At 36.5% G+C, this 144,179-nt stretch overlaps 1 protein-coding gene and 1 pseudogene across 1 annotated transcript; both read right to left on the reverse strand.

The window, feature by feature from the left end:
* Positions 1-845: 845 nt before the first annotated feature.
* Positions 846-61,250, reverse strand: LOC149142894 (alpha-bisabolene synthase-like; annotated as a pseudogene).
* Positions 61,251-125,259: 64,009 nt separating this feature from the next.
* LOC149142895 (uncharacterized) lies at positions 125,260-128,134 on the reverse strand. Its single transcript, XM_089451618.1, has 3 exons — positions 127,212-128,134; positions 126,389-126,678; positions 125,260-126,236 (listed from the first exon to the last, which is right to left on the reverse strand). Exons 1-3 carry the CDS (start codon positions 128,132-128,134, stop codon positions 125,260-125,262), a joined length of 2,190 nt encoding a protein of 729 aa, XP_089307744.1.
* Between the last annotated feature and the right edge of the window lie 16,045 nt (positions 128,135-144,179).

Below are 144,179 nucleotides of genomic sequence, written 5' to 3' on the forward strand. Positions count from 1 at the left end.
TAAAGGCTCACTATGAGATTTAACCAACTCCATACTGGCTCTTATACCAGTTGAAAGAATTTAGAGTAAACAACGCTCTTATACCAAATGAAAGATTGGGGACACAACGAAAGACACAACTACAGCTGTTAAATTACAAAAAAATCCATTAACTTCACATAAGATCACAGAATAACCAAATGTTGAAGCAGCTACAGTTGCATACAATTCGAACTATGCGTCCCGACTCTGCATTCTTCTATCCCAACTCAACTATATTTATATTTATGCAAAACTTAAGTTGATTACTACCCCTTCAATTCAAAATGGTTATGGCTCTTCGAAAGTTGAACCGATCATGGCGGCGGCGCCTCTTCGATGCTGGACAAGTCATGGCGGTGAGGCGGTCGGTGATTAATCTGTCAGGCAGCGTAATTATTTCCAACACTCACATTGTTTTTTCGTTGCTGGCCTGTTTGTTTTTTCGTAGTCTAACCATTATGATTTTTTGCAATGAAAGTTTTGGAAATTCTGGTCATATTTTGAAAAAATTCTGTAGAGATTTATGTGAATCTAAATAAAAATTGTCGAATTTAAATAAAAATTGTCAAACTTCATAATTTTAGGTGTTTTATAGATTTTTGATAGTGTTGAATTCATTTCCATTGAAAAAAACTGATTCAAACACTGACTCTATAAAAAAATTTGAAAATTTGACTCTGCCATTTTCCGCGGTCCCAGTCCAGACCCTGTCCCTACAATTCCTCAGCCTCGGTAAACGACTCCATTGTTTTTCATCAAATGGGGGACGGACCATATGAGTTACAGTTGCAGTGGTCATATCAGTGGAGGAAGGACCATATGAGTTACAGTGGCAGTGGTTCAATGAGAAACTCTTTGATGTAGTCCTTGATTTTTGTTTTAAAGAAGCTGAAACCATCTCCTTCCTTGAATATCACCCTCATCAATCTAGTCTCTTCCATCACCATATTATTGCACTTGAATGGGACGGAAACATCTGATGTGTCGTCGAGCTTCAGAAACTCCCAGGTGAGCTCCTTTACTGTCGGTTCCAGAAGGCTGTAGATGTAATTCACAAACACTTCCTCTGTACTTCCAAGATGTTCTTTCATACAACATTCAATACTGGACGCCAATTCTTCACGAGCCTTCTCAGCCTTATATGTATGTATGATGTCAGCCAGGTGGGTAATGATGCAATTCAATTATGTGAGAACACGTCTTCCTAGATAATATAATTGCTCCAATTTCTGTTGTGAAAGGATTTCCCCCTCCATCAATAACACTCCACTCACCAGAAGTATACATTGGCCAATGGAAATGATCTTGTTCTTTATGTACTCCTCCAAGCTTGGCACGTTCTCAGATGCTAATTTTATGCTTAATAACCCAGAAGATAATCATCCCACTCATACATTCCAGATTAAGTAAGATTAACAAATAATTATCATGTTCATGCCTGCACAAAGTCAGATAAAAAGAATTCACAAATTCACCGGTACTACTTACTCCCATTTTAAAAAAGCTAAGCAATTCGCGCCCCTGTAACTTTTCTGCTAAGACTTTGTAGCATAGTTTCATATGGTCTAGAAGGTTTTCTGTCAAGGAGAGATCCCATCTGAAGATCCAATATAATATAATACACAATGTCAATGCAGATGATGATGATTGCAATGACATCCTACCTTCTAACAGCTTCAGTGAATAGCTTCAATTCATCAAGGGTTCCCTATGTATCATACATATCATCCAGAACAGTATTCAAAGCAGGACACTTTTGAAAAGAGGATTTTGCATTTGGCATACTGGGCTCATATGTGCCCACTGCTACTATGAAGAATCATTCCACGGGCCTCTCTCCACGAAGGGTAAAAGGGGAACTTCGAATGTTTAAACCAACTGTAGTGCCGAAATAATCATAGAAGGAATTAGAACAAATTTGAAACTGAGTGATTAATTTCTCTTCCATATTGCAAATATAGAATGGATATATACTACATTATGGAATAATAGTCGAAATCATTAGGTTGGTTAATTATGTGGTGACATTCTTCATCTCTTTTTGATGGATTGCCTGAATAACGTTGAAATCTAATTTAGCCAGCTTGAAATTAAAAAAAATGTAGCACCTGGTCAGTCATATTATTATCATCATTAAGGCAAGGAAGGAAAGACCCTGCAAACTATGCCAAATTATGAAAATGGATGAAGAGAATGAAAGTGAAATTGAATTTGGGGTCTCTTTACTGGTAAATGCTTTTGGCTAGGCGTGTATAATCTGAGTGATACACTTGACAGTATCTCTTTGCTTCCACTCTGGGCACACTGCATGCTCAAAATGTTTTAAACTCATCCACTCGTTTCTATGGAAAAAACAAACAAGCAGTCGACATGTCTGGACAATAGGTTACCTCATGGCTTAGGTTTTGTTTGTTGTTCTATGCAATGAAAATCTCACTTTTCCGAAGAGCTTCTCTTAAATCTTTTGTGGCGAAGTCTCTAGCTTCATCCAAAATAATTTATCTAGGAAATGCGATCTGGGAAGCTCTATATATACAAGCTTAACATGCTTGCTACATCTTTGTTAAATTGACTGGTTTAGCAAAAGAAATGCCCATCAACATCTTTGAAATTGTCGAAAATTGTTGTTAATACGAAAATGGTTGTTAATACGATGTCAGAAGAGAGAATTGATGATGATAATTTATTCTTTGTTCGTGAGATAAAAGGTTTGTTTTTTTAATGACAATTGAATTACTAAAATCCCAAGTCTATTACAGATTTTGATAATATCTTAGAATTAGATAGACAACATTGAAGTTAAAAAAAAATGATTTATCTTATTCCTACAATTTCATAATATTTCCAACATCTACAACTTAGATAATTGTAATATTTCCAACATCTACAACTTATAAAATTAATTCTATAAAATTATAGAGACTATATCCATAAAAATGTAAACCTATTACCTCTTACAAAAAAACACAATAAATTTTAACTAATTAATACCCACACTAGATTTGAACTAATTGATACCCACCTGCAGGTACACTGTACCGATGCAGTTGAAGAAGTCTAAATCCTAAAGCAGTGATCTCAAGATCTGCAATGGGGTCCAGTCTTTCGTTCCAATGTCTGTATGCCGAATATGTCATAAATTTCTATGTTGAAGGACTTTTCAGAGAAAATAGGTAAGTGAAGGTTAGTCAAATTAAATTTTTTATGATACCTGTAAACACAATCTAGAATTTCCTTGATTTCCTTTTGAAAGTGTCTATCGATTCCAAGGCGTACAATATTATCCACCATTAAAAGGCCTTCCAGCAGATCCACAGGATACAGGAAGCTTAGTTAATTAAATATGTTTTCATTTAAAACGGAAAACTGGAACATAAAACTATTTAAAATAATGAGTATTTTAGAAATTGGGTAAGATTGGTTTGTTGAGTGGATGAGATAGATAGATATTTTTTTAACTACAATTTATTATTTTAGATACAGTTAGATCTCAGTAACATAATAAATACACTATATAATTGAATAATTCAGTGTAATGATTAGTAACATAATAAATACACTATATAATTGAATAATTCAGTGTAATGATTATTATTTTAGATACAGTTAGATCTTAGTGAGATAATAAATACATTATATGATTGAGGGATTCAATGTAATAAAAAATTATATTATTATCTGTAAGCATCTTCAATTTCTTTCTTAGTACCGGCTCTGAGTTAACTCCATAACTTTTACTACTACTAAAAAACAATCTTGTGAAATTCTCTGTATAGCAGCCTCTATATTTTTTTTTGTAGCAAGATCTCAACGTCCTTTCTTGCTACGACGTCTCAATGTTCAGCTTATCATCTTCCTGCGGCTTCTCAACGTCCAGGTTCGATTTCAAAGGCCGTCTCTTTTCAAGTATGAGTTGAAATTAGGTTTGAACGGGAAGGGTCATGCCATTGGGGCATTTTTAAAGTAATATAAATTATTTATATTGTATTTTAAAGTACGTTAATGGAGTTTGTGATATGGAATAAATAGTTTTTGAAAAATTTAAGAGTTCAAACTTATTTAGATGGAATGTGGAAGTCTAAATGAATTTGATGCATAAAAAATTATGTGGCTTAGTAAAATGAGTAGAATCAATACCCTAAGATTTAAAACAATTAGTTGAATGACAAAAAATGGAAGAGAAAGCTAAGTCTATTATAGCATTATCTTTGTCAGATTCACAATTTCAGCTCATAGACTTAGGAAAAACACCTTCACCAATATGGGAACACTTAAGCAAAACACTTGGGGAAAAGGCACTGAATGCAAAATTCTCTTTGAAATTATAGTTATTCAAATTCAAAATGCATAATGGGGTATCATTGTCTACACACATAAATGATCTAAAATCACTCATAAGGCACTTGGAGGAAATTGAGGTAAAAATAGAAGAACAAGATGCTAAAGCTATTTTGTTAAATAACTTACCATCAAACTATGATAATGCTATTTTCACCTTAAGTCATTTTCTGTCTCAATCATTAGATAAAATGATTGCAACACTCTTAGAAGAAGAACAGAGGATGAAATCAGGGAATATAAAGGACAACTCACATGATGAGATGGCAGTATTTTCAAAGGGAAGAGTTAATAAAAATAAGAACTCAGTGGAATGTTTTTATTGTCGAAAACACGGACATACAACCTTCAATTGTAAAACTCATCTCGAAGATCTTTTAAATGGAAAATTAAAAGAATTGGCCAACGTAGCTACTATTGAAGATTTACAAGAGGCCAACCTTAAGGACTTCTCACATTGTGACAGCAATAATGAATTTAATACAAAGCCTCTCATGCTTTTCTAAATAGCTATCACTTATATTATTTATTAATGTGTGTATGTGTGTGTGAAGAAAGGTTAGTTGCATAATTGACTGTTAGATAAGATTTGTATTTAGAAAGGTTACCTATATAACTGGAAGTGTAAATTTTGGTGCATACTACTAGGATGGAAACTTGTCCATAGAGATATTCAATATTTTAGCTATTTTTTGGGGTAGTTAAGAAATGTCAATTCTGAAAAGCTTCTCAACAATGCTCAGAGGCGGGTATGCTTCAAATGAAGATCAAGTGGTCACTCATGTGGTGGTGAAAAAGAGCAATGTTTGCAAGATCTCATAATGAACATAATTGTTGATGAAGACCATATTAGACTTGATATGATTTATATGTAATTTGTGACTTATGTAATAATGTAAGTGTTCAAGGGGGAACTTGGAATAACGCTTACTTTAGAAATTGGGTAAGATTGGTTTGTTGAGTGGATTGGACAGTTGAGATATTTTCTCAACTACAATCCTTCATTTTAGAAATAGTTAGATCTCATTAACATAATAAATACACTATATAATTGAGTGATTCAATGTAATAGAAAATATTTTTCTGTGTGTATACATTTTCAATTTCTTTCTAAACCTCCATACCTACCAAAAATGCCAAACTTAACATTCAAGAATTCTAGGCATTTCATGTCTCGTGTGTGCATGAAGAGGGAGACAGTAGAAGCAGACGATCCTAAGAAAGACCAATCTTGGCTTTGAACATCCATTATTGTTTCCCACTCGACCATCTCTTCTATACCCTTAAAGATGACAACAATGTCCACCATGAATTTCCTCCTTCCAGAAACTGCAACATTTATTTACTAGAATGTGGACAACATGAAGTAAGATGGTCTAATTCGGTGGTTGAATTGATAATATGTTAATATGAATTCACATACTCAGCTAATCTCTACTTCCATTTCGTCTAAAGTATATGTACGTAAGGCAATTTGTAGGGGAGTCCGAGCTAAAAAGATTGACTTTCTCTTAACAATTAAGGAAAGATATACAGTGATATGGGGTTTAACAATAAGTTTCGCTGGGTGAAACCCACGAGATGAGGGTTCAAATCTCATTGAGTATATATATGACCTGTTGTGTCTTGGCTAGAAGAGTAGGCGACCCCATAGCAGACGTCTCGGCTCTTGTTGAGGCATAAGTTTCCTGCTATTGTGCGGCTTGCAGGCGGTTGCACGTAGCCTAGGTTTATAGTGGCAGCCAGTTAGATTTGATCCTGGGTCTGTTCAGGATAACTCTCACCAGTTACTGATTATCCTAGATTTAAAAAAAAAAAAGAAAAAAAAAAGAAAAAAGAAAAAAAAAAAGAACAATTAAGGAAAGATGATCTCAAATTTTTTTACCAAACGATCTATTTCGTCCTTTATTGCTTTCAGATTGATTTTTATGAATTCATTGCCTACATATACAGATCAATGGAAATTTCCATTACATTTACTATTATGAGGTTATTGCAAGTTGTATATTCACAAAAATTCGCTGACCTGATTTATAGAAAATTTTAAAGATCAAAATTTATCTTTTCTTTAGTTTAGAAATTTTGGAAAATCTTAATAGTGCATAATATAAAATGGTTAAAAAGTTTGGCAATATTTTTGTAAAAATATTCAAAATTTTAATGATTTTATATAGTCTCTATAATATTTTGGTTATTTTAACCTTTTTTTTATTTTTTATTTTTATTTTTTTTCAGACAAAAAAAACTTTCGTTCTTCATTAATCAAATGAGAAATTACATATGGCTTTATAGACGGCAGAAACCAAAGAGAAGTAGGCAAATCATTGAATCAGACCAACACCAGACCAAAGAAGCAGAGAGGAAATCACTAAGAACCAACATTGGCAACACCAGAAAAAGATAGAGAAGGCCAAGACAAAGGAGAAAAGATAGACCAGACTAAGAAACAAAGGCATCCCCAAAAGAAACAAAACAGAGGATCAGAAAGCGAAGGAGCCAGCTTCCTATACAATTCCATCAACCCGGAGCTCAAAAAACATAAAACTAGGATAGAGAGTGATCCCTCTCTTAGATAGAACATCAGCGACCAAGTTTTTCTCTCTGTACACATGCATGAAGGAGATATTAGAGAAGGAGGAACGAAGAACCTTGATGTTGACCATCCAATGGTGAAGCAAAGGAACCTCTAGGGAGTTCCGCCCCTGTAGCCAATCTATGACCACCTTAGAGTCTCCAACGACCCTAAAGGAATCAATGGCAAGCCACACCACATTCTGGAGAATTCCCCACAGTGCCACTATCTCAGCCCGATTGTTAGTTCCTCTGCCACCATTCCAAAAGAAATGATATTCCCTACTAGGGCAGAGATGGATAAGAGCCCCGCATCCACATGAACCATCAACATAGGCCCCATTGAAGAAGCCCAAAGGAAAATGATCGCCCAAATCCCTGAATAGAACAGAGCATCGTGGAGATGAGGGGAACCACAAACCAATTTTTGAAAAATGGCCGACAATTTTAACGCTGGTAGATTAGAAATCATAGAAAACATTCTAAAAAATAAAGGCATTTATAGAATGCGAGATACCCCAAAAAACATATAAGGGCAGAGCACGGAATGACCTCTGTTCCAATTTCCAGTATAAAATTTAGGTTAATCATTTAAAAATAGAAATTGGTTAATATTTTTTTCAAAGCAAAAACATGGAAAATTAACCCAATTGTAGATATTAACCCTTAAAATTCCCGCCCTGACCCATAAGTACCACTACATATTATAATTTTACCTACTCAATACTATAATTTTACCTACTTAATCACAACGAATGAATTCTTTAACCATGACCTAACTCTCTCAACTAATGGGGTTGATAATTGGAGCTCTTCTTCTCATTTCCCTCATCATTGCAGACACACTAAAATTAGCAAAAAAGGAAATCAATGAGCTTCCTCTATGAGTTGAAGGTCGAGTGGTTTTCCCAGAAGTGAGCGAGATATTCTAAGGAATAGATTTTGATGGAGGTCCTCAACCATGTCAGGTAATGAAATCTCCTCTAAATACTTTAATACAATTATCATGGTATTTTTTCCTCTAAGGAAGTAGCTTAGTCAAGATATTTTGTACAAGGAGGGAGGAGCTACTAGAAAATCATGAAGAAATAAATAAAGAATGTTTTGGTTGGAAGTTCTATTGTTGTTGGTTTTGGTGTAGCCTATGCTGGTGCGGAGTTTGTTGTTTCTACAACGAATGTTTCCTGGAAGGTTATTAAGAAGTACTCTAGATCGTCATTAGTTAAAATTTCTCTTCCAATAGGATGCAATTTCTGGTTGTCTACGTGATAGATGGTGCTTAATGTTGGTTTTTGTAAGACAAAAAAAAGTGGTCGATGAAATTATATTTTCAGTAGCCAATGGATGAGGTATATTTCTACAGAGCAAGCCCAATGTATCGTGTCTATGGGTTTTGATCTTTGTCCCTCATTGGTGGTGTCTTGTTTTGAAGATGGATGCGATTGGTAGTGGAAATTCACCGGATTCAAATTTCCAAATGAGTTTATTGGGTGGGTGGGAGTTGGTGAAGGTGGGTGGTTCTCCTTCGAAATTTTAACAAGAAATTTAAGAAAGGTGACATCAGAAGATGGGAATCTACATGGAGTATTTTCTTCTGGATTTTCTTGCAGTGTCAAAGAGATCATTCACCTATTGATCATTATCTTTCTTGTTACTTGTTGGTCTGGTCACCCGGATCCTATTTAAGGGAAAGTTCTACAATCTCCACCAACCAAATTGAGAGAATATTGATACTTAATTGGGCCATTCAAATATGACACTCTAGCCTTATCATGCATGTTTGAGGGTACTTTCTAGAGGAATGTGGACCTGGTTTTTTACTTGTCACCACCATCAGATAGCTGGAGTCTGACTTGGATTGAATCTTTGGGGATTCATAGGGTCCATAGGTGTTGGCAAAAAACTCCTATTTCCTTCCATTTACAAATCTCCTTCCTCCAATCATGTATTCTCTTTACGAGCTAGTGGTGGTGCCATGTCATCTTCTAAGATGGAAGATCTATCATGCGTGTATGACCATGTATCTAATGTGGAGGAGCTTATTAACATAATTATCGTGGCTGAGAATAAACTAGATAAAAAGGGAAGGTGTCCCAAACATCTTGATGTTGGACACGAGGAGGAGGTATTTGGTCATCAGAACGCCCTCTATAACAATTTAAGCAACGAGGTAGTAGAGAAAGTAACGAACAAGAAATCTAGACGTAAGAATAAGAAGCCCATTGCAGTGAAAGAGGAGATCCAAAAATTCATTTTGGGCATCAATATTTATTGGAATAGCATCGCCAGATTGAAGCAACGGGTCCTTGTTGGACACTAGAGGTTTTCTAATTTCAATGGAACTCAGATGAAATCCTAGATCGATAAAAGCTATACCTCTATTATCTGATACGGACCAAAGGTTAGTGTGTTATTCAATGTATGGTTCAGCTTCCATTTTTTATTAGAAGAGGACACTATTAATATTGCAGAATTTCCTTGGGTATGTGGTCATGGATTTCTATGCCTTGAAAATTGGACAATTAGGTTCAATCCAATCACGAAAGTCCCCAAGAGACAAATTATAAGGTGAAACTTCTTTCCCTTCCTCTGGATCTATGGTGAAAGAAGGAAGTTTCAGAGATAGCTAATAAAATAGGTCGGTTCTACTATGTAGATGAGGGATCTAAATGGATTTTAGATAAAAGAGTGGTGTGGTTTCTTATGGAGGTCGATCTGTATGGTGGTTTACTAGCTGCCATTTCTATATATTGGGGTCCATTCTCTATTAGACAAAAAGTGGATTACTGGGGGGTTCTATTTTGTTGTTTAGGATACAAAGAAATAGGTCACTTAATCAGAGAATGCCCACATTGTTTCAATGGAGGTCGACCTAGGAATAGGCTAGTTTCTATTACTAATCGGTACCCCACGAGTCATAAGATGACAGGTAAGGGTTAATCAAATTCCCATGATACTTAAATGTCGACTCTGGAAGAGGTACCAATATTACAGAAAAGTCAATAGTATGACTTGTTGCAGCCAACTAATGGGATAAGCCATTAAAAAGTTAGAAATAATGGACCGAAGGTTTCTTTGGAAGGCATATCACAGTGGATCCCCTCCTGCTCCATTGAATATTCCAAAGGTAAAGATCCACTACCCCATCTACACTCTTATGCTACCTCATCCCAACCCAGAAGAAACAACACTATTTTGGAAGAGGTTTCTTCTCCTCTAACCAAAGATGATGGTTTGGAAAACCTCACAAGAAATATCTCATTGGGCCTAGACCCATTATCTGTAAAGAAATAATATCTTCTCGAAAACGAGGTCCCTGACTCTCTTGAACATAGAAGGTATGGATTACACAGTAAGAAAAAACAGACCAAGTACAAAAAGGTCTCCTTATGTGGGGGGGTCGACAAGGAGCTCAATCATAGATTTTCTAATTCCGTCGAGCATATTCTCATCCTTTGATCTCGGGTCATCTTACGAAGATTATGGGTTTCAAGAGGATTATAATGTGCATGAAAATATAGAAATGAATCCCATTGACTTAACTTCCAAATGAAGATAATGTCCCTTAATGTCTGGGGTATGGGATTGGCCTTCACTAGACAATCTCTTTGAAACATTATCCAAGTGAAATGCTCAGTTGTAGTTCTTTTGTAGGAAACCATGTTAGATAAGATAAAATATAGGTAATATCTACATAAAATATGTCCCTCATGGGTTGTCTGTGTTGAGATTTGCAACAAGAAATGCTAAAAATAGCACTGCTATAAATAGTTGGGCTATAAATAGCAGTTCAGCCATTGTGGATCTTAGCAACAATGGGTGAAAAGTGAAAGTGCTAAAAATAGCTTTTCTAAAAATAGCATTTTAGGATCCCTTCTTATTTTAGTCAGTCCCTAGACTAAACATAGGAAGTAAAATTCGAATTTGATGTTAACAGTTGTTTGTAAATTGATTAATTAATTCATCTTGAGTTAATTAGTTAAGGAATTATGAACATGAAGTCTATGTGAGGACATGAAACAATTTCTCCTTTGATTGAGGGATTCATCCATCAGTTAAAGAGATAAGGATGAGTTGTAATATTGAGTTGTAATTAGTTGGCTCAGTTAACTGAGTCAAGTCCAGTTAGATTAATTTAACAGTTTGTTAAATTAATGAGAGTTTAGTTAGTTAATCCTTGCATGCATGTAACTACTATTTCAGATAACTAAAGATTCACTCATGGATAACTCATGCATGTCAGTTTAGTCAGAGACTGAGTTGAGATCAGATGGAGGGACAACGTACTATCAGTTGCAAGAAGATTCTATTGTGAATGTTCCTTGCATGTAGAAGGAATATTATTCCTTAAGGATTGTGCAGTTGGATCAGAGGTTACAGTGAGTGTGATGAGGCCAATACACACATGTGATATCATTGGACCCCAATCAAAACTGCGAAAGGAAATAGGAGGCTTGGAGGGCTTGAGGAAGATATATTGATCTGAAAATGGAATGTACTTGTTTAAGGGTGCAAGGTATCCATTTCCAATAATTTCAACTGTGAGCTAGACACTCCAAATGACCTCTAAAAATGTATAAACTTCTTATTTCTTATACAGAGATAAACTATAGGGGCATTCACCGGACATGTCACCTCTAAAAAGAGGATGAGTTCCAGAGGCTACCTGGCCCTCTACATGCTCTGCCTAAAGAAATAACAAAGTAAACACTTAGAAGTCTTTGACATACACATACTTGAAGGTTAAGGTCTTGCGGAAAAAGACAAGTAACTTTCTGTAGCTGAATAAGTGATTATGTGTGTATGAAAGTTATATTTATTTGCTGTTTAATACTTTATATCAGTTTTGTTTAGCATATCATCTTCAGCAAATAAAGACATCAAAATGATAAAGTAGTTCACCCCCCCTCTGGGCTACATCTGCTGGACCAAACCTCTCCAACCAGGCTTGTCCTCTTGTATTAAAATTGCGACAAAGGCTAATACAAGAATATGGGTGTCTCAAAGGACAGATCTGACTGTAAATACAGAATCAGAAGATAGGAATTAGCCAAACATGCTCTTTCCCAAACACTAATAGTGAATTTTGTACCTTATACAGTACTTTCCCCAATTGGCCCTAGTGGCCCTTTAAACTTGCATGGAGAATTTCGAGGTGAAGATGACCTCAATTGGTTCTGAAACCTCTGCCATTAGACTCAGAAGGTCGAAAATAGCAGACATAGGATTTTGAATCACCGAAAATGGATGAATATATCCCCCAAACAGCTCCAACACTGAAATGGCCCTAGTGGCCCTGAAAGCTTCCCTGAAGCTAAATAGTGAAAAGAATGCCTCAAAAGGAAAAACGAGCTGCAGAAATGGATTCAGAAGGCTGGAAAACTTCAGGAATGTCCTTCGTTCCACTTCCAATGGCTGCACAATTCCCAATGCAGCTCCCAAACTGATTTGGCCCTGGTGGCTCTTGGAACTTCCACGAAGCTAAAACACCTGAAAATGACCTCAGATGGCTGTGAAACTTGTGCCCATGGCTTCAGAAGGTCGAAGAGACCCAAAATAAATAAAAAATTCGTCCAAAACCGACTTTCCTAGACAAAGTTATGGCCATTTAAAGTTTCTCCAGTTTGTCCCTAGAAAAACTCCAGCTAACTTTAGTTAACTCCAGATAGCTCCGCCAATTATGGCGGGTCCGCCAAATTTGGCGCTCCTGCCAAAATTCCGCCAACTTAACTGCAGTTACATTTAATGTTTGGTGGTTTCCTCGGATTTCGTGCCAGGCGGAATATTCCTTTTTTAATTTTTTTTGAAAAATTAAAATTTCTAATGTTATGGACAAATTCTTCTTTTTGCCATAACTTCCTCATACGGCGACCGTTTTTCGAACCGTTTGTGGCACCAGAATTGGGAAGACGAGCACTTTCCAGTCATTCAACTTTGAACCAGTTCTAAGCACTTTAAATTTTGAGCATTTTCCGACACTTAGGACATGAGCACCTGATCACACCTCCCAAATGAGAAGGCTTTTGGTCCCCAAAAGCTCACTGAATCTCTGAACTAAACTGTACAACACTTGAGGAACAGAAATATCCTCTTCCATTCAGCCAAAAGAGCATACTGATGCCAAAATGTCCTGCCTTATCAACTGTCGTCATGGCGAATGTTGCTGCATAAACCAAGTACTCGTCGAATCCCGACCAAGCTTGTTCGCCAGACAAACTGAAAGTTTGCAGAAACCAGCAATGAAACTTTCTTATATATGAGCTGAAATATTCCCCTGAATATCTGGGCTTGCCAGCTGTCACGATGCCCATCCATGGTACCTCCGCTCCAAAAGAAGAGCTGCCTCCCAAATGAGAAGACTTTTACAAAGATGAAACACCTCATCATTTCTCCTCTCTACAATCTTGGAGATCAAATTAACTTTTTCCAAGTCAATATTACATTACATGCATGGTTAAAAATAAAGTAATCAACCCTTCAAGTTAATCACACATACATGTTTAAAATACAAGGAAATCATCATGATCCCTGTGCTCATGCATATCATTCTCATGCATGCAGTTTATCCTTCAATTTTTCCTTAAGTACAATCATAAGTACAAGATCCTCGATCACATGTACATGTACTTTCAAAGCTGAAATGAATATAACTTTCACTGCAATAGAGTGAATCTCATACTCAGCTTTTCCATCCTGCAACTTGCATTCCCTTAACAAAGAAATGCATTCAATCAAAAGACATGCAACTTTAATTGGATAAGAATTCTAACCATTTCTTACCAATCCATTTCAAAGGCGCTTCCTTTAACTGCACATCGATATCAACATGTGTATCATCCTGACACATATCAATGATGGAAACTTCCTTCCCATTCTTGCCATACTCTTTCTCCAGTTTCTTCAACTTTTGGGGAAGCATTGTTGGATTCAGAGTCCAACACCTTTCAACAGTATGTCCATGCTTATGGCAATAAGTGCAACACATGTTCATCTTCTTGACAGCATGATTTGCATTGTTCAATGGAACTTTGGCTTCTTGCCTCCTTTCCTTCAAAAGTTTCCTGCATGTTGCCATTCTTTTCCAACATCTAGAAACACTATGGTTAAACAAACCACAAAAAGAACATGCAATTCTTTTCCAATGCTTGTGTGGAAATTTTCCATGCTTTACATGATCAAAGGAACTATGATTGAAATCAGATTTATACCTTTGTCTTTCACCTTCATTACCTTCATGAGGAGATGAATCAAATGAAGAAGAAGCTCCTTTTGGAACACCATCCATCCCTTCAATGGTTTTAGAGCTTTCACCACTCCCTTGTTCAAGTGCATGCTTATGCACACCTTCTTCTTGCAAGGTATGTTTCAAACTATTGCATTCATCAAGAATACAACCTTTACAACCTTGAGATAAAGAACCTGAAATGAAACTCCTTCTAGGAATTGTTTCAATTGCCTTCATGGCTACTTTGGAACATTCTCCATAAGATTGTCCATAACCAAGACCCAAATTCTTAGGCCTTACCTCAACCATTATTGGCTCAACTATACCCTGTGCATGTTTGCCCAATCCTTTTCCTTCATATCCCATTTTGGACATCAACTTGGACCCTATGCCTCTGGTATGTTTCTCAAAAGAACCAACATAAACATTCTTATGCGAATTTGAAGACAAACTAGAATTGTTTACCTCTTCTTCAAGCTGATACTTGGCTAAGGCTTCTTTGGCAACAAGGAGTTGTGTCTCCAACTCATGCATCCTTTCCAGCTTCATGTTTGCAATATGAAGTTGGCCTTCCATTTCCTGCAATTGGTTAGAAAGCAACTGCTTCTCTTCCCTCATGGAATTCAACTGCTCTTGAAGTCTAGAGCTCTTTCTTTCATCCTCATACATTTCTCTCACCATATTCATCATGATGAAAAATTCTTGCTTCAAGCCTTCATCAAAGAATCTTGTGAAGGAGGACGATTTTGAGAACTCACTTATGGAAGTTGTCATTATAGAAATGAACAAAAGAGCTTCAGCAAACTCAAACAAAAAGTAGTAAAGCAGTCAATCTTCAACACTGCTTAAGACACCTTTCAAGCTACACAATCAAGCTAGTGATGTCAGTCAAGAAAACCTAGTGCTCTGATACCATCTGATCTGAAAATGGAATGTACTTGTTTAAGGGTGCAAGGTATCCATTTCCAATAATTTCAACTATGAGCTAGACACTCCAAATGACCTCTAAAAATGTATAAACTTCTTATTTCTTATACAGAGATAGACTGTAGGGTCATTCACCGGACATGTCACCTCTAAAAAGAGGATGAGTTCCAGAGGCTACCTGGCCCTCTACAGGCTCTGCCTAAAGAAATAACAAAGTAAACACTTAGAAGTCTTTGACATACACATACTTGAAGGTTAAGGTCTTGCGGAATAAGACAAGTAACTTTCTGTAGCTGAATAAGTGATTATGTGTGTATGCAAGTTATATTTATTTGTTGTTTAATACTTTATATCAGTTTTGTTTAGCATATCATCTTCAGCAAATAAAGACATCAAAATGATAAAGTAGTTCACCCCCCCTCTGGGCTATATCTGCTGGACCAAACCTCTCCAACTAGGCTTGTCCTCTTGTATTAAAATTGCTACAAAGGCTAATACAAGAATATGGGTGTCTCAAAGGATAGATCTGACTGTAAATACAGAATCAGAAGATAGGAATTAGCCAAACATGCTCTTTCCCAAACACTAACAGTGACTTTTGTACCTTATACAGTACTTTCCCCAATTGGCCCTAGTGGCCGTTTAAACTTGCATGGAGAATTTCGAGGTGAAGATGACCTCAATTGGTTCTGAAACCTCTGCCATTAGACTCAGAAGGTCGAAAATAGCAGACATAGGCTTTTGAATCACCGAAAATGGATGAATATAGCCCCCAAACAGCTCCAACACTGAAATGGCCCTGGTGGCCCTGAAAGCTTCCCTGAAGCTAAACAGTGAAAAGAATGCCTCAAAAGGAAAAAAGAGCTGCAGAAATGGATTCAGAAGGCTGGAAAACTTCAGGAATGACCTTCGTTCCACTTCCAATGGCTGCACAATTCCCAATGCAGCTCCCAAACTGATTTGGCCCTGGTGGCTCCTGGAACTTCCATGAAGCTAAAACACCTGAAAATGACCTCAGATGGCTGTGAAACCTGTGCCAATGGCTTCAGAAGGTCGAAGAGACCCAAAATCAAAAACAAAATTCGTCCAAAACCGACTTTCCTAGCCAAAGTTATGGCCATTTAAAGTTTCTCCAGTTTGTCCCTAGAAAAACTCCAGCTAACTTTAGTTAACTCCAGATAGCTCCGCCAATTATGGCGGGTCCGCAAAATTTGGCGCTCCTGCCAAATTTCCGCCAAATTAACTGCAGTTACATTTAATGTTTGGTGGTTGCCTCGGATTTCGTGCCAGGCGGAATATTCCTTTTTTAATTTTTTTTGAAAAATTAAAATTTCTAATGTTATGGACAAATTCTTCTTTTTGCCATAACTTCCTCATACGGCAACCGTTTTTCGAACCGTTTGCGGCGACGGAATTGGGAAGACGAGAAATTTCCATTCATTCAACTTTGAACCAGTTCTAAGCACTTTAAAGTTTGAGCATTTTCCGACACTTAGGACATGAGCACCTGATCATATATTCTATGTCTATTGAGTCTGTGAGCTGTATTGTTTGATTACAGAGAGAGCAGGATAGCTTGAGAGCTGATTCTTTTTGTAACTTGAACAAGATTTCCACTTGTATGATAATACAGAGTTGGGGTTTTAGGTTGGTACTTTCCCCAGTGATATATCTTCTTTTTTATGGTTGATTTCTTCTCATTCTTAGTTATATCTGTTCTTGATTGATGTTGTTCATGTTCGATTAAGCTTCCGCTAAATTGTTTGTAGAAGTAGATCAAGTGTTTTGCTTTAGTACATTGCATTACCAGGTGATCTACAGTGGGAATTTCTACATGCTATCAGAGCTAAGGTGATCAAGGAAGAATAGTATACAAGCAGGAGAAGTTCGAAGTTTGGTTTTTGAATATTGAATTGAGTTCTTATCACATCTATTTCATCGATGGCGTTCAGTGGTTTAAGACTCAAATATGCCCTTGATGGAAGTTTGAATTATATAGCCTAGAAGGATTGCATGGAGGCAGTATTAGAAGATAACGGTCTAAAGGACTTCATTGATCAAGAAGTCCAGAAGTCGACTGATGCTACTCAACTAGCGGAATGGAAAAAGTGTGTGGCTAGAGCAAGGAGAATCCTCCTGGAGGGAGTTCGAGATCACATTGTCTCGAGCCTCCATGGGAAGGAGACTTCGTTTTCGATGTGGAAAACATTGAAAGATCTTTATCAGAATAGTAGAGATCAAAGTAAGCTGGCGCTGAAATATAAGCTTTGAAAGATCAAGTGCAAAAAGGGTGACACAATCTCTACGTTCTTGAACAAGCTCACCACCTGCAGGGATGAGCTTGGAAGCGTAGGGATCGTGACAGCTGATGATGACATGGTGAGTCTTGCACTCCTTGGTCTTCCTAAGAGTTGGCATAGCTACCAGGACTCAGTTAATGGAAGAGAGAAACTGCCAGATTGGGAATGACTTTGGTCAGATCTGATGCAGGAGGAGATAAGGCGTAGAACTAGGGATGGGTCTTCATCAAAACAAGATGATGAAGAGAATCTAGCTTTAGTGTGTAAAGCTAAGAAAGGGAAAGGGAAGGCGTCCCAATCCAAATCTTCTCATGGTGGGAAGAAGGTTGACAAGTCGAAAGTGTGATGCTTTCACTGTCATGAAGTGGGCCATTATGCAATGAATTGTCCACTAAAGAAATCCAAGAAGGGTTCCTCCAAGGGATCTGATGGTGATGCATTAGCCTCACAATTTGAACTGGATTGCTCGCTTATTGCATGCATAGTTTCATCCATGGTGGGATGTGTTCGGTACCTGGACAGTGGAGCTTCTTTCCACATGTCGGGTGACAAGAATCTTTTCAGTACATTGGAGGAGAAGGATCTCTAGATGCGGATCAAGATGGGCGATGATGGAAAGTATTGTGTCTCAGGTGAAGGTACAGTTGTGTTTCAAAGGGAGCATGGTGCTCCTCTCACCCTATTTGCTGTTAAGTATGTACCAAGTTTGAAAAATAATCTTGTGTCTGTTGCTATGCTAGAAGATAAAGGCTATGATGTAGTCTTTAGTAAAGGAAAAGTTTTCCTGAGGCATATCGGCACCGGACAGACCAAGCGAATTGGGATTCGAGTAAAGAATCTCTACAAGCTGGAGGTAGATGATTGTGCTGCACTGAGTTCCAAAGCAGAGGTGGTGCAAAGCCAAGATGTTGGCGAGCTATGGCATAGAAGACTAGGCCACTTGCATCACGGGGCCTTGAAGATCATGCAGCAAATTTCTACCGGCTTACCCAAGGGAAAACTGGAGCAAACAGATACATGCAAAGGATGCACCCTGGGTAAGTACGCTAAAGCTTCCTTTCAGGATCAGGATAATAGAGTTGGAGCAATCCTGGAGCGAGTTCAATTAGATGTTTGTGGACCATTCTCTATAGCCTCCACCACTAAGAAAAGGTACTATGTTATTTTTATTGATGATTTTTCTCGTAGATGTTGGATCTACTTCATGCAAAAGAAGGATCAGACCTTCTTGAGGTTTTGTGAGTTTAAAGCCTTGGTAGAGAAATAATTTGGAAATAAAGTAAAAGCCTTGCGTAGCGACAATGGTGTAGAGTATGTTTCCCAGCAGTTTAAACACTTCTGTGCTGCAGAAGGAATTAAACGGGAACTAACGGCACCTTATAACCCACAACAGAATGGGGTGGCTGAAAGGAAGAATAGATCTATTGTGGGAGCAGCTCGAAGGATGTTGCATGACCAAAGCCTACCACTTCATCTGTGGGCTAAGGCATGCAATACAGTAGTGTACCTTCAGAACAGAAGTCCTCATCTTATCTTGGGGATGAAGACACCTATGGAGGCTTTTCCAAGGAGGCGACTAGATGTGAGTCACTTCCGCATCTTTTGATCACCAGTTTTCTGTCATGTGACCAAAGATGCTCGGAAGAAGCTAGACCCAAAAACCGAGTTGGGGATACTTGTGGGGTACACAGATATAGTGCACAACTATCGTGTGTTTCTGCCTGCCAGTCAGAGGACCATAGTGCATAGGGATCTGAAGTTCGACGAGTAGAGAGCCATGTGAGTGTCACTTGAGAGGGAGCTCAAGTTGCATGGAGATGAGAAACTTTTAGTTCCGAAGGAGGAGGAGCCTCCTGATGATGTGGATTAGCCACATGCAGAGGATCCAGTAGTGGAGACCACCACTCCTGGAGAGTCTTCTAGTGACGGGTGGAAACACTCGCGGGAAGTTGACATATTGATGCTAGATGCGAGAGAGAATGTGGGGCAACCATCCTCTTAGTGTAGACAAAGGAGATCTCCCGAGAGATACACTGGCTACATGGCCCTGGTTGGGGAGTGTGTAGCAACCGAACCTTCATCTTTTCAGGAGGTAGTGCAACAACCAGTCTGGGTTGATGCAATGGTAGAAGAGTATGATTCTATCATATGGAAAAATGTGTGGGATGTTGTCCCTAAACCTGGGGACAAGTCAGTGGTTAGTTCTCGATGGGTTTACAAGGTAAATCAGGTAGCTGATGGCAGTGTTGAGAAACACAAGGCAAAGTTTGTTGCTTGAGGTTTCTCATAGGTTGAGGGAATCGACTAGATTGAGACCTTTTCTCCCATAGAAAGGTACTCATCTATTATATCGATGCTAGCTCTATCAGATCAAATGGGTTGGAAGATCCATCAGATGGATGTGAAGACGATGTTCTTCAATGGGAAGATTGAGGAAGAGGTATACATTAAGCAGCCCGAAGGATTTGAGACCTTCAATCGCGAGTTGCATGTTTGCTGGCTCAAGCGAGCACTATATGGGCTGAAGCAAGCACCCTGTGCTTGGTATACCAGGATCGACAGCTATTTCACCGGGTTGGGCTTCACCAAGAGTGAAGCAGATGCGAACCTTTACCACATCATGGTAGAAGGTAAGCCATTGATTATTGTACTTTATGTCGATGATCTGATTTTGACAGGTGATGATCAGCTGATCAAATCTTGCAAGGAGGACCTTGCAAGAGAGTTTGAGATGAAGGACATGGGACTCATGCACTACTTTCTAGGCATGGAAGTGTGGTAGAAAGATGGGGAAGTATTTGTGTCTCAAGGAAAGTATGCCAATGAGATACTCAGGCGCTTTCACATGGAGAAGTGCAAACCCATGCAGACTCCTCTAGCTGGGAACTGGAGGAAGGAGGATGCTACTTCAGGTGAGGTAGTAGCTGCTACTGTTTATTGGCAGCTGGTGGGTTCACTTATGTATTTGGTGAACACATGACCCGACTTGTGCTTTGCGGTGAACCAATTGAGTCAAGCTATGGTTCAGCTTACCAAGCTGTTTTGGAAGGCAGCGAAGCATGTGCTGAGATATCTTAGAGGCACTACACAGTACGGATTATGGTACAGACGGACAGAGGGAGTGAAGCTGCAAGGCTTCACGGATGCGGATTGGGCTGGTAGTCCATCAGACCGGAAGAGCACTTCTAGAGGAATATTCAACCTTGGTTCAGCTGCAGTTTCTTGGTATAGCAGGAAACAGAGATCAACTACACTTATTTCAGCAGAGGCTGAAGACATGGTTGCCAGTCAGGCAGCATGCGAGGCCATTTGGATGCGGAAGATTCTAGTGGGATTGTTTGGTCAGATGATGGATCCTACAGTGATATACTGTGATAATAAAAGTTGCATAAAACTCTTTGAGAATCCAATGTTTCATGATAGGTCCAAGCATGTAGATATCTGTTACCATCATCTACGGGACTGTGTGGTCAAGAGGATCATGATGTTGCAGTATGTTTCAACCAAGGAGCAGGATGCAGATATTTTGACTAAGGCATTGTCAAAATGCAAGTTCAAGTTCCACAGAGACAGGATCGGGGTTACTGGTAATCCCTTTCTTGTTGAGAGGGATTGTTGAGATTTGCAACAAGAAATGCTAAAAATAGAAAATGCTAAAAATAGAACTGCTATAAATAGCTAGGCTATAAATAACAGTTCAGCCATTGTGGATCTTAGCAACAATGGGTGAAAAGTGAAAGTGCTAAAAAATAGCTTTTCTAAAAATAGCATTTCAGGATCCCTTCTTATTTTAGTCAGTCCTTGGACTAAACATAGGAAGTAAAATTTGAATTTGATGTAATAACTGTTTGTAAATTGATTAATCAATTCATCTTGAGTTAATTATTTAAGGAATTATGAACATGAAGTCTATGTGAGGACATGCAACAATTTCTCCTTTGATTGAGGGATTTATCCATCAGTTAAAGAGATAAGGATGAGTTGTAATATTGAGTTGTAATTAGTTGGCTCAGTTAATTGAGTCAAGTCAAGTTAAATTAATTTAACAGTTTGTTAAATTAATGAGAGTTCAATCAGTTAATGCTTGCATGCATGTAACTACTGTATATCAGATAACTGAAGATTCACTCATGGATAACTCATGCATGTCAGTTTAGTCAGAGACCCAGTTGAGATCAGATGAAGGCACAATGTACTATCAGTTGCAAGAATATTCCGTTGTGAATATTCCTTGCATGTAGAAGGAATATTACTCCTTAAGGATTGTGCAGTTGGATCAGAGGTTACAATGAGTGTGATGAGGCCAATTCACACATGTGATATCATTGGACCCCAATCAAAACAAAACAAGGAAATAGAGGCTTGGAGGGCTTGAGGAAGATATATTTTATGTCTATTGAGTCTGTAAGCTGTATTGTTTGTTTACAGAGAGAGCAGGATAGCTTGAGAGCTAATTCTTTTTGTAACTTGAACAAGATTTCCACTTGTATGATAATACAGAGTTGGGGTTTTAGGTTGGTGCTTTCCCCAGTGATATATCTTCTATGTTATGGTTGATTACTTATCATTCTCAGTTATATCTGTTCTTGATTGATGTTACTCATGTTTGATTAAGCTTCTGCTAAATTATTTGTAGAAGTAGATCAAGTGTTTTTCTCTAGTACATTGCATTACCAGGTGATCTATAGTGGGAATTTCTACAATCTATGCATCGAGTGCCTCTGGGAACTCTAGGGGTCTTGCAACAATGTGGGATCCCAAGACATTCACACTTAAAGCCTATATCTCATTTGCTGGTATATTACTTACTAGTAATATAAGGGGACCATGCAACAAAATTCAGATTTACAACATATATTCCCCTTATAGTAATCACAAAACATTTTGGGAGAAGCTAGACTCCAATGGATTACTAGAAATCCAGTCATTAATTATTGTTGGGGACTTAAAAATTCACAATGGAAGAAAAGGAATGTTGGGGGCAAAGGGCTAAGTTGGATCCTATGGCAGGTTTTTTCAAAGAATTATTCAACCGCAAAATGCTCAATGACATCATTCCAAACCCCACATGCCCTAGTTGGAGGAATGGAAGGGCAGGGGTGGTGCACGTAGCGAAGATACTAGATAGATTTTTTGTGCACTCTTATCTAATCGGGAGGCTCAACCAACTGAATACATATTCCTTTTACATAGGTATATTTGATCATGACATGATTATTCTTGAATGGAGTAGTGCAAATGAACTGAAGGCCCCACCTTTTAAACTCAACCATATGTGGTTAAGAGAACCAGAGTTCTTAGAGTTGATACATGAATCATGGGCACAACCTTTAGAATCATACTTGGATAAGAAGATGGAGAAGTTTAGTTTCAAGCTAAGAATATTAAAGAAGGTGGTCTGATCTTGGATCAATGAGCATAAGAAGAATAAAAATAATAGGAAGAGAAATTGAAATTGAGAATGAAACCTAAAGCACTTAGGTGAGGAGCACCCAAGGCTTCCACAATGCTGCAATCATTAATTGAATAAATCACACATACATATATATAATGGTTATGTTTTGTTAGGGAGATCACAACAATCTCCTAGAAAATAAGAACTAAATCTAATCTTAGAACATAATAAAAACAATAAAAACAACCTTTCTCCATTATTTTTAAGTTTCCCCCTTAATGGAGAAAGGATTAATCTCCACACCTAAGATCTCCCTAAACAATTCAAATTTCATCTTCCCAAGGGGCTTTGTGAAAATATCAACAACATTTTCACAAGTGTTACAATATTCAATAAAAATTTCCTTAGACTGTATCTTTTCTCTAATAAAGTGAAATTGAGCATCAACATGCTTTGTCCTTGCATGAAAAATTAGATTATTTTCCAACTTGATTGAGATTTGATTGTCACATTTGATAATTGTAGCCTTCTTTTGTTCTTCTCCAATATCTTGAAGAATCCACCTCAACCAAACAAATTCGCAAGTCGTTGCACACAAAGCTTTATACTCTACTTCTATAGATGAAAAAGATACAGTAGGCTGCTTTTTGCTGCTCCATGAAAGAATCCCGAATCCAATACTACATACATAACTTGTAGTAGATATTCTATCATCTGGATTACTAGCCCAATCTGAATTTGAGTAACCTGTTAGCTCAACATCAAATGAATTAGTATACTTAAGACCAAAACCAATTATTCCTTTAAGATACTTGAGGACTCCTTTTGCTACTTTCCAATGGATTTCTGGAGGTCTCGCCATAAATTGACTTAACACACGAACAAAGTATTCTATGTTAGTTCTGGTTGTAGTAATATAATTCAAGCTTCCCACCAGTTGTCCATATACTGTATCATAAACCTTATTTGAGTCATCATAAAAAGGAAATTTCATATTCTACTGCATTGGAACAAAAGCAACTTTGCACTTATCCATATTAAACCTTTTAAGCACTTCTATGACACACTTACCCTGAGTAACAAAAGTCTTGTCATCATCTCTCAATACTTCAAGACCTAGATAGTAATTTAACTCACCAAGATCTTTCATCTCAAATACTTGTGACATCTTCTCCTTAATTCCATCAATCAATTTGCCTAAATTCCCTATAATAATTAGTTCATCAACATACAAAGAAATCAATACTACATGCCCCTTTGCATTAAACTTGGTATACATGTTTGGATCGCTTTGACTCATCATAAAACCCTATTAAAGAAAGAAGGAATCTATCTTTTCATAACATGACCTAGGTGCCCACTTTAGTCGATACAAATATTTCTTTAATCTCCAGACTAATTGTTCTTGCCCCTTTTTCACAAACCCTTCAGGCTATGTCAAATACACCTCCTCCTTTAAATCACCATTATGAAAAACAAATTTTACATCTAATTGGTGAAAATTCCAATGGTAATTTGTACCTAATGCAATTAACAATCTAATAGTATTTAGTTTAGCTACAGGTGCAAATGTTTCTGCATAATCAATGCCCTCATTTTGTGAGTACCCTTTTGCCACCAATCTAGCTTTATATTCATCTGTGTTTCTTTAAATTTGGGTTTGTACAACCATTTACATTCAATCAGCACTTTATCTTTAGGCAATTCAATCAATTATTGAGTTTTATTTTTAATTATAGATTCATATTCTTCCTCCATAAATTTTCTCCACTCTTCATGTTCATTAGCTCCATTAAAACTCATGGGTTCTTTGACATTCAAAACACTACTTATTAGGGCATAGTCCTTCTACCTTTTAGGTAGGCAAATCTGTTGAGTACATCTCCTTAACGCTTCACTGTTTTCACCTTTTTTCTCTGAAAGTACTTCTCCATCTCTGATTGGGCTCTCACTGTTGGTTATGTCCATATCACTATATTATTGCTCAAGATTTTGTTGCTCATTGTCTTTTGCTTTTGCTTCTACAATATTGTTTTCAACTTTAGGAAGAGTGTGCCACTTTTCATAACTGCTAGCCTTATTTCCTTCATCTACATGTTCATGAAAAATTACATCTCTACTCGCAAATACTTTGTGATTAGATGGATCAAACATTTTATAAGTTTTAAATTTTGAACAATATCCTACAAAAATACATTTGATACCTTTAGCATCAAGTTTCTTTCTATTCTCCTTTGGAATATGTGTAAAGGCCTTACACCCAAATATCCTCAAATGATGAACTACTATTTTAAAAACATAAAAGGCTTCGAATGGGGTCTTGAAATCAAGATACCTTGTTGGACTTCTATTCTTTAAATAAACAACAATACTAATGTGTTCTGCGTAAAAATCATTTGAGAGGTTGTTACCTTTGATCATACTCCATGCACACTCCACTAATGTCTTATTTTTCCTTTCTGCAATGTCGTTCTGCTGTGGAGTGTAGGGTACTGCGAATGTTGGAAATAATACTGAGAGCGGGGGGGGGGGGGGGGGGGGAATCAGTATTAGTAAATCACTAAAATTTTCATTTCCATAATCAGATTCATATACGCTACTTCAGTTAAGGGAATCGGCGTGTACATGCAACTGTGTTTAATGCAACTAGCGTATATCCAGAAAACTTATGATTCAGTTAACCCATTATATGTTGATCTTTAATCAGTGTATCAGAACTTCATTAACCATATAAACAGTAAACAGGTGCAGTAAAACAGAACAGATCATCACACATAAGAAACACAAATGAACACCATGATATAAGGTGGAAACCCAATGCCGGACAAAAACCACCTACTTTCGTCTTCCTTTAATATAAGAAAAACCCGTTTACAATCTTATACTGGCGCAGACTCATACCAGTATGCAGGCACCCACCTGCAGAAGGCTACAACCTTCTCTCGTTCTCCAACTACTACTGGAAGGGAGCTATAAGTTATAACCCCTTGGCTCTTGTACTAGTCGATATGTTTACTAGTACATAGGCAGCGGCCTACTAAGGGCTCCAACCTTCACTTGTTTTCCAGCTGCTACTGGAAGGGAGCTCCAACCCCCTGGCTCTTGTACTGGCTGATATGTTTACCAGTACGTAGGCGCCGACCTACAGAAGGCTATGACCTTCTCTCTTCCTCCAGGGACCACATTTCATAAATTTTCATACTGGATACTCCTGAAGCACAACACCATAATCTGAAGGCCATGTTTCATCCAATTTTCATACTGGACCCATCAACAACATTGAAGCATAAAATTAATCACCACTGTAATACACCCATCAACTACATTTGCATCATCAATCTCTGAATCACCCAACACTGAAACATTGAAACCCTGTCAGCAAAACACAGTCACCAGAATACAGAGCAAACCACAGAATTCTGCAACAACAACGAGATCCAACTGCAACTTCAAATATCATACTTCATATTGTATACACTACTCTGATGAGCTAAACCAGTGTGTATACGCACTTTTACCAAAGTGAACCCGCGTACATATCTGCAAATATTTACTCATAACTTTGCAGCTATTCCAGACATTAGTCATACCCAGATCATAACATTTATACAATAAAACATGCGTCAATAATTTAGATCTAGTCTATCCATGATCAAACCACATAATGATAATACATTCCAAGCCTTATGATCTCGATCCATCATCCATCATCAACTGCATAGGTGCATCCTTGGTTCAGATCAAGCAAAGCATCACAAACCCATAACCAACATACTAGATCTCACAATTCATTAGATATTCATCACTTGCACACTTGCTCTTTGGCCTAATGATCTTCTTCTCCTTATATAGGTTTAGGCCTCTCTCAATACCATGGTCCAAAACCACGTAGGACCAATACCTTGGACCTAATACCTTGGGTCAATACCTCGGACCAAATACCATGGTCCAAATACCACAGACCAAAACTTAGTTTTCCGACATGTACACGCCTTTCCTTCTGTGAAAGTGCATGTGTACATTATACGCGCCTTTGTATATAGTGAACCTGCATGTATACGTGACTTAGTATATAGTGAACTTGCGTATACCTTTCTTTCTTCATTCTTGCTGTTTACCTGCTATATTGTGATCTTTCATCTGAGAGAGTTGCCATTAAGAACAACACTTGTGTCATACCTGTATCAAAATGCCAAAAATCTCCCACTTTGGACTTGATGGCAACAACCACACCAAGTCACTCTCCCCCTTTGACATCAAGGGCAAAGGGCAGACCAAGATATTCTCTCCCTTGATATAAATTCTGTTGTCCATATTCCCCATGAGTACATGTTGAAATCTCTGATTGAGCTCCCCCTTTGTACATGCTAAGATGTATCAATCTGTCCATGCTCCCCCTGAGCACATGCCGAGTACCATATATGATCTGCAACATAAGCATATGTCACCAGCATCCAGACATGTAACCATGACCGAACCATATCAGACTTCTTTTCTTGAGTCTGTCCTGCTGCTTTTCCTCAAACCAGCATATACACCACTGTGCAGCTTCAAACCCGTGTATACACGTGACTTGTCTTTATGAAACTTGCGTATGATATTTAGAACACTGAGGTTCCACACCTTCAGCTTCCTCTGAGTCTATCATGTCTGTATACTCTGCTATGCCACATCTTTTTGACTATACTTCCCTTTTCTTCCATATCTTCGACTGTGATGATGTTTTGTCCTTTTGGTATGGTGCCCAAAATCTTCTCCTGTATTCCTTTGCTATATGTCCAAGCTTGTTACATGTTTCATTCCTTTGCTATATGTTTCATATTCCTTCTATAGTAGTCAATGGCTTTGTGACCAAACATATTGCAAGAAAAACAGTATCTGTTAAAGTACCTGGGAATTGACGATCTTTCTGTGTGACGGCCTTGAACCATTCTACTTTTGCATCTTGCTGTAACATGTCCAAAGCTATGACATTCATAACACTCAACATTATTCATCTGAGAACATAACCAACTATCACTTCCATAGTTTGGAGTAAAAGATTTTCTTTGACGGATTTCTTTCCTTGGTTGTTGATTTGATTGACCTCTTCTCTCCTTGTTGAGCATTTCAGGTTTTGCACTAGAGTTCCTTGCCTCACCCTGAGAGATAGATTCACCTTCAATAGATTCATAAAAACCAAGACTAGTTTTGATAGCAGGTGACCTTTGACTACTAAGAATATCATCCAAAATCTTAGTACTGTCTTGAAATCATAATAGTTTATCTTTTTCTTCTAATTTACCTTTCAAGATATTTACCTCAACCTGATGTTGTTCTTCCTTTTCCAGATATTGCTTCTTCAAGATTTCTTCAGACTTTCTTCCTTCTTCCTTCTTCCACTTGTTGCCTTAGTTTGAGAATCTCATTTTCTTGTTCTTCATTCTGCTCCTGCAGCATTTGACGTACTCTGAAGACACACTCCAACTGAGCTTTTAAGCTAATAACTTCTTCTTTGAGGGCACTCTCCCTTTTGTTAAATAGATATTCTTGATCTATGATTTTATCTGATGCTTCATTTGCTTTTTCATCTTCAATTTGACGTGATTCAGAATCTGAATACTTGCTTCCGCTTAACGGCAGGCTGTCACTGTTCCTTTGAGATGTCTTCTTCTTTTGACGCACTTTCTTTCCCATTGTTCTATGGATCTCTTTCAAGTGATCAAGCTTATACCAAAGGACTTGCTGTGATACTAATTGTTGGAAATAATACTGAGAGGGGGGGTGAATCAGTATTAGTAAATCACTAACTTTTTCATTTCCATAATCAGATTCATATATGCTACTTCAGTTAAGGGAACCCACATGTACATGCAACTGTGTTTAATGCAACTAGCGTATATCTAGAAAACTTATGATTCAGTTAACCCATTATATGTTGATCTTTAATCAGTGCATCATAACTTCATTAACCATATAAACAGTAAATAGGTGTAGTAAAACAGAACAGATCATCACACATAAGAAACACACATGAACACCATGATATAAGGTGGAAACCCAATGCGGGACAAAAAACACCTGCTGTCGTCTTCTTTTAATATAAGAAAAACCTATTTACAATCCTTTACTGGTGCAGACTCATACTAGTATGCAGGCACCCACATGCAGAAGGCTACAACCTTCTCTTGTTCTCAGCTACTACTGGAAGGGAGCTACAACCCCCTCGCTCTTGTACTAGCCAATATGTTCACTAGTACATAGGTGCCGGCCTACTGAAGGCTCCAACCTTCACTCGTTTTCCAGCTGCTACTGGAAGGGAGCTCCAACCCCCTAGCTCTTGTACTGGCTGATATGTTTGCCAACGTAGGCGCTAGCCTACAGAAGGCTACGACCTTCTCTCTTCCTCCAGGGGCCACGTTTCATAAATTTTCATACTGTATACTCCTGAAGCACAACACCATAATCTGAAGGCCACATTTCATCCAATTTTCATACTGGACCCATCAATAACATTGAAGCACAAAATTAATCACCACTGCAATACACCCATCAACTACATCTGCATCATCAATCTCTGAATCACCCAACAGTGAAACACTAAAACCCTCTCAACAAAACACAGTCACCAGAATATAGAGAAAACCACAGAATTCTGCAACAACAACCAAATCCAACTATAACTTCAAATATCATACTTCATACTGTATACGCTACTCTGATGAGCCAAACCAACGTGTATATGCGCTTTTACCAAAGTGAACCTGCGTACAGATCTGCAAATATTTACTCATAACTTTGCAGCTATTCCAGACATCAGTCATACCCAGATCATAACATTTATACAATAAAACATGCATCAATAATTCAGATCTAGTCTATCCATGATCAAACCACATAATGATAATACATTCCAAGCCTTATGATCTCGATCCATCATCCATCATCAACTGCATAGGTGCATCCTTGGTTCAGATCAAGCAAAGCATCACAAACCCATAACCAGCATACTATATCTCACACTTCATCAGATATTCATCACTTGCACACTTACACTTTGGCCTAATGATCTTATTCTCCTTATATAGGTTTAGGCCTCTCTCAATACCATGGTCCAAAACCACGTAGGACCAATACCTTGGACCCAATACCTAGGGTCAATACCTCGGACCAAATACCATGGACCAATACCCAAATACCATAGACCAAAACTTAGTTTTCCGACATGTACGTGCCTTTCCTTCTGTGAAATTGTGTGTGTACGTTATACACACCTTTGTATATAGTGAACCTGCGTGTATATGCGACTTGGTATATAGTGAACCTGTGTATACCTTTCTTTCTTCATTCTTGGTGTTTACTTGCTATACTGTGATCTTTCATTTGAGAGAGTTTCCATTAAGGACAACACTTGTGTCATGCCTGTATCATAATGCCAACAATCTCCCCCTTTGGACTTTATGGCAACAACCACACCAAGTCAGTCTCCGCCTTTGACATCAAGGGCAAAGGGTGGACCAAGATATTCTCTCCCTTGATATACATTCTGCTGCCCATACTCCCCCTATGTACATGCTGAAATCTCTGATTGAGCTCCCCCTTTGTACATGCTAAGATGTATCAATCTGTCCATGCTCCCCTTGAGCACATGCTGAGTACCATATATGATCTGCACCATAAGCATCTGTCGCCAGCGTCCAGATCTATAACCATGACCGAACCATATCAGACTTCTTTTCCTGAGTCTGTCCTGCTGCTTTTCCTCAAACCAACATATATGCGATTGTGCAGCTTCGAACTCACGTATACATGCGCCTTGTCTTTATGAAACTTGCGTATGATATTTAGAACAATGAGGTTCCACACCTTGAGCTTCCTCTAAGTCTGTCATGTCTGTATATTCTGATATGCCACATCTTTCTGACTGTACTTCCCTTTTCTTCCATATCTTCGACTGTGATGATGTTTTCTCCTTTTGGTATGGTGCCCAAAATCTTCTCCTGCATTCTTTTGCTACATGTCCAAGCTTGTTACATGCATAACATCTTATATGTTTCATATTCCTTCTATAGCAGTCAATGGCTTTGTGACCAAACATATTGCAAGCAAAACAATATCCCTTAAAGTACCAGGGAACTGACGATCATTCTATGTGACGACCTTGAACCATTATACTTTTGCATTTTGCTGCAAGATGTCCAAAGTTATGACATTCATAACACTCAACATTATTCATCTGAGAACATAACCGACTATCACTTCCATAGTTTGGAGTAAAAGATTTTCTTTCACGGATTTCTTTCCTTTGTGGTTGATGTGGTTGACCTCTTATCTCCTTGTCGAGCATTTCAGGTTTTGCATTAGAGTTTCTTGCCTCACCCTGAGAGCTAGATTCACCTTCAACATGTTAGGGCCTAAGTCTACCTCAAGTTGAGAAAGGCAGAATCTAGGGTAACATCAAACCACGCTTAACCTGGTAGCTAGCCCTACCAGGTCGGGAGAGGGCTCTTTCCTTGTCAATATCAGAAGAATATGATCACTAGAGCTTGAGATGACTAATGTGAAGACTAATTTTAGGCTAGGTATATGTTTAGAGGAGTTTGATTGAATTTAATATGGGTTTGCTCGCTCAAATGTGAAAGGCAGATTTGGGTCCGGGGAATGGACACAGTCTTGCAGACATCTCTATGGGGCGAGGTAGGCAAATGATTTAGTACTTCAAATTGAGTGAGATGGAGAGATTTTAGACTGGTGAGGAGTTGGAGAGGGCATGAAAGTCTCAGCGATACTCTTCAAACAGCAAAAAACATGAATAACTAAACAAACCCTAGGTAGAGCACTGCAACATCAATGAATTCTACCTTTATCCTTGTTTCATTTAGTTAAGATGAACAGAGAGATATGATGGCATACATAAACACATGTAAAATTGCAATTACATAAGGAAAAACAATACCAAATCAAGTTGCCACAAGAATCCCACAAAGTGCTGCAAACCCTGGTCTATTCCTTTGCCAAACTGCAGATATGAATGTACAATAATGCTCAAAGCATTCACAAGAGTCCAACCTTTACCAGTGACTGAAAAACTACTAGATATAGGCAAAAAACAACTCATGTTAGGCTTTAGGGGTCGAATTCATGAGTTTAGGAGTTGTTTCAACAAGATCTAAACTAATAACTGAAAAGTAGGCAGTGGAACAGCTTGCCTCTAAAACCTAGGAAACTGATTCATTCAGTTGCAAACTACCTTTTCATGATGTATCTACCTCCATGAGTGAAATTTTAGCATATTTACATCAAAATCCATCAAGTCACATCAAATTACATCATGAGTTTGACTATTAGAGAGATAAAAGTCAAACTGAGAAAAAACTAGGTGAAAAACAGAGTTTTTTGGCCAAAATGACAAAATTTCATCTTGTGCGTCGCGCTCCTGTCCCTGTGCACCGTGCTACTTTGCAGCTGATTTTGGAGGCCTTCCCATGCACCAAATTTGCTCCAAGTGGGATTTTTGGAAAGGTCTACCTATCTACTTTCCAGAACAAGTGAAATTTCTGAATTTGGTGTCCATTTGCCCCTCCAAAAATGAGTTCTCCCAACACTGCTTCCTGTGTGGCCAAAAAGGGGCAGAAAGGGCATTTTTGAGGTGTTTTTGACCCTTTTGGAAGCTCAAAAATTGAAAAAAATTCTTGGCCATGTGTGAGAATTCATATTTTTTCTCGAGGAATCAAAAAATGCTGAGTTTTCCTCCAAAGGAGGTCCCTAGCAAAAGCGCGCGCCAGGTGGCATGGCGCACCAGGCAGAAAAACCTGTTTTTTACTCCAAAAATTCAAAATTTGCAAAAAGTATCCCAAATTTCTTGAAATTTGGGCTGACTGTCCTTCATCAAGTGTTGTGTTGGGCTAAATAAGCCTCCGCCAAGATCTAGAGTTTGTCTTGCTCTTTTCTCTTCCTTAATGCTTTCCTCAACTTGGCCTTCAAAGTCCTAATTCTCGCTTTGCAACTTTTGTTTCTTGCCAAGTAGTGGTAGGTCATGTGCCTCAACATCGTTTTCTCTTTGTTGGCCTTCTCCAGTATCTTTTCCAAGTGCATGTTCGTCCTCTCAAGCCAAGATTCACGATCAGCTTCAATTTCTTGTACAAGTTGTGTCAATTTGGTTTTCCTCCTCTTGGCAGCTTGCTGGTTTTCTCTTATGTTTTGGAGCTCCATGATGGTTTGTTGATCCTCTAACTATTTGTTCCTTTGATCCAGATAGTTTATTATCCACTTGGTTCTTTCCATGTTGAGAGACAAGTCATGAATGTCATCTTGCTGCTCCAGAATTATCTCCTTGAGCTTTGAGCTCAAATCAGTGTCATCATCCTGAATGAGAATGAAATCTGTCTCTTGACCTCCTGAAGGTCCCTCATCATGTAATGGTTGCTTACCCTTGTCTTGTACCTGCTTTGTTGTTGAAGGAAACGAGACCCCTTCCACCCCGGGTGGAGATAATACTCGTTTTGCTGCTGCAAACAATCTCCTGGTGTCCTTTTGGTAAGTGACAAACACTGGCACACTAGTGGTTTGTGTCTCATGCACCTCTTGCTGATGTGAAGGCTCTCCTACCTCATGAAAAACTGATGGGGGCACTTGAGGACCTGTAAAGACCTCATGTGAAATGAAATCCTCCCATGAAACATTCAGTAAACTAAGCTGATGCAAAACCACAATTTTGATTAGTGCAAAGTGATAGATGTTGTTATACTGCTGATCAGGAAGCTTCTTTTGCACCAATGTGGTCATCTTCTCAATATTCTGGAAAATGAAATAGGGGAGGTTCATCATCCTCACCCTAGTAAATGCATCAACAATATGATATGATAGGTGTATAAGCGAGAAAATCTGCCCTCACAGCTGAAATATTTGATTATGAGTTTCATAAGGGGAGCATATGTGTCCTGTAGGTACCTGAAAGGGAAAACCCTACTGACATGCCTCTGAAAACCAGCCTTGATATAAGGCTCATAATGATCTCTGTCAACCAGCTGCCCCTTATTCCACTGCTCACCTACATTCAGAATACCGGTTGCTTGAGCTATAGTCTCAGGTGTTAAGGTGAATGTCACACCTGCCAAATTGACCTGACCATTGTGAAGATGGAGCACAAACAGTCTGGCAAGCTCATGGTGGTATTTGAATCTTTCCACCATCTCACAAAATTGATAACAAGATTGATGTTGGAAGCATGTCACAACAAGAGGGCAAGCCAACAGCTCAGCAAGTGAAGTAGGCTCCTCCCAGTTATGTTTTCCACTCTTGTGAGGTCTCCTTGGTGCATGAATTTATTTGGAGGAGTCACTGACTGTTTCCTCATTTCTGTCATAAGAAGAATCTGACTCCATGTTTTCCAATGCTTGAGTTTTCTTAGATGAGTATGAAGAGATTTTAGAGTGACAATAGGTATTTTCTGCTAAAAGATAGGGATTGATGATAAGGACTATGAAGGGACTGTGTATGAGGGGTTGGGGATGCTGCTTGTAGGGTTAGTGGAAATGGAAGGGTTTGGGAATGATATTTAGGGTTTAGGGTTGTTAATTAGGGTTTGGGATAAGTGAAGGTAGGGATTAGGGTTATTAGTTTTAGGGATATGGGGAATAGGGAATAAGTAAGTATGAATGAAAAGGGAGGGAGAAAATAGGTGAATGAAATGTAGTGAGGGAGTGAAAATGGTAGGGGTGGGATTTAGCAGCAAAAACAACAATTTGTAAACCCTAGGCAACTTTTTTCAACAAACTGTGCAAGGAACTAGGGTTTAAATTTTTCCCTATTGAATCACCATGAACACTAAAGCAAACTCATACATTGGCCATATGGGAGTGTCAACTTGTGAATTGAAGAATTTGCAATTTGGAAGTTTGGAGGAGGCGTTTGGATGAATTTCGTGGTTTGAATACTGGTGCACCGCGCTTCTCTGGTGCGTCGCGCCAGTTAAAAATTTCAACGTAGACTGCACTCTGTGTGCACTGCGCCTTGACCTAGGTGCGCCGTGCTTCAAATTTTCACTATTTTGAATGTAAAATCACTCCTATGTTGCGGAAACGCAGCTTGCACTTGCTCTCATTCACTTTTGGACACAAGTGAGCTCCCTTGGCATGAAAAAAACTTTATATACCAATGGTTTTAATTTTTCACTTATGAAAACCCACTTTGCTAATGTTTGACTTTCACTTTGCTTTTTAAAACTCTGTTTTGGGCAGTTTGTCTTACTTTTTGCCTTTGATGGACTAAATGCTTTGACATTTTGTTTCTTTTGCAGGAACTGGAGTTGCAGAGGCTTGGCAAGGTGACTAGGGCTGCCTCTTGAAATTATTACATATAGAAAAATGAAATTACATGAGATTTTGTACATAAAACATAAAAAACTCTGTTTTTCCTCAAAACAGGGTTTTGAGGAAAAATCAATCACTGAGCATGTGATTATTGAAATTTTTGTTGTTGGGACTTTATTTGACCTCCTCATGTGCCTACTGACCATTATTGAGCATTTAGAAAACCTTATTGACAAAACCCTAGACTTAATGAGACCTAAAACCCTAAAAATGACTTTTGCAGATTTAAGGACAAAAAATGACTACAAATGATCTAAATGTATGAAAATGGGCCAGCAGGTAAAGAACATGAGGGAAAATTTATAATATGCCACTACCATCAGATGATCCATGACCCTAATGGAATGCAGATGATCGGATGAGACACCTAACATGCAATGCAACAAGAGAATTTGATCACTAATGGAGGGATGAAGATACCGACACTAACATTGGCTCCAATGGGGATGGTAGCTCCTTAGAGGTGCCAAGAACTATAGACCTCTGGAAAGCAGACGATGCTTTCTTCCATTGGGCTATGGAGTCAATAACTTTGACAAACCAAAACCAATATCTTGACTCAATTTCAGGATTGAAATCCGACTCAAAACTGACTCAATTTCAAGACTGAAATCGACTGAAAACTCGACTGAAACAATCCAAACCAAAACTAAAATCAAACCTTCAGTTTTATAGCCTTCACTACGGGCCCCAAAGTGAATGAATGATAACAATACACACTTGCAATGAAGGAAATAAAATGGTATGTACAATGATACATATGACAACAGAAAACATTTCAAAGATGGTATCGTTTTAGCAGCCTACCATTGACCGGCCCACTTGAACAATCTTCTCCATCCATTTCTTTCAACAATAAAGCATATTGACCCCGGTATGTAGCAATTCTGAAAGGTCCTTTCCACAGGTTCTCGAACTTTCCGTGCTTGTCTTTGTCTTCATTCCGGGCATCCCATTTTAGAACTATGTCTTCAATTTGAAACTTGTCCACCTTTGCCTTTCGATCATATATCTTCTTGATTCTCTCTTGCAGCTTGAAGGTATTCTAAAAAACCTCCACTCTAGTCTACTGTAAATGGATAATTTGATTGATTCTTCACTGCAAATGATCTTCCTCGCTGCCATCTTCCTCCAGAAGTTTAACAACCAGAACTGCGAGAGATGTAGGGAAAACCGTGTCAACACCATACATGATCTTGAAAGGGGAAATGCCTATTGATTTTTTCTGACTTACTCTATCCGCCCATAGTGCATTGACCAATTTTTTGTGCCAGCTCTTCTTGTTTGTTTCCAGTAGCTTTTTGATAATATTGACTAATGATTTATTCAAGGATTCCACCAATCCATTACCTTGTGGATAATATGCAGTTGAGTGCCCCAAGGTAATTTGATATTTATTACAAAAATCAATCATCTTTTTAGATTTAAAAGCTGTTGCATTATCTGTAATCAGCTTATTAGGACAACCAAAACGTGACAAAATATTGTTTTCAAGAAACTGAATTATTACTGAATTAGTGGCTTGCCAAGTAGGAATTGCCTCAATCCATTTAGTGAAGTAGTCTGTCGCTGTAAGGATCCACTTATGCTGTGCTGAAGAAGTAGGATGGATCTTGCCAATGAAATCTAAACCCCATTGCTGAAATGGAGCACTTACTTCAACTGGTTTAAGTGGCAAAGGCTGTAATTTTCTCTTATCTTGAAAAATCTGACATTTGTGGTAGCTTGTAACAGTTTTGTATACATCAGAAAAGAGGGTTGGCCAATAATATCCTGCTCTCAAAATTTTATTGGCTGTTGTCTTCCAAAATAGATGACCTCCACAATCTCCTTTGTGAAAATCATCCATGACCTATTTTGCTTCTTCTTCAACCAAACAATTCAACAAGACACCGCCGGGATCTTTCCAATAGAGTGCATTATTCATTATACAAAACTTGGCAGCCTTTAATTTCAAGGTCCTACTTTTGTTCTTAGCCATTCTAGGTGGCGGTGAAAGATGTTGGAGCACATAAACAATATCCGAATACCAAGGAGAAAGAAGAAACATTTCAGATACCTGAACAAGTGAACTTTCCTCATCTTCTTCGAACATAGCAGCAATGAGATTTATGTCCAAGGCATGCAAATTAGATTCCGCCATCAGTTTGGCCAGCCCCTGTCCTTTGATGAGCTTTGTTGGTTTGATCTCCACATCATATTCTAACAAAGCTGTGATCCATTTGCCTCGTCTTCCTTCCGGATTTGTTTGCACTAAGACATATTTAACGACAACGTTAGGGACATAAGCAATAATGTAAGAATGCAAAATATAAACTCGAAAATATTTCAATGCCTTTACTAAAGCAAGAGCTTGATTTTCAATATATTGTACTTTAAAGCTGCATCCCTTATTGTTCTACTGGAAAAAGCAATTGGCTTCTCAAGCTGGTCTCTTTTCTGCATTAAGACCGCTGCCATAATATGATCCAAAGCAAATGAAAACAAAATAAAATCTTGGAAATAATCCGGGCTGATCAAAATTGGAGGTGAAGAAAGGGCTAACTTTACCAAATTGAAAGACTTGATGGCTTCCTCGGTCCACTTCACTACACTATCTTTCTTTAACATGTTTGTGATTTCCCTTAAATGTTTAGCAAGATTTGGCACAAAACGACATAATAAATTCATCTTACCGTTGAATGCTTGGATCTCCTTTTTACTTCGTGGAAAATCAATCTTCTAAATGGCTTCCACTCGAGCTGGATCGATGTGGATGCCCTCCTTGGATATGATATGACCAAGAAGCTTTCCTTCATCCATGGAAAACAAGCTCTTCTTTGGATTGAGAGATATGCCATACTTTCTACACCATTGAAATACAATCTTCAAATGATAAAGGTGCTCTTCATCTGAATTAGAAAAAACTGTCAAATCATCAAGATAAACAACTAAAAATACTTCTTTTTCATTTGCAAATGCGATATCCATAGCTCACTGAAAGGTTTCACCAGCATTCTTCAATCCGAATGGCATCTTGGCATAATGGAAAGTTCCCCATGGAGTGGTGAATGCTGTTTTGTCTCTGTCATCCTCATGGACCAGAATTTGGTTATAACCAGAATACCCATCGAGTAGTGACATGCGGGATGCTCCAACTACTCTTTGAAGTATGTGATCCATCTTGGGCAATGGATAGTTATCTTTCAAAGACACTTTATTCAGATTTCTGAAATCAATACATAATCGAATCTCACCTGTTTTCTTGCGCACAGGCACCAAATTAGAAATCCAATCTGAAAATCTTATGGGAACAATTATACCAGCTTTGTACAATCGATTCACTTCCTTCTCTATTGAGGGCAGCAGCTTTGGATTTATCCTTCTTAGCTTCTGTCGAAAGGGCTTTTGATTTGGCTTGATCGGGATGATGTGCTGAATTATACTCTTATCATATTCCTTCAAATTTGAATAGTCCTATGCAAATACATCAGTAAATGAAGATAATAAACTAATGTACTTTTCCTTTACCTGTGGAGGCAAGGCCTTTGATAACTTCACCATTTTAGGATTTTCTGCTGATCCAATGTTTACATCCTCAACTCCTTTCTCGGTTGGTACCAAGCTCAGTTTCCGGGCTACATCATCTTGATCAAACAACTCCTCTAATGGTATTAGACCTTTAAGAATGACATTGTCCTTGAGCTGCAAAACTTCCATCTGATTTACTTCCATATCCACTTCACCATCATCGTGTTCTCCATCAATAGAAGTGTCTTTGTATTTCCCTTCATTTTGCAGAAATTCTTCGATCTCTTTATCATCTTGAAACACCTGCCAATATCTTTGATTATCAGGAACAGCAGGGCGATGTTTCACATGAATTTCAAACTTATTGTTTGAATTCATCAAAATTTTCAAATTACTTGCAGCTGTTGCAAGAGAATCTGCAATAACATTCTGTACACGAGGGACACATGTCAAAGTGTAATCTGGAAACAATCTCAAAATATCTAATACCGCATTATGGTAAGCCCGCATGTGAGGATGCTTAGCTTGGTATTCACCTTTCACTTGCTTAATAACTAACTCGGAGTCGCCATATACTGAAATTCTTTTTGCATTTAACTTCTTAAGAATTTTCAAACCATCAATTAAAGCTTCATATTCAACCTCATTATTTGAACAATCAAAAGCCAATTTATATGAACAAACCCTTACATTACTTGGCACTTTGTTTGGAAAAATTGCAGGGCTGCGTATCCAAATGCCAATTCCAGCACCTTTCCTACCTACTGTGCCATCAAAATCCATGCTCCACAAACTGGCTTCATCCTCCAAGTGTTGAAATTATGTTTGCTCTTCGTCTTTTGCTTGCTGTCCATCAATTTTTTGCTGCTATCAGAAGGCTGATTGCTCAGCAGTACTATCAAGCTTTTGCCTTTCTTGATCTAGTACACCTCTGAAATTTTCAGTGATCTCTGGAATATCTTCTACTTCAACTACTTGACTATTTACATCATTGAAACTATTATAATATAGAACAAAAGATTCTAAATCAGTATGTACATAATTTATTGGATGATTTAGAGGTTTCTCCTTGCTAGTGATCATGTACTTCATCTTTTTCTGTCGGTATAATTTCCTCAACTGACCAAACACGGGAATAGTAACATAGGAGAAATCAAGCTGCAATGTCCCTTTGCGTTTTGCTCCCCAAGATCTGGAAAGAAGCATGCAAAATCTAGGAGGAATATCTGCCACAACCACATCCATCAAAAAATTCTTCGCCGGAATCTGATCTAAGGTGACAACCAAATATTTAATAAGCCCAATGCACCTGACCCTACCAGAATCAAAGGAATATAGATCATGGTACTTGTGAGTGATATCTAAACCCAATTTTTCCATGATTTCTTTAGGCATGAGATTATGAGATGCTCCTGAATCAAACATGGCATTGTGCAATACATAATCATGCAATCTAAGGCTGATGTAAAATGGAGCTACATCACTATCCTCAGACCGACCTTCTAATGCTAGCCCAAAGATAAGTTCAGGTTGGTCATCCTCCACATTTACCATATTAGATAATGGATCCAAATTCAAAATATTCAACACCTGACATTTATAGCTGCTGTTCTTCATTAATTCAGTCAAAGGAATTGACACTTTTAACTTATCAATTTCATTTTCTAAGCTAAAGGATGATGTTTTCTCTACCTCTTTGACTGGAGCATCCTTCTTTTCAGTCTTCTCCTTTGATACAATTGGCTGACTTGATATTTCATTTGCTGATTGTGTCTTGCTGGTGGTAGGATCAGCTGTCTCCTTTCCTTTCTCTGCGCTATTGGAGAATCGTTCTTTGGCGGTGACACTTCCTTCCTCTTCTGAATTGGGTTGATGGGAACTTCTCTACTCCTGACTGAATATTGCCGCTACCGGGATGTCAAAACATTCATGTATCCACTTTGATATTCATCAGACTCTTCTACAAGAATTGTTTCAAATGCCAAGATGAAATCTTCATCTTTTTGCACAGCTGGGCTTTCTGAATACTCTTCATCTTCGGTGATATAAATGGGTAGATCATCAGGTGTAAAGAAATGATTCTCCTCACCAATTATGTTCTCATCATCATCTGATTCTGGACCATGTACAAAATTCTATTGTAGGGGTGTCTTTACTTGCTGTTGTGCTGCTTGGTCTTGTGCTCTTTGTTCTCGTTGCTTGATTCTGAATTATGGTTGTTGCTGACCACGAAAGTTTGGATTTTTGACTTGTGTTTTAGGCTTATCAGAAATTGTGAGCCTATTAAACATTTTCTCGATCTTGCGAAGCAAATGATCAGAGGAAGAAGCTTCCTCTTTTATGGTCACCTTCTTTTCGGCCTTTGCTCTAGCTCTCTTGGCAAGCAGATTTGCCTCAACGCTGACTGCAATTTTCTGCATGTCCTCCAATGTGGTTGGATCTCTTTCTCTCAATTGATATGCCATGTCAGGATCGAAGCCATCAGGAAATTTAATCAAAGCTAGCCCCATAGGTGGCTTTATATCAGTAGGAATTACATTGTAAATAGTATTGAATCTGACACAATAATCTTGGACACTCTCACCAACATTCCTCTTGATGTTCTCATATTCAGAAAGAATTTGAAGAGGGTTTTTCTTCACCTCCAAGTGATCCAAGAATTGTCTCTGAAGAGCATCCAATATAGTGATACTTGCAGCCGGAAAAACTTTGAACCACTTCCCCACTTCACCTCCAAAAGTTTGCACAAATAGTCTCATAGTCACATTTTCGGATCAATTTCATGAAGGTCAAAGAAATCAATCATCCTATCCACATGTTGCTGAGTTGTGATACTTTGGGGAGTGCCATCAAACAATGGGATTTTGCTTTGGTAGTCAGTGGGCATGGCATCTAAGTTTTGAGGCAACACAAGGGGTGCATATCGGGCAGCCATTGCTCTAGGTGGATTTACAACTGGCCTTGGGGATGTAGGAGGAGTCAAAACAATGATAACAACTGATGACGTAATTGGTGTATGAGGTGTCGAAGGAGGGGAGGAAATATGAGATGTTTGAGGTGTTGATGGAGGAGATGAGACAGTAGGTCTCTAATCTGATATAGTGGGCTGCACGGGAATGGTGGGAATGAAAGGAGGTTCAGTAGGAATTTCTGAACTAGATGCAATAGCGGATGAACCAAGAGTTGTAGATGCGGATTCTAAGAACTCAGGAATGTTTGAAGCCACAATGGAAGTTTGAAGATTCAAGATGTAACTATCAATTGATCTATTTGCCCTTTTAGTTTCAAGATCTTTAACAAACACCGGATTTAGGACAGTAGAACTAATAGCACTTTTTCAGATTTAGTCTCAAACAACGACAGATCAAAACGTTCGTCAAATTCAAGATCTTCAAGATATTCAAAAACAACATGGCATGAACGAGATTTGAACATGGGAATCACATAACTTTCTTGTCGGAGAATTCTTGGGATGAGATTTGGATTTTCATACACAGGAGGAGGATCAGGATCAAGATTGGCCCTGGCGTATCGTCTGAAAGCCAGTGTGTTGAATTATTGACAAAAATCAAACGGACATTATCAACTTATTCAGCCTATCAAATTCTAAACTCATAATCCAAAGTCTAGAATTGCTTAATGACACTGGGGTAATCATTTAGATCAGATGTTCAGTTTATAAATTAGACTGGAGATTGACTGAAGCAGCATTCATATACTTTCGCTAATGCAAAGCAAGAGGGTTTCGAAGGCTACCTGGCTAACTTCAGGCTCCGCCTGTAGTCTACAAAGAAAAACGATGATAATAAACTTTCTTCCCCAGTATGGCCGCCAATATGTTAGGGCCCAAATCTACCTCATGCTGAGAAAGGCAGAATCTTGGGTAACATCAAACCATGCTTAACCTGGTAGCTAGCCCTACCAGGTCGGGAGAGGGCTCTCTCCTTGTCAATCTCAGAAGAATATGATCAATAGAGCTTGATATGACTAATGTGAAGACTAATTTTAGGCTAGGTATATGTTTAGAGGAGTTTGATTGAATTTAATATGGGTTTGCTGGCTCAAATGTGAAAGGCAGATTTGGGTCCGGGGAATGGACACAGTCTTGCAGAGATCTCTATGGGGTGAGGTAGGAAAATGGTTTAGTACTTCAAATTGAGTGAGATGGAGAGCTTTTAGATTGGTGAGGAGTTGGAGAGGGCATGAAAGTCTCAAGGATCCTCTTCAAACAACAGAAAACATGAATAACTAAACAAACCCTAGGTAGAGCACTACAACATCAATGAATTTTACCTTTATCCTTGTTTCATTTAGTTAAGATGAACAGAGAGATATGATGGCATACATAAACACATGTAAACTTGCAATTATAGAAGGAAAAACAATACCAAATCAAGTTGCCACAAGAATCCCACAAAGTGCTGCAAACCCTGGTCTATTCCTTTGCCAAACTGCAGATATGAATGTACAATAATGCTCAAAGCATTGACAAGAGTCCAACCTTTACCAATGACTGAAAAACTACTAGATATATGCAACAAACAACTCATGATAGGCTTTAGGGGTCGAATTCATGAGTTTAGGAGTTGTTTCAACAAGATCTAAACTAAAAACTGAAAAGTAGGCAATGGAACAGCTTGCCTCTAAAACCTAGGAAATTGATTCATTCAGTTGAAAACTACCTTTTCATGATGTATCTACCTCCATGAGTGAAATTTTAGCATATTTACATCAAAATCCATCAAGTCACATCAAATTACATCATGAGTTTGACTATTACAAAGAGAAAAGTCAAACTAAGAAAAAACTAGGTGAAAAATAGAGTTTTTTGGCCAAAATGACAAAATTTCACCCTGTGCACTGCGCTCTTGTCCCTGTGCGCTGCGCTACTTTGCAGTTGATTTTGGAGCCCTTCCCTTGCACCAAATTTGCTCCAAGTGGGCTTGTTGGAAATGTTTTCCTGTCTACTTTCCAGAAAAAGTGAAATTTCTAAATTTAGTGTCCATTTGCCCCTCCAAAAATGAGTTCTCCCAACACTGCTTCCTGTGTGGCCAAAAAGGGGCAGAAAGGGCATTTTTGAGGTGTTTTTGACCCTTTTGGAAGCTCAAAACTTGACAAAATTTCTTGGCCATGTGTGAGAATTCATATTTTTTCTTGAGGAATCCAAAAATTCTGAGTTTTCCTCCAAAGGAGGTCCCTAGCAAAAGTGCGCGCTAGGTGGCGTGGCGCACTAGGTAGAAAAACCTGTTTTTTACTCCAAAAATTCAAAATTTGCAAAAAGTATCCCAAATTTCTTGAAATTTGGGCTGAGTGTCCTGCATCAAGTGCTATGTTGGGCTAAGAAAGCCTCAACCAAGATCTAGAGTTTTTCTTTCTCTTTTCTCTTCCTCAATGCTTTCCTCAACTTGGCCTTCAAAGTCCGAATTCTCGCTTTGCAACTTTTGTTTCTCGCCAAGTAGTTGTAGGCCATGTGCCTCAACATATTTTTCTCTCTGTTGGCCTTCTCTAGCATCTTTTCCAAGTGCATGTTCATCCTCTCAAGCCAAGATTCATGATCAACTTCAATTTCTTGTTAAGTGGTGTCAATTTGGTTTTCCTCCTCTTGGCAGCTTGCCGGTTTTCTCTTATGTTTTGGAGCTCCATGATGGTTTGCTGATCCTCTAACTGTTTGTTCCTCTGCTCCAGATAGTTTATTATCCACTTGGCTCTTTCCAGGTGTTATCACCCCAAGAAACTCTCCTAGGTTATATCTCAGAGATGCTCAGGAACATCACAAACTCAACAAAAATGTTGGAAATAGGTGGATGAATGGAAGGAATGATGCATATTCAAGCCAGATAACCACTTCTACTATGCTTAACCCCAGACATGGGTGAACACCCCCAGACTACAAGGCTTTAGACCACCAATTACTCACAGTTTAAGGAATAGGTGAACATGGAGAATACTGACCACACCAGCAGATGCACAAGACCATGTGATGGCCGGATGCAACCAGTAGAAAGGTCTGTAAATCTATTTCCTAATGCACAGACAGGATGACAACTCTTTGGCATTAAAATAATAGAAACCTGCATACACACTCAATGATACTTACTAGATTCTAACACAGAGGTGGGATGACAGCCCCTCTGATGCTAAACATCAAGAGCACATGAAAAATAAATAACAAGCACAACCTGGAACAAAGAAGAAGTGGAAAGTGAGCAATTAACTGCAAAAGAAGCTTGCATTAGCTGAAAGTGAAGACCAGACACTGCAGGTATCACAGTAGTTACAGTCTCCAGAAGTTGAACTTTACATCAAGACAATATTCATCAACCCTCATTACATCTTGTTTCTGGGTATATATGGAAGTTGATTACAAAAATATCTTCTATCATATGCGTGGAGGGGTCATAATGGACCACCAACCACATTAATTGTCTGATATGGGTCTCTGATATAATTTGCTGCTTCCAATGAGTAAATTTGACATTCTCTGGTACTCTGTTGTCCTTCTTGGGCAGCTGGAGTGAACTATGGATGAAATTCCATGCCTGATAAATGCTTTAACTGCTCGAGGTTGTCCTTTCCTTCTTCGGCCATACTGCTCTTGAATGCAGTAGTTGAAATATTAACTGTGCAGAGTACTTGGTAGCTGATCGCTTCATCCTTCGGGTGAATGATACAGGTTAGAGGCACGAAAACAACATGGAGGATGCATGGGCAGGATGGGAATAAACAATAGTCATTGGATCTTGTAGATGGATGGTGGAGATTGAATTGGAGGGAGCTATCGAGGGGGAAACAGGCAGAGACAAATGTGGGCCATCGGATCGCGGTCAGTAGATTAGACGGTGATCAGGAGCAGGAGCTGCGCGGGACTTAATCTGCAGGGACATCGGTAAGTGGTTTCCCTGCACTGCTTATGGGTATGGGTGGTAAACGTACGCGGAGGAGCGATCCAATACAATTGTGACGCATGGCGGATGTGATAGGAAATAAACCGCCCTCCCTGCGGGTTATCGTGCGTGCGGTTTACGGGAGTAGGAGGCGCGAATGCCGTCCGATCGCGGCGAGGTTGATCAGACGGCGTAGAGCTTATATGCATGTGGTTACAACTGATGTGACGTGAATAGGGCTTTTGAAAGCATTTGGTTGGGTTATCGGGGTTTTATAACGTTTAAACTAAAGAACCCGGGAGCTAACGAAACACGGCTTTTATGCTAAACATTGGTGTAAAACAGGGATAGCGGGAGCTATGGGAATGCAAAAAAATGAAGGAGGAGGAGGAAACAGAGGTAGCGGGGTTATAGAGTTATAAAGAAAGTGAAGGAGGGAAGGAAAACCAGCTGTTGCGACCCCCTTTTTTGATCATCAACAATCCAATCAGGCCTGCATTTGTCCTTAAAATGTTGAAAGTAATAGCAGAGCTAACACCGGGTTGAGAGATAAGTCATGAATGTCATCTTGCTGCTCCTGAATGATCTCCTTGAGCTTTGAGCTCAAATCAGTGTCATCATCCTGAATGAGAATGAAATCTGTCTCTTGACCTCCTGAAGGTCCCTCATCATGCAATGGTTGCTTACCCTTGTCCTGTACCTACTCTATTGTTGAAGGAAATGAGACCCCTTCCACCGCAGGTGGAGATAATACTCGTTTTGCTGCTACAACAATCTCCTGGTGTCCTTTTGGTAAGTGACAAACATTGGCACACTAGTGGTTTGTGTCTCATGCACCTCTTGCTGATGTGAAGGCTCTCCTGCCTCATGAAAAATTGATGGGGGCACTTGAGGACCTGTAAAGACCTCATGTGAAATGAAATCCTCCCATGAAATGTTCAGTGAACTAAGCTGATGCAAAACCACAATTTTGATTAGTGCAAAGTTATAGATGTTGTTATACTGCTGATGAGGAGGCTTCCTTTGCACCAATGTGGTCATCTTCTCAATATTCCGGCAAATGAAATAGGGGAGGTTCATCATCCTCACCCTAGTAAAATGCATCAACAATCTGATATGATAGGTGTATAAGCGAGAAAATCTGCCCTCACAGCTGAAATATTTGATTATGAGTTTCATAAGGGGAGCATATGTGTCCTGTAGGTACCTGAAAGGGAAAACCCTACTGACATGCCTTTGAAAACCAGCCTTGATATAAGGCTCATAATGATCTCTGTCAACTAGCTGCCCCTTATTCCACTGCTCACCTACATTTGGAATATTGGTTGCTTGAGCTATAGTCTCAGGTGTCAAGGTGAATGTCACACCTGCCAAATTGACCTGACCATTGTGAAGATGGAGCACAAACAGTCTGGCAAGCTCATGGTGGTATTTGACTCTTTCCACCATCTCACAAAATTGATAACAAGATTGATGTTGGAAGCATGTCACAGCAAGAGGGCAAGCCAACAGCTCAGTAAGTGAAGTAGGCTCCTCCCGGTTATGTTTTCCACTCTTGTGAGGTCTCCTTGGTGCATGAATTTCTTTGGAGGAGTCACTGACTGTTTCCTCATTTCTGTCATAAGAAGAATCTGACTCCATGTTTTCCAATGCTTGAGTTTTCTTAGATGAGTATGAAGAGATTTTAGAGTGACAATAGGTATTTGCTGCTAAAATATAGGGATTGATGATAAGGACTATGAAGTGACTATGTATGAGGGGTTGGGGATGCTGCTTGTAGGGTTAGGGGAAATGGAAGGGTTTGGGAATGATATTTAGGGTTTAGGGTTGTTAATTAGGGTTTGGGATAAGTGAAGGTAGGGATTAGGGTTATTAGTTTTAGGGATATGGGGAATAGGGAATAAGTAAGTATGAATGAAAAGGGAGGGAGAAAATAGGTGAATGAAATGTAGTGAGGGAGTGAAAATGGTAGGGGTGGGATTTAGTAGCAAAAACAGCAATTTGTAAACCCTAGACAGCTTTTTCAACAAACTGTGCAAGGAACTAGGGTTTAAATTTTTCCCTATTGAATCACTATGAACACTAAAGCAAACTCATACATTGGCCATATGGCAGTGTCAACTTACTTGTGAATTGAAGAATTTGCAATTTGGAAGTTTGGAGGAGGCGTTTGGATGAATTTTGTGGTTTGAAAACTGGTGTGCTGCGCCCACTCATTGGTGCGCCACGCCTCTCTGGTGCGTCGCGCTAGTTAAAAATTTCAACATAGACTGTGCTCTGTGTGTGCCGCGCAGGCCAGGTGCGTCGCGCTTCAAATTTTCACTGTTTTGAATGCAAAATCACTCCTATGCTTCGAAAACATAGCTTGCACTTGCTCTCATTCACTTTTGGACACAAATGAGCTCCCTTGGCATGAAAAAAACTTTATATACCAATGGTTTTAATTTTTCACTTATGAAAACCCACTTTGCTAATGTTTGACTTTCACTTTGCTTTTTAAAACTTTGTTTTGGGCAGTTTGTCTTACTTTTTTCCTTTGATGGACTAAATGCTTTGACATTTTGTTTCTTTTGCAGGAATTGGAGTTGCAGAGGCTTGGCAAGGTGACCAGGGCTGCCTCTTGAAATTATTACATATAGAAAAATGAAATTACATGAGATTTTGTACATAAAACATAAAAAACTTTGTTTTCAATCACTGAGCATGTGATTATTGAAATTTTTGTTGCTGAAACTTTATTTGACCTGCTCATGTGCCTGCTGACCATTATTAAGCGTTTACAAAACCTTATTGACAAAAACCTAGACCTAATGAGACCTAAAACCCTAAAAATGACTTTTGCAGCTTTAAGGACAAAAAATGACTGCAAATGATCTAAATGTAGAAAATGGGCCAGCAAGTAAAGAACATGAGGGAAAATTTATAATATGCCACTACCATGAGATGATCCATGGCCCTAATGGAATGCAAATGATCAGATGAGACACCTAACATGCAATGCAACAAGAGAATTTGATCACTGGTGGACGGATGAAGATACCGACACTAACACAACAGATTCATAAAAACCAAGACCAACTTTGATAGCAGGCGACCTTTGACTACTAAGAATATCATCCAAAATCTTAGTACTATCTTGAAATCATAATAGTTTATCTTTTTCTTCTAATTTACCTTTCAAGATATTTACCTCAACCTGATGTTGTTCTTCCTTTTCTAGATATTGCTTCTTCAAGATTTCTTCAGACTTTCTTCCTTCTTCCACTTGTTGCCTTAGTTTGAGAATCTCATTTTCTTGTTCTTCATTTTGCTCCTGCAGCATTTGATGTACTCTGAAGACACACTCCAACTGAGCTTTTAAGCTGATAACTTCTTCTTTGAGGGCACTCTCCCTTTTGTTAAATAGATCTTGTTGATCTATGATTTTATCTGATGCTTCATTTTCTTGTTCATCTTCAATCTGAGGTGATTCAGAATCTGAATACTTGCTTCCACTTAACGACAGGCTGTCACTATTCCTTTGAGCTGTCTTCTTCTTCTGACGCGCTTTCTTTCCCATTGTTCTATGGATATCCTTCAAGCGATCAAGCTTCTACCAAAGGACCTGCTCTGATACCAATTGTTGGAAATAATACTGAGAGGGGGGGGGGGAATCAGTATTAGCAAATCACTAACTTTTTCATTTCCATAATCAGATTCATATACGCTACTTCAGTTAAGGGAACCCACGTGTACACGCAACTGTGTTTAATGCAACTAGCGTATATCCAGCAAACTTATGATTCAGTTAACCCATTATATGTTGATCTTTAATCAGTGCATCAGAAATTTATTAACCATATAAATAGTAAACATGTGTATTAAAATAGAACAGATCATCACACATAAGAAACACACATGAACACCATGATATAAGGTGGAAACCCAATGCAGGACAAAAACCACCTGCTGCCGTCTTCCTTTAATATAAGAAAAACCTGTTTACAATCTTGTACTGGCGCAGACTCATACCAGTATGCAGGCACCCACCTGTAGAAGGCTACAACCTTCTCTCATTCTCCAGCTACTACTGGAAGGGAGCTACAACCCCCTGGCTCTTGTACTAGCTAATATGTTTACTAGTACGTAGGTGCCGACCTACTGAAGGCTCCAACCTTCACTCGTTTTCCAGCTGCTACTGGAAGGGAGCTCCAACCCCCTGGCTCTTGTATTGGCCGATATGTTTACCAGTACGTAGGCGCCAGCCTATAGAAGCCTACGACTTTCTCTCTTCCTCCAGGGACCACGTTTCATAAATTTTCATACTGGATACTCCTGAAGCACAACACCATAATCTGAAGGCCACGTTTCATCCAATTTTCATACTAGACCCATCAACAACATTGAAGCACAAAATTAATCACCACTGCAATACACCCATCAACTACATCTGCATCATCAATCTATGAATCACCCAACAGTGAAACATTGAAACCCTGTCAACAAAACACAGTCGCTAGAATACACAGTAGACCACATAATTCTACAACAACAACCAGATCCAACTGCAACTTCAAATATCATACTTCATACTATATACGCTACTCTGATGAGCCGAACCAGCGTGTATACGCGCTTTTACCAAAGTGAACCTACGTACAAATATGCAAATATTTACTCATAACTTTGCAGCTATTCCAGACATCAGTCATACCCAGATCATAACATTTATACAATAAAACATGTGTCAATAATTCATATCTAGTCTATCCATGATCAAACCACATAATGATAATACATTCCAAGCCTTATGATCTCGATCCATCATCCATCATCAACCGCATAGGTGCATCCTTGGTTCAGATCAAGCAAAGCATCACAAACCCATAACCAGCATACTAGATCTCACACTTCATCAGATATTCATCACTTGCACACTTGCTCTTTGGCCTAATGATCTTCTTCTCCTTATATAGGTTTAGGCCTCTCTCAATACCATGGTCCAAAACCACGTAGGACCAATACCTTGGACCCAATACCTGGGGTCAATACCTCGGACCAAATACCATGGACCAATACCAAAATACCATGGTCCAAATACCACGGACCAAAACTTAGTTTTCCGACATGTATGTGCCTTTCCTTCTGTGAAAGTGTGTGTGTACGTTATACGCGCCTTTGTATATAGTGAACCTGCGTGTATACGCGACTTGGTATATAGTGAACTTGCGTATACCTTTCTTTCTTCATTCTTGCTGTTTACCTGCTATACTGTGATCTTTCATTTGAGAGAGTTGCCATCAAGGACAACACTTGTGTCATACCTGTATCATAATTCCAACAATCTCCCCCTTTGGACTTGATGGCAACAACCACACCAAGTCACTCTCCCCCTTTGACATCAAGGGCAAAGGGCAGACCAAGATATTCTCTCCCTTGATATACATTCTGTTGTCCATACTCCCCTTGAGTACATGCTGAAATCTCTGATTGAGCTCCCCATTTGTACATGCTAAGATGTATCAATCCATCCATGCTCCCCTTGAGCACATGCCGAGTACCATATATGATCTACACCATAAGCATCTGTCACTAGCATCCAGACCTATAACCATGACCGAACCATATCAGACTTCTTTTTTTGAGTCTGTCTTGCTACTTTTCCTCAAACCAACATATACACGACTGTGCAGCTTCGAACTCGCATATACACGTGAATTGTCTTTATGAAACTTGCGTATGATATTTAGAACACTGAGGTTCCACACCTTCAGCTTCCTCTGAGTTTGTCATGTCTGTATACTCTGCTATGCCACATCTTTCTGTCTGTACTTCCCTTTTCATCCATATCTTTGACTGTGATGATGTTTTCTCCTTTTGGTATGGTGCCCAAAATCTTCTCTTGCATTCCTTTGCTATATGTTCAAGCTTGTTACATGCATAACATCTTATATGTTTCATATTCCTTCTATAGCAGTCAATGGCTTTGTGACCAACATATGGTCTGCATGGGTCCACAAACATCAAAATGCAAAATTTCTAATACATATATTCTTCTCCTATCATAATTAGAGCGGAATCAAAACAACTTTTCTCCATTATTTCTAAGTAGAGGTCCATGAGGAAGGAACTATTGGAAATTGAGAAGGAAATTGCAGTTCTAATGGACCCTTCGGATCAAAATTTCTTTTATGAACATTCTAAGAAGGAATTATTCAACCTTGTGGAAAGTAAGAACAAAATTTTGAAAAATCAGGAAGAAAAATGGAGATTAAAAGGTAGGATGTGATGGATACAAGATGGTGACAAGAACATTTGATTCTTTCACAAGGGGGCCATAAAAAGAAAGAGTAAAAATTCCATATGGTTCATTAGAGAGAGACAATAGGATTCTCTCATCTCAGCATGACATTTAGAAAGAATTTGTCAATTTCTTCAGTTTTCTATACAGGGTGTCAAAGGAAACAAATATAGTCGACCAAATGGACATGGTTAATCTGTTCCCCTGGACGGTCAATGAATAAGATATGGAATTGATCGATAGGTTGATGTCTTTCGAAGAATTACAACAAATTGTGAAAGACAATGCGAAAGATAAAATCCCAAGTTTGGATGGATGGTCGGTGGAATTATTCATATTCTTCTTTAACATCATGGGCTCTAATCTCCTGGAGATGGCAAAGGAGTCTTACATTTTCGGTAATATAACAGGTGCCATCAATTCTACCTTTATCACTCTTATCCCCAAAAATCAATTTCTGCTATTTTTTTTTTTTTTTATATTACAGACCAATTTCTCTATATAACTCTATTTACAAGATTATTTCTAAATTAATTGAAAATAGAGTTAGGAGAATTCTATCATATCAAATTAATCCAAAGCAATTTGGTTTATTTTTAATCAAAGGATTAGGCATGCAGTGGAAATCAAACAAAAAATCATTCACTCCATCAAATTTTGCAAGCTGAATGCATGTTTAATGAAAATAGATCTTATTAAATAATATGATAGTGTTGAATGGGACTTTCCCAGATTGATCCTACACAATTTTTTCTTTTCCCACAAACACATACACTCGATTATGGCACGTGTCACAACAATGAATATGGAAGTGATAATTAATGGTCAACCGATTGGGTTTTCAAGATCTCGAGGGGATTGTTCCAAGGGTGCACATTCTCACCACTCCTTTTCATTTTGGTTATAGATGCACCCAATAGAGGTACAAGACAAGAAAAGGAGATGGGATCAATCAAAGGCTAGAGGGTATCAAAGAAAATTTCAACGACACATTCATTATTGGTTGATGATGTCCTTTGTGCAGGAGAGACCAAAATCTTAGAATGACAACACATACACAACATATAATCCAAATTTAGCAACGCCTCTTGTCTTTTGATTAATAAAGACAAATCAAAACTTATTTCAAAAAGGGAGGAAAAGGAGGAGATACAATAGATTGTGACCCTATTTGGTGTTAGAGTCAGGCCATTGTTGTGCGGTTTCAATTACTAGGGTTTCATATTGAAACATAACAACCATGAGATGGGGGATTGGTAGTGGTTGGTTGAAACATTCATAAAGAAGTTGCCCATTGGGAACACAAATGGCTAACATTGGGCGAAATATTGGTTATGGTCAAGGCAATTCTTTTAGGAATTTCCATTTACTTGATGCATTTGTATAATCTTCCAATGGAAATTATACACACAATAAATGTTATTATCTCTAATTTCCTTTGGAATGGGGTCATCGATAAAAAGAGATATCACTTACCTTGTCTCGATACATTATCCAAGCAGGTGGAAAAAGGTGGATGGGGCATTAGAGATATCAATATTTTCAGCCATACCCTCCTTATCAAGTGTTTTTGGAGGGTTTTCACATGTTATGGGATTTGGCAAGACATCATATGTGAAAAATACTTTAAAAAATTGAATCTGGAAGAATGGTTGTCCTCTGGGGCTCCTGTGAAAGGAAATGCTTCCTACATATCATGCAGCCTCATGAAAGTCAAACTATAGTTTCGTGGAAATATCTACTGGGAGGTGGGTAGAGGTGAGAAGGTTTACATTGGTTTAGATTCTATAAAAGGGTTGACTGGGGGTCATAATATTCATGTTTCCATCATCCAGTGCCTCAAAAACCGTGGTATTTTTACCTTAGCACACATCGAGAGATATTGTAGCTCTATTTTATCTTCATCCATGTGGCCCCGTGCTCAGGAAATCAGAATTCCAGAGGAGTTAGTGGAACTTTGGGAAACATATCATAAGCATCTTGGTTATGCTAGGATTTACCTCTCTCATAAGCCTCATAAGTTGATGTGGGTAGATTGTGTCTCAAATGGCAACATTTTTGTCAAAGATGCTTACTCATTCATTACATCTCTCATTCAAGTTGGGCCTCATGTTGAATGGTTGGCTCATATGTGCAAGTGGGAAGTGCCTTTAAAAATTAAATGTTTTACATGGCTAGTCATCCATAACTTGATACTCACATAGAAAAACCTCATTAAGAGTGGATTACAGGGTTTGGGATGGTGTCCCCTTTGTGGACCAGCTCCTAAGGATGTTAGGCACCTTTTTTTACATTTCCCTTTTTGCAATTGTAATTTGGGAGGAGGTCACAAAAGCCCTAAAGGTAAATCAGGAGGTGGATAGATCATCTTTTGTAGCATGTCTGGTCAACTAGAGCTCTTGTCAGAAAGAAGTTAGGGCGTTTCCACTATACTTTCTCTGGGGTATCTGGGTTTGCAGGAATAAACATATTTTTGAAAACCAACTCCCCGATGTGTAATCCACGAACTTCAAAATTATGGCCTATTTTCAGGAGGCGGGTCCTTGGAGGCCCAAAGCTCATAGACATTGTGTTTTTCTTAAAGAGGCCTCCTTCCCCATTAGATTCTTTGACAGAGCATCCTCTAGGGGTGCATGTGGTTGTGGAGCATAGATTATGATTGATCATTCCAAAGAATTTCAACTATCTTGGTCAGGGTGCTCTAGTTCTAGTTGGAGAGAAGAGGTGGTGGCCCTTTTGGGGTTCTGAAGTTCACGTCTTAGCTTGCCATTGACACTTTTCATTCACTTGATTCTTATTTTTGTTTTCCTCTTGTAGTGCCCCATGGGCGTTTTGAGCAAGTACTGGTTGTTCACTTACACATCCTCTGAAACATAACAATGTTTGTTTTCCTAGTTTTTGTACAGGTTTTCTTTGGTATTTTTTATTTCTAGACAATAAGGTATTAGATAATATAGACTTCATATATATCAGTATCGATGTAACTACTTTTATTCATTTAATATAACTATGTTGTTTTTTTCTTTGGGAAAAGATAAATTAATTAAAGAGACCCTTTGAAATACTAAATTTAATTCTTAACCTTCTCTACTTACAAATTCCAAACTTTCCATTTAAGCAGAGCAAGAACACATGAAAGAGTAGCAAGCAGGAGGTTGAACAATAGAAAGTGCGACCCAGTCCCCCATGAACCATATTTTAACAAGTGTTTCAAAATCCTATTAATTGTTTTGGGAAATTGTGCGCAGGAAGAATCATCAATGACAGGCACCTTGGCTACCCATGCAATGCCATAAGCAGATGGGGTGATCATTAATTTATCTCCTTCACCACTAAGCATCACCTTAATTTCACTAATAAGTGTCTTTGCGCGTTCTCTATAACAAGAATCTTGTTCAATTAATACAGGTAGTGATCATGATCAACATAACATAAATACTTGAACTGATCAGAAGAACTACAAATTTATACCCAATGTCATAAATGAAAGAAATAATATTGTTACTCACAGTATAAGGGGATTGAAGAGATTGCACAAAATCACAATCCCAGACATTAGGATGAGGATTGACCATCCTTCTCATCACGTTGGGGCAGAGTAGAGGAATTTTCCTAAAAAATAAGTTGCGTCAAGTCAAATATCCCATTGCGGCAAGAAAATCGCAACTCGATAGAGGCTTAAATAAAACACATAAATTTAATCACGGCAGAACAAAGTAAAAACAAAATGGTTGTGGTAAAGCTAGTTGTGAAATATTAAAACCAAGTCACAACAAAACATACTTTGGATTATATTTCAAAACATAGGAAAATACATTTGTATGATAAATTGGAGGCTACTGCTCCAAGTAAAACAAAAATATCTTACTGTGATTTACGCTTCACTATGGGTTGCGGAGTAACTCTGTAAAACTCTGTAAGAACTTGTTTTCACATGCCCACCAATATTTTCCCCACGATTTTCTCCTCACTACCTCTCGGACTTACACACTCGTCTCCTCTCTCAATTATGCAAATGACTTTTACATTCATATCTATCAAAACATACAACTTTGACTCATTAATACATGACAGAGAAAATATTTAAAACATGGGATGGGTGATTATACAAAATGAGGGATTTTCTGAACTTGCAGAGGTTGCGGATTGCAAGTAAGAGTTACGGAGTAAATGTTTGAACATAAATTTTACCAACTATGTATTAAGTGCTTTAACTATCTGATGTGTTGCGGAATGGTCAGCTTGTACTTCTGCTCAGGACTTCAATCATTTTTCCTGCATACAAAATCGCAACATGCAAAATTCATCTAAAAAGCACGGTTGTTGTTAGTGTGTTTAACGCGATGGTTGGGATTTATTTTCAAATACTCCCCCTTAATCACAACATCACCATTGACAATCCCCAAATAGTACCTGAGATAAACAAAATTTTCAGGTGCTAATGGCTTTGTGAAAATATCAGAAAAACTGTTTCTATAACATACAATGCTGCAACACAATTTCACCATTGTTAATCAAATCTCTAATAAAATGATATTTAGCATCAATATGCTTGGTCCTCTTGTGAAAAAAAAAATTATTTGACAATGCAATTGCAGAAGTGTTGTCGTAGAAAATAGTTTTCGTTCCCTCTTAGTCGTGGCGAAGATCCCTCAACATCCTTCTCATCCAAACTGCTTGACATGTTGTTGTTGTTGCAACGACATATTCATCTTCTGTTTTTGCAACGACATATTCATCTTCTGTTGTTGACAATGACATTGTTGGCTACTTCTTGGAGGACCATAAAATGGCTCCAGAACCCAAATGAAAAACATATCCTAACGTGCTCTTTCTATCATCGACACTTCCTGTTGAGTCACTATGTGTGTAATAACTAACTTGTAATCATTTGTTGTGGCGTACAAAATACTATATTCCTTTGTCCCATTGACATACCTTAGAATCTTTTTCTCTGCTTGCCAACTCGTCTCCTTGGGTGTCTCCATGAACCTCGACACAAAACTCACTGTATACATTATAGCCAGCCTAATGGCGGTCAAATACATCAAGTTGCCTATCATGCTTTTGTATAATGTCTAATTGACATTGCTGCTGCAATATTCTTTGCTCTACTTAAAACCTGTGACAGTTGGAGTTGGTATGGGATTGTTGTTATGCATATTAAACCTTTCCAAAATGTCTGCTGCATACTTTGCTTGAGAAATAAAAATACCATTTTCTGTTTTCTTCACTTCTATGCCCTAAAAACATCTTAACAACCCCAAGTCAGTCATTTCAAATTCACTTTTCATGACTTCTTTGAAATCAACGATGAGGAAATCATCATTTCCTATAAAAATTAAATCATCTACATATAAGACAACAATAAGAATCTTTCCATCACTCCCTTTGGTGTAGAGAATAGGCTCACTATCACTTTTGTTGAAACCATTGTCCAACAAGTAAGCATATATCCTCATATACCATACACACGGTGCTTTCTTCAACCCATAAAGAGATTTCCTCAACCGATACACTTTGTCTTATTTGCCTTCTACCTCATAATCAGGTGGTTGCGCAACATACACTTCCTCTTTCAACACTCCATTCAAGAACGCTTATTTTACATCCATTTGATACACTTTTCATTTATGTTGCGTGACAATTGCCACAATTGTACGCTCTATCTCCATCCTCGCAACTGGAGCAAACGTCTCCACATAGCCTCTTCCATGTTGCTGCTTGTATCCTTTGCTAACTAGACTCGCTTTATGCATTTCAATCTTCCCCTCAACGTTTCTCTTGGTCTTATAGACCCATTTCACTCCAATGACTTCTTTTCCTTGCAGAAGGTTCACTAACTCCCATGTGCCATTCTTTTCTATTGCTTCTATCTCTTTCTCCATTGTCGCAACCCATTTTTCTTCTTTTCCTGCATCCTCAAAATTGATTGGGTCATCTACATGACAAAATAATGCGAATAATGAATTCAGACCAGTGCTACTATCAACTTCATCTTGCTCATAAATTTCATTTAAATTTGTGAATTTTGGTCTTCTTGTACTTATTGAAGATGGGCTTGAAATATCACTTGGTGTTACGCTTTGCAGCATGCTTGGAGAAGCACTTTCTTGATTGTGTGACATTGTCCTATTATTTGTTGATGGTGTTACTTGCTACCTACTTTGTTGCGCTTGAATAGGAGTAGAGGGAGTCATTGTTGAGGAATTTCTTATTGTTGTCAATTCCTCTTTGTCCTCATGTGGTATACATGCTTTGACATTGACTATCTTCTCTAAACTTCCATCCCATGCTTCCTCTTCTATGAACTACACATCTCTGCTGATTATGACCTTCTTGGTTGATGGATTGTAGAGCTTGTATGCCTTGGATTCATCACTATATCCAACAAATATACATTTCTCCCCCTTGTTGTCCAACTTCTTCCTCAACTCATCCGGGACATGTGCATATGCCACACATCCAATGACTCTCAAGTGAATGACACTATGCTTTATTCTACTCCATGCCTCTTTAGGAACCACATTATTGACACTTTTGGTTGGACACCGATTAATGATATACGTTGCACAAGCAACAGCTTTAGCCCAATAATCATTTGGAAAATGCTTTACCTTCAACATACTCCTTGCCATTTCCATGATGGTCCTATTCTTCCTTTCCGCGACACCATTTTTCTAAGTTGTATACCTTGTTTTAAATTGCTTGTGAATTCCATGCTCCTTGAAAAAATGAAGGAAGTCATTTGAGATGTATTCGTCACCTCTCTCAGTCTTAAGGACTTTGATGTAGTGTCCTCCTTACTTCTCAACAAGAGCCTTGTATTGACGAAAGCGCTCAAAAACTTCACTTTTCTATTTTAGGAAGTAGACCCATGTCTTCCTTGTGTAGTCATCTATGAAAGTCAAAAGATAATGGTTGCCACCAATTGATGGTGATTGCAGTGGTCCACATAAATCTGATTAGACAATCTCCAAAGGTGCCTTTTCCAATACTAACTTTCTTGTTGGAAATGTTTCTCTGTGTTATTTTCCCAAGATACATCCTTCACATAGGTTGTCCAATTCTTCTATGAGTGGAAATCCCTTCACCATGCCTTTCCTATGCAACAAATTCAAACATCCAAAGTTGAGATGACCAAATCTCAAGTGCCATAACCAATTTTCATCTTTGACCTCTGCTTGATAGTTCACTTGTTTGATATTTGCATCTTTTCTTCCATCTTATTGTGAGTTCATTGAGAGTTGTGCTTCTGCACCTTCTTCTTTCAAATCTAATCTTATCTTTAGGGGAAATATTCTATTGCTTGTCATCTGAACCTTTGCAATCAATTGTATGCTTGGAGGCCTATCCAAAATTGTGCACTCATCATTTTTGAAAAATAAATTGTATCCATTTTGCATGAGTTGTCAAATGCTTATGAGGTTATGCTTCAAACCGGGGACAAAGTAAACATTTGAGATGTACTTCTTATCCCCCTTCTTTGTTAGGATATTAACTCTTCCTTTTCCCATGACAGAGACTTTTCTATCAGTCCCTAATGTCACTTCAGATTTCGCACTTTGATCTAGATTGGTAAACATTTTTATGTTCCCTGACATGTGGTTGCTGCACGCTGAATCTAGATACCATACATCACTCTGTTTTTCTTGTGCTACATTACAAGCTAAAAACATGCTATCATGCTTCTGATTTTCCTTTGTGAAATTTACACTTGGTTTGTTACTAATGTCATATTTCTTCTTTCTACATTCATTTGCATAATGACCATACTTCTTACAGTAATGACATTGAACTTGAGATTTATCATACCTCTGACCTTGTGCTTGATTTTGGCTTGGGACTTGACTTGGATTTTGATTGCTACCCCTTGCACTTGAGCTTGAAGGGCTGCTTCTTCCACCTTTGTGTGGGCTTCTTCCTCTTCCTCTAGCATATGATCTTCCTCTGCATGTACCTTGACCAAATGAAACTTGTGTCTTGAAGGCATGCTCCAATGAGGAGCTTTTTGATCTATTCATTCTATGTTCATGAGAAACTAGTGATGAATGAAGCTCATCCACTGAGAACTATGAGAGATCCTTTGTCTCTTCTATGGCCACAACAATGGCATCAAACCTTGTTGACAGAATTCTCAAAACTTTCTCAAATATTCTCCTTTCCTCAAGTGTCTCACCATGAGACTTCGTTGCTGCTGCAACCTTTGGGAAAATACTTTCATGAACTGCTTGAAAAATGTAGAAGAGGAATTTTTCATCCGTCTTCCTATTTTCCTCAACAAATACCTTTCTAGTTGTGTCAAGGCATTGTATGTTGCTGCATCTGCTGGTTCTTGAAAACCATTCTCCAACAAATCCTAAATGTCTTAAGAATAAAATAGGGCTTTCATTATAATAGCCCAATAATAAAAAAAATTCCCATTAAATTGAGGTATTTGAGGATTAGTCAAGATTGTGTTTGTTTTTGGCATTTCTGAATGAAAAAAAAAACTTTCTACCCACTAGTAAATACACTTCAAAACAATTTTTAATTGCTAGTAAAAACTCTTGTTTTTACACTAACAAAGTTTAACCTGCTCTGATACCATGTTAGAAACTTTTACAGGGGGCAGAGGAGAGGACTTTTCCTAAAAATCAGTTGCAGCAAGTCAAATTTCCAATTGTGGAAAGAAAATCGCAACTTGACAGAGGCTTAAATAAAACACAGAAATTTACTCATGGCAGAATAGAGTAAAAAAAATGGTTGTGGTAAAGCTAGTTGTAAAATATTAAAACCAAGTGGCAACAAAACATACTTTGGATTATATTTCAAAACATAAGAAAATACATTTGTATGGTAAATTGGAGGCTTCTGCTCCAAGTAAAACAAAAATATATTACTGTGATTTACGCTTCACCAGGGGTTGCAGAGTAACTCTTTGTAAAACTCTGTAAGAACTTGTTTTCACGCGCCCACCAATATTTTCTCCACAATTTTCTCCTCACTACCTCTTAGACTTACACACTCGACTCCTCTCTCAACTATGCAAATGACTTTTACATTCATATTTATCAAAACATACAACTTTGACTCATTAATACATGACAGAGCAAATATTTAAGACACAGGATGGGCAATTATACAAAATGAGGGATTTTCTAAACTTGCAGAGGTTGCGAACTGCAAGTAAGAGTCGCGCAGTAAATTTTTCAACATACATTTTACCAACTCTGTATTAAGTTCTTTAACTATCTGATGTGTTGTGGAATCAACATCTTGTACTTTTGCTCAAAACTTCAATCCTTCCACCTACAAACAAAATCGCAACCTGAAAAATTCATCTGACAAGTATGGCTGCTGTAAGTGTGTCTAACGTGGTGGTTGGGATTAATTTTCCAATAGTTGTTGCTACTACTTGTTGACAAAGCACAAGGCAGAGTAGAAGAAGCAACAGAAATGCGAGCCATTACAACAAATTCTTATAGAAAATATTAGCTATATGCAAAGGAATGGAATTTGGAAAACAGATTGTGCTTGCATAATTGGCTTCGCTCGTAGACAATTGAGTCACCTACTATTATTACGTAGGTATAGGTATATATAGTGGCCTATGTCGATGGAATTAGGGAATATAATGAGTTGGCTGACTTCCAAATTGTGCATATGCTAAATAAATTATTCCATATCACAGAGATAGAGTCAAATATTTTTCCCCGCACACCAAGCGTGCATCGAAAAGCATGCAAAAAGACTTGGGGTCAATCACCATTAACCATGGCATCTATTTTCAACTCTAATTTCGTGTCTTTTCTCCCTTCCCTGTTTCTACTCCATTTCCAATTCCACCTGATCCCAATTTCTTCCTTCCCTGTTCCAAATGAAAGAAAAAACGAATTTGAATTTGATTCTATACTCGAAAATTCCACCATTTAAAATCCAAATTCAAGAATATATATCTTACAAATATATTAATACATCATTTAAAAAAAAAGTACATGGATTATATTAAAAATTTTAGAGAAAAGTCATACTCATGTTTACTTATTTCTAACATTAATCTTTCTTGTCTAAGATGTTATAGACCCCTCCTATTTAAAATGTAACTTAATGAGAAACAAAATGTATCAAATATAAGTCTTTAAACTCAAAGCTAAAGTCCAATGTAAAGCTTCAAGTCTTGTATATTAGGTTTTACGTGTTGTCAAAATACTAGGAAATATATGTGTGAATCACTAAATAGAATTATGTAAACTTGGAAAATGTAAATGCCATCTACAAACATTAAGACCACTCCTAGAGGGTCTTCTTGCAAATATCTACAAACTCCTAGAGACTCTTCTTGAAAGCCAAGAAGAATGACATCTGGTTTATGATTGAATTATGAATTTAGAGGCTTTTTTTCATGCTCATTTTGTATTATAGTTAAAACAATTTTATGTATTTGTATTATAGCTAAAACATTGTTATGTATAAAGGAAACACTTTTAAAGCTTACAAAACAATTCAAGGAAAGTAATGAAGAATCATAACATGTCAAACGAGAACAATTCAATCATAAAATATCGAAAAGTTAAAACATAGTTTAAGAGTTAAGCGCTTATACAAAATTGTTGATGGAAATGAAAATGTTATGATCATGATCATAAATAAAGGGCCAAAACTATCTCAAGGTGTGTAGGTCATGTTATCTCCATTGTCATCATCAACATTAATGTATTGAGTCATGAGAGAGCAATTATTAATTGGAACCCATCAAGTGAATACTTTGCCACTATGGGTTACAAAGCCATATTTCTTGATGGGGATCTAAATGAATGTTGGTGGTGGAAGACATTCTGGAAGTTGATATCTCCAATAAAATCAAGGCTCTTTTTGTTATAATATTCAAAAGAGACCTAGAAAGTGAACAAGATTATGTTATCTATGTAGAATGGATGAGGAGACCACTCAACATAATCTACTAGATTTTCCATTTGAAAAAGAATTATAGAAGGATGTATGCTACTTATTTGTAGGAGTGGGGCATTGGAACAAAGTCTCCTTGGTTGAATGCTTTGGTAGATCATAAAGGTCTCTCATGTATTATTGCCTAGGAAATATGGATCAACGAAATTAAACCTTGTTCTTGGCTAGATCTTTCACTCCTCTAGAATTATTCCACACACACTCACATAATTGTTTAGAAGAGTCTTAGAATATCCAGTCCACCAATGGTGCGCAAGTCATATGCATGGGGCTTTTTTGATAATGAAAACTAGAAAAATATAGGTCCATGAGTTATTGGAGGTGTCTTGTATGTGCCAAACAGATTGGATTTTTCATTCTAGAACCAATAGTTGAGTTAAAAAACATGTAGTTTTAAGCCTTGTGAAATTGGTCTTCAAAACCATTTAAAGAATACAAGTCATGGATGACTCCAAGTTGGCTATTGAATGGATCAGAGGAACGTTTTGACTTCAAAACCTTAATCTTAAGTCCATGTTGAACCAAATAATCAATGGTATTGAGTTATTTGAGGTAATAAGCTTCAGTAATGCCAATTCACAATACAATTCTAAAGCCAATGGTCTATAAAAAATAGAACTAATGTCAAGTCAAATATGGCTTCTACAAGTGGAAGAGATTGAAATAATAATACAACTCCTTCCAAATCCCTAATTGATGATAACCTACAAGTGTATATGTTGCTTATTTCTTCTTCTCTTTATGTGTTGTGTTTAGCTCTAAAAGCAAGAGGAATTGCTTTTAGGGATATATCAAAGCAATTAAGAATTGAAGCTCCTCTTTTATTTTCTTCAAATGGTTTAGGCTTAAATTAAAATCTAAATTGAAATTTGTAGAGAAATTAGTTTTGATAGGTGATCCATGTAGATTATTTAGTTGACTTTTTCTTTCTTTTTTTCTTCTAGTGCCTTGACATATGTTCAATGCAACTTTGTTTTTGGTATTTATGATATACAATTACAAAATTTTCCTTTGGAAAAAATAAATAAATTAGATCAATTTTTTTAATATTGATGGGAATTTTTAAACAAAAACTCTTAGCCTTAAATTATATTGAATGTGTACTTGAAATATTCAACATTGATTTGTTGAATGCATATTACTACATATTTCTAATTGATCCTCTTTACACATAGCCACTCAAAGATTATTATTCTTGCATTGGTGTTTACAATAATATCTATTAAGAAAATATTTAGGGTAAGCTCTTGTATGAGCTAGGAAAAGTATTATTGGAAAATGTTATGAGGATAGGTCTGTCATTAATGTAAATTCTATTTGAAAAAATATAAAAAGATTTTTTGGTGCCTTGTTAAATACATGTATTTAAATCAACACCCCATTGCATGAAATTTGATCAAATCACATTAATGATTTCAATTACACTATTACAAACGGTTATTGTTGTAAGTGGTTGAGGGTAGCCCATGGTGACTATGATCATGAAACAATTATATATCTATCAACTCTATATTGTATTATGATGAAATTAAGAGATAAAGAGATCTCCTTTTTTTCTTGACTCATATGGTTTACATGTGATGATCTAATCATATGTTTTGATGGTTGTAACAAAGCTTGAGATACACTCTTAACCTCCAAATCATTTGATTTAGAATTAGATCACATAGATGGTCTTAATTTGAAAGAATATTATTAAGGTAATTAACACAATGCAATAAGCCAACCCTCCATTGGTTTTCCTATGCTTCCCCTATTTGTCTTTCCTAAAATAAAGATTTGCGAATTAAATATTAGAACATCAAGTGATTCCCCCTCTAATACATAGTGTCATGACTAGAATAAGATTTGGGGATTAAGCAAGGTAACAATGAATTAAGTATTAGAAAATCAAGTGATTCCTTCTCTAATACATAGAATCACAACTAGAATAAGATTATGGGATTAAGCGAGGTAAACATGTAATCAATGGTATAACCATCATTATTTGTTAATAAAGAAACATTACAAACATTCATAATTTATTGTTTCAAGCATTATTTGATATTAAATCTCACAATACTTAGAAACAACTAGAAACCTAATTACTCTTGTTCAAATCTTCAACATTTGTTTATTCATCCTCTCTTAGTTTCCATTTTTATGAAGGATCTAAAAAAATATGGCACCTCTTTGAACAGAAATTTTAAATTCTAACCTAAATATAAAAATGAAAATAAAAAATTATACTCTAATGTAGTGGGCATGCTACACAAGACCATCAATGACATAGTACTCAAATATAATCACTAAAATACATAGAGATGCTACATAGGACCTGTTATCTCTCTAGGAAACTCTCCTAGGTTGTAGCTCGGAGATGCCTGGTAACATATAATCTTCAATATTGTTCTAGGAACTACTGGAATGGATGATGGTTTGGTTCAAGCCAGATAACCACTTCAACTCTGTTTTCACTCCAGACATGCATGAACACCCTCAGCTTACAAGGCTTTAGACCACTAACGCTCAATAATTTGCAGATTAAGTGAGTGAACGAAGAATACTAACCACACCAGCAGATGCATACACAACGTATGATGGCCAGCTGCAGCCAATGAATGAAACTTGTAAATATATTGTATCTAAATGGAGATAAGATGACAGTTATCTAGCATTAGATACAGAAGAAACATAGATGACCCATTCAACAACAGATCCAATTCACCAATGTAGAGATAAGATGACGGTTATCTAGCACTAAACATGGGAGAAAGCGTGAACAAACCAATCCAGGTGCAAGTTTAGAAAAATAAGGGAAATGGACATCGAGCATGTAGCAGCAAAAAAAGCTTGTATTTTTGAAAATGAAGAGGAGATGCTGCAAGTTACAAAGTATTTATAGTCTCCAGAAGTTGAACTGCACAACAACAACCAACCCTGATTATATCTTGCTTTCGGTTATTTATAGTTTACTTTTACAATGATCTTTAGCCGTTTAGGGCTGGAGATGTCTTAATCGACCAACTACTAGCATTAACTGTCTAATTATGTTCCAGGACGCAATTTCCTTTCCATCATGAAAACATTAAACAATTCTGGTACTGCGCTATCCTGCTAGGTAGTTGGCTTGATTATGGTAGTGGGGCTCCATGAATGTTTAATTTTGTTTGTTGGATCATGCTGTGTCCTTTTTCCTTCAGCAATGCTTTTGTTAATTCGGTTCAGTGGACTAATTGTCATCAGATTGACAAGGTCGGCCACCTTCTTCTTCGGGTAACAGATAGGGAGTGGAGTATGGAGTGCATGGGTGGATGGACGTGTTGAATCGGATGGACAAAGAGGTGACAGAGCAGTGGAGGACGATTGGGGATGATTGTGAACGAGGGCCATCTGATCGGGGGGAAATGCACGGTGGAGATTGCGTGCAGGAGGTTTGAGGTCACAGTGGGAGTGGAACATATCCAGGCCGTTAGACCTTAGGTGAGAAGATCGGATGATTATCGAGCGGAGGAGATGTGCGAACAATAACAATCGGCGGTGGTTTGGCTAGGGCGGTTGTGGTTTTTATCGAAAGGGCATTGGGCGATAAGTGGTAAATGTCAGAACTCACCTGATTCCATTCAATGGAGGACACATAGCGGTGGAGGAGAGAGAAAAACCACTCTCATCGGGTGGGTACTCTTCGTGCTAGTTGCCCGTGCGATATGAGCGAGGACTGTTAGATTTGACGGGGATGATCTAACGGCGGAGAACGATCAGGCATGTTGTGTTGATCAGGTGAGATGTGGTCCATTGGATTGGCGGGGTAGATCGACGGCGGAGAACATGTAGGTGTGGGGTATCCTCGAGAGATGTGTGGATGACACATATGGTGAAAAGGTGAGGTTTTGCAAGGTTTTATGGGTTAATTTGCTTTAGGATAAGGTGAAAGAGGGTTGTCGGGATATGCAGGTTAGGTTAGGAAATGATAGGAGTGATGTGTGAGTGGAGTAAGAGAGGAAGTGGGATAATGGTCTGTGTGGGACCCTCTTTAAGGACAGCAAAGCAGACCAGGTCCTTCCTTCAACCTTCAAAAATGGCAACGCTGCATCTCAGGGCTAACACTGGCTCCTTCTAGGGATGAAAGCCTCCCTGTGAGGTTTCAAGAACTGTAGACCACTGCCTTTCCAGTAAACAACAAGATTAAATCTACTACATAGTGTTCCATTGGGCATGGAGTCTAACTAGTATGAAATAAAACTGAAAAACATATTTACAATACCAAGGCTTTAAAGCCTTAAACAAAATAAAGTTTCAAAAACTGCCCATTTACTGGGCCATCAAAAACATCTTCTCCCTCTAAATTTTGCAGAATGAAAGTGTTGTTCATCTAAGCTCGAGCAATGATAAATGGTCATGTCCATAAGGCATCAAATTTACCATGATTGCCCTTCTTTTCCTTCAGTACATCCCATTTGAGAACCCTGTCACCAACCTGAAAATTGCCCATCTTTGCCTTTTTGGGCTTCCTTGATTCTCCTCTGATGTATTTCCGACTTATTGATCAGTTGATCTCTGATTTGGTGAACTTCAGCCAAGTCACTCATCCTCCTTTCCATGTTGCTTTCCTCATCCTATTCCTCTTGCAAGAATTTGGCCACAGGGAGGATCAATTGGATTGGAAAAATAGCCTCAGTGCCATACACTAGCTTGAATGGAGAGTTCCCTATGGATTTCTTGGTGGTAACTCTGTCAGCCCATAATGCAAACTTCAGCTTGGAATCCCAGTTCCTTTTGTTGTCTTCCAATAGTTTTTTGATTATCCTTACCAGGCTCTTATTTGATGATTTTGCCAAGCCATTTCCTTGAGGATAATATGAGGTAGAATGCACTAATTTAATGCCCATTGCTTCACACATGTCCACCAATTCCTTTGCTCTGAAAGTTGCTGCATTATCAGTGACTAGCTTGGTTGGGCATCCAAATCTAGTGAAAATATTCTCAGTTAAGAACTTCATGACAACCTGGTGATCAGCCTTCTTAGTGGGTATGGCCTCAATCCATTTGGTAAAATAATCAGTGGCTACTAAGATCCACCTGTGTTGGCCACTAGAATGTGGATTAATCTCCCCTATGAAATCTAAACCCCACTGCTGGAAAGGACCATTAGTGTGTATTGGTTTCAGGGGCAAAGATTTCAGCTGCTGTCTTCCTGCAAACCTCTGGAATTTGTCACAAGACTTTACAAATGAGAACACATCAGAGAATAGAGTAGGCCAATAATACCCAGCCCTCAGGATCTTGTGGGCTGTGGTTTTCCAATAATGATGCCCTCCACAAATGCTAGAATGAAACTGGTGCATGAATTCCATAGATTGTTCCTTGTCTAGGCATCTCAAGAGGATTCCAGATGGGTCCCTCCAATAAAGCAGGTCCTTAATAATACAAAAATTGGCTGCTCTAAGCTTAATAGTCCTAGCCTAGCTCGAACTGAGCCCTGGAGGCAATTCTAGTTGCAACAAGAAATGAGCTATACTGGAATACCATTCACAAGTAGCCAAATTCTCAGCTAATGACTAGTTCTGCTTTCGTTCTTCTGTTGCCTCCTCTACTTGTTCAACCTCTGAATCTGCACCTATGAAATTTATGTCCAACAGATTGCAATTTTCCTCAGCCATGAGCTTAGCCATGCCCTAACCTTTGACAAGCTTGGTGGGCTTTACCTCTATGCTGAACTCTATGAGTTTTGCAATCCATTTGGCCCTTCTTCCATCAACATTTGGCTGCGTTAGGATATCCTTTACTGAAGCTGAAGGTACATAGGCAACTACCTTGGAGTGCAGAATGTAAATTCGGAATGCCTTTAAAGACTTTATGAGAGCATAGGCCTGCTTCTCAATGAGGTCATACCTTAATTCAACATCTCTCAAAGTTTTGCTGAAGAAGGCCACTGGGTGTTCTATACCTTCATCATTTTTCTGCAACAAGACTGCTGCAAGTGTATCATAAGAAGCAAAAGAGAAAATATAAAAATCCTTGGTGTAGTCTGGGCTGACTAAGGTGGGAGCTTCCATGATAGCTCTTTTGATGGCTTCGAAAGATCTTCTTGTAGCCTCTGTCCATTTTATCTTTGACCCCTTCCTTAACATGGAGGTGATGTGCTTCACTAGTTCTGCAAAATTTGGAATGAACCTCCTCACAAAGTTAATCTTTCCTAGAAAAGATTGAATGTCCTTTTTCGATCTTGGGATGGACAATGTCTGTATTGCTTGAACCCTTTTTGGATCGATCTTGACACCTGCAGCAGAAATGATATGTCCTAAAAGTTTGCCTTCTTTTAGAGAAAACTGTGACTTCTTAGGATTTACTGAGATTCCAAACCTTCTGCACTTAAGAAACACCTTCCTCAAATGCTGCAAATGGTCACCGTGACTGCTGGAGAAAGCTGTTATGTCATCTAGGTAGATAAGGAAAAACTTGTCCTTCTCTCCCACAAAGGCTATGTCCATGGTCCTTTGAAAGGTAGTCCCAGCATTCATCAGTCCAAAAGGCATCTTGGAGTACATGAAAGTACCCCAAGGAGTAGTGAAGGTAGTCTTTTCTTGATCTTTTGGATGTACAGCAACTTGGTTGTAACCTGAAAATCCATCCAAGAAAGACATGACTCTAGCCCCTGAAACTTTTTGGAGCAAATGTTCCATTTTGGGTAGGGGGTAGTTGTCTTTCTTAGAGCATTTGTTGAGATTTCTGAAGTCGACACAAAGCCTGATTTCTCCATTTTTCTTCCTTACTACCACCAGGTTAGCTACCCACTTTGAGTATCTTAGGGGAACTATGATCTTGGTAGCCAATAGTTTCTTAATCTCTTTTTCAATCAAAGGTAGCATTAAAGGGCTGATGGGTCTTAGCTTCTGCTAAAAAGGGATGGTGTCTTTCTCCAGTGGAATCTTATGTTGGATGGTGTTTTTGTCATAAGTCTTAAGGTCACTGTACTCTTAGGAAAAGACATCAGTGAACTACTTCATCAGGTTGCAATATTCAGAACTTTGGGCAGCAAACAAGTGAGTGGACAGGTTTATCTATTTTGGATGATCTGGACTCCCTATATTGTGTCTATGGACTGCAGAATCATTTTCTTTCTGGGCAGGCTTATAAGGTACATCATTATGATCGAAAAGTTTCTCTAGAGGTACCAGCCCTTTGGGTATATGGTTGCTAGGCAGTTGTACAATGCTGTTTTGGCCAATTTTGTTTCTCAGCTGGGATTGATGGCCTTCCTCCATGGTTTTGTTATCTTGATCAATTTTCATTTCAGAGAATTCATCAATGACTTGTAGAAACCTATTGACTTCATCATCATCCTCAAAAACTTTCCAATACTTGACATTGTCAGGCAATGACAGTCTATATTTCACTTGAATTTCATAAGTTAACTTAGGAGGAAGAGGAGGGATAAAAGTGCTAGCAGACACAACAAGGGAGTCGGCCATATGATTTTTGGCCCTTGGGATGTATGAAATACTAAAACTATTGAATGAATCCTTGAGCTTCCATACCTCATCTCTGTATGCTTTAACCCTAGGGTGCCTCGCCTGGAATGTCGGATTCACTTGTTGAATTATAATGTCTGCATCTCCAAACACCTTCATATGTTTGATGCCCATTTCTTTAGCAACGTTCAAGCCTAAGATCAAAGCCTCGTACTCTGTTATATTATTTGTGACTTGAAAAGTCAGCTTGAAAGATAAATGTATGCATTCTTGTGTGGGAGATATCAGAACTACACCTGCTCCTACAGTTTCCCTAGAGCAAGCTCCATCAAAGAACATGTCCCAAATTTGTGGACCTTCTTCCTCTGTGACCTTACAAACTGGTTTCTTGAGCTACATGGAGGCCAACTAGGATTCTTCTATTTGGAGAATACAGGCTCCAAAGTCAGTGTCAATAGCATAGATGGGATGATTAGTGGGATGTTTCTCATCACTGATGATATAAGCTAATTGAGCTTCCCTGTATAATATCCTACTCTCACCTCCAAAAACTGGGACAGTAGCATAGGATAGATCGTTTTATAATGTTCCACCCAATCTTTTAGTCCGTCCCTTGGAAAGAAGCATGCCAAACTTAGGGGGAACATCTACTACTACTATGTCCATCATCATGCTCTTCATGGGAAGCTGAGCCAAGGTGATGGCTAGGTTTTTGATTAACCCCAAACATTTCACCTTTCTAGAATCAAAAGAAAACAGATCATGATAAGGCCTGGTGATGTTAAGGCCTAACTCATCCATGACGACCTTTGGCATTAGATTATGGCTGGCACCTGTGTCCAGCAAACAGTTGTGAAGGGTTTTGTCATGAATAGTCAAGGAGACATAGAATGATGGGGAGCTATCATCAGAGGGTTCAGTCCTTGGGCTAAGCACAACTACAGGTTTGTCATCTTGCAAATTCGCATAGTTGTTTGATGCTTGTGTGGCCTTAAGCTCAAGGGCTTCAAGGATGGGTCTCCTAAAGGCTTCATTCTTTACCAGTTCCATCAGAGGTATAGATATTTTCAACTTCTAGATTTCTGATTCAAAACTGAAAGAAGAAAGGAACTTGTTAGGACCTCTTACCTCTTGAGCTGGGGCTTTGAGAATGATGGGATCAGCTACTGGTCGCTTTTGCTTGTTAGCTTGTTGTTCTGTAGGGGCAGTAGCTCTTTGGGTAGGGGTTTCCTTGGCACTATTCATCTTCGACCTCAGATTATACCTTCACTGATCTTCAGTTTGTAGAACAGCCCTACCATCCCACTCTTGGCTGGTTTGGTCCTTCAGTAACGACTCTTCATAGGTAGCCAAGGTCAAAAAGGAAGCATTGCCTTTGTCTTCCATACAATGGATCTCATCATCTTCTTTAGGCTGCTCCTCTTCCATGACTACATTCTGGAAATGGGTCTTCACTCTCTGGTCTTCATTGGCATCTTTGCTCCTTTGCATGATCTGCAATTGCTCATTTGATCTTCTATGTGGATTCAGATTTCTAGGAGCAAAGGTGTTAGGAATTCTTCCTTTCCCAGGGTGCTGCTCAACCTTTAATTTGGATATTTCAGAGGCTAGTGACTCTATCATCTTGGTCATTTTATCTATGTTGGGGCTTAAAAATGAGGAAGATTCACCCCTCTGTCTCCTTCGGTCGACGTGTCCCTTGAGTTTCTCTGCAGCCATGATGTTGGACTCTACTTCCAAGGCTGCATCTTGCATTTCAGCCAAAGAAGCACATCTTCTCTCCCTCAATAGTAGACAGAAATCAGAATCGAAGGCATTGGCATAGGTAAGCTTAGCAGAGGTAGGGGTGGGTTTCACTTTAGCTGGTATCTTGTTGTACATGTGGTTGAACCTTTTATTGAAATCAGAAAGTGACTCCCCATTTTCCCTTTTCAGGTTCCCAAACTCAGTATGATAGTAGAGCAGATCTTTCTTATCCCCCCAATGCTTTAGGAATACATCATCTAAGGCCTCAATATTTGTTATAGATCTAGGGGTCAATTCTCTGAACCATTTTCTTGCCTCTCCATCTAGGCTTTGGACAAAAACTCTCATCCACACATCATCTTCACTAATGTCTAGATTATCAACATAGCTATAAAAGGACTCAAGATGTTCTTCAGCTGTAACCCCTTCAATCCCAGTGAACTTAGGCATGTATTTCTGATATTCTCCAGTAGGCATTGCATTCAAAGGAGTGGGCAGTACTAGAGGTCCATACCTAGAAGCTATGATTCTTTCCATTTTGGTGAGTGCTTGTGGACTTGCCATGGCTGTGGTGGATTGAAGAGTACTGGTAGTCTAAATGATAGAGAGCTGAGGAGTGACTGATAGGACTAAAGGAATATGAGGGATAGGAGGTGAGGTTTCCTTTGGGATTAAAGCAAGAGGAGAACCTAAAGAATAAGGAGCTTTATGAATCTCTGAAAATTTTTCTTCACTGCTATTGTTAGAGGCTATAATCTCAACATGTATTTGTTCTATTACTAACCTTTCTTGTAGAGGTATAGAGGATTGTTTAGGTTTACCTGATCCCGATGATCCTATCTGTGATATCTTTCTTCCTTTGATGATCTTTTCAGGGTCAGGTACTGGGTCAGTTGGTGACTTATGGGGATTTCTCCGAGTATGTCTCACAAACTAAGCCAAAACTATGATGTGGAGTCGCCAAGAGGTTCAACCTCCAGTAGAGTCACCAGATAGATAATTACAACCAAAAATGTGTCCAGACTTTGTCTATCATCAGAGCTGGATCTGTGTCGTTCTCCCAGGGAAACTGAGCTTCGATCTCCTCTCCCCGGCAACGACACCAATTATTGTTAGCTCTCCAGGAAATTCTCCTAGGTTGTAGCTCAGAGATGCCTAGTAACATATAATCTTCAACATTGTTCTAGGAACTACTGGAGTGGATGATGGTTTGGTTCAAGCCAGATAACCATTTCAACTCTGCTTTCACTCCAAACATGCATGAACGCCCTCAGCCTACAAGGCTTTAGACCACTAACGCTCAATAATTTGCAGATTAAGTGAGTGAATGAAGAATACTAACCACACTAGCAGATGCATACACAACGTATGATGGCCAGCTGCAGCCAGTGAATGAAACTTGTAAATCTAATCTATCTAAACGAAGATAAGATGATAGTTATCTAGCGTTAGATATAGAAGAAACATAGATGACCTATTCAACAACAGATCCAATTCACCAATGCAGAGATAAGATGACAGTTATCTAGCATTAGACATAGGAGAAAGCGTGAACAAACCAATCCAGGTGCAAGTTTAGAAAAAGAAGGGAAATGGACATCGAGCATGTAGCAGCAAAAGAAGCTTGTATTTCTGAAAATGAAGATGAGACGCTGCAAGTTACAGAGTATCTACAGTCTCCAGAAGTTGAACTGCACAACAACAACCAACCTTGATTACATCTTGCTTTCGGTTATTTATAGTTTACTTTTACAATGATCTTTAGCTATTTAGGGTTGGAGATGTCTTAATCGACCACATACTGGCATTAACTGTCTGATTGCATTCTAGGACACAATTTCCTTTCCATCATGAAAACATTAAACAATTCTAGTACTGTGTTGTCCTGCTTGGTAGTTGGCTTGATTATGGTAGTGGGGCTCCATGACTGTTTAATTCTATTTTCCGGATTGTGCTGTGTCCTTTTTCCTTCAGTCATGCTTTTTGTTAATTCGGTTCAGCGGACTGACTGTCATTAGACTGACAGGGTCTACCACCTTCTTCTTCGAGTAACAGATAGGGACTGGAGTATGGAGTGCATGGGTGGATGGACGTGTTGAATCGGACGGACAGAGAGGTGACAGAGCGGTGGAGGATGATTGGGGATGATCGTGAACGAGGGTTGTCTGATCGGGGGAAAATGCATGACGGAGATCGCACGCAGGAGGTTTGAGGTCACGGTGGGAGCGGAACATATCCGGGCCGCTAGACCTTAGGTGAGCAGATCGGACGGTTATCGAGCAGAGGAGATGTGCGGACGATAACAATCGGGGGTGGTTTAGCTAGGGCGGTTGTGATTTTTATTGGAAGGGCATCAGGTGGTAAGTGGTAAATGTCAAAACTCGCCTGATTCCATTCAATGGATGACATGTAGCAGTGGAGGAGAGAGAAAAAATGCTCTCATCGAGCGGGTACTCTTTGTGCTAGTTGGCCGTGCGATATGAGCGAGGACCGTTAGATCTAATGGGGATGATCTAATGGCGGAGAACGGTCAGGCATGTTGCATTGATCGGGTGAGATGTGGGCCATTGGATTGGCGGGGTAGATCGACGATGGAGAACACATAGGTGCGGGGTATCCTCAGGAGATGTGCGGATGGCGCATATGGTGAAAAGGGGAGGTTTTGCAAGGTTTTATGGGTTAATTTGCTTTAGGATAAGGTGAAAGAGGGTTGTCGGAATATGCAGGTTAGGTTAGGAAACGAGAGGAGTGAAGTGTGAGCGGAGTAAGTGAGGAAGTGGGATAATGGTCTGTGTGGGACCCTCTTTAAGGACAGCAAAGCAGAGCGGGTCCTTCCTTCAACCTTCAAAAATGGTAGCGCTGCATCTTAGGGCTAACAGGACCATGAACAACAAAACAACCAAATATAATCACTAAAATACAATATGATCCTTCAAGAAACTGTGCAGAAATCATTTAATATAGTGAGCTTTGGTGTTTTATGAATATGATTGTAATTTTATGTAGATTTGTAGTGTGTGTATATTTATATATATATCTAAGGAGGTATACTACTTATTTGGAGGAATGGAGCATTGGAACAATTATTTTTTGGTTGAATGCTTTAGAAGATCATAAAGGCCTCCCATGTATGGTTGCTTGGGAATATGGATCCCATGAAATGAAATCTCATATTTTAGTAAAACGTTTTCTCTTCTAGAATTCTTTCACCCCCACACACACAATTGTTTAAAAGAGCCTTGGAACATCTAGTTCTTAAATGGTGCACAAGTCATATATATGGGGTTATTTTGATAGTGCTAATTAAGGAAATATAGGTCCATGAGGTCTTGGAGGTGTGTTGTATATGCCTAATGGATTAATTTTTTCATTTAGTATATTCATAGATCCTAAATCCAATAGCTGGAATAAAATACATGTAGTTTTAGGCCATGTGAAATTGTTCTTCAAAAATTATTTGAAGAATGCAAGTCACAAGTGACTCCATGTTAGTTATTGAATGGATTCAATGGATTGTTACACTTCAAACCTTCCTCTTAAGCCCTTGTTAAATCATATAATCAAAGATATTGATTTATTTAAAATAATAAGATTCAATAGTGCCAACTGAAATACAATTTTAAAGCCAATGGTCTATCAAAAGTAGCACTAATATCAAAACAAATAGGACTTCTAAAAGTGAAGAGATTGAAACAATAGTACAACCCCCTCCAAATCCCTTACTAATGATAACCTACACGTGTATATGTTGTTTATTTCCTCTTTTATTTATGTATTATGTTTAGTGTTGAAAGCAAGTGGAATCCTTTTAGGGATATATTGAAATATTTGAGGATAAAACTCCTTTTTTTATTTTTCCAAATGGTGTAGGATTAAACTACTATTTAAATTGATTTTTTTTTTAGAGATAAATAAAATGTGATAGGTAAATCATATAGAACATTTAGTGGAAATATTTTTATTTCTAGTCACTTGATGCATGTTAAATGTAATTTTAATTTTCAGATTTATACTATAAAGTTACAAATATTTTTCTTTCGGGAAAAAGAAATAAATTAGTCTACAAATCTTAATCTTGGTGGGTTAAATCTTCATATTATAAATGCAAATTTCGTAACAAATACTCTTAGCTTTAAAATATATTGAATGTGTACTTGAAATGTTCAAGATTGATCTTTTGAATGAATATTATTGCACATCTCCGATTGATCCTATTTTCACATAGCCATGCAGACATTCTTATTCTTCTTTAGGTGTTTACAGTAATATCTATTAATAAAATATTTGGAGTAAGCTCTTGTATGATCTAGGGAAAGCATTATTGAAAAACGTTGTTGGACTAAGCTCTATCATCAAGGTAAACTCTATTTGACAAAGTACCAAAAGATATTATATTATTTTTGGTTCTAATTGTTATCCTTAACCCATTATTCCATTGTGAATTATTAATGTAGCTTATGTGCCAATGGGCCCTTTAATATTTTATTTGCTTTTTATTTATATTTATTCCCCTTTCCCCCAACTAAACTCGGGACTCCCATGTGCTTGTGCCCAATATTCAAGCACTCCCTCTAAAAGGCTTAACCTACAACCTTTATTTTACTTTAATGCCTCCTCGCTATGAAAATATCTGCCTCCCTCTAATGAATCGATGACAAGGAACATAACCCATCATGACTCTATGATCTTTTAAAGTGCAACCAAATAAATTTAATTAAAAATAAATAAACTTCACCTAACTTGCGGTGGGCCCACAATAGCCTTGGGATTCTGATGTATCTGGTGTATATGGTATCCGGTTCTATTTTTTCGATGGAACTTCCACTTCAACTGAATATTTGGCTCAATCCCCAAATATCTCCTCCCCACCGAATATTTGGCTCAATCCAATAGTGTGATAATTTTAGCAATGCTCACTTTCTCGTGAAGTTGGATGGGGCTGGTCCTCGATCTGTTCGAACTAGATCCCACACCAAATATTTGAAACTTAATCATTTTGTCGAACCTGGCTATGTTTGGCCCAGAAAAGGGAGTTCACTGCAACTCAATTTACCTGATTTAATTAAGCCTGAAATTGGGTTGGTAACTTGATTAAATTTAACAACTACAAATATTTGGTTTTAAGCATGAAACCACAACCCTGGTTAGTGGGTTTTAAACAACATTTTGGCTCTTAGAAAGAATGAATACAACATTCTTTATAGGGTCGATTGATACAAACAACTAAGGAGCAATTTAAAATGTTCATAATTATCAATATATTCAAGGGAACAATGGATTATTTTTCAAGAATGGCCCAACTCATTACACACCTGATCCACCAAATAGCCATAATGACAAATAGTGAATTCAACTCTATTCATAGGATATTTATAGATTTCGATTGGCATTCTCAGAATGATCTATTTTTGGCTCTCTTTCTTGCATTTGCAAGGTTTGTAGGGTAATTGTTTTTATTTACAAACAAAAGGAAATATATGGTAACATAAGCAAGAGGTCGCTTGCCAACAACACCTCTCTCAAAAATACATCTAACTTTCTCTGGAAGCCCTATACTCATTGATTAAGTGCAGTTGTTCCATAAGGGACACATAAGCTAAACTACCCAGATATTTGTAGAGGATATTTAAAAGGGGTTTTTTTCCTCTCATGAGGGAAATGGAAAACTATTAGGATTCTCCTGCGTCAGAATTCCTCATATCAAAGTTTTTTCATGGACTCTTGTCCATGAGGTCTGCAAATATTTTTCCATGTTTTTAGATCTTTATGGCATTCATCCAAACTACCTCTTTGGATGGAAGACCCTTTCATTTGACTAAGTACTCATAATAATATTTCTTCCTGTTTCTATTAAAAACTTTTTGATCAAGGATCTTTTCCAACTGTCACATATGGTTTGTAAGCAGTTGGTCCCTCCACTGAATCTTATGTTGATTTTCTCCATCCTCTGTTGTGGGTTTTCTATAGGGATATAAATATGCACCATTAAATATAGGTGAAATCCCAATATCATGTGGAAATTCAATTTCATAAGCATTAGTTGAGAATTTCCTCAAAATTTTACAAGGTCTTATCTTCTTTAGCTTCAATTTATTATACTAATTTCTAGGAAGTCTTTCCTTTCTTAGATGAGCTAGCACCATATCGACAAGTTTTAAATTTACTTCTCTTTTCTTGAGGTCTACTCCTTTTTTGTATTTTTGGTTGTTGACATAAAGTTGTCCTTTGACTTTTACATGTAATTATTGCATTGATGTAGCAAACTCCTCCATATCAACACTTCTCAAATCCTCTTTTCCCAAGTTCCTAAGTTTAGTAATGCCTCTGGGGTGCATTGCATATACAATTTGAAATAGAATTTTTCCTATATTCTTGTTAGGAGAATCATTGTAGGAAAATTTAGCCTATGAGAGAACTTAGTCCCACTGATTTTTGTGTTCATTTACCAAACTCCTCAAGATGTTTCCTAAGTTGTCGTTAACTACTTTAGTTAGTCCATTTGTTTGAGGGTGATAGAGTGAGCTATATAAAAGTTTTGTTCCAATATTCTTCCATAAATTCATCAAAAATTTCCCAATAAATTTTGTGTCTCGATCTCGGACTATGCTCATGGGTAGCCATGTAATCTCTCAATTTCTCTAAAAAATAAATTTGAAACGTGGGTGGCATCACTTGTTTTTGAACATGGTATAAAGTGTTCCATCTTTGAGAACCTATCCATCATTACAAAAATTGAGTCATTATTTCTCTAAGCTCTAAATAAACCCAAAAAAAAATGGGCAATGGCTTATATAGCCCAACATCTTATTGTTTTCCCTTAGCATAGTGACAATTTTTGCATTTTCCCAAAAAAAATTTAACATAATACCTCATTCCTGGCTAATAATAAAAATAAATTAGTTGGGCATATGTCTTATCATGGCCAAAGTGATCAGCAAGTCCCTCACAATGTTTTCCTTTCAACATATTGACTCTCATTAAACACTTAGGAATGCACAATTGTCTACCTTTAAACAACGATCCCTCCTAAATCATATACTTAATACAAGGAGTATTATCTCTCAGCATTAGGTTCTCGAATGATTCATAGGTTTCTTGAAAATCTGGGACCTTCTTATATATTTCATTGAGATTTTCATATCCCAAAGTGCCCACTTGCAATTCCTGCAAAACCAAACACCTCTTGCTCAAAGCATTAGAAACCTTGTTAGCAATATGACTAATATGTTTAATAATAAAATTAAAACTTTGCATGAAATCAACTCATTTAGTATGCTTTTGATTTAATTTCTCCTGCCTGGTTATAAACTACAAGGTATGATTGTTAGTATATAAAATAAATTCCCCAGGCATGAGATAATGCCTCCATTTTTTCAGGGCTTTTATCACTGCATAAAATTATTTTTCATATGTGGAATATTTATGTTTGGTTTCATTCAACTTCTCGTTGAAATAAGAAACAGGTCTACTCTCTTGACTTAGAACGCCACCAATGGTCATTCTGCTTGCATTATACTAGACTTGGAAAAGTTTTTCAAAATCAGGTAGAGCTGAAATCGGTTGATCTGTTATCTTATTTTTCAACAATTGAAATGTTTTATCAGTTGTAGTAGTCCATTTAAATGGTTGTGTTCCTTTTTAATGTTCTCAATGATAGGTGCACATATATAGCTAAAATTTATAATAAACTTTCTATAAAAACTAGTGAACCCATGAAAGCTTCTTACCTCGTGAATATTCTTCGAGGTATGGCATTCTTTGATAGATTTCACCTTTTTGGGTCCATCTTTAGTCCTTATCGAGATATTATAAAACACAGGTACGCCAACTATATCTTTAGGAAGGGACATTTCTTCAATTTTATTAGGAGTTTCTCCTGCTGCAACCTCTTTAACACCAACTTCAAGAACCTCAAATGTTCTTCCTTGGTTTTACTAAACACAAGAATATCATCCAAATATATAATTACAAATTTTCCAATAAAATCCTTAAGGACTTCATTCATGAGTCTCATGAATGTACTAGGTGCATTAGTCAAGCCAAAAGGCATAACCAGCCACTCATATAAACCATCATTGATTTTAATGGAAATCTTTTATTCATTTCCCTCCCTCTTCCTAATTTGATTATATCCACTTTTCAAATTTATTTTATTGAAGAAAATTGCACCACTCAAAAAATCCATTAGATCATCCATACGAGGTAAATGGAATCTATACCTTATTGTTATTTTGTTTATTGCTCTGGAGTCCAGACACATTCTCCAACCTCTATCCTTCTTTGGACTCAATATTGTTGGTACAACATAAGGACTTAAGCTTTCTCGAATGAATCCCTTGTCCAACAACTCTTGGACTTGTTTGCTATTTTCCTCATCCTCCTTGTGTGTCATCCTATATCATGTTTTATTTGGAAAGCTTACACCTAGAATCACAACTATGTGGTGACTGATTCTCCTTACAAGTGGTAATGAATTGGGTAACTCATTCACAATTACCATTAGGGGAATTTTGAGGTCTAAAATGGGCCTCCTAAGGAAATTATAAAATAATAGTGTGAATAATAAAATAAGATTAGATTACATCATCAATTTTTAGAGGGAAAAAAGAAAAAACTATTTTTTCAACTTGTATTTTCAACTTATCTGCCTATGGGTTTACTCAAATTTCGAGCGAAAACACTCATTGGATGCAAAATTTGATTCCTCATCCAATGAGTGCCCATGTTGCATACTTTCGATGGACCCTACTACACGAAACATGAGAAATACATGAAAAACATTATTGTAATCATGTTTTTTCATGTATTTCTTATTTTTCGTGTAGTAGGGTCGATCGGAAGTATGAAACATGGGTACTCCTTAGGTGAGGAATTAAACTTTTCATCCAACGAGTACTCCCACTTGAAATTTGAGTAAAATCTTATGGAGATAAGTTGAAAATACGAGTTGAAAAAGTAGTTTTATTATTTTATTATTTGTTAATCATTTTACTTTTTTACTCCAAAAAAGGCGAATCATCCCCCACGATTGACATCATCATCTTGAATCCTATTGGTTCTTATAAAGTTTATTTTGGTTGTACATTTTTCTTAGGAGGCCCATTTTTGGCCTCAAAATTCCCCTAATGATTAGCAAACTCATCCAATAACACTTGAATTTCAACAAGTAATTCATGCAAATTTGTATGTGTAAGGACAACTCTAGGCTTACCAATTAAAGAAAATTGTACCTCTTCTTTCTTCTTGACTTCTTGCATTATTTCTTTCCTTCTCATCATTAGTATGCTTGGGCCTGCTCCATCTTTGACTCCCTTCTCTTCTAGAGAAAACAACACATGGCTACAATTATCCTTTTCGAATGTATACATATTTCTCCTTCCATCATGAATAACTCATCTATCATATTTTCACAATCTTCCCAACAAGATGTGACATACATCCATGAGCATGATTTCACATAGTACTTCATCTTGGTAGCTACCAATCTAAATTTTGACTCTACTTTGTTCACTCACCAAAATTTGATGCCCTTTCTATAACTAGGACACTCAGTATGGAGTAGGATGCACCATCCTTTGCAATCCCAGCTTCTCCACCATCTTTGTAGATACCATATTGTCAGTGCTACTGCTATCAATGACCATTTTACAATGTTTCCATTTTTAATTTACACATTGTCCTAAACATACTTCTTCTCTAAGTTGGTTCACGGGGTTTCTTCTCAACTTTAACATAGATTCTCTTCAACATCAGTGACTCACCCATTCTAGGAGTATATTTTTTTACCTTTGTCTTTGTTGCCTCTTCTTTAGCTTCTGCAAAATGTGCTCCTCTTTAATTTGTTGATTTACTCTCAATAATTTCCCATGACATATGTCTTATTTTCCCACATATGTAGCACATGATTTCTCTTCCTCTACCTTTGCTTCTTGAGGAAAATATTTTTCCCCTCATCTCTCCTCCTCTACGAGATTGGCTACTAGATATCCCTATGTCTTCTCTTGAATCCTGGAATATTCCTTTGCTTGAAGGTTCTTTTCCTATGGTTGGACTCATTCCTCTACTCCTTTGGCTTTGTTTTCTAGCCAATTTCTCTTTTTTTCTTAATGCTACCTAATAGGCATCCTCCACTAAATTCAGAGGAAAGACATCAATTTCGTTCTGGATCTCATACCTTAGCCCATTAATGTATTTGGCACCTTTTCAAAATATTCCTCTATGTGTCCTGCTCTGATGTTTAGCCCCTAAAATTATTCAGTGTACTCTTCTCTGTCATAGATTCCTACCTTAGGTTTTGCAGTTTCCTAAATAAGTTCAACTGATAATCATTGGGCATAAACTTGCTCTTAAATTTGGCTACCATTTAGTCCCAACTCTTGATCTTATCCTTGTTGTTTTTCCATCACCTTGGTGTCTGGGATAAAATCTTAAATATCTGACACTACCAAACCAAGAATCACAATTATACTACTTTGCAAAGTAGAATATAAACAATAGTAAATCACACATACACAAAATAGAGGAAACTTTTTACAATTTTCAACCCAACTTTGTTATATGAACAACATATAATACATTAGTCTAGGGTTCTCATACCAGGTATAATGGCCCTCATACATCCACTAGTACAAGATACAAAACTGAGGCTTGGTGTCGGTCCATCAACAACCAATCTACCCTCAACAAGATACTCTGACCATGTGGTTGTTGCATGCTCTCTCAACTCCTCTCAGTCATACCCTGTACCTTCCTGGTCCTACTACTCCTCATCTACTACTCCCACCTTTGTCAAAGCTTGAAGTCCATATGGCCGCTGAATCTCGACTATCAATCTGCTCACTAGTTGTGCCTTAGTCCATCAAGGGAACAACACATTGAGACTCATGTCGAGCTGTTCACAACTTCGTTTGTGAACAACTCTCAATCTTCCCACTTCGGCTCGTAGCTACTTAGGGATTTTAGCCCACTATGGTATTTTTGCATAGCTCCAATGAATACCAACATAGGGCACGAAGGGCTTCCACCTATCATTGCAAGATGTCTATCTCCCACAATGAACATGGGCTAGGAGATTGTCCCATCATTTGCTGTAAATTTCCTTCTCCGCATACAAGTCTAGGGATACTCAACTACTCCTCTGGTCGATCAGAGCTTCATCTCAACTTCTTCCACTTTAGAAACCACCTACATCCATGAAGATGGTGAACGTTGGGCTCTAACTTGGGTACTATCACGCTGTCCTCCAACATACCATAAATACCTAATCCAATGTCCACACCTGGTCCACTCTGACGTTGCCCTGCAACACACCACAAGTGACCAATCCTTGTTGTAGCATATGCTCCTAGTTAGGGCATCCAATCATCTAGGAAGCCCTTCCTCTTGGCTGCCAACAGACTTCACCAACAGTCCTCTTCTAGGACACCCATCTACCTACAAATCATCAACTCAAGAGGATGACCAAACTGCCCTGCAACATTTTGCTTCTCCTCTTGACATTGTATAATGTTGATGATGAAATTATCCTCTATATGTCCTTCAACTATCCTAATCTAGGACTTCCATCCACCTACAAGCCACATCAACAAGAGAATACACACACCTATGTTCTCTAGCACATTGTTGGTTCTCTTGTTCTTAGGTTCTATGCATTTCTTAGATCTAGTTAAGGAAAAACAACCCTAAACCTTGCTCCAAGATTATGGTTCCCTTCTCCAATAAATATCCCTAGCTCAATGTCCCTTCTATCCCTTCCAACACACGTGTTCAACTTTGGAAACCTCCACAAAACATCCTACAGGTATGTGGTTTTGTACAGCAATGAATCTAGTCTTGTTTACAAGGGAAACCACCCTTTGTCCTCCTCACAAAAGTTGTGTTATGATTTCTATAGATACAGCTAGATAATAGGCCTTTACAAGGCCTCTTAGCCCTCCAAACAATGGTCTTCTCATTGCTCCAAATACCTAGCACCCTGCGACCAAAACAAAAGAGAAAGGCTCCTATATATTGTGCAGAAAAATGCCCTAACGCATCTCTGAAATCTACAGCCTAGTTTTCCACTTGTTTGACCCTCTCTAAGGCATCTTGGACCTACATCATAACCCTTCTTCAAACCTCCCTTACTACGCTTTTGTTGGAGATAGATGCAGCCTTGGTTAGGGAGCCTAGTAGGCTACTCGGCCACCCTAAACAACCCTCCTTCCCACTTGCAATTACAACAAAAAAACTTGGCCCTAAGAGAAGGATTGCTTGATGATCTACCCAAAATTTTCCCTTCATACCACAACCTCCTTCCTATTTGAGCTTGGAGCCCAATCAGTCTAGAAGAAGGCACAAACTATGCCTCATTTCATCTTCATTGGGTTTCCTTCTTCTTATATCGAGATCAAAGATATCTCGTTGATGTTTTTCTCCTTGGATGTGTTTCAATGAGGTCTCGCAAAACCTCTATTTATATGTTTCATGTGGGTATCGATCAACCCTCCAAATGGAACCTCTAACACAAGGCCGACTTTCCTTTATGTCCCTCCTTGACCACTTTAACACATAAAAATTAATATCTTCACTTGTATACCTTGGAATTCGATGATTTTAGTTGTGCTGGATTCATCTCAACATCCTCTATCACCGACATCCATCACATGCCGAAATATCGTCACAATTTGGGACCAAAAACTTTGGGTGCAAAAGCCTAGGCTTTGGTTTCAAGCCCAAAAATCCATTTGTGGACCTCCTTCCTCCAAATCCTCAATCCTTAAGTCTTGGATTACCTCCCAAGCTACAAAAATCAACACTCCCTCTTAGTAAGGGAGGCACTTCCAAGACTAGGAAGTAACCATCATCATTTGGAAACACTAGCCCATCTAGAATCCATAACAAGTTGTATGTGTGATTTCCTAGTTGAGGTGTGAATGCATGGTTCATGAATTTGTGTATTTGGTTCTTTTTCTATCATTGACATGGGTTTTTCCTAGTTTAACAATGGTTTCATCCTTTCCTTGCCATTTCCTGAATAGCCATGGTGTGATGGGATTCATTTCTAGTTGAGCTTTGCATTTCCAAAAGGTTTTAGAACCAGGTGAGGTGGTCTAAGGAAAATTCCCAAGGGTTGGGAGTGGAGATGGTTTTCTATAGGAATCCCTCAACAGGTGGGTGGAGACAGGAAAATTCCTCAAGGTATGGTAAAGGAATTCTAAGGCATCCAAGCTTGGCTTGGTTTTGTGATCTCTTAACCGGTTTTGGCGAGATCGCAATAGTTGAGGGTGGAGGTGGTTTAACCTCTGAATTATCTTGGTTTTTATGTCTTGGTTTATCCCATGAGATTCCACATTCATTCTTGAAATATGGCATGGGGATTGGTTGAAAGAAAGATTTGGTTAAGCTCAATCTATGGTCGGGTGGTATGTGGAAGTCCCTGACTTGGTTGGCTTTTGCATATGTTAATAAGATATATTTTTCTATTGTATTCTATTAGCATTTGTACTTATTATTATGTTGATTTGATGGTTTCTTTTTCATGGTTAATATTCTAGTTAGATGTCGGTTTTGAAAATGGTTTTATAATATGTTCTAGCTATGGATCTTGTTATGCTTAATAATTTGATGAATGGTTGATGAATGCATGGGCTAACAAGTGTTGTTTCAGCTACTTGAGAGGGAATTAGACCTTCTCAGTGATTTTCAGCTAAAGTACAAAGATTTACACTCATATATGTATTCATGGCCTGCAACTTTCATGTTTACCATGAGTTTAAAGAAATGGCTAGCGTGTTCTAGGCCTTCTAGGTCAAGTTTCTGATTCAAATTTGAATGATTATCAGTTTCGTTATGAAAAATATGATTACGCAAAGTTACAGGAAGTTACCCGCAGTGGTCTGGGTACTAGCCTAGAAAAGTGGCTCAAATCATGGGACCACATGCTTTGAACTAGCGATTTGGGATCATAACTATATGGAGCACGACTTGTGAGTGTGATTGGAGGCTCAAACTACATGTAGACAGTTTCAAGGGTGCAGTTATAGGTCTAAGTCACTTAAGAAAGGTTCTAGCTCATGGATTGACCACTTGGGGTGTTTCTTCATCTCCTAGGTGACTTTTAGTCCCTGCAGTATGTCAATTTGTGGTAAGGTTGTAGGCCCCACTTCCTTAACTGGAACTACGAGGTTAGGTCATGTCATACTGGCACTTCGCTTCACATTTACCCGGTGGGCTTGTAAAAGTGGGTAAATGTGGGGTGCATTTAATATAGATTGGTATCATAGCTTCCAGGTTCAAACACTTGGACTAGATGAGCCAGATGTAATTATTGTGCATGCATGTAAGTTGTCAATGTGTTTGTTATGCATGTAAGCCTAAAAGATTACAAATCTTGATAAGGAATATGTGGTATGTATAGATGCTTGCAAGAGAGTACTTGGAGGAGTCATGATGCATGAAGGATAGGTGGTATGCTATAAGTCAAGGAAGTTGAATGAGCATGAGAATAACTATGTGACTCATGATCTTGAGTAGTGTTGTAGTGAAAACTCAACCCCCCCATTTTTGACTTATTTATCACAAATGTTTGGCTAAATCACCTTTTTAATATTTTCTTTTAGTTAAGTGTCCTAAAAATTTTCCATTTTTTTGTTTTCATCAAATTTCTATTTTGATTGTTTCATTGTGTCTAACTTTTCTCTATCTTTCCATTGATACTTGTTTCATCTCATTTGGTCACACGGTTTGCAAATGGTGCTCATCCAAAGTTCGATAATTTTTACAACTTGTGTTTAAAGAAATGTACAAAATGTATATTATTTTAATTTTTGTAAATAGATTAGTAATTGATTGTAAATATTAGTTTCTAGTTAATTTTTATTAATTATTTCATTTTTCACTAACGGTCCTACAAAATCATCGCAACCAAATTGTAGAACAATTAAAATTATGTGCTTTTGGGATGTCAGTAATTTATTCCAATGCCCAATTTTAAAAGAAATTACAAATCCTGAAATCCTAAAATCGCAAAGTGGTTATAGTTCATTTTGTCGGATTTTTAATTATCAAGTGGTTGTAGTTTATGATGGATTTTCACTCCAAGTGGGGCTCACTTCACCTCACCTCCTCTCTTCAGTAAAAAAAACTCGATATAAAAATCCCGATATAAAAAGTTTGGATGAAAAAACCCTGATATAAAAAGTCTGGATGAAAAAAGCTCGATATAAAAAGTCCCGATGAAAAATATCAACAAAAGTAAAATCCCAATAAAAATCTCCTGACATAAAAATCCCAATATTTTAAAAATCTGATATTTTAAAAGTCCCAATATAACTTTTTATTTTTTATGATATTTCAAAATTTCGATATCGGAATATGAGAGATCGACATTTTTATATAGTGTCAAAAACATCTCATTTCAAAACTCTCGATATCCAATATCTGACATATGCGTGAGGTTATTTTAATTTTATTAAATGTCTCTTTATACCTCCCATGCACCTCCATCACATTACGTGGTTCTTCATTTTATTAAAAGGCTTATCCTCCATGATTTTCGATTCATTCATGGATCTAAAAAAGCCATGTAAAATTTTTCAATATGACTTTTAAATTAAATGATATATTTTAATTATAATTTTAATATAATTTAATTATAATCTTAATTAATTTATAATTCATTTAATATATATATATATAGAGTAATTAATTTAATTTAATTTTATAATTATAATTAAATTAATATTAATTAAGCAATAAATGTTAATTTAATTTAGGTTTAGATTTTAATTAAAATTTTTTATTTTTGGTTTAGGTAGCATTTTTTCCAAAATTCTGGCAGTTTTGACTCCTCGAATTTGGAAGCTCATAAATTGAGTTTTACTTTACCAAATGAGGTCCATGATGGCTCGTTGGATACATAAAGTAATGGAGAATATTTTGAAGTGGTTGTATGACCAGACTCGGTCATTAATTGAGTCTATAATTTAGCATAAAATCAAGCTCTAAAGTTGTAAACAAAATTAATTTTCTGAGTTTAATTCTTTGCATTTTCATTTGCTCATAGCCTTTGTTGAGCACAAATCCATTCGACTATGTTCCATTTGACCAATAAGATATTTAAAAGGATCAATGGAAAGCTCGTATTTCCTTTTATTTATTTATTTATTTATTTGAGTTTTAATTGGAGAAATTTTGTTTTCCAAATTTGGTATTTTTTATTTTAATTTGCATTTAAATTTAATTTTGATTGGTTTTGGCAGGAGAAAAGTTGAGGAGATGAGGAAGAGAATACTTCAATCAATGAAATTGTTCCAACAATAGAAGAAAATGAATTTTGACCAATGAAAATTGGTGGAGCAGATTTGTTCTTCAACAACTCTCCTATTAGGAATTCATTTATGTAATTATAAATAAGGGTTTGTAGAATGAGAAAATGACTTCTCTCCTCTGAAACTTTGCAATTCTTATAGCACTAATGTAATAGGGGTTTGGAGTTATAGACGAGAAGAGATTGAAATCTCATACCTGAGGAATATTGGGATTTATATTTTACAAATCTGAACGGTGTATGGGAGAGATAGCTTGCCCTATTGCAACTCTATGTTTTAACAACAGAATTTATGCTTTGGAGGAGATTGTAGGAGATCAGATTCAAAGAACAGAGCAGGAGAATGGGTTCAAATTAATTTGTATTAGAAATACTATTATTTTTAATATGAATTTCATTTTTGATGGCAGAATTATGTTAATTGGATTTATATTATGCACTATTGTCGATATGAATTCATGTCTTACAAAATTAGCTATCTAATCTGTTTGTCTCATAAATCTGTTGTCAATGGTGTCTTTTTGCTCTGATGTATTAAGATCATATTCCTGAGTAACTATTTACTTAGAAATCTAATATCTAATTCTAATTTAATTTCCATTAACATTATGTTAGTTACTTCCTCTTGTTTTTGGTTTATTATTCGTGGTTAATAGATCTATGAACAACATGTTTGGTATTCATAATATTAGTTAATTGAAATACTTCATTAGCTACATATTCATCTTAAGTCAGACATGCTTAAAATCACAATCATTTAATTACTTTGCTCTTGGTCAGGTTAGATCTACATCTTCCTAATTGAGATAGGTAAGACACATCTTAGATTAGACTTTTCATTTTAGTTTTAATTTCTGCATCCTAGAAGTCCCCTCATACATGGGCAGTCTTAAGAGTGGTTTGGCTGAGCCCTAAGTTAACTTAAGGATCACTCACTTGTAAAAGCTTTGCAAGAGGGTTGATCTAATGTCTCTTCTCTATTGGTAAGTAAAAGACATGCTTTAAGCCAACATAGATAGAGAGAAGGTAACTGGACCTAGTTTAACCAGTTGGAACCACCATTCCAAATGGAAAAGGAGTTGCTTTAAGTTCCCGACCGGGTGGTCTCCCTTATAATGTTGAGGCAGACATTTCGAGCCTACAACAAGTTGATAGTTATCATTCATGCCTTGAAGATGTGGAGACATTATCTTCTTGGGAGGAGGTTTATTCTGATGAGTGATCATAGTGGATTGAGGCACTTGTTTGACCAACCTAATCTGGATCTCAAGCAAGTTAGATGGTTGGCTACCCTCAGTGCATTTGACTTTGAGATCAAACACATCAAGGGCAAGGAGAACAGGGTTGTAGATGCTCTTAGTAGGAAAGTGGAGGTGAATCATATTGCAACAGTGATTTCTTATGGGGCATATTTATAGGAGTGGATCTTGGAGGCAAGACAACATGATGACAGGTGCCAACAATTGAAGCATGAGTTACAAAAGTAGGCTAAAGGTGATAGGGATGAGGAGTATCATGTCACGACAGATGGTTTGGTTAGATTCAGGAACAAGATTTATGTGTCAGATAACAGTGAGTTCAAGAAGTTTATCTTGAGGGAGTTTCATGTCAAGTCGTATTCAAGTCACCCGATATATCAAAAGATATTGACAACAGTTAAGAAGTTCTATCATTGGCCAAACTTGAAGCAATAAGTGGTTGAGTTTGTTTCAAGATGTTTTTACTGTAGTGGCTGAAAGCAGAGTGTAAGCATACAGTTGGTTTATTACAACCTATTTCAATCCTAGAGTGGAAATGGGAGGTCATTTCCATGGACTTCATTACAAGTTTTTTGAGGACATCGAGACAAAATGATTCCATCATGGTTATTTCTTCTTGACTTCTTGCAGTAATTCTTTCCTTCTTATCATTAGTACGCTTGGGCCTGCTTCATCTTTAACTCCATTCTCTTCTAAAGGAAACAACACATGTTTACAGTTTTCCATTTTGAAGGTATAAGTATTCCTCCTTCCATCATGAACATTTCATTTGTCATATTTCCATAATCTCCCCAGCAAGATGTGACAGACATCCATGGGCATGATGTCACACATTACTTCATCTTGGTAGCTATTGATCTAGAATTCTACTCTACTTTGTTCACTCACTAAAATATTGAAGCCCTTTATGTAACCGAGACACTAAGTATGGAGTAGGATGTGCCATTCTCTATAGTCCTACTTTCTCTACCATCTTTGTAGAGACCATAGTCAATGCTACCACTATCAATGACCATATTGCATCATCTCCCTTTTGAATTTACACCTTAACCTAAATAGACATCTCTTCTAGCATGGTGTTCCTTCTCAGCTTTAGCCAATATTCTCTTCAACATCAGTGACTCACCCATTTCAGTAGTATCTTCTTTTACCTTTGTCTTTGTTGCCTCTTATTTACCTTCTGCAATATGTGCTTCTCTTTGATTTGCTCATTTATTCTTAGGACAATCCCATGACATATGTCATGTTTTATCACATATGTAGCACCCAATTTCTCTTCCTTTGCCTCTGCTTCTTGAGAAAATTATTCTGCCCCTCATCGCTTCTCCTCTAGGAGATTGGGTACTAGAGCTCCCTATATCTTCTCTTGAAGCCTAGAATCTTCCGCTACTAGAAGGACCTTTTCCTCTAACTAGACTCCTTCCTCTACTCCTTCGACTTTGTTTTCTATCCAACTTCTCTTTTGCTCTTAATGCTACCTAATAGGGATCCTCCACTATCTTCAGGTGCAAGAGGTAAATTTCATCCTGCATCTCATACCTTAGATCATTTATGTATCTAGAAAATTTTCAAAATCTTCCTCTATGCCGCCTACTTTTATGTTCAGCCTGTAAAATTCTTCAGTGTACTCCTTTAGTTTCATATATTATTGCCTTAGGTTTTGTAGTTGCCTGAGTAAGTTTAGCTGATAATCCTTAAGCATAAACTTTCTCTTAAACTTGGCTACCATTCAAACCCAAATCTTTATCTCTGCCTTTCCCTTCTATCCTTGATATTCCTGCAGCTCATCCCACCATAATGTTGTGTGTCCCCTTAGCTTGGTAACAACATATTTGACCCTTTGATCATCCTCCACACTTTCGTAGTCGAAATACTTATCAAATGAGTTGATCTAATGAACCAGCTCTTCCACATTTAGGTTGTCATCATAACGTGGCACCTCTTTTTTTGGCCTGGAACCCACTTTTGTAACCAGCTTTATTAGTTGTTTCTCCTGTTGTTATATTCCGAGAGATCCTTCCATCTCCTTTTTTGAGCTCATATCCTTGCTCTTGCTGATGCCTCCCACATTAGGCTCTTTTTGGGATTTCTCCATGGATTCTATTCTTGCCTAGATGCATCTCAACTCCAACCTCAGAACCTCATCCATCCTTCTTCTTTCTTGACTTCCTCTTCTAGGAAGCATACTCGCAATAACAGTTCTTTGGGATTCTTCTCAATTTTTTTTTTTATCAAATCTTGCTCTACATAGCTTCCTATTCTAACACCACTTTAACATAGTTTATGTGCCAATAACCCCCTTATTCTTTTATTTCCTTATTATTATATGTTTTTCCCTTTAGCCTTGACTAAACTCAGGACTCCCACGTGCTCGCGCCCAATATCCAAGCGATCCCTCCAAAAGGCTTAACCTATAACCTTTGTTTTATTTTATTTTATTTCCTCTCTTCAGGAAGAGGGGAAATTGCCATGATGCTCCTGCATAAATTATGTAGAAAATACAACAACCAAATTATGGAAAGAAAATTAATTTTGAAGTTGGTGCCTTGTTAAAGATGTTATATCTTTAAATCAACATTATATTGTATTAAATTTGATCAAATCATGTTAATAATAATGACTTTAGTACACTATTACAAAGAGTTATTGTTTTCAATGGTTGAGGGTAGCCCATGGAGACTATGATCGTGAAATAAATATACATAAATATGTATGAGTTTTATATTGCATTAGGATGAAATTGAGGAATAAATAGTTCTTTTTTTTCTTGACTCATTTGGCTTATATGCCATGAGCTAACCATATGTTTTAATAGTTGCAAAAAAAAATTAGACTAAGCCCCAAATCATTTGATTTAACATTAGGTCATGTAAATGATCTTAATTTGAAAAGTTATTATTAAATTGAATAGCAAAATGTTATAACTCCACATTATTTTTCATTTGTTTAGTCTATTTATCTTTCCTTAAATAAAAATTTATGAATTAAATATCAGAGGATCAAGTAGTTCCTCTAGTGCATAAAATTATAACTAAAATAAAATTTTGAGATAAAACAAAGTGACAATAAAATCTAATCATCATTACATATTCATAAACAAAAATTAGAAACATTGACTATGTAATATTTCAAACATCATTAAATGTTACAATATTCAAAAACCTAATTACTCTAGTCAAAATCTTTAACATTTGTTTAATGAATTTGGAACTTTCATGTTTGTGACTAACCTTTTAAAAATTTCCAACACTTTTCTATAAAACTCTTAGATTCTAACTTAAAATATTAAAAGTGACCCCAAAAAGACAAAAGAAACTTGAATGTAGGTAATTCGTCGATGCACTAGTGCTAAAATATAATCACTAACTGCCTACTGATATAGTTAATATGGCCCCTCTTTGTAAGAGTTACATAACTAGCAATTGCATCAGATGTTGCAAAGGAAATTCCGTAAGGCATAATCTATAAGAATCATGACATAAAAAATATCATTGAAGATAAAAATTAGTAAACAAAATGTCTTTCAAAGCTAAAAGATAAATAGAAATCACTTACATTATGCCAAATTGACACTTGTTTCCATTGATGGGGTTACTATAATGAAGTAATGAATTACCATTTGGAAAGAGTTATGCATTCAAGAACCACAAAATGTGGATCCCAATGCAGTAGCCAAGGGATTTGAGCCTCAATATTATTAGTTGCTATAATGAGCTCAACATTGACTATGTACATGGAATCTAGAGGTATGGAGACCTACATGGTTACATTCTCAGCCTAGGGGCTCAAAGTCATTTATATCATTGGGGGAGATGACCTAAACAAATCATTGAAGCCTCATTTAACATGTCATGAGTTTCTAGTTCAAAACCACAACATTGAAAATTAGAGAATACTAGTAAGAATAGATTATTTAGTATTCTAAGAGATCTCGTTACCTAGTATGATTGGAGGTATGATTCTCATAATTAGTGTTGCAATTCTTGTGTAGTCTAGCATTTACTTTCACTGATGTACATGCATTTCTTGTGAAATTGAGTCTAAAAATCCCATTTTTGTTAGTATATATGTTGTTGGTGATGAAGTTGTTACAACATTAACCTTTTGAGTTTTTTTCTTTTCCTTAGTGGGAATTATGGTTATCACTAGAAATGGTATTATGCTCTGTAAAAATAACCCTTGTGCTAGTTGTAAATCATATGGAGAAGAATATAAATAGCCTGGGAGCAATGGAACACTAGTTGGAAGGAATTGTGTAGTCATGACATAGAGAATGGGGGGCCCAACACAGACATATATGAGATGGAAATGGTGATTTGGAGTGTTACATATAAAATAATTTTTATCATTAGAAGAAAGATGAGGAGGTCATTAGGGAAGTTGAGAAATGGGCTAAGATGTCAAGATTACAAGTAAATGAAATAAGTTTTTTATATTTTTGATGAGGAAAAACCCATTTGCAAATGTCCCTAAAAAGTAAGATAATGAAGGAAAGAGAAAGCCTTCGCTCATGAGAAGTCAAAAAGGCAAAGAAAGACATGCTCATGATGAAGTATGACAAAGAAGGAAAACTCTAGATAAAGAAGTAGAGCATAAATGATATGTGGTGATGAGATGAAATTGTGATTATATTTTGGGAATATGAATGCTAAAAATGAGTGATTATAATGTTTGTGTTGTTATAAATAATATTATATATTTGTTGTAATATTGTTATCACTTCCTATTTAAGTTTTTCTCTACCTTTAAATAAATATTGTATGCTTCATTCATAGCTCATAAATAATGTGTACTCATCACATATTTAATCTAGAAGATCAATACATTCACATACCCTGGTAACATTTGATACTTTTTCTCATTAACTCATTATTTAAGTGATAGTTTGAAGAAGTATTCCATATACTCCCATACATATGTTGTTTTTCACTTCAAATTTTATGTTTTTTGCACAACTTTATTGGTAGTCAATAGGGAACTGATACCTGATTTTACTCACCATTTTATTTTATGTATTTCACTTCCCCTAGTTCTTTTCCACTTTATATTTATGTACAACATCTCGCCAAGGGATCTAAACCTCAATTTTATTGGTTGTTGTAATGAGTTGCACACGAAATATGGTATGAATGATCTAGAGGAATTAGAACATGTATGGTTAAATTCTTAGTATGGGGAATTAATGTCATTTGTATCATCACGGGATGACCTAAAAGGAAAGTGAAACCATTGCATTCTAAATCAAGGGATCCATAATTGAAGGTGAAAGGATTAGTGTAGCATTGGAGTTAAATGTAAATGAGCATCATCTAGTTTTAATGATATAAGGGCCATATGCCATGAACTGCGAATTCCAGACCATGACATTGAACATAAAAGAATAATACCATGAATGGGGTATTTCATATTCTAATGGATCCCGTTACCAAGTATAGTTGGAGGCCATGACATTGAACATAAAATAATAATACTAAGAGTGGGGTATTTCGTATTCTAATGGATCCCATTACCCAGTATAGTCGGAGGTACGATGCTCAAGAATATTGTTGTGGTGCTTGTAGAGTCTAGCATTAGATATTATTGATGTATACACAATTAATGTGAAACAAACCCTAGAGAATATATTTATTGTTACTATACTTGTTTCTATTGATGGGGTTACTATAATGAAGTAATGACTTACCATTCGGAAAGAGTTGTGCATTTAAGAATCACAAAATGTGGATCCCAATGCAGTAGCCAAGGGATTTGAGCCTAAATATTATTAGTTTCTACAATGATCTTAGCATTGACTATGTACATGGAATCTATAGGTGTGGGGACCCTAAAATAACTCATGGTGCATCTTTTGTTAAGTTAAATGGACCCACCATAAAGGGCCACATGCCTAAACAACTCAACAAATAAAGTTTGATGGACCCAAAAAGAATTGAATCTATACCTCATATTCTAGGAAAATCTCTTCCTATATGATGCGTGTTATAAATGATCTGAACTTGGCAACAATGATCATGTGTTAAAAATAAAAAATATTTTTTTTGGAAGGACTAAAAAAATAAAAAATTGGGAAGGACAACATCTGCGAGAAGTCTAAAAGAAAAATATGTAACAATAAATATGCGCATTCCATTATATTCTCATTTTAAATACATATACCATCTAATATTTACTTGTTCTAGATACGCTACATCTAGGTGCCAAAGGAGTCATGGATTACAACGTGTAGAGAGATGTGAAAGAGCCCACTAACGCACGCAATGATGGATGACGTACCATGGAGAGTATGAACGACCCATGAGCGGCCTACCACATAAGAAATTCATCTGCCAAAGCACGAGATGGAGGGCACATCGTACCCTTTTGTGTAGTCCCTCACTTTTATCCACTGGATCTTAAAAATCGTGCTTCACTTTTATCCACGGGATCTTAAAAATCTGAGGTAAAACTGTGGACGGGATTTTGGAAATTGGAAGCGCTTTAAAGCACCTACCCGAGGTTTTATGCTTTGAAGTTACAGGTTCTAGGTTGAAATTTTGCACATTTGTACTCGTTCTTTCAAGTGTTAACAACAATCATTTTCCAATATCGAATTGTAACTTTAATAGTGGTTTTCAATTTTAAGGTTGAGGTTATTTCAATGCTCTAAAACCAAAATCAATGCCACACAGGTGGTATGGTATGAGAGGGGAGTTCTTCTCAGAGGGCAGTTCGAGAGAAGGCTTTACAGCATAAGAATGCAGTTCGAGAGAAAGCTTTACGGCATAAAAATATAGAATATATTTTTTATATAATAAATATTAGATAAGAAAGTAGATTATATTTAGTAATTTTTATTTTTGTAATATTGAATGATTGCTTTCATAATTTTATTTTATTATCAATAATTATTTGGTGGATGGTAGAGATTTAGGATCCATAAAATATTCTAGAATATTCTCAATAGTATACACAAATTAAAAAAAATATCATATGAACAAGTTTCATGGGAAATGAATTATGGTTTTTGTGCATTTGATTTTCAATGTAATATGAACAAGTGTCATGTGAAATGCATAATGGTTTGTTTGGCATTTGATATTGATAAGCCATGGTATTGGACCATGGTATTGCAACAAAGCCTATTTATAGATAGGGAAAATTTAAAGGGTGGAAGTTTATCTTAAATGTTAAAAAACTTGGCGAATCTTATTAGTCCCTAATATGAAATTTGTAAACTATTTAATAATATTTTTGTAAAAAAATTAGATTTTTAATTATTTTATATTAGTCTATATAAAATTTTGGCAACTTTTAAGGTAAACTATTTTTATATTATAAATTTTTGCCAAATAATTTTTAGAAAAAATGGAAATTGGTGAATTTGTTTTGGAAAAAGCATGGAAAATTAGCCTACTTGCCAATATTAGGTCCTAAAATTAATCTCTATGATAAAGTGAATGAATCTTCATGGTTAATAACCTTCATGGTTAATAACCTTCATGGTTAAGAACCATGCTACATGTTCTTTTTTAAATGTATATATGTTTAATTTACATTAATTCTTTTAATTATTATTATTATTTTAAATAAATTTATAGTTTACTTAATTCTTATAATTATTTTAATTTTAACAATTTAAAGTGTATAATGAAGTAAGGGTTTTGCTTTTTATTATGGATTGATGTCTATAGACATTTACAAGTGATTTAATTTATATGGTTATGCTAATATAACATTAAACAACTCTTCTCCACTCTCAAACACTCCTAGGTATTTTCTCTCTATTATGACTAATGTTAAATATCTCTTTTTTGTCTTGAGTAATTTCAAACTCTAATAGGTGTGTCTATTTTGGAATAAGGTTTCCATAATTTTAATTTAATTATCAATCATTATTAGGTGGAGGGTCAAGATTTAACCTCCACATAATATTCTAGAATATTCAAAGTAGTTACACAAATGAAATGTTGAAATTTGTCTCCAAAGTAGTTATGTTCTTTTTGTCTTTTTATTTAAATTGATTAACTAAAAGAAAATATCATATGAACAAGTGCCATATGAAGTGAGTCATGGTTTTTTCTGGCATGTAGTATTGATAAACCATGTTATTGGTCATGTTATTATACCAAAGACTATTTACAAATTAAAAATCTCCATGATAAAGTGGGGATAAACCTCATTGGTTAAGAATATTGTTCCATGTTTTTTTAAATGTATATATATTTACCTTATATATTATATTTTTTTATATTTAATAAATAATAATTTAAAATAAAATTATAATCTAGTTAGCTTTATTATCTTTTATATTTTCAATAATCCTTTAATTAACATGGATGCACTAGTAACTATATCATAGTGAAATAATATAGCTACACAAGTTAGAATATGCTAGTTATAACATGGATGCACTAGTAACTATATCATAGTGAAATAATATAGCTATGCTAGTTAGAATATGTGCTTGTTAGAATATGCCTTCCCAAATTTTAATTTAATTATCACTCATTATTAAGTGGACTATAGATATTTAACTTTCATGGAATATGTTAAAATATTCATAATAGTATTATATATAAAGGGTTAATATTTATCTCCTAGTTATTCTCTTTATATGAATTTAATTAAAATTAATTAATTAAAGAGAATGCTATATCAACATGTGTCATATTGGGCATGCGGTATTGAGAAGCCTAGTAATAGCTCATGGTATTGTAAAAAATCTATTTACAAGTCAATAATTTTGATAGTAAAATTGGTGTAAATATCCATGGTTAATAATAATGCTCAACTCATGGCTACACCACACAGTCCTTTAAGGACCTATAGCAAATAGTCCTGTATGCCCATAGATGATGATGAATAGTCCCATCGAAAATTGTAACTAACTTATACCATTTTTCAATCTGATGGTCAAGATTATTTCTATGGTCTAACACTTAAATCAAAGGCACACAAACATACAGGTGGCATGGGAGGAAGTTCTTTTGAGAGGGGAACCCGTTACGGCGTAAAAATCTTTTCATCTAGTTAGTTGTGATATTCAGTGTTGTGTAAAAATCATTCCATCTAGTGAGTTGTGATATTTGGTGTAGAAGGTTGTAATTTCATCTAACTTTGTTGAGCATTATAATTTTTGTATTAGTTTAATATATATCTATATATCTATATATATAATTTTTTTTATGAGTGTATATGAAATTATAATAAACAATTTATTGATATTAAAATTTATAAAAATTAATTAAATTATAATTTTGTTTGAAATAACTATTTTATATTTATTTTAAATTTAAATTTATTAAATGGTTAGAGGGATCAAATTTTTGAAAGTGTAAATCATACTTTAAATTTTGCACATAGATCTTTATCAATATTTTATACATCAAAAATTAAAATAAATCTAAATTGATTATACAATTAGAATATCATTACAGTATATATATAATATATTATTTAATACTATAAAAATATAAAAATATAAATATAAGATATCCTAAAAAAGTATAAATATAAGATATACAAAATAGCATATAAGTCTCAAAATATATTATAAATCATTAAATTCAATAAATTGTTATTATATTTAACTCCTTTAAATATACATAATAAATTTCAATAATATTTAAATTAACAATTAAATATATATAATAAATTTTAATAATATTTGAATTATGTTATATATATATAATTAATATCGATCTGAACCCTCCTTTGTCAGCGTTGCAATTTTAAACTCTACACCAATTTTTTTTAATTTACCAGTTTATACCCTTACCTGATACGAACAATGACCATTCACATATATAAAAAAGACTTGGGACATTTTCACGATTCTTATGGGAAATAGGAGAAAGTTTCAAAATACTTCCAAATTATCTCTAACTTACAGGTTCATTGATTCCTCAAAGCATTTCTAGAGGCAAACGTATTGATAATAAAAATGATTCAACACACAGGCCTTTCCTTTGAGTCTGGTCATATTCAACTGTTATTAATATATATAACAAAAATAAAAGTAGAGAGAATGAAATATACAATCTGCTTATGGACTGTGAAATTCTTTTTATGAATCTTATTGGACGAAGTGACTTAGTGTAGTCGAGGTTCTACCAGAGAATTATGTTACTAAATAGCAGAAAAGCAAGATCACTATCAGAACTGAAAGCCTGGTTTAAATGCTTCAAGTATTGCATTTGTAAGATCACTATCAGAACTGAAAGCCTGGTTTAAATGTTTCAAGTACTGTATTGGTAAGGAGAACAATGTACTGTTTCAAGTATTGTATTTGTCAGGATGTGGTTCAACAGTTATGTGGGGAAGTTTAGTTTTTAGAAGTCTGAAGTCTGGTAATCCAATTCCAGGTAAAATTATGTATATCTTTGAGTTGCTACAAACAAAATTTCTTCAATTGAAAAAAAAAACTAATCCCAACCAATGTCCTTCATCAAAATTGAAAACATATCTGCCATCAGCATCATATTTGAAATCCTTCGATGAACATGTAGCTGTCATTTTTATCAACTCGACTGAGTTTCAAGAACAGACTCTTCGATGTAATTTTGCCACAGAAAATGTCTTCACTGCCCATAGAAATGTTGTAGCTGCACAGGCAGCATTTCCTGCTGACAACCTAACAGCACCACCGCTGTCACAACTTGTTGTTGGGGTTATTCACAGATGTATCTCCTGTCCAGTCTGTCACAGAAAGTTGAATAACCTACTACACTGAGGCAATATTCTCGACTTTTCTTCGTGAAATGAAATAGTTGACTGGTTGAAATAACTGCCACAGTTAGACATATATTCGATCTATTATAACTGATGTTTCAGATGAGAGCAGCGAACTATCAATCTATTCAAAGATACTGCGGTATGAGTGATATTATGATTTCGAGTGAGTGAGTGATAGATACATATATTTAGATTTAATTTTCTTTTTCCACGCTATGTAGTGGTGAATATGTAGTGGTGGATGCATAATAAGGTACTTGACAATTGAAAGATTTTCACACACTTGTAAGCTATAACATGTACCCATCTAATGTTAATATATCTCTTTTATTCTCAATGCAATAATAATTATTTTTATTATTAATAAAAATAATTAATATATAATTTTTTTAGATATAAATATATTTAAAATTAGATTAGAAAATTTTAATTTATAAAAAAATAATTATAATTATATTACTTATTAATATCATATAACCCAAAAATCATTTAGATCTAATAACCAAAATAATTATAAAATTATAAAAAAGTTTAATTAAAAAAAAATAGTTAATCAATATCACACAATCCAAAATAATCATAAAATTATAAAAAAGTTTAATTAAAAAAAAATAGTTAATCAATATCACACAATCCAAAATAATCTTAAAACAGTTTACATCAATATCACATAATCCAAAAAAATCAAACATTTTACATTGAATTTGATTATATAATTTTTTTAATTAATAAATATTATTAAAAAAAAAATGATCTTGAAATAAATCTCAACCTTCATTTGTATAAACAAAGTAATTAAAAAAAAACAATATCTAAAAAATTTATTGAAATCAAATCTCTACCATCACATAAATTTATAATTAAATTAAACATGCCGAGATTCTAAATTCCAAGCCTCCTCGTTCAATTAATACATCTTAATTCCATTGAACGTCAGCGTCACTCTGTGAAAGCTCAGACTGAAACAACTCAGGAGGTGATGTATGCACATCTTCATAGGGAAGGAAGGTGTTCAGACTCAAAGTCACATCACAGCAGGAAGGACCATATATATGAGTTACAGTGGCAGGGGTTCAATTAGACACTCTTTCATGTAGTGCCACCTCTTTTTTTCGCCTAGACCCCACTTTGGTAACCAAATTTATTAGTTGTTTCTTTAGTTGTTTTATTCGTGGAGATCCTTCCATCTCCTCTTCTGAGCTCATATTCTTTCTCTCACTAATGTCTCTAAACTCCAACCTCAAATCCTTGTCCATCTTGCTTCTTTCTCAACTTCCTCTTCTGGGTGGCATGAACCCTATATTTTATTAGGATGAAATTAAGGGATAAAGAGATCTATTTTCTTGACTCGTTTAGCTTATATGCAATGAGCTAACTATATGTTTTAATGGTTGCATTTTTTCCCCAAATCATTTGATTTAGCATTAGGTCACATAAATAATTTTAATTTGAAAAATTATTATTAAATTAAGTAGCAAAATGTTATAACTCCACATTATTTTTTTGTTATTTTTTTCTTTCTGATTTTAAATAGAAATTTATAAATTAAATATTAAAAAATCAAATAGCTCTCCTTTAATGTATAAAATCATGACTTTGGAATGAAACAAAGTGACAATATAATCTACTTATCATTATTTACTCATAGAGAAATTCTAGAAACATCTACTTATCATTATTTACTCATAGAGAAATTCTAGAAACATGGTCCATGTGATATTTCAAACATCATTTAATATTATATGTTAAAATATGCGAAATCCTAATTGCTCTACTCCAAATCTTTAACATTTGTTTAATCAATTTGGAACTTTCATATTTGTCATGAACCTTTAAAAAAAATTCCAACATTTCTTTCTATAAAACTCTTAAATACTAACTTAAATATTAAAAAAGGAAAAAATTAAATAGAAAACAAACCGCAATGCAGTGGGAATTCTACATAGGATCACAGATGCCCTAGTACTCAAATATAATCACTAAATGGCTACATGGCCCCTCTTTGTAAGAGGTGTGTAAAAATCATTTCATGCACTGTGATATTTGGTGTCGAAGGATGTAACTTTAGTTTGCATTATAATTTTGTATTATATATATATATTTATTTATTTTTGGTGTACATTATAATTTTGTATTTTATATATATATAAATATATAAATATATAATATTTTATTATTTTATTTTATAGGTTTTATAAAAAATAAATATGGAAATTTATAAAAAATAATTAAATTATAATTTTATTTAAAATAATTAATTTAGATTTATTAAAGGTTAAGAAATTAAATTTTTGAAAGTATAATTTTTTTTTTAATTTTTACATTAAAATTTATTTTTCCTTACAATTTGATAAATCAAAAATTAAAATAAATTTAAACTAATATATAAAATTGAATATCTTCATAATACATGTAAAATTTTATTTAATACCATCAAAAAATATTCAAAATAATTATACAATATAAATATCAAAATATATTATAAATCATTAAATTCAATAAGTTATTACTATATTTAACTCCTTTAAATATACAACATCATTATTATTATTATCATAAACCCTATATTGAATATCCACATAAACTCTCCTTTGTCAACGTTACAATTTTAATACCTCATTTTTTTTACTTCTGAATTTTAAATTTTACACCATGAAAATGCAGTTTATACCTGACCTGATACGAACAATGACCATTCACATATATAAAAAGGAGTTACCTTCATTCCAAATTCATTAGCAGAATCCACGGACATTTTCACGATTTTTATGGGAAACAGAAGAAACTTTCAAAATACTTTCAAATTATCTCCAACTTACAGGTTCATTGATTCCTCAAAGCATTCATAGAGGCAAAAGTATTGAACAAACATTCAATATTGGTACCAACGAATGGACAGGCCTTTTCTCTGAGCCTGATATTATCATATTCAACTCTAATATATATAGAAATAGAGAAAATGAAATATACAATCTGCTTATGGACTGTCAAATTCCTTTTATGAATCCTATTGGACAAAATGAGGACTTCCAATATATAGCTGAAAAACGGTGAGTCAGTGTACTCGACATTCTACCAGATTACTGAATAGCAGAAAAGTAAGATCCCTATCAGAGCTGAAAGCCTGGATTGACACGTTATTTGCAAGGAGAACAATAGTTAGTTTGAATTCCTTCGATGGAGTTGTAGCTGTCATTTTTATCAACTCGACTCTGAGTTTCAAGAACAGACACCTCCATGTAATTTTGCCACAGCAAATGACTGCACTACCCATAGAAATGTGGTACTTGCAAAGGCAGCACTTCCTCCTGACAACAGCACCACTGCTGTCGCAACTTCTTGTTAGGGTTATTCACAGATGTATCTCCGTCCAGTCACTCTCACTGAAAGGAGAATAACCTACTACACTGAAATAGTTGACTTCTTGTTGAAATAGTTGCCTTCTTGTTCTGCATATATTCGATCTCTCACAACCGATGTTTCGTAGGAGAGCAGCGAAGGATCATATCTGTGACTGATTTTATGATTTCATGGGAGCGAGTGATGATTTCTATCAGTAATAGATAAGAAATAGTATGTTATACATTTATTTTTGAAATGATTTGAAATAATAGGTTATATATTTATTCATGCATTTATATTAAATGTAATGTGTAATAAGATTGACATTTCAAGGATTAAAGATGTAACATCTAATCGGTATATATTTGATGCTTACAACTCTTTATAAGAGATGGTATAGTATTTATCAATTAATTATTCGTATTATTAATAAAAATGTTTAATATATAAGTTAGTTTTATATATATATAAAAGATTGGGTTTCATTTTATTATAGATATTTTTAATTTGCAGAAGATTTTGTTATAATAAAATAATTTATCAATATTATATAACCAAATAAATCATAATTTTTTTATATAAATAATAATAATAATAAATCCTAATTCATTTTATATAAAATTTGATCCTTAATATTTTTAATTAATAAATTTTTTAATTCCTTCATTTATGTATAGTGATTTTGAAAAAAAAAAACAAACAAACAAATTTCTACCATCCATATAAATTGATAATTAAATTAAAATCAAAGAAACTGCTACTCCAAAAATAAACATGTCTATATTCTAAATTCAAAACCTCCACGTTCAATCAATATATTTTAAGATTCCATTTAATGGTTGTGTCACCTGTGAAAGCTCAAACTGAAACAAGTCGATAAGATGATGTATGCGCATCTTCATCTAGAAGGTAAGTGCTCAGACCAAAAGTCATATCAGTTGGGGAAGGCCCATATGAGTTACAGTGGCAATGGTCATATCAGTGGAGGAAGGACCATATGAGTTATAGTGGTAGAAGGACAATATGAGTTATAGTGGTTCAATTAGATATATTTTTTTTTGACGTAGTCCTTGATTTTTGTTTTAGAAATGCCAAAACCATCTTCTTGAATATCAGCATCTTCACTCTAGTTTCTTCCATCAGCATTTTCTTGCATTTGAATAGGATGTGGGCATCACATGTGTTGTGGGGTTTCCGAAATTCCGAGGTGAGCTTTTTCATTATTAGTTCTAACTACTAGTTCCAAAAGGTTGTATATGTAATTGGTCAAAGATAATTAATTATTTCTGGAGGTATGAAGAGTTAATTAAATTTATGAAGAGTTATTTAAATTTAGAAAGTTAGTTAACTGAGTTAATCAAGTTTGAGTGAATTTGAATTAAGTTATATTTTAGGTAAAGTTGAATTTAGTGTGTAGTTGTATGTTAAAGTTATTTTGAGTGAATTGCTAATCTAAAAAAGTTTAAATATTGTTCACGGAATTTATTGTAATAATCAAGTTTGTGTGATCAATATAAAAAGGCCACGGCTCATATTATTGTGTGGGCGAAATTTGTACTTTACTTCCTCTATCTTTCCAACAAATTAATATAAAAAAATTGAAAAAAACCAGAAGATAACATATCCCTGAGAGAACAGATCAACAGTCAGAGAGAGAATTTTTTATCTTGATTGAAAGCATAATGCATCCTGCAATTGGTAGTCAGGTCGTTATAATGCAGGAGGACTCGACAGCCGCCGCATTACAGGTGGCAAAGCTGCAAGAATTTAAAAGCACGTAGGTTTCTTTAGTCGTTGAGAACGTTAGAGCACTCATAAATTCCCAGTCATAGACAACGTTAGTACGCAGGCTCCGCATAAGTTGAGCAACGTGAACCAAATCCTAGTAAGACAACGTTAGTACGCAGGTTCTCCATAAGTCGAGCCGCGTTAACCAAATCAAAGTCACAAAGGGCCTAAGTCAAAACGTTGAAAAGGTTTTCATTAAAGCTTGTTTTTCACGATTTCATACATTGTGACGGGTTATATATATTATGATGCTTTAATATAAAGGTGTTTTGAATATTAGAAGGGCTTTGGCTTTAACATTCCTAGAAAGTATTTTTTTTAATCAAAAGTGCCTCTTTTTTTTTGTCATGTGATGAAAGTATGTTAAAGGTGTTTTAAGAAGTATTTTTTATAAAGTTTGTGTTTTGAAGTCAATGCTTTACGCATGTTATACATATTTATAAAAAGGAGTTTTTTGAAAATATTTTTTATATAAAAAAAAAGTTTTTTATTCGAAGAAGAGTTATTTTAAAGATGGTTTCATTCATTTTTTTAGTTAGAGTTTCTATTATTCATCGGGAAAGATTATGATGTGTGGTCATTAAGATGGAGATCAAATTAAAAATTTATGATTTTTGAGAGTATGTCACGAATGGATTTTTAGAATTTGAAGATGAAGCAGTTGAATGATCTCTCACTAATGCAAAAAGGGAACAATGGAAGGAAGACAAAAAGAAGAATGTGCAAGAGTTGCAACTTATCCAACAAGGAGTGGACCTAGCATTGTTCCAGAAGATTATGACCACGTCACAACAAAGATAGCGTGGGATACTTTGGCGACGAGTTATAAAGGTATGGCCAAATTCAATATTGTTAAGTTGCAGAATACTAAGAGAGATTTTGAAAGTTTGCAGATGAAGGAAATAGAGGATATTGATTCATTCATGAATCGGGTTCTAACTATTGTAAACCAGTTAAGGATTTATGGTGATGACATAGAAGATCAAACAATGGTTGAGAAGGTCCTCAAATCTTTGTCTACCAAGTTTGATGTTGTAGTAGCAGCCATAGAAGAAGCCAAGGATTTGGCAACGTTGACAGTTGATGAGTTGATGGGATCACTTCTATCCCATGAGGCGAGGATAGACAAAAATAAGGATTCCACCTTAGAGACTGCTTTTAAAAGTCAAGTTTCTATCTCAAGAGATAGAGGTTGAGGCAGAGGACGAGGTGGAAGACATGGTAGTCAGAGAGATGGAAAAGAAGAGCAGGAACATGAAAATGGAAGCAATAGTAGAAGCTCCAACAACAATCAAAGAGTCGATAAATCAAAGGTGAGATGTTATTATTGCAATAAATTTGGTCACTATGCTCGTGATTGCAGGAAGAGGATAGTTGATCAAGGAAAGAAGAGAGCTAATGTCACTACAGAGAATACTGACTCCATGTTCCTAGCTTGCCATACCATGCATGAACCTTCTGATAATGTGTGGCTATTAGATAGTGGTTGCAGTAACCACATGACAAGCAATAAGAATTTGGTTGCAAATTTGGATCAATTTGTGAAGACAGAGGTAAAGTTGGGCACTGACAAGATTGTGGATGTAGATGGAAAAGGAGTGGTCAACATTTTGACCAAGTAGGGGGAGCCGAAGATAATTTCAGAGGTATATTATGTCCCTGGTCTCAAACATAATTTGATTAGTGTTGGTCAGTTAATGTAGAAAGGATACAAGGTTATTTTTTAGGGACAAGAGTGTGTTATATATGATAAGCCTCCAAGAAAGCAGTTGATAGCCAAGGTGTAGATGACGGGGAACAAACTCTTTCCTCTAATCATGAATTACAATGATCAGGTCAATTCTTTTACAATTGCATGTTCTAATGATTATTGGTTATGGCACTTTCAGTTTGGACACTTGCATTTCTCTGGTTTGAGATTGTTGCAGCAAAAATAGATGGTTAGAGGATTACCTCCCATCAAGGAACCTTCTAGTACTTGTGAGTGTTGCATCTTGGGAAAGAAACACCGTGAAATTTTTCCAAAGGGAGTTGCATATAGAGAAAAACAACCACTAGAGTTGGTTCATACAGACTTGTGTGAACCTATGAGGACATAGTCGATTGGTGGAAGTTGTTACTTCCTCACTTTTATTGATGATTTTAGCAAAAAGACATGAGTTTACTTCCTGAAGTAAAGATTTGAAAAAAAATTCAAAGTTCAAAGAATTCAAATCCTTAGAAGAGAGCTAGAGTCAACGGAAAATCAAGGTGTTGAGATCAGATCGTGGTGAAGAATATCATTCGAAAAAATTCCATGCTTACTGCAAACAACATGGAATTAGAAGGTAGTTTACAACCCAATACACCTTGCAGTAGAATGGTGTGGCAGAGTGAAAGAACGAAACAATTATGAACATGGCAAGGAGCATGTTGAAAGGAAGAAACTTATCTAATGAGTATTGGGAAGAAGCAGTTGCATGTGTTGTTTATGTGATAAATAGATTTCCTATAAAGAGTGTGATGAACAAAGTGTCGAAAGAAGCACGATCGAGTATGTCTTGCAGACATCTCAGAGAATTTGGATGTGTAGCTTATGCACATGTGCCTAAAAGCTAAGAGGCAAGTCGGATGATAAAAGTGAAAAAAATTGTATTTATTAGTTATTGTGAGCAATCAAAAGCTTACAAGTTGTATAACCCTGTCACCAAGAAGACCATAATAGACAAAGATGTTGTGTTCATAGAACAAGAGTCATGGAATGGAAGTGTAGACAAAACAATTGATGTATAGTAATGATGGAAGAAGAGGATGTAGCAAAAAATGAAAATCAAGGATCACAAGAGCAAACACCAAATAGATTCACAGTAGCAAGGACTCCAAGATTTTTTGGATAACATGGATCTTCAAGTAGATCAACAAACTAGAATACTCCTAGTAATAAGTCAGGTGATGAATCAAGTAATGGTAAGAGAAAAATAAGAAGTCTGAAAGATATTTATGATGATTTGGATGTTAGTTCAAATTTTGCATTGTTGTCTTTTCAAACTTCATCATTTGAAGACGCAATCGGGGATGAAAATTGGGTGCAAGCTATGGATGAAGAGATAGAAGCTATTGAAAAGAATGATACATGGGATTTGGTTGATTTTCCAAAGGATAAAAATTTCATTAGTGTGAAATGGGTGTACAATACAAAGTTGAATGAGAAAGGAGAATTTGACGGATTTAAAGAAAGACTTGTAGCAAAATGGTTCCCATAGCAACCAAGAATAGATATTGGAGAAAAATTTTCTCTGGTAGCCAGATTGGATAGTGTAAGAGTAGTCTTAGCCATAATAGCTCAGAACAAGTGGAAAGTGTATTAGATGGATGTGAAATCAGCCTTCTTGAAAGTTATTCTAGAAGAAGAAATCTATGTGTGTCAGCCTCCATGATATGAAGTTGAAGGTCAAGAAGACAATGCTTACAATTGAATAAAGCACTCTATGGACTCAAACAAGAACCTAGAGCCTGGTCTAGAAGAATTGACAGCTACATGATCAAGAATGGATTTTGTAGAAGCAACATTGAGCCTACCTTGCACACAAAGGTAAATGAGCATGGGAAAATTTTGATTGTTTGCTTGTATATTGATGACATGATTTATACTGGTGATCTTGAATTAGATGAATTTAAGGTAGCCATGAAGAAATAATTTGAGAAGATAGAATTTGGTCTTATGGAATATTTTCTTGGCATAGAAGTTGAGTAATCTAAAAAATGAATCTCTATTTGTCAAAATAAATATGCCAAAGATTTGTTGAAAAGATCCAAGACAGAAAACTGTAAACCTGCCCCTACACCTATTGCAACAGGTAGAAATTTAAGTAAGGATGATGAAGGATTAGATGTCAATCCAACTCTATTCAAAATATTGGTTGGAAGCCTCATGTATTTGACATCCACAAGACCAGATATTATGCAAGGAGTGAGCTTGATTTCTAGATTTATGGAGTCTCCAAAAGACTCACATTGGAGAGAGGAAAAAAGAATTCTAAGATACATAATAGGAACTACAGATTGTGGCATAATGTATGCAAGAACAAAGAAGAAGGATTTGGTTGGATACACTGACAATGAATTTATAGATAGTTTGGATGATAGGAAGAACACTTTTGGTTATGTATTCCATCTTGGTTCAAGTGTGATTTCATGGGAATCTAAGAAGCAACCTATTATGAAACTTTCGTCATCAGAAGCATAATATGTAGTAGCCACATCAGCAACATGCCAAGAAGTATGATTACGAAGAGTTTTGGATGGACTCAAGAAGAAACAACAAGGATCAACAACAATATATTGTGACAATACCTCAACCATTGCACTATCCAAGAATAATGTGTTTCATCAAAAGAGCAAGCATATTGATATTATATATCATTTCATTAGAGAACTTGTGAGAAATGGAGAAGTATACTTGAAACCTTGTACATTAAGTGATCAATTGGCTAATATATTGACTAAGCCATTAGCAAAATGTATTTTATTTTCACGGAGGAAACTTGGGTGCTGTAAGCCTAGCTGAGACTTAGAACAACTTGCATGTTTGATTTGTCATGAGTCATGTCTTAGTTTAGTGGTCAAAATTAAGGGGGAGCGTTAGAGATAGCTAATTACTCCCGCATGAAGAGTTGTCTAAATTTAGAGAGTCAGTTAAGTCAGTGAAGTGTGAGTGAGTTCGAGTTAAGTCATATTTTGAGTAAAGTTGAATTTAGTGTGTGGTTGCATGTCAAAGTTATTTTGAGTCAGTCGCTAGTAGAAAAAGTTTAAATACCCCTCATCGGGTTCATTGTAATAATCAGGTTTGTGTGATCAATAGAAGAGTTGCAACTCATGTTATTCTGTATGTGAAAATTGTGCCTTATCTCCTCTGCCTTTCCAACAAATTCACGGCCACTTACTATGTACTTCTAGGATGTTCTTTCATATAACATTCAATACTAGACGCCAATTATCCATGAGCCTTCTCAGCCTTATCTGTATGTATGTATGTCGTCTGCTAGGTGGGTAATGATGTAGTTGAGCTCAGTGAGAACACATCTTCCTAGGTAATCTAATTGTTCCAATGCCTCTTGCGAAAGGATTTTCCCCTCCATCAATAACAATCCACTCACCAGAAGTATACATTGGCCAATGGAAATGATCCCATTCTTTATGTACTCCTCCATGTTTGAGACGTCCTTAGATGCTAACCATTCAACTTCTTCATAATATCCTAGAAGATAATTCTCCCACTTCTACATTCAAGAAAATAATTATCATGTTCATTCCTGCACAATAAGTCAAATAAAAAAAAACTACAAATTCATCAATAGTGACTTACTCCCTTTCTAAAAAGCTAAGCAATTCGTGCACCTGTAACTTCTCTACCTCTCGAATCACTTCGTGAACAATTTCATAAAATATTTTGTAGCAGAGTTTCATATAGTCTAGAAGGATATTTGTCAAGGAGAGGTCCCATTTGAACCACAAACATAATAGAATTAGGCACACAAAATGATACACAATGCCAATGTAGGTGGTGATGATAATTGCAATAACATCATACCTTCTCATAGCCTCAGTGAATATCTTCAATTCATCAAGGGTTCCATATATATCATACATATAATCTAGAACAATATTCAAGCAGGACACTTTTGAAAAGAGGAATCTCCATTTGGAATACTGGGAATATTCTCAAAATCAACAATGGAGAGTTCAGGAATATTCTGTAATTAATTAACTCCTATGCCTACTATTCAATTTGTTAATTTATCCTTCAAGATTGTTATTATACAATATGTGATTAGTTTTATATTTTATTTTTACAGTTAATAAGTTACCAAGACACAATTATCTCATACCTAGATTGCACATGTATAAATAAGTGTTTTTATCATTAATATGATTTCCTTTCATTGTGGAATTTATTTTGCCCTATGTACAATGGTATCAAAGCATTGGTTATTCATAAACTCCTCGTTCTTCTTGGTCGTGTGAAAATTTGTTGGTGTAAACATGTGAAAATTTGTTGGTGTAAAGTTCACGTTTTTAATCTTCCATGGCATGGAGGAGCAAACACTATAGTGAAAGTGGTGGTTTCCTGATACACCCATTGAACATCTATGAGGAGGCATTGCTACAGAAGAGAACCAGAATTTGTTTTGTTAAAAGACTTTTTTTGGAACCCTGCATGCTCTCAAACGTCCCGTGGTTCGCTCACTGCATATGTTGCTACAGAGATAAAAGAAATCTTATTATTGTGAATTTGTCGGAAGTCCGGAAAATTTGTGCAATTATGTGGATTGTTAAACATTGTATTAAAGAGGCAAATAACTACGTTAATACCTAGCAATAATTACTTCAAATGTTGGGTAATTTTGCATGTCCATAGGTCAGCCTAGCATTTATGTATGTGTGGCTAGCGTTTCCGATTGTATTCTCTTCGTTGATCATCACGGTTTGAATTAAGTATTGGCTGCATAGAATGCAATAGCTCTTGGCATGAATGAAACCTGCATGAATTAAACCTAGTATCGATTGTTAAGCAAGTAAGTTATTTGACCATAAGTCATATTTATCAAATCAGGCTACCCCGGAAAGCGTGGCAATTCAATTTTTTTTTTTTTTTTTAATATTTTTTTTTTAAATTTGGTTGATATGGGTAGAAAGTGGACTTTTTTTTCCAATGAATGCTTTTAAAAATATTTTTTATTTTTTATTTTTTGGTGGCCAATTTATGGGGAAGTCAAATTTGTAAATATAAAAAGAAATAAGAAGGGGAATTATTCAACTTTTGTTGCCATACAAGTTTTTTTTTAAGGGGAAACAATGAGATTTGAACCTAGCTGTCTATTAGTCTATTTTTCGAATCCTGCCATCAAACCACTAAGCCAATTTTTATTTAAATTAAAAGGAGAAAGAGATTTATGTTTTTCTTCTTTAAAAAATACTGCACATAATTCATTTTTGGAAAAGGATTTGTTTGGATGCAAGCAATCATGACCTCATTAATATCAATAGTTAGAGTTGTGCTTAGTGGAAAGGAGAATTATCAAGAATGGATTACAAAACTTAAAAGTGCACTTATTTTTAACAATTTATGGGAAGGAGTTTCAATCAAGGAAATAAATATAGAGATGACAAAGAAATTGCACCTGAGCCACCTTATGATGAAAAGTAGCGTGCAATTTGGGAGACAAAAGATAAAAAGGCATATGCATTAATCATTGCATCAGTGACAAAGGAGGTAAGCAGATATGTTGTTACTTTTGATATTGCATTTGAAGCATTACAAAAGTTGAAGGAACTTTATGATTCACATTTAGAACATGAAATTATTCATTTATTTTTGAAATTGTTTAATTTGGAGATCAAGGATAATGATCCCTTGAAGATGGCTTCTGAAATAAAAAATATTTTTAATGACATAAAAGCCACTGGTGTTGAAGTATATTTGCAACTTACTGCTTTTATTAAAGTTCTCCACCCTGTCTATTCACACTACTTGGAATCTCTCCAAGCTAGTGGACAATTGAAAGATATTACATTTGATAAACTAGTGAACAAAATTGCTGAGAGAGAAAAGGCCTTTGGGAAGAAAGAGCCTCCACAAAATTCTAACGTAGAAACTTTATGCCTTGTACAAAAAGATCAGAAGTCTCAAGGTGAAACTTCTAGAGGTGATAAAAGTACTAGAGGTCATGGTAGAAGTGAAAAAAGATCAAAAGTCTCATGGTGAAACTTCTAGAGGTGATTAAAGTACTAGAGGTCATGGTAGAAGAAATTATAGAGGCAAGGGGGGAAAATAATCAGAGACAGAAAATAAAATGATAGACAACAAAGAAATTTTAATGATAAGCCACCTATCAAATGTTTTATATGTGGTAAAATTGGTCACACTGTAGCTAATTGTAGAATCCCTTGGGAGAAAGTCAGTGAAAGGAGAGAATAGTTGAATGAAAATAAATATCATCTAGCCCTAGATAAGGGAAAATCCTTAGAGTCTGCACATTACATTATTTCCCATTGCAATTTTAATATTAATGATGTTTTTGGTACAACATTGTCTTCTTGGAAAGACACTTGAATTTTGAATTCTGGTGCAACATGTCATATGACTTTTAGGAGAGATTTTTTTGAAACATTTAGTGACCAAGTTGATGGAGTTGTATATTTTGCTGACAAATCTCAAGTTAAGCCTTCAGGAAAGCTTGCAGATTATGTTCTACAAGATGTCCTTCACATTCCGCAATTCCAAATAAACTTAATGTCTCTTATACATATTCGACAACAAAGGAATTCCATTTATATCTTCGATGGCATCACTAAGATACGTAGAGTATTTGATCATGCAGTCATTATGAACGATGTTGAAGAAGATACACTTTTAAAAATGAATGACACATCATCTACTGTAATGAATTCTCATGATAGTTTTACTCTTTTAGCACAACAAAGTGATACTCTATCTTCTAGTTTATTATGGCATGCTCATTTTGGTCACATTAATTATGACAACATCAGAATTAAGAGAAAGCAAGGTATCAAAGGATTGCCTACAATTTCACCAAAGATGACACCGTGTGATTCTTGTATTTTGGGAAAACATTGTAAGAAACATTTTCATAGTATTATTGTCTCTTAAGAGACAATTCACTTTTTTCTCTTAAGAGACAATAATACTTGTGTTCTATATTGTCTTTATAGAGACGTTTTTTTAAGACAATAATTTGAGACACCCGCTTAAAGACAATTTCCAATTTCTTTTTTTTCTCAAGTTAAAACAATTTACTTTCAAGAGACAATAGCTATGATTAAAGATATATTGTCTCTATAGAGACAATATGTCTTAAATCCCAATTATTGTCTTTATAGAGACAATATGTCTTTAATCCTAGTTATTGTCTCTCTAGAGACAATAAAAAAATATCTTTAGAAACAAAATATAGAATATGAATCTTTTTGTTTCTTTAGTGATTAATTCATGTTAAGGCACGATGAAATCGAACCACCAACCTCTTGCTTGAAAAGTAGATTCTCTTCCATTTAGTTATCACCTTTTAAAGAAATGTGTTGAATGTATTCAACTCAAAGAACACCATTTGAGTTGAATAAATCCATCTTCAAATGCAAGATTGAAACTACATCCTAGTCCTTTTTCAGAATCAAACATTAACAAATCCAGTGGAAGAGTCTAAAATGAAAATGCCATCAAAGGTGATTACTCTTCTTCTAAGTGGTCAAGATCACTGCCTTCAAAACTTAATGGTCTATGGTTGCTCACATTTGATAGTCAAATGGATGGTAGATAGATATCAGGTCTCAAATTCAACTCAAATCAATGACCTAATTTTTGGAGGTTAGTGTTTCAGCGATGTCAAATCTTATCCAAATTGTATGCACTAACATGGATCTGTAATATCTAAGCTTGACCATCTAGTTGTCATTGTTAGTTTTTGTTCTAAAGTTTTGGAAATGCATGTTCCAATACCTATACATATTTCAAATAGGTACAGGAGGCAAGGGGGAGCGGGTTGTCTTAAACCCCAAGCGAAACTGTGAACTTAATTATGCTCAAGGGTTAGGCATATCCACAAAAAAACAAAGCTGAAGCACTGGCCTTGTATCAATGTTTGTTTATCATGTGTTTTTTTTGTCTTGATAAATGATTCAACAATTGCTTTCTTTAGGCCTGGCAAGGGGCTAAGACAGAAGTGCCCCTTGTCACCACTGCTCTTCCTCACTATGGTTGAAGGTTTGAGTAGGCCTTTATTGGAGGCAAAGAGAACAGACTCATTCAAGGGTATTAATATTGTAGGTTCCTTATATTTATCATAAAAATTCAGATTGCCAACTCCCTCTAATTGATCAGTTGTCCTCAGTCTACCATGCAAAAAAGGTCAAGTGAAAGAATCATACAAGATTTTAAGAATACAAAGATCAAAAGATTTACACTGAAATGAAGGAAAAATCCAGATTTCTAACTCCCTCTAGTTGATCAACAGACACCAATATACTATGCAAAAAAGGTCAGGTGAAAGAATCATACAAGCCTTTAAGGGCAGCACTAAAGAAGGGAATTGTGGCAATTGAAGCTGCTTGCACAGTAATAATCAATGGCCAATGCACACTGCATATAAGGTTGTTTGGATGAAGATTTAAAATTGTGCACAGAAATGGAATTAGACACCACTATTTCTCATGAGGCCATATATAATTCAAAAACAATTGTAGCTTGCAATGAAGGTGATTTGATGCTATGGAAAGAATAGGTATCATTCCCACTCTTACCACTTACTCTGCACTCATACTTGGGCTCCACAAGGAACACATCTGTGTTGACCACAATGTTGAACATGCCTCTGAGCTATTTAACAAAGCAAGGCAACCATGGAGGAGTTTTTAGAATTAGTGACTCTGGCAACCATGATCTCCCAAGGAATGGAGGTTACCAAGGAAATTGATGTGATGACGACTCTGTCAGAAGGGACAAAATGCATGTAGAATGTTCCCAAACATAGGGATGGACAATGGAAGTAAGCCCATAAGAACGATCAAGATTACTGCAATCAAGTCTAACGCTAAATAACATGAGCATGCCATATAATTATTTGAATTTGATTATTATAATGAATCCATTTAAATTATTATTGAAATATAATAAGATCACTCATATTTTCATATGTCTATGACACAGATGGAATGATGAATCTGTCTAGAGAGGATAGAAGGTGAGAATTGGCTTCAGTTGCAAAATTGGCAAGAGAACCCTGAAGGCCTAAACTCTTCTCAATGGTATCACATGGGAAGGGTTAAATATGCCGAGAGACTAAGTTTACAATGAAGGGAATTTTCCTAGTGTTGTGGATGATTGTGAAATTGGGACATGATTGATATTACTAGAAAATTACATTGAGGACAATGTTATTCTAAGGGGACATGAATATAATAACATAACCCTGAAGATGATGCATGCATTAATGCTTCAAGTGTACAAGGAGGAACTAATTCCCATTCACAAGATGGCCAGATACTGAGCATGCAACATAGTAAGGATGGTAAATCTAAAATAGAAAATGTGGTAAGTAAGTTGCAACATTGGTTCATACAAACTCTTGGGAAGAGGGGACTCAATAATCCAACCATCAAGGTAGTCATTTCATGCACGAATTGAGGTTGGGTATGTTGGAGAACCTTGAGACACTGCATTCGAAGCAAAGACTGCGTCAGAGATGAGGGATGTTGGGTTGGTTGTTGTTATGGTTGTTCATAGTCACAATTCTCCCATTCTAATCTATACTTCTTTGAAGATTGACAAACCATGATGCCAAGTCTAAATTGAGAAAGAGTGGCTATCACAAAAATGTGTAAACCATAAAGAAGGGTTATTGGAAAATGTTTAGAGCCAAGGAAAATTTAGTTACAATTGGAAATACCTAGTTCCAAGTAATGGAAATTCCTTGGCCAGTCCACAATGGATCATTGGAGATAAAGGGGATAGCCCAAGGGCCTAATTGTTTGTGTTGGATATCTATGACTAGAAAAGACTGCAATACGAATTCCTTATCTACAATTTCTAGAAAATAAACCAAGTGAGAAATACCAAATCCATGGCCAACAAATTTTCCCTTGTTTGCTTCATTTCCTAACACGAAAGTGGCACCTACACAAGGTGGTGCATATGGCTAGGAGGAAAACTACTCCTATGAAATTAGTATATCCGCTTAATAGATAAATAATTTGGTTGTCACTATTCATATGTTGATAATTGATGTATGTGGAACTGTTGTTTTTGAAAAATATGTGCTTATTTGGGAAATGTAAGCCTAAAATTTGAAATAAATACAGAATTATGATCCAGTATGTCTGGAAGATGTTTACTTGAAAGTTTTAAGTCATATAAAACTACCTATGTGGGATGTAGGGGGATTAATTCTTCCTCTGTTATGAAAAGAAAGCATCAACTATGCCAAGTGTATGCATAATTTCTTCGTGAGCGCCAAAAAGATGCCATACCAATGGAGAATTGTAATACTCTCCATGGAAAAATATTTCTTGAGTATATTATGCCTACCCATGGTTCTCCTGTATAAGAATCCTATAGTTAATACTCAATGTAATCAACATATCATATGAACTAATCAAATGGTTAACTACATACATGAGTAAGGAATGTATTTGGCACAGGAAATCAGAAATTGCCTAAAATATTTTTATCATAGTTTTCTCTTGAAATATTGGACGAAAGTTGTGTATGGTTGATTGAAATTATTTTCCACAACTAGCATACTAAATATTTGAAGAAAATTGTCAAAGAAAAAGTAAAAAATATGGAAACATTTGCTTGAAATTTTCTTAGGAATATTACATTTCAATGATTTAACTTGTTACCTTTTAATCACCAGCAAGTCCTGCTACTATTGGAGCTAAGCCTATGTTCAAGAGAGTGCTAATCCTTCCAACATCCATACTACATGCATGTATAACTCGAAGTTTCATCATATATTTTCTTCAATTAAAACTTTTTTCAGATGATCTTGTACTCTTTTGAACTAGATCTCCAATTTCATTTCAACATTCAATTGAATCCAGTCATCGTTCATGTCAAGTTTTTATGCTCTGTTAGATACTTATTCATATGTTTGGGGATTATTTACTCTTGCTGCAACTCTTGCTCTCCAATTCAATCGAGCAATGACCAATTCCTATTAAATCTTTTTAATACATTGGGATTTGACTAAGTAAATATCTAAATCTACTATCATAATCAAGCACACATCCTGTTAGATGTTGTTGAATTTCTTTGAATTTCTGTGGAGCTATATGATGCCCCATTGTGTAATGGAATGTCCATTGGAGTTGGTTCTTCACCTCACTCTTGGATAAATGTTGTAGACTCTGGCTATGGTTCATGAAACAATCCAAAGCTCCAACTCTCAAAGGCACTCCAAATTTTTCCAATTGTCTATATTCATCATCTACTAATCGAGCTCTCTGAATTGCCTTGCATACAAACCAATGTTTCTATCTGTTTAAGTACCCATCATAGACTCAAAGAGAAATGGTTGAATTGGATGTAATCTTGGTTCAATTTTCATTCATTTTCTTCATGCTTTTAGAAGTTGGATGATCTTCTTCTTCATATTTACTTTTCTCTCTATAAAATCTTCTTTAAATTGAAATATATCTTCCCTTTTCAATTTATTTACAGTGACTTTAATTAAACAAATTCAAATAGTTTACGTAAATATTTTTTTTAGAAAATTTAGTGACCATTCTTCTTCTTCAGCTTTTCTGTCTTCTTCCTTTTCTTCAGTGCCTTATAAACATTTTTTGTAATTTTTCCATCAAAAAATGGATAATTCACTACTGGGCCTCTTCTTATAGCTACCTAATGAATTATGTTATGTGCTACTCATGCCTATCTATTTGCTTATGTCATTTTCTTGAAACTATATAACAATTATGTTTTATGTCTTCTCAGGGGACATGTATTAGGCTAATGGGTGTTTTGGGTTTATCACACACCAGTAATTTTCAGTTTAGCTAGTGCTTGTGCAGTTGTAACTACATCCCAGTTTTTTGTACAATATGAAATACATCTATGTTTATATTAATTGTTAAAGGAAGCATTTTATCAAAGAAAAATAGGTTCTTTTCTGGATGATGTCAACTTTCATGTGTCATTAAAATTGATTGACAAAAATAATATGTATCTAGAAATAGAATGCATTTCTATAAGAAAAATATCTAGGAAAACTCATGTAAATGTTGCAACAATGAGTATGGATAACTATTTATTGTGAAATGAAGTGAAATTAAAGTTTTGACCCAATTTAGAAGTTCTTATAATAAGGATTTGTGTGGACAATTCAATCATCCTTTTCGATCCTAAAATCTATATTCTTCTATACTTGTCATCTCTTGACATCTGCATTATACGCTCAACATGCTTTTGGTGTTGGGTTTGCATATGCAATACTTCTTGTGTTTCTATTGATTAATTACATTTGGGTCTTTCTCAACTTCTACATGTGTAGTGATAGCAGTTGCTTTCATAGTCCCATTATATATGCACATTGAATGCTCTATTGGGTCCAACTTTGAGGTCACTTGTTGGACATATAATCTTAGATCTAAGTCTCTCGTGGCCATATATATATATATATATATATATATATATATATATATAAAGAATTCAAAAACATAGTACTATTTCCATTGCTAATTTATATCTGCGTGTAAATGCGATTTTACATTGTCGATCTGAATTTTAAATTTGGCCTCATAAATTCTAATTTGAAGGAAAAAACCTTGATGACAGTGGTGGATGGCCAAGGAAGGCATCCAGGGACATCAAAATACAATGGAACTAAAGAAATGTACAGTCATCTCATCTTCCATTAGGCAAGTAGCGGCGAATAGTAAAAGGAATCTTCATCTCTCTGAGTTCTTTCATTGCAATCTTCAATCACCAAAGAAAATGGAAAACTATTTCAAACTCTTTTCAAATAACTACTGCATTGGAAAATTAACAAAAGATAAAGATAAATGATCATTTCAAGTCCTACCAAATGCTCCTAACTCAATGTGCATTTCAAAAATGAGATCCAATTCATAATGACTAGAAATTCATTCAAAATGGAAAAAGAAAAGGAATAAAATAGAGGTCCGTCAAAAACAAATATACCTCCAATGGATCAGTCTCGCCTTCAAGTTCAACCATGACAGGTGTATTCATCCTGCCACATGAAAATGTCAAGTTGATGACCAAATTTTTTAATTCTTGAACTAAGATGTAACATGGGCTTTCTAGAAATAGAACTCTCTAAATTAAGGATTAATCCCAACTACTATTGATTCTATAGTTCCATGCTTTACCAGAAACAAGAAACGGAGAAAGAAACAACGCAAGTTTCTGGGAATAAGAAACATGAATCCATGTCCCCTCTCCCAAAAAATATATTATACATATTAAATTGATTAGTAACATATTAATGTAGAGTCGGGAAGATATTAACCGTCTTAAATATCCTATTGACACATGCCTGATTTGCAATGCTCGAGTGCCTAGTATTCTAACACGCTCATATTTTGTCATGAAATTTGAGTCTTTTTTAGGTTTATCTCTAGGTTGTTCCTATTCTACAAGCTCTTTACCAACCCCTCCAAGTGTATCAACATGAAATTTTTCATGTTTCTCTTCCTCTGCGCCTACCTCTTCCTTTTCCCTACCTCTTTCTACAAAAAAATGAAATTAAGAAAGCCCGAGAACCCACTTCATTTTTGGGCACAAATTAACCCTGACAAAGAAGGGTTTCCATCAGTTTCCATTTTGACCATAAATCACGAAAAGACAAAAGGAAAATGGTTAACAACATACCTCAATATCAAGTTAGGGAGGCTCCTCTTCGTATCTGCATGCATTTCAAAACCACAATTTTATCAAACAAGGGGCATAATGAACCAATCTCACAATGTCAGTCACATAAATGTCCTCGAGAACCTTTCACTTTTCTATGTCATAAACTGTCTAAATTAGCAAGCACCAAAAACCTGAAAAAAAATTAAAACCTAGAAAGAATGTCTATTATATAAAACTTAAGAAACCCTCAAAACCTAGTAAACCCTCTCTTGCAAAAGAGTTTAATAACCCATTAAAATGATCTCTTATAGATGTCTAACAAATCCTCACTAGCCCATATCTCAAGGAATTGCTTGGTACAAACCCTTCTCTTAAGAAAAATATATATCCCCTGAAACCCTTGTGCATGAAGTGGCATCTTACCTGACGTCTCCTCAGTTGAAATCATTGAAGTCCTCATATGCCATGGGTTCCAAGCACCCCTACATCAATGGGTTTCAAGGTCCAACCCAGACCTCTAGATCTTTACTTCTTGCCCCTTGCCTAGATCTACGCATTGACCAATTTCTCAAGTTCTACTATGAAAATCCATTACTCCACTCAAACATTCATGGGAGATTGAGTCCTCTAAAGATTGAGTTGCCTCGGCAAGCTAGAAATAGGAAGTTTCCCTCTGGTCTTCAATGTTTTTGGTCGGGGTCTTTCAGAAATAGGCCACCCTTGAACTAGTTCAATTACCAGCTACTCTAGCTAGAGTGAAGTAGGTACATTAGAGGCTTAAGAGCAATAGAGAGTTGTGCGGAAGTGAGTCGGCTATAGTTTTTTGCATCACAGACTCTCTAAAACTGAACTATCATATTGGGAAATTAAAATTTTTATTTTCAAAGACCTGCCCGAGTGGATGAGAGAGTTGGATAGCAATACAGGAGTGAGAAGCCAAACTAGTGGAGTGAGATATTTGGGTAGTTCCTTTGTTCAAGGGAGTAGTAGTGGTCACATAATAGTAAAAATGACACAACTCGCTTTGTACTGAGTATTGGACTGGCCTTGATTCTATTGATATTGGCCGCATAATTTCAATTAAATTGTTATGGCCCTCATGAGGGTGAACAATAGTGAAGAAATAATTTTTGTGACATGGATCCCTTAAAGGAAAGCAAGGTCACCGTGGTCAAAGAAAAAATGATGTTTCCCCAAGCCATGAGGGTAAGCAAAGAGTTATGGAATAATTTATTTGATATGGATTACTTGAAAGGAGAACAGGGTCATAGTTCCGAGAGAACTTAATGTTATTTTAAGAAGTAGAACAAGGTCATAGTTAGGAGTGATTTCAACCTCTAAGAAGGGTTGAGCTATGGTGTTCTCTAACTAATTGATTCTCTAGTATATTATTTTAAGCATTAAATGAGGGGTAAGTTTAGTTGGTTTGGTGCCAAAGCTTAAAAGAGATTGTTGGGTTTTTAATTTCAAAACAATTGTTTTGTGAAATAGATAATATTCAAAATTAGGGAATGATTTGTTATTTTTCTGATTGAGTTTCAATTCCCTCAAATGACATGTTGAATATATATCGAATATATTATTGTAATGGATTTGAGACTTTTGTTATTGTATGGTCCTCTTACCTGCAAGATAGAGGGTAGGATGATTGGTTACACGGAGAAAAAAACATTTGAAATTGGGGTCTAGGGGATGTTCAAATAATAATCTTATCCTAATAAAATTGGAAAGGTAGAAGAGTGAAGGGAAAATTTGTGTAGCTTCAAGAAGATACTGAAAACACAAAGTATTTTCACAACTTTCCAAATCATGGAAAAAGTGTTAACTCGATTTGGTAAATTTATGATCAAGATGGGAAGATAATTAACAATTCTCTAGGTTTAGATACTTTGGGAGTGGCTCACTTCTAATTTGTTTATAAGAAGCCAACTATGGTGAATATTATTGAAGTTCTAAAGATTACATATGATTTCCCTAGTTTCATAATTGAAGAAGATAATAATTTAATAATGGAAAGAAATTCAAGGAAGAGATGAAAGTTGTTATGGCTTCATTTGAAAAAGATAAAAGTAGTGGCCAAACAATTGGATAGTAAAATTCTTTATTGGATTTATGATATGTTGGAAGAGGACATGTTATATGTGGTATGAAATTTCGAACCTCTAGAAAAGTTTCAAGAGCAATAAAACACATATTTCATTAAATATGGAAGTATTCAGTGGATCTAGAATTTAGAACTTTAACTAGATTAAGTTTTTTCAAAATGAGGAATTAGAAAGTCACTTAGTTCACTAATTTTAATGTAGATATTCACCATTTTTGTGTAAAAATTATTATGATAAACTTTATAAAACAAATTTATATAAACTTGCTAAAGCAAATCTTTCACATTTTAATCTTGGATTCCTTACATTATCTATTTTAATATTTTTATGGTTTATAGTAAAAGATAAGTTTGTTAAGGTTATTTTATGAAAATAATGATGCATATGTTACTATTATTAACCCATTTAATTATAATCTGATATGGTAAATATCATGTATGTGTTAAGTCACGATTATTACTAAGGCAATGTTGGCACAATTTAAAAGTCTATCACCTTTGCAACACTAGTTATATTATGGTTGAAGATTAAAATACTCTCATAGATCATCCAGTTTATACTCGTATTAGAATTAAATTTCAAAATATTTGTGACGCTACCAACCTTCTTGATTGTTTAACTAAACAAAATTATGATGATCTTGAAACACTTCTTTTAATGCTTTTTGAGCATAACAATAAAATTCGAAATAACTTTTAATAATATCTTTTTATCTTCTTATTTACCATAGTTGGTCTTAGTGGATGATAATCATCATTATCACCATCATAATTACATACTATTGTAGGAAGTTTGCACCATTTTACAGTTGAAGAGAAAAATAAATTTAGGATCAAATTAAATGTTGAATGTGAGTAGTAGCATAATTTATTTTTATTTATTATTTCTACGTTTATGTTAATAAAGAAGTTGATTGAGGCTCGCTTTATGAATAATAGATTAATATGCAAGATATATATCAAGTATAAAGTTATTTAATGACAAATGAAATTTTTTGTAATGTGTCCAATATATACCATTATTTAGAACTTTAACTAGATTAAATTTTTTCAAAATGAGGAATTAGAAAGTCAATTAGTTCACTAATTTTTATGTAGATACTCACCCTTTATTGTGTAAAAGTTATCATGATAAACTTTATAAAACAAATTTATATAAACTTGAAAAAGAAAATATTTCACATATTAATCTTGGATTCCTTACATTATCTATTTTAATATTTTTTATGGTTTATATTAAAAAGATAAGTTTGTTAAGGCTATTTTATGAAAATAATGATGTGTAACTATTATTAACCCATTTAATTATAATCCAATATAGTAAATATCATGTATATGTTAAGTTACGATTATTACTAAGACAATGTTGGCACAATTTAAAATATTGGAATTAAATTTCAAAATATTTGTGACGCTACCAACCTTCTTGATTGTTTACCTAAACAAAACTATGATGATCTTGAAACACTTCTTTTAATGCTTTTTTAGCATAACAATAAAATTCGAAATAACTTTTAGTAATATCTTTTTACCTTCTTATATACCATATTTGGTCTTAGTGGATGATAATCATCATTATCACCATCATCATTACATACTATTGTAGGAAGTTTGCACCATTTTAGAGTTAAGGAGAAAATATTTTTTTAGGATCAAATTAAATGTTGAATATAATTTATTTTTATTTATTATTTGTACTTTTATGTAAAAAACGAAGTTGGTTGAGGCTTACTTAATGAATAATAGATTAATATGCAAGCTATATATTAAGTATAAAGTTATTTAATGACAAATGATCATAGTAATGTGTCCAATATATACCATCATAGATCCATTTTAAGTGTAGATGTAGGGATCAAATTTCTTCAAGTGCAAACATTTTTAGAGTGAAAGATACAATGTGTTATTTTTAATTGTTGACACTGTATTTTTGAATGCTAAATAGAGTATATATACGAACGAATAATAATTTTAACCATAAAAAACTTATATCTATATCTATATCTATATCTATATCTATATCTATATATCTATATCTATATCTATATCTATATCTATATATATGAAGTTGGTATTGACATAAATTAGTTAACATAAATCTTCAAATAATTACTTTTGAAAAATATAAGATTTAAGCATCTAATTCACACATTTTTTTACTTCTAATTACTTTACAAAATATTCTTTTTTATATTTTTCTATTTAGAACATAATTTTTATTTTAAAGGGGCATAGACGGATAGACAAACTTACACATCCCCCCATATTGGGCTGTAAAATGAGCCTCTCGTCTCAATTACTAATCATTTTGTTTTTAACTGTAACGGTTGTGGTTTTTATTTATTGCAAAAGGGATAGTGGGTCTTTGCCGTAGCGACCCCTATTACATGGCTGTTTTCCTTTTTTGCAGCCTTTGAGATATTACAATTTCACAATTTTTGGAAGAAGCTTTCCCCATTTACAGTTAAACTCCCTTTCCTGAGAGTGCATCCAATGTTCGCCATCCGGTCCGCTTCGCTGTTGGAGTTTCTGAGAATATGGTAGAGCTTGTATGAGTTGAAGTCTTGTAATACTCTCTTCAGTCTGTCCATAATTTTGTTGAGACCAACGTTGTTGAAGAGTTCACCTTTGATTAAATTTTTGATTATAATTTCTGAGTCTCCGAAGACTTGGAGATCTTTAACACCTTTCTCCCTAGCAATAAGACAAGCTTTGAGTAACCCAAGGATCTCAGCTTGATTGTTAGTTTTCAGGCCAAGGCCCCATGCAAATGAATCTCTTTCAGTCCCATCCGTGGAATAGATGACCCCACCAGCACCTGCAACTCCGGGGTTCCCTTTGGATGCCCCGTCAAAGAATATGGAAGTTAATTTTTGGGCCCTCCACCATTTCTGGAAGATGTCATCTGGTTCTCTTTTTTGCCAGTCCGGTTTAGCTTTCTGGGGGGGCAGTAGATACTTTCGGGGATGTGGCTCTAGGGCCAGCCACCTCTTTTCTTCCGGCGTGAGCAGAGGATCATCTTTGTAGTATTGCTGTTGGGCCGTTTCCAAGAGTAGAGACTTTGCTTTTGCTGCAACTTGAACCGGGGAATGCTGTATGTCTTTGAAGATCTGCTGGTTACGAGCCAGCCAAAGCTGCCAGCAAACATATTTTGGTATCGCTATCCATACCTTGCGCCAAAAAGACTTGGGAGGGATACGCTGAGGGTAGCAGGCACTCCATGTAGCAAAGAAGTCCGGGACAGAAGTCTGAGAAGGTATAGAGATCTGAAAATCTTGCAGAATGAGTCCCCACACCTCTTTGGCGAAGAGGCACTCCAAAAATAGGTGCTGGGCAGTTTCAAGATTACTTTTGCATAGCACGCATCTATGAGGCCCTTCGATCTTCCTCTTTACGAGATTGTCTCCTGTTAAAAGTTTGTTGTGCGCCAAAGTCCAGAAGAAAAAAATTATTTTTGGAAGAGCTAGCGGCTCCCAGACCTGTTTCCAAATGTGGGTGAATGATTACTGTTCTTCGATCCTTGAGGGACTCTATAGCCCTCAGCTAAAGTGTAAATACCTGTCCACCCCCAGCCCCAACTGTCTCTCATGTTTCTGTTGACCGGCATGGCTTCTTCGAGTAGATCCTCAAGGTGATTCAGTTGGTTAGTTAAATGCGCAGGGGCTCCGTGAAGGTCCCAACCTGCCCATTCACCGCGTCTGTCCCAAATTGAAAAGTCATAAACGCTATTTATGCCTGCTCTTTCTAACCAGTCCCTGAGCTCTACGATTTCTTCATTTTCAGCTAAAGAATCACACCCCGTTACGCGATCTTTCCACATATGCGTGCGCTTGCCATTTCCAGGGATTCTGTATAAGTGATGCTTGAAAAAATTGCTACTTTTGCAACAGAGCCTCCAGACCTGCGTGCATGAAATTGTGCTGTCTAATTGCATTTTCCTGAGGGCGGCGTTGTCTGCGTATTTGGACCGTAGAGTGATGCTGACGGGGTGAGAAGGGTCGTGGATCATTTTCCACAGAAGCTTGCCTCCCAACGCTGTGTTAACTAGGGAAGGGTCGCGTATTTGCAGTCCACCCTCAGTGATCGACCTCTTGACCAAGTCCCAGTTTACAAGATGCATTTTTTTTCTTTGCCTTTCCCTCCTTGCCATAAGAAGTCCTTGAGGAGTGAAGAGATCTGTTCCATAACATTTTTGGGAGCCAAGAGGAAAGGTGCTTGATAAATAGGAAGGGTTGACAGCTGAGATTTGATTAGAATGGTTTTTCCACCTTTTGTTAACCAGTGACCTCCCAAAGCTTTAATTTTAGATTTGATTTTACTGATGATGTCAATCCAGAGGGACCTCTTATTCACACTTGAGGATATTGGTAGTCCAAGATACCTGAACCTATCCCATTGTGCTTGCCCTTTGAACCCTAAGATCTTCGCGATGTTATTGATCTCCTGTTGTTCTGTATTCCAGCTGAAGATTTCACTTTTACTCTCATTGACAAGAGCGCCAGATACCCTGCAATAACTTCTCAGGACATTGTCAAAGGTTTTCGCTATTATGGAGGAAGCACCACCAAGGAGAAGGGAGTCATCCACAAAGAGTGCGTGATTCAAGGGGGCTGATCCATGGGAAGGTTTGAGACCCGGGAGGGAGCCAACATTTCTTTCAGCTGATAGTTTTCTGCTAAGGGAGTCCGCCATGAGGATGTACAGAAAGGGAGAGAGGGGGCATCCCTGCCGAATGCCTCTCCGAGCTTGGAAGAAATTAGTTGGGCGACCATTGATAAGGGGAGCGATCCACGGGGAATCAATACATGCTTTTATGAGCTGAACAAATTGTTGAGAGAAGCCAAAAGACAACAAAACTTTGCAAAGGAACAAGTGATTAACTCTATCGAATGCGTTTGCCATATCAAGTTTAATCAACATACCTTTCTCCCCTCGCTGTTTGCTTGTGTGGATGGTCTCCTGCACCTGAATGACGTTGTCCAAAATGTACTTGCCTTCCACGAATCCGCCTTGAGAGCTGGAGATCAATCTTTTGAGCAGAGGCTTGATTCGATTAGCTAAGAGCTTGGCTATAATTTTGTAAGAAGCATTGCACAACGAAATAGGCCTAAATCTTGCAAAGGATTCAGGGTTGGTTTCTTTAGGGATTAGAGCTAAATAGGTGGAGTTGGTTCCTCCTCCTATCTTAGCTTTTTTCATGAAGCCTCTTATCATTTTAAGGAGATCAACTTTGATAACTTCCCAACATGCTTTATAAAAATGAATTGTGAATCCGTCAGGCCCAGGGGCCTTGTCGGCTTCCATGGACTAGATTACATTGATAATCTCCTCCTCTGAGATGGGTCTGCAGAGAGCTATGTTATCTTCAGTGTTAACAAGAAGAGGGATTTTGGTGAGGAAGTCGGTTGTTTCCTCATCGCTACCTTGGGTTCCATCATTGAATAAGTTCCTGAAATGATTTTCAGCAGCGTCTTTAACCTGGTTGAATCCTTTGCAAACTTGGCCCTCCGTGGTTTTGATTTCAGCTATATAGTTCCGGGACAGCCTAGCTCTGTATTGTCGATGGAAAAAAGAGGTGTTCCGGTCCCCAGCCTTTAACCAAAGACTTCTGGATTTTAGCCTCCAATGTTCTTCTTCAGCTCGGAAGGATTGGTATGTGGAACGTTGAGCTTTAACTTCCTTATCCAATAATTCTGTTGTAATGACTTTATTTTCCATATTTGCTTGCAAGGAGTGCAGCATCCAGACTGCCTCTTTTCATTGGTTGGTTGGGGTGGGATCTGGCTTTTTGATCCAATCCTTCAGTGCTTGTTTTGCGGCCTTCAGCTTTTGTTCCCATATATAGCTGGAGGATCTTGAGAAGGGTTTAGCCCAAGCAGCTTTCACAGTTTCCATGAATCGCTCTTTCTTGAACCAAAGAGGGCTGAAGCGAAAGGGGATGGGCCCCAGATCTTCTTCATCTTCCAGTAAGAGCTGAATTGGTTTATGATCTGAGGTTAATTTAGGAAAAAATTTTGTAATGATGATGTTTTTGTTCATCATGAGGGCGCTTTGGACTAGGAACCTATCCAGGCGAGCAGCAATATGTTCCGACCCAGCTCGATTATTTGACCAAGTGTATCGCCCGCGGATTGGGTTGAAGTCTAGAAGGTCCCAACTCTGGGAGAGCTCCTCCACAAATGCCAGCATGGGGTCTCTATTGCCTGATCCGCCCCTTTTCTCTTTTGGATTCAAAACTATGTTAAGGTCTCCCGCTAAGATAATGTTACTTGGGGAATGTTGCTCTAGAAAAATTGAAAGCGAATTCCAGCATTCTCTTTTCTCAGAATAGTTTACAGGAACATACATATTGAAGAGAGAAATGTTCAACTTACTAGCTTTGTGCTTGAGATCTGTGAAGATCCAGTGCTGGGTTTCTTTAAAATTTTGAAGCTGGAAGGTGCAGTCTAACCAAAGAGTAGCCAGGCCTCTGGAGGTGCCCCTGGCACTGATTTCCTTGCCTATATTTTTATTCCACTTTGACTTACTGATATCTAGAAGGGCTTGCCCTTCAATCTTGGTCTCTTGGAGCATGAGGATATCTGAGGGTTCTATTTTGAGTAAATCCTTGACTGCTTCTAGTTTAGAGGGGTTCCCCAGTCCTCTGCAGTTCCAAGAGACAAACTTAATTATTTACTGAGAGGAGGATTGGAACCTCCCTTGGAAGGTCTCGGTCTGGTATTTCGTCCGATGGACATTTCTATTGTGGCCTGGCTTCCTTGAGTTCTGAGTCTCACAGCCTCTTCTTCTCTCATTTCTTTCGAGATTTCCTTCCAACCCTTTTGGCGCTCATAGGTTTTATCCTCCGATGAACCTGAGCTTTCTATTACTTTTTTCCTTGTGACTTCTGCGTATGAGGGATTGGATGGGCTGCCTGGGTGACTTCAACCTGAACTGCTTTCTCTCCTTCTTTTCTTGGTGGGGTGCTTTCTTCCTGCACCCGATTTTCCTGCTCTGGGGTTGCAGGGTTGATCTGAGTGCTTGTTGTCATTTTGTGTTTACTTCACCTTCCTGAGTGGGCTTAGAACTACTTGGGATCCCTGTTGTGTTTCCTTTGCTGGAACCTTTTTTTGGAAAAGTTGTTTTCTGAACTAGAGTCCATTGATCCCCATTTTGTTTGTTTGGTTGATCTTCAGCCCTTTTCTTGCAGTGCTTGGCAAAATGTCCGTGCCCGTGACAGTGTCTACATTTGAAAGGTAACTGTTCGTAGTCCAGTTCTTGGATATGCGTCCATCCAGCGACAGTGAGCTTGATTGCTTCCGGTAACCCCTCCTCTAGGTCAACTTCAACGCATATACGAGCACAAGAATACTAATCTTTTCTTGCAGCTTTGTCTATATATTTACCCTGCGCGTTTCCGATATTCTCTAAGGATTTTTGGTTCCAGCAATGGAGCGGCAGATGGGGGAGTCTCACCCAGACCGGAACAACAGATGGGATGTCCTGGGAAGGGTCAAAGTCTAGGGACGATTTGTTCAAATACAATCCCTGCGGTCCCATGAAATATGGGCCATTTCTGAAAATTAAACTTCTGTCTTCCGTGCTTTCAAACACAAAGACAAAGAATCCTTTGCCTACAAAGTAGCTTTTGACACCCTCTTTGATTAGAGGATTCCAGTTTCTTTGAGTCCAGTCTTCTACTGATTTAGGAGAGGGCCAGAGGCCCGTGAACTGCCCAATGAGGCCTCTCTCTGCCAGGTTCAGAGCTGCCTTGCACGTCTCTTCTTCAGGAAGGGCCACTGAAGGGATCTTTTCCATCTTCTTGATGAACTTCTGTTGAGTCACCGATGGCGCTCGCTTCGATCATTGCTCTAAATGCTATCACCTCTGGAGGCGGATTGGAGAAGCCCCCTGAAGAATCCATGGTGAGGGCACCTCAGTGTTGTGCGCAGGGGCGCAGCAGCCACGAGGGCGCATGGAGGAACACCCAGCAGCCCGCAGATAGAGTAGTCGCTGCCCTTCGGAGCAGCCAAAGGGCTGAGTCGGCCTGCGGCCTTAGAGAAAGCGAACCAGAGGCGAAGGGCTAGGTCAAGCTCTCGCAGCGCAAAAATCCCAATTACTAATCATTTTAATGATCAAAATCAATCATGAATTAGAATAGTAACAAAGTAGTACAATTTGATTATTTTCAAATACAACAAGAAAGAGAGATTTAGTTTTTATCACTGTAATGTTTAAGGATATTATATTGAAAAGAACATATTAACATTCATCTAAAACTTAGATTCCTTACATTATTTCTATTATCATTAACATTTATATTTATGTATTAAATTTGACTCGTGAATACTAGATTGTGTAAAAAAATTCTTACCTATAAAGTTATTTAACAATATATTAATATTGTTTTTCTTACTATTATTGACCATTTTAAATTGACACTAACTACTTTTCCTAAGTTGAGTACAAATTAATTATACTAGTATAATGTTTGCACCACTTCAAAATCTATAAGAGGAGATATTTTATAATTCTAGTTGTGTTGTTCAATGATCAAAATATTTTTTTATAAATTAGAGTGCAACAAAATAGCGAATTTGATTTATATCAATTCTAATAAGGAAAATTAAGGAAAACTCACCTCAAACATTATATCAAGTGTCTAGCATTTATTCATTAAGTGTTCAAATGGTTTATATTAAATAGAATACTAATTAGGTACTCAACTGTTGTTTTAATATACCAAGTTTAGAAGATGTTTTTAGGTGCATTATTGAATTTGATTATGCATATTTGATATGGTGAGAAGTCATGTTGGTCAAATAAAGCTTTGAAAACTTAAATATTTTATGGCATTGTCATGTAATTTGTATAACACATGATTACATTGAAATATTAAATAATATAAAACTCCTTCAAAAAAATATGAAGAGAATATTTATACAACAAATATGGAAAAGTGTGTCTGAATGTATATTAATAGATCCTTAAAAAAAAATTACATTCATGAATCATATAAACCTACTCTTAAGATATTCACTCAAGTAGATCAAGAATGGATTCTACACCATATTTATTTATCTTGGTCTTCTTGCAATGTTCTTTCTTTGGCATCCATACCCACACTATGGTATTAATTGGAATAGAGCCAAGTTCTTTGTCATCAGGATTTGGTACCCAATATTGCTCTAAAAATTTTCCATTGTATTTCCCTAACATAGGCTTCCACCAGTCAACCTTTACATGAAGATTCTCACTTTCATCATCCCTAAAGATATCTGAGATGGATTTTTCCATCCAAATCATCTCGTCTGCATCCTCATTTCCTGATCTAACTAGCAACATCTTTCCTTTCTCAACATCAATCATCGTATTGAATGTTGGCTTTGGCTTGTTGCATTTGGGTCCAACATATATTGGTTCATCTATCACATTATCGAAATCTCCATCCATAATACTTGAGATTACTTGGAGTGCATTACGATCAACATCAACAATGTGCCTTGTCTTGGGCCGGAAATCCTCAGAAGACGAATCACTTCCATCTATTATTCTATGATCATTATAGATTCCACCTAATGTATCAAGAACTTTTTCCCAATACACTACTTTATTTTTCCATTCCTCTGTAACAATTGGTGAATCCTCATTCCCAATAGTGTCTTTCCACATTTTTATGTATGATGTTATCCCTTCCTTTAGTTCTTTTAAATAGACATCATTCTGTTTGGAAGCTAAGAAAGATGGCTTCCCTATGGGAATTATAGGTCAACCTTCATCATCTATATTCCATAACTCATCTGGTTCTGACCACTCAATATCTCTAATTGATTCTTTGTACCTTAGTACTGGAACACCATTGAGTATAAGAAATTGGAAGTATTGGACATTAAGATGTCCAACTAGTGCATTTTTTCCCCCTTTAATGTATCCATTAAGGAAACTTTTGAAGTCACAGACCTTGTCAATAAGTGTAGGTGGAAACACTCGATTTTCTTCAATTATGCAATATGTATCCATCATTTCAGGTAAAGAATAAATATCTTTAATTTTTAGGTTGGAAGGCATTCTTCCATAGGTTCCATCTATGTCTTCATGGGTGTGCCCCACAGGCAAGAACCCAACCTCAATAGTGATGAAGACACCAAGTGTAGTTAAAAGTGATAGAAACATGAAAAGATAGCGATTCTTATTATCACTCGCTGCATTGTCCAACTGTAACAACAAATGTGGAGGAAGAGGTTTAAAATCAACATTTTGACTTTTTGAACTTCCATGAGATATAAAATCATCCTTGTACCCTTGACATTTTGAGTAAATAGAGGTGTCAAGTAATGCATTTGTAAGCGGGTTTCTTGAAATTCCACTTTCATAAAGTAGATCACCATACATATCCATTTGTGGGTCTTCAAGGTCCCTTAAGCACTTTGCAAGGGATGTAATAGTAAATTGTGATCCCATATAGACAAATGGTAAGGAGAAATGACCAAAACCTCCCGCCTTATGCCCATGTGTAAGCATACCTGTCAATGACAAACCTAAATTTGTTCCTACAATAGATTTTGATTTGACACATAGCCTTGGGATTGAAGTCTTTGTTTTGTCCATTTTATCATGGATAATGCTCAAATACTCCTTTGGAAACTGCTCTGACATAATTCTATGGGCATAGTAGCAATATCTTCCACACATAACAATCTTGTTATGTTTCGTCAACCTACCTCGTGCCTTTTCTTCCAACTCTTTTGTAGTTGTTGACTTCATTTGTGCTTTCAACACAATACATTCACTACATTTACTGAAGTTGGTGTTCTTTGAAAATGCCACATCTCGAAACTTAGTATTCCAGATCTTGCTCATTGTGGGCTGTGATATTGATGGGTAATTGAGCTTTTGAAGAGCCTCATTGATCTCTTTTAACAAAGAATTTTGTGTGTAAGTCGAAAGAAGCAGTCTTAAAGGAGCAGATGTTCCATCTTCTTCAACTTGATGTGTTTGGTTTGGTGAAAAATCTGAATTATCCATTACAATTTTGTGCAATATTTCTATGGCTGCCACTGTGTGAGCTCATGCTTTGCATGTGTTGGTGTTACCATGAATAGCTTTGATCTGTCCATGTTGGAAATAATTCTGGTAGTTATAGAATGTGCTTTGAGGAATTTTATGTATCTTATACCATGCTTTCTTACAAATAATATTCCCATTAAATCTCATGTCCTTTACATTTCTAGCAATAGGTGGTAGGCCATGGCCATGGCCCTTTGACATGACTGTGTTTGACATGAGTGAATTCAAGACAAATTCTCTAATACCATTTGTATTTATTTGTCTCATACCCCTTCTAGCACCTGGAATGGCCTTCCTATCCACATGTTGAAGGCAATCTTTTCTACAACATACATCTGCTGCCAAAAGTCGAATTTCTTTCTCTTCATCTATTTTTGTTTTACATTTTGGATTTTTTTTTTTTGCAGCCACAACTCGTTTAATCCTTTTATATGGCCTTGTTACATGCATATCAATTGAGTTTCTATCTTTTTCATTACAAAGGTACCCATCCCATTTGTTTAAGGGATTTGTGTCCTCTATAACATCCCATATCACCATTTCTTTGGGTGGCTCCTTGAACTTTTCCTTGACCCTTAATATCACACCTTTGTTGTCCACCAACTTATTTATTGGCCATCTAACCAAACAGTGTATACACTTATACCCAATTCTGCATATCTCACAATTTCCATCTATCTCTTCTAGAAAAACACCAAAATCCATTTCACCTAGTGTTTCACCCTCAACAATGTCATCCTCGCAGACATTAACTAGCATTCCTTTGGCAATGCACATGCTTGTTCCCATGCATTCATGTGTAAGAGAAACCTTCACACATATGAATTTAACCCTATCTTGGGGAATATTTATGGCATGATCATGACAATGAGGCTCCAAATCTGATTTTGGCCAAATTTCATAAGATTCTAATGCAGCCCCAAGTGTATGCTCAAATCCTGTTGGATGTGGTAGAGGAGCATTATGTTTTAACACCTTTTCAATTTTAACCACTATGCATCCTTTCTTTACCATCTTTCCATGCACTTTATGGCCAAGCTCTGTATTGAATATGGAGCCCTCGCCCACCTGCACTCCATGTTGCAGAAGATTTACCTTGTCTCCAATAGAAAATGTAGAAGAAACATTTGTACCTATAAACGAATGTAAATAATGTTAGTATTTACTCAAAAAAAAACATTTATTATAGTATCAATAATATATAACACATGCTTCAATATTTTGATTTACTTATGTGGTGTCTCAAATCCACAATCTTCCATGGATGTATGTCCCCTTCATTAACATCGTCATCAATAAAATGTGGTTGAATGACATCAATTATCAAAATTGCAACATAACCAGCATTAACCCTTTCTCCAACATAATAAGTTCCAGACTCTGCAGATTCAACCCTTCCTAGCCCAACGACTTGATCATTAATAAGGAGATCAACATAGTCCCCTTTTGCCAAAATTATATTTTCCATTGTAGCTTGTATCAATTCTGTAACAACAATTAAATCATAACTTGTAATTAAAAGGATGAACCATGTAAAGTGTGACTTTATATTTTCCCAAAAACACACAACTTACGAAAAAGTAATATAGATGCAAAAATAAAAATAGTATGGTAGTCATATTGTATGTAATGAAACATTGTTTCCTCAAATGAAAGCTAACAATCAATATCATTCCTTCTACTACAAACATAAGCATATTTCTAGAAGCAACATTACATGGTCAAATAAATCTAGCACATGCTAGATTTCCTTCTAGCACAAACACAAACACATTGCCAATAACAATATTCTAAGGTGAAGGAAATCCACCACATGCTAAATTTTCTTCTAACGTAAATAGAAGCATATTACTCACAAAAACATTTCAAAGTAAAAGAAAGCTTACACATTCTAGACTTTATTGTAGCATAAACACAATCACATCGCCAAAAATAACATTGCAGTGTAGAAGATATCTAGCATACGCTTGATTTACTTCTAGCACAAACAAAAGCACATTGCCAACAATAACATTGTAGGGCAAACAAAAGCCAACAAAATCCAACAACTTCTATCACAAACACAATCACATTTCCAATAAAAACGTCGCAAGGTAAAATAAATTTAACGCATGCTAGCTTTACATGTAGCATAAATACAAGCATACTACCAATAACAACATTTCATGCCAGAAGAAATCTAGTGCATGCTATATTTCCTTCTAACACAAACAAAAGCACATTACCAAGGTGAAGGAGATCTAACACGTGTTAGATTTCCTTCTATAATAAACAACCAAATTGAAAACAACAATATTGCATAGCAAAAGAAATCTAGCCCAAACACAATCACAACATTTCCAATAACATTGCCAAGGTGATGGAAATCTAACACTTGCTAGATTTCCTTTTATCATAAACAACCAAATTGACAACAACAATATTGCAAAGCAAAAGAAATATAGCATAGTTTCTAGCCCAAACACAAGCACATTTCCAATAAAAGTATTGCAAGGTGAAAGAAATTTAACGCATATTAGCTTTACATGTGGCACAAATACAATCACACTACCAACGACAACATTGCATCCCAAAAGAAATCTATTGCGTGTTATGTTTATTTTTAAAACAAATCAACAAAGTGTAATGGTGATTCTCTGTTGTGAAGACCCATATGAAAAGTGGCGTAATGCTAATAAGACCAATGCAGCTACTGCAGGATACCCACTCATCTTTCCCTTTATCCTACAAAAAACTCCTAGGTGTGAAATCCTTTTTTTGTCGAGTGTTTGCTTGTAAGAGGGGAAAGTAATGAATATTTTTTCCTACTAGAATAAATTTCTTTGGGGAAAACAGGGTGGAAAACATGAAGCCTCATCTCCTCACCAAGAAAGTAAGGCTAATTAGGCCTGATTGATATCCATGCCCAATTGTTAAAATTGGCAACTAGGGCCAAACTCCATGTGGGTCATCTTTTTTTTTTTTAACTACATGGTGAATCGATAACTGCCAGTCCTAATCTATGGGAGACCCAGGATCAATCCTCGTAGCTGCCTCTATAACACTAGGAGTACATCCAACTGCCTGCAAATCAATATACTAAGATCCTATCATTTTAGCAAGAACAAGACTCTCATGCCGCCAAGGCGAGGGTGGGGAATCTGCTCCTCGAGCCGCCACCATAGCAGGTCAGTCTAATCAATGAGATTTGAACTGCGGTCTCGTGGGCTTCACCCAAGTAGACTTACCGTCAAACCACACATCTCAGTACCCATGTGGGTCATCTTATTAATGGAAGCTGATATTTTTCTTGGATCCCTCTCATCTAAAGGTGTAGGATTGATCTAAAGATTATCCGATTCCGATAAGTATTCATGGAGATATGAATTTATTTGTGTTATGGGACAATTCGTCAAGGTCAGCTAGCAACCAAATAAACCCCACTTGTGCTCAACGTTTTAGTATAAATAGAGGTGACCTTAAAGTCATTTTAACACACTTGGGATCTCTTCCTCTCCACTTGTCTTTGGGTTTTAGTAGGAAGAGAGATCCTAAGGGATAATGTTGCCCTAATCCAAAGGGCAGAAGCTGGAACTGCCGAGAACTGCCGAAACTGCTAGGAACTGTCGGGAATAGCTGGAACTACCTTAACTGCTGGGAATAGTCGAAACTGTCAGGAACAGCTGGAACTGTTAGAATATCCGGGAAGCTGACGCAGAGGGTAGAAGCCGGAACTACAGAGAAAAGTCGGAACTGGCTAAACTGCCGAACTTGCTGGGAAAAGTCGAAACTGGCTGAACTGCCGGAATTGCCGGGAATAGCTGGAAAAGTCGAAAAAGCTAGAACTGTCAAGAATATTCAGAATTCCCAGAACTGCCGGGAATAGCCGGAATTTGCGGAATTGTCGAGAACTGCCAGAACTGCCGGAAAAGCCGGAACTACTGAGAATAGCCGGAACTGTCAGCGCTGCCAGGAATAGTTGGAACTGTCGGGAACAGCTGGAAGTTGGAACTACCGGAATAGCTAGGAAGCTGACACAGAGGGCAGAAGCTGGAATTGTCAGAACTGTTGGGAAAAGCTGGAACTGCTGAAACTGTCGGGAATAGCCGGAATTGTTGGAACTGCTGGGAATAGCCGAAATTGCTGAAACTTCCAGGAACTGCCAGAACGGGTGGGAAAGTTGATGTAGAGGGTAGAAGCCGGAATTGCCAGAACTGCTGGGAACAACCAAAATTGCCGAAATTGTCGGGAACAGCCGGAACTGTCGGGAACTGCCGGAACTGTCGGGAACAGCTGGAACTGTCGAGAACTGCCGGAACTGTCGAGAGCTGATATTTTTCTTGGATCCCTCTCATCGAGAGGTGTAGGATTGATCTAAAGATCATCCGATTTTGATAAGTATTCATGGAGATATGAATTTATTTGTGTTATGGGACAATTCATCAAGGTCGGCTAGCAACCAAATAAACCTCACTTGTTCTCAACATTTTAGAATAAATAAAGGTGGTCTTCAAGTCATTTTAACACACTTAGGATCTCTTCCTCTCTACTTGTCTTTGGGTTTTAGTAGGAGGAGAGATCCTAAGGGATAATGTTGCCCTAATCCAGAGGGCAGAAGCCGGAACTGCTAGAACTGCCGGGAATAGCTGGAAAAGCTGTAACTATCGGGAATTGTCGGAATTGTCAGAACTGCCGAGAATAGTCGAAACTGTCGAGAACAGGCGAAACTGCCGGAACAGCCGGGAAGCTGACGCAGAGGACAGAAGCCGAAACTTCCACGAAAAGCCGTAACTGACAGAACTGCCGAGAATAGCCGAAATTGCCGGAACTCCAGGAACTGCCGGGAATAGTCGGAATTGCCGGAAATACCAAGAATAGCCGAAATTGCCTGAACTGCTGGGAATAGCCAGAAAAACCGGAACTGTCGGAACTGACGGGAATAGTCGAAACTACCAGAACTGCCATGAATATTCTGAACTTTCTGGAACAACCAGAACTGCCGAAACAGCCGGGACACTAATGCAGAGGGCAGAAGCTGGAACTGCCGAGAAAAGCTGGAAATGTCGGAACTGCCAGGAATAGTCGGAATTGCCGGAACTACCGGGAACAGCTGAAATTGCCGAAATTGCCGAGAACTACCGGGAACAACTAGAATTGCCGAAACTGCTGGGACTGTTGGGAAGAGCCGGAATTGTTGGAACTGCCGGGAACAGTCGAAACTGCCAGGAACTGCTGGAACTGTTAGGAACTGCCAAAGCATTTGTCTCTGAAGGAGAGCAGCATTCAAGGGACAACTAACTAACATTGGGACAATTGTATGGTACTTAGCAGCAAATACACCAAGCATACAATGTTACAACTAGCAGCCAATAACAAGCAAGCTAGGGACAACAAGCAAGCAAGATGCAGCGAGCACATGGTCAGTATGGCAACATGGTGCAGCAATGGCACATAATGCAGTACAATGATGGGTACAGTCATGATTAATGAAGCATGATGAGATGCAGCATTGTGATGATGGGCACAGCATAGTGCAGCACAGTGTGGTGCAGCATGATGACGAAATGCAGTACAACAATAAGTGAAGGAGTCACCTTGGAGAATAAATTGAAGCAACATGTCTTCAACTGATCTCATGTATCATATTCTTAGAGATGATCTATGCACTTATTAGATAAGTCAAAATGTTGACTTTTGTTGTAAGCGTACTATCTCTCTCTCTCTGTGCTGAACTATTGAAGAACATATAAGAAGAATTGATCAAAGGTTTCCCCACATTGGGGTTTGTCGCTAGCTAGCACCACATCTTGTGTCCTCTTGTCTTGGCTTGTCTTTTGCGATTTATGTTTATGTTCTATCTAAAGTTTACTTTAATGCTGATGTGATTGCTAACCTGGAAAAGATATTGAGCTAACTGTGAAAATTGGAATAAATTGTTCTAAGCATAGAACATACCTAAATTAACACCGATGAACTATATTAGTGATAAAATTTTTGTTTGCACTATGATTGGTAATGTACCTTGAAAGACACATGTGCTATCATCTTCATAATGTTAACAGTTACACATCCATGACATCTCTAGTTCTTCCAATTTCTATGACATAATCAATGTAGTTGAAGCCTTCGAGATTTCTGGATCCAATGTTCTTAGAAGAATGTGGCAGGCTCAAAAGTTAGTGTCCAAGCAGTTACTCACCTTTATCACAAGATGACCAACTAGTTTTCCTATTCTAGATTACTCTCAAGATCTCCTTACATGCCACAAACAAAAGAAGGTATTGTAAAGACAATCTCTCTCTGTTTCTAAAGGAAAACAATCTCTATTTAATGACAAAAGATATTTTTTTGTTATTTTTGGAACAGTTGCCTTGAGAACATTGCCAGAGAAATCATAATACATCAAGAGTTTATATACTCTCAAAATATTCCAAGATCATGTAATCACAATTGAGCCTCAGCAACTATACAGTTATCAGGCAGCCTAACCCATATTCATGTAATCAGTTTTCCTTTAGATGATTATGTAATAAACAACTATACAGATGAAAATGCATTCTATTGACAAGAATCTATATACCCCTATGAAGGTCTTACAAGGAAAGGAACATTTGTACCAGGAAGATCCACCTGAAGAAATCAAGTCCTGCTGGCCCAACCAATAGAGGTCGTTGTGCAATCTGCAGGTACCAAGCAATAATCCCACATAGCAGTGTCTAGGTTTTGCTAGCATCTTATTAAAAAAAGTTTCATTTCTCCCCATGTAGGTTGACCATACCAATGTAAAGTTTCATTGTTCAAAAGTTTAGGGCCTCCTTGGTAAAACCATGCATGTCATATTCAGTGACTATGGGATACTCTGAGGTAGATTCAGTAATAAATTTTGTTCATCAATAGAGTTTTGGCATTTTTTGGCTAAGTTAAGGCACCAACACCACAATAGTTATGAATGACCTAGTCAAGTCTCAAGAGAGAGCCTCTTTTGTCTCATCTCTATATCAATCCATGAAATGGTGGAGAGACTAACAACCTTCTCTTCTAATCACTCAAGCTAGACCAAATTGACAAGCTGTATTCCTACCTAACCAAACATTTTCCATGTTTTTGCTTCCTCAAAAAAAGATATCAGTCTAGGGGATATCCTGATGCAAAATGTACATCTCAACGGACTATTTTAACACCTTGTTTAAGGAGATTAACCCACTGGCCTTTGTTCTGTGGTGACTTTCCAAACCCAATGGCTCCTCCATAAGATTACTCTCGTATTGAATCTAAAACCATTTAACTATGATTAATTGGTAGCACATACAATTTGCAAGGAAGGGTCACAGTTTTAGGTTTGGACCATTTAGTAAGGTTTACAACTTAAATGGCAGTTTCATTCTTTGAGTTAAACTATCTTTGACATATATGATATAACTGACCTAGTCTATTTTTATGTCATTACTACAACAATCCATGAAATGTGCATGCAAGGTCTAAAATCAATGCTTAACTTGGCTTCCATAGTAATGTTCCACATTTGAATGGACTTCCCAAAAGATTGCATTGTGTTTATATAATGCTTCATGCATCTCTAGTAAAAACTAAAGGCTAGATGCCAAATGTGTTTGTCAGATGTTTCTTATGAATGCATAGATAAGATTGGTGTATTTCATTTATTCTCAAGAGAGAGCCTCTTTTGTCTCATCTCTATATCAATCCATGAAATGGTGGAGAGCCTAACAACCTTCTCTTTTAATCACTCAAGCTAGGCCAAATTGACAAGCTGTATTCCTACCTAACCAAACATTTTCCATGTTTTTGCTTCCTCATAAAAAGATATCAGTCTAGGGGATATCCTGATGCAAAATGTACATCTCAGCAGACTATTTTAACACCTTGTTTTAGGAGATTAACCCACCGGCCTTTGTTCTGTGGTGACTTTCCAAACCCAATAGCTCCTCCATAAGATTACTCTCGTACTGAATCTAAAACCATTTAACTATGATTAATTGGTAGCACATACAATTTGCAAGGGTGGGTAACAGTTTCAGGTTTGGACCATTTAGTAAGGTTTATAGCTTAAATGGCAGTTTCATTCTTTGAGTTAAACTATCTTTGACATATATGATATAACTGACCCAGTCTCTTTTTATGTCACTACTACAACAATCCATGAAATGTTCATGCAATGTCTAAAATCAATGCTTAACTTGGCTTCCATAGTAAATTATGTTCCACATTTGAGTGGACTTCCCAAAAGATTGCATTGTGTTTATATAATGCTTCATGCATCTCTAGTAAAAACTGAAGGCTAAATGCCAAATGTGTTTGTCAGATGTTGCTTATGAATGCATAGATAAGATTGGTGTATTTCATATATTCTCAAGAGAGAGCCTCTTTTGTCTCATCTCTATATCAATCCATGAAATGGTGGAGAGCCTAACAACCTTCTCTTTTAATCACTCAAGCTAGACCAAATTGACAAGCTGTATTCCTACCTAACCAAACATTTTCCATGTTTTTGCTTCCTCATAAAAAGATATCAGTCTAGGGGATATCCTGATGCAAAATGTACATCTCAGCAGACTATTTTAACACCTTGTTTTAGGAGATTAACCCACTGGCCTTTGTTCTGCGGTGACTTTCCAAACCCAATAGCTCCTCCATAAGATTACTCTCGTATTGAATCTAAAACCATTTAACTATGATTAATTGGTAGCACATACAATTTGCAAGGGTGGGTCACAGTTTCAGGTTTGGACCATTTAGTAAGGTTTATAGCTTAAATGGAAGTTTCATTCTTTGAGTTAAACTATCTTTGACATATATGATATAACTGACCTAGTCTATTTTTATGTCACTACTACAACAATCCATGATATGTGCATGCAAGGTCTAAAATCAATGCTTAACTTGGCTTCCATAGTAATGTTCCACATTTGAATGGACTTCCCAAAAGATTGCATTGTGTTTATATAATGCTTCATGCATCTCTAGTAAAAACTAAAGGCTAGATATGGGAACACTCGCTTTAAACTTTACAAAATACATTAAGGTAGTTTCTGTTCGAACCATCTGTCTATCTAGTTATATGTGTATGTCTTTATGAGAAGCAAGAAAACCTTTTGGCCAAGAAGTAGAGGGGAGACAGGAGAATGTCTATGATAACTTACAGTCTGGAAAATAGATAGCACATGTTGTTAATGATGTCAAGAAGAGTCTACCTCTTCTGCATTTGGTAGTCTCAATAAAGGAACCATGTCATCTCTCAAAGGCCTCCAAGAAAAAAATGAGAATGGCAAGGAAGTAATTCCACTACCTGGGTTTGGTATTTTGTTTCTTCCACCTTGCAGAAATTAAATGATCAGCATCGTTGTTTCATGGACTGTCAATATGGAGCAGATCAAAGAGGAAGAGGAATTCTTTAACTATTCATGCAACTACTGCATGGGCACCTAGAATTAGCTATGATAGGAATCCATAGATTGTGCCCTTACAAGCTTGGGTGAAGATGGCTCAACTTAGTTGTTAGAAGAACAATTATTTTCTTGGCCAATGAGGTAAATTGGATTCACCTTTATGATAGCATGAATACTAGTATTATTTCAGTGATTTCTGAGGCATTTCCATTCACATCTTATGATAAATAAATGTCTTTCAACTATTTGAATCACGGTACAATCACTACCTTGACTACTTTAAAGGAAATTCACTACTCAAATGGATTTGGTTAGCCCTCCCTAAATACGATTGTGGGAAGATTTGCTTGGCATGAAATAATGTTAATTAATAATTCTTACATCTAGCCTTAATCATCACAGAACATGCCAAATTGCTATTGGCATAGCATATCCAATCAAGGAAGTCCAAGCCAGCAATTCTCCAAACTAGTACTGAATTGCACACAGCAGTAGTGCCATGCTGAAAACTAAATTATAACTGAACTGCCATAAACATATTAGACGGGTCCTATTTTTCTGTCTTTCTATATACGATGTTCATATAATAGAGATAAATATCAAAATAAATAGATTGCTAATTGCTTCCGAAGACAACAAAAATAATTCAGAGACCCCAATTCACCAGCCTAATTAGTTCATTGTTCCAACTTCAGGGTTTTACCAAGTTGCAGACTGTCATTCTCGGAATATAAATGATAAATTATAATTAAGCAAATGCTGGCACACATCTGACCATACTACATCAGTCCCTTTTTCTATTCCTCCATAAATAATGTTGATATACTAGAGATAAAAATGAATATCAATAGGGTATTTATCACTTCCAAAGGTGGTGAAAAAACTTTTTAATGGTTTATTGATTCCAAATGGAAATGGAT

The sequence above is a fragment of the Pinus tabuliformis genome, chromosome X (assembly GCF_031772625.1).
Source record: "Pinus tabuliformis cultivar Carrire ecotype Pingquan chromosome X, CPIR1, whole genome shotgun sequence".
NCBI classification, from domain to species: domain Eukaryota; kingdom Viridiplantae; phylum Streptophyta; class Pinopsida; order Pinales; family Pinaceae; genus Pinus; species Pinus tabuliformis.

Coding starts and splice junctions, on each gene's coding strand:
- LOC149142895 (XM_089451618.1), bottom strand. CDS start 128,134: ATGGAAGCCGACAAGGCCCCTGGGCCTGACGGATTCACAATTCATTTT. Junction 126,679..127,211: donor GCACAATGGGATAGGTTCAG/GTATCTTGGACT, acceptor TCACTTATACAG/AATCCCTGGAAATGGCAAGC. Junction 126,237..126,388: donor TTGGGGCTGGGGGTGGACAG/GTATTTACACTT, acceptor AACTTTTAACAG/GAGACAATCTCGTAAAGAGG.